Source organism: Hakea prostrata, chromosome 7 (assembly GCF_041222555.1).
Source record: "Hakea prostrata isolate BN-2017 chromosome 7, UWA_Hpros_2, whole genome shotgun sequence".
Lineage (NCBI taxonomy): Eukaryota > Viridiplantae > Streptophyta > Magnoliopsida > Proteales > Proteaceae > Hakea > Hakea prostrata.
The window spans coordinates 68,387,997-68,510,367 of NC_142606.1; the positions used below are offsets into that span (position 1 = coordinate 68,387,997).

A 122,371-nucleotide genomic window follows, 5' to 3' on the forward strand; every position below is an offset into this window, starting at 1 on the left:
ATGGTTTTTTTTTTTTTTTTTGCTCATTGCTTATATTTTCAAGATTCTTCTTTCTATGTTTAGATAATTAGATCTCAAATAAAATTTTGTTTGGTCAAATTCATACAACTCCCCCACCCCACCTCAAATTGAGATGAGACTAAACTTTCTTTTTTCGTGATCTACCTGCCCAGATGAATACTAGATGAACCAAATCAATAGATATTTGGGTATATCATAAATGCCTTCCTTCCTAGATGGACCTTATGAGATTGCCTTCCTAAGAGAATCAATAATGTTTTTTGGGTCATGACACTTTCACAACTACTTTGAAGGTTTTCTTTCTACTAGTTTAATGATGGTGATCAGACTTTGTAGAAGGAGAGTGAGATTGAGTTCAGTTCATGGCCCAAGAGAAGGATGCTATTCATATCATGATTCAAAGGACATGGGAGTGGGGAAGCTAGATTTACTGATTCAAATAATGTCCTATGTGCTATTATGAGCACTGTTGAGTGTGAAGTCCTCTTCCCACATCAATGCCCACTATCTAACCTCAAAGAAACAGTACTAATTACTATTATTGGTGACAAGCCCTATAGGGGGAGAGGGAGGGGGTGTATAATGCTACAAACCACCAAGCCACTTTAGTAGGATTGGTTAGGCAATTCATCCATTGCATTCTTCTTGATAACCCATTTGAAGCTATGGTCACTGCCTTATTCCTTTTGTCTAGTTTGATAGCTCAGTTCATATCATTGTTCTGACTTTGAGAACTATCTCAATTGATGTTGTAACAACAAAGGAAATTAAAGTTGAGATTCTCCTCTCACTTCAAACAGATGAAAGAAACCCTTGTTTGGCTTCTTTTAGTTCATATATTTTTCTTGTCAACAAAAAAAGTAAAAGAAGAAACATATTTTTTTGTTGAGTTGTCACTATTTGATTGTATGCCTTTAACTAAGGCACAGTTTGTGGTAGGAGCCATCCTTAACACTCAAAGAGAGAGTGCATGCATTATGGGAAAGGAGGGACCAGGGCTAGCCCTAATCACACACCTTGGTTTATGATGAATATACTAGACTAGGATTATTGCCAATAGTCAAAAAGTGTGGACTAGTTTTTTTAAGAGTTTGAGGGGCATAGCACCAAATGAAATATAGTTATAAAATGAAAACTATATATTGAATGTAAATATAGATGCCAATTTAATTTGTAATTACCCTATGAATATAGGCACATCACCGAATGACTTCGTAGACTATGTTCAATGGTTTGCATTATTATAGTTTACTTATCAATTCTACCAGTTTTGACAAGATGTGTGTGCACTATCTGATAGATCTAACAATGATATGATGATGAGATGAAAATGCATAATGTAGGATCAAGCGCTTGCCGGTTATTTAATAGCCCAGACTTATAACAAAATCTGAGCTGAGATCTTGGGCCATCACAGTACGTACCCTCCAGTAATGGTATGTTAAATTATATTTTTTACAGCAAAGCTTAAAGTTTACTAACTTTGGTTCACTGCTTCTCAGTGTCATGCATGCTGAGAGAGGGGGAAAGAGAAAAATAAAATACAGAAGTGCATGCAGAGTTCATCTTTAGCTGAGGAGAACAAGGGCTATCAATACTGTCCCTCACATGAGCACAGAACTGATTTAGAAAAATGTGGTGTTAATGGGTAAGTGGTGAGCCTAAAGACACAAAGCATGGCAACTAATCTACTAGAATAAAAAATCTGGTCTCCCATCAACTTGGAAGAAGGCATGCATGCCTGCCTGCTTACTCATAATCTACTTACACCATTATTATTCTGTGACTCTCATTCATCTCGAATCTGAAAGAGGAGAGCCCACCAGATAGATGACATGACCTCACTCTTTTTAGGGTTCTAAAATGTTATTGGCGGACAAATCCTATTATAGCTTACTAATACAACAATTGGTGACTTTTAATTAACAACAATAACTGCAACAGAGACAAAAGATCAAGAATGCCAATAAAGTGATATTAATGAAGACCTAACAAGACTTTATCACATTAAGGACAAACGCTACACAAGTAATTAATACGTAAAAAGTATTGAATAATAATGGATTAAGTGTTTGAAAAATGGATTCTCCCCTCCTCACCCCACCTGCCCAACACCTTAATGGCATAACCTAGTGCACATTCATGGCCATCTTTGACATTGTCGATCACTCATAAAGCTTAGTACTGAAACTACCATAAACTAAGACAAACCCTTCATCATGTCCTGGATTTGTTTATTAGTTAGTTGTTGTAGTGTTAAAGTTAGTTAATGCTCTTCAAATTTCATTAGCCCCTCTCTCTCTCTCTCTTATCTCCTCTCCCTTGAGTAAACCCAGTTTCATTAATGTGAAACACCGGCATATATGGTTTTGTGGGGGGGGGGGGGGGGGGTATGCAAGGACGTGCACACTGCACACAGGAGCCATTGATGAAGGTATTAGTGTTGGGGTTCTATTCGGATCTTGCTAGGCTGGTGCATCTGGGGTGACGGTGATTGTGGTGTCGGTGTTAAATGGACACTAAGTGGCCGCATTCCATTAAGTCTCAACTACTTAAAGTGCATATACGAACTGTTATTTTCTTCGATCTATATTGAATCATTCTTTTGTGCAGCTGAAATTTAATGGAATTCATGTGATGTTCATCCAACTCTGGACATCACAGGCACCACCACGTTAGATACACCAATCTAACAAGATCAATCTTTTTATAGTACTGCATGGCCGGCCATCATGGTGAGAGACCGTGTGGGGGGTTGGGGCTCATGCCTTACCAGCTGAGGTCCGTAGCTATTTCAGTTCCATACAAGGCTGTTACCCTGCTGTGAGGTTCATCAGCCATACTGTTACAGTCGGTTTTTGTGATTTCTGACCTGTGGACCACTGACCACACAATCTGATGAGCCAACCTCCTTAGCTCTCAGGCTTTGATGGAACGAAGAAAAGAAGAAGAAGCATGGACCACCCACCACAGTGCACGTGAGACTCAGTGATCTTATCTCTTCTTCTCTGAGGTCTCTGTCTGTCTTGAGATATGTCCACCCCCACTACACGTGTGGGTTCTTGCTTGCTCTGTCACCCACCCCCGTTGTCGCCCTCTGTGCTATCATCATCATCATCTTCTTCTTCCACTTCTTACTCTCAGTATCGTTTCAATTCTTCCACACCTGTACACATGGTTATATATATATCTGGGTTCAGGAATCTTAGCTTACTTGTTCTTTCTCCAAACTAGTTCTACCTTTTAATCTTTTATCTTGCATGAAAATGTATAAAATATGTTCACATGGAAACACTAACTGGGCAGGAACGCTAGCTAGTAGCTACATACACCTTCTCCTGTTATTTTAAGCTCAAAAGTCTCAGATCCTCAGAGATCACCCCGACATGAATATCCATAAATCTTCTTGTGTGTCGGCTTCCCAGTAGTTACTACTGCTACAAGCCTACAACAACAACAACTACCACTTCTCCTAACTGAAAAGGAATATATTTGAAAAGAATGTAAAAGATTAGCGTGGAGGAGTAGAAACAGCTGAACACAGACAACTCTGCTTTTAGTAAAGAGAAGAATAAAGAAGCAAAGACTAATAAAGAGCGAGAGGGGACCTTCTTCTACTGATCTAGCTCTGCGTCTACACTTACTCTTTTTTTGTTTTCTCAGCATAGAATATGGAAGTTGGAACTTGGGATCACTTCTTCTCGGGATCGCCAAACAAGTCTGTCTTTCATTCCTTTTCAAATATTTTTGTTTCTTTTCATTGAGTACTTCTGATCTCTTTTTTTTTTCTTTTCTCTCTTAAAATCTACGAGTGACTGCAACCACGTATCAGAAGCAGAGCGAGAGAAAGAAAAGTAGATTCTGAAGAGGACAACCAAGACAAGATTACACATTCTTTTTCTTTTCCTGCAGAGTCCTGATCAGACCTGATGAGCGTTCTTGGTTCTTGAGTCTCTCTCTCTCGAGTCTTTACACAGGACCCCATCGTCACCTTTCAAATTTCTAATCTTCTCTCCAACTCTTTTAGTGTTCCTGGTCGCTTTGTCGCGTGCTTACCTGTCTCGTGCAGCGCATGCATTTGCTTTGTTTTTTTTTTTAGTTAATTACTAGCTATCCTTCATTCTTCGATAGCTTTATAGCTTCATGCTTGCGGCTGTAAATGTGAAACTATGGATTATGCATGAGACCAGAGGGTCCCATCTTCACCACCCAATGAATCTAACTGCTATGCATTCTCTACCTCCAGGGATGAAAATTCTTTACCTTTGCACAACAGTGCATCACCACAACGCAACACGCGTAACTAGAAGGCTAAGATTAGAAGAAAAAAACAGTGAAAAACAAACAAATGGATATGATTACCAACCAAAACCATCATTTGCATTCCATATTTGAACCTTTTTGGCAATAGAGAGTGATAGTTAACAATGTAAGTGATTATCATTTCAATCTTGGGTGACGAGAACTTCCCTCTTTTTGGCTAAGTGAGTAAAGTCGGATCTGACTTTTGTTTTGGGCTTTCAGTGTAAATTAGGACTGGATGTTCCGAAAGCTTTTATCTATCTTGCAATGTCATGCTCATGTATCTCATTTGTTTTGGCAGTTCTCAAGAAAGGATCAGATCCCAGTTTCATTTTTAACTCCAAACCCAACGTGTTCTTTTCCAGTTCAAAATCAGTTAATCAGATCACATTGTTGAAGAGATTTTGCTTGACCATGAATGAAGAGAAATTGGCTCCCGAGTCCTGACCCTGTAACTCAGTATAGGGGTGCAAGTTTGGCCCTGGCGGCCCTGACCCGCCCTAAGCCCGCCCTGAGCCCGAATAGGGCTTGGGCTAAAGATTTTGGCCCTAAGGGCGGGTTAGGGCCAAAATATTTTGGCCCTAAATTAGGGCCAAGGGCGGGCCTGGGATTACTCTCTGGCCCGCCCAGCCCGTCCCTGATTTTTGGCCCTGACCCAGGCCCTGATCCTAGCTCTGATTTTGGCCCTGATATTGGCCCTGATTCGACGGCCCGATTACGCCCCCCGATCTAGGCCTTGATCCTGGCCTTGATCTTGGGCCTGATATTAGCCCTGATCCTGGCCTTGATTTGAGTCTAAAGACTCTGGACCCTCCACCCACATGGAGAGGAATTAATTGTAATACATATGGGTGGATACTTGACACGTGTCAAATTTTAGAAACATGATCATGTTTTGTAGAAAATTAATAAAAATAAATTATAACCTCATTACCAATGTAATAAGCATCTATTTGATTTTGGCCCTATCCTGACCTTAATTTTGGCTCTAATCTTAATATTAATTTGACGATGATCATGTACTATAGTACTAGAATTTTACCCTGATCTTCATACTAACATTGGTATGAGTTTTGATTTTGACATTTAGTCACTTTGATCATATTAGACTATAAATTCACTTTTTATATTATTTTTAAGATAATTTTTATTTTTCCAACAAAGTCATTTTTAGTTCAATAAAATATTGATTTTGTTTTTGACTAAGGCGAGATAATATATTATAAATAATAAAAACTATTACATAAAGAATTAATATCTAACAAATCTATACCCCAACTTCTCATCATGAATATCTAACAAATCTATTGTGATATTTCAAAAAAATTTATTAAAAACATACAGCTATGTTTGTAACTAAAACATCATTTTCTTTAACTATGAAAAAAATACATTTTATTTTGTTGAATATTAAACTATCGTCGATTTACTTGTTAACAAGGTTTTGAATATGAATTTTGTTGTATTGAATAAAGATATCAATTTATTGAACAGTTGTGAATGAAAACATACCTACATACGGCTTAAGTTCTTGACTTTGAAGATAAAATTTTCATTTATCATATTCCTTTTGAATTCTGAATCTCTGATGTTTCTGAGTTTACAAAAAGAGTTTGTGTGACATTCTCTATACTTGACTTGACTTTCAAATATGCCTAAATTTAATTACAATTCTTCTCTCTACTTATTCTATTTCATGAATAATTTTAACTCTTTGCTGCTGAAGAAAAACCAAAGGAAAAAACAGAATAAAAGAGAGTCTACTTATTCTATTTCATGAATAATTTTAACTCTTTGCTGCTGGAGAAAAACCAAAGGAAAAAACAGAATAAAAGAGAGAGAGAGAGAGAGAGAGAGAGAGAGAGAGAGAGTTGGGGAAAAGACAAATTGGAAATTTGGAATGAAGTTTGACCATTGTCTTAGAAGTTAGAAATTAATTGAGAATTGAGAAAAATCTTTTTCTTTTTCCCTTCGAGCTTACATATAATAACCATAATTTTCATCGAATAGCAAATTAAAAAACCCTAGAAATTTGGATTTCTCTATTTCTCTAAAATTTAAATGGGTATAAATAGTTAAATACATATTGAATATAAGTTTTGGATTATTTGTTGACATCTTTACTATTTTATTTTCCAGAACTGAGTTTGGAATTTAAGAATTTAATTACTTTAATATGTATTTTAATTACTACCTATCTTACATTTGATATTTACGACCAAAGATATGGCCAATTAAAGCTAGGGACAAGGCCAATTAGGGCCTGGGCCAATCAAGGCCAGAGACAGGGCCAGGGACAAGGCCAATCAGGGTCAAGGACAGGGCCAATCAGAGACAGGGATAGGGCCAGGTACAGGGCCAATTAGGGCCAAACCTGGCCCAATTAGGGCCAATTAGGGCGGGAATGGGCTTGGCTTGGCCCTGTAGGGCTTAGGGCCAGGGACAATAATCATTGGCCCTGAACTAGGGCCAGGGCGGGTATGGGCTCAAATTATACCATATAGGGCTGGGTTTGGGATTGCAAAAGCCCGGCCCAGCCCAGCCCAGCCCAGTTGCAGCCCTAACTCAGTAACTCACTCGTACCCAGAAGGTGGGTTGGGCTCTAGGGATTTTCAGATACTTAAAACCCAGAACAGCTTGATCACAATTTCATAAGCCCATTGAGATTTCTAATCTTAAAACCCAGAAGAACTTGACCTTACCCTCTTCGGGATCAATTTTCAAGCTGACTTCAAGAACTCTGAAGAAATAGAAAACAATTAATACAAATGGAAAGTGCAACTATAATAGTCAAGGCAACAGGATTAATCCGAGAAAGCTGCCTACATCTACAGTAGGATAAGATTTGTTTCACTTGATAGTTACAAGCACTTATCCTCATCTCTCTTAAGATTATAGAGGATACATGCTTGCTACAGATTTTATAGCAAAACCTACACAGCACACATTACTGAAACTGAAATAACAGAGCACAACACCTTGTACACCCAACGGTCCCACCAACTTTAGGTTAATTGACTGTTCTACCTTCTTTAGTTTTGGTTTAAAGCTAATGGATTTGTGTCTCTCACTTAAGTGGGGTGAAATTAAAGTGAGATTTTTCGTTCCAGTTCGCTACCTGGCAAAATCTCGCTGCTTTAATGGATTTGTGTCGCCCACATAAAGTGGGATGAAACCACGGTGTGGTTTTTCGTTCCAGTTTGCTGGTTTGCTACCTGGCGAACTGAATTTCGGCGAGATTTCGCCCAAAAATATCAGATTTCGATACCTATTTTGGAGGTATTTTTGGTCAATTTGGGCCAAATTTGGTGTCTACCTTGATGTCAATATTTAGTAAATTTGAATTATTTTCTATAAATTCTTCCATTTAAATTCTCCTTCTTAACCACATTTAATTGTTACCTTCTAAGGCCTAATTCATTTGGATATAATTGGAAAAATTACCCGTTGACCTTGAAGATTTCATTACAGAATCCTTTCATAATTTAAATTGTTTCCATAAATTTTTTCATGCATATACTCTTCCCTAGCCATGTTTGTTACGTTAACATTTAAGGCCTAAATCACTTGAATATAATTGGTAAGATTGTTCATTAATCTTGAAGATTTTGTTATCAAAAGTCTTCTTTATTTGAATTTTTCCAAGAATTATTCTATGTAAATTCTCCTCTCTAACCACATTTGGCACATTGTCTTTTGAGGCTTGAATCATTGGGACAAAATTGGTAAGATTGTCCACTTACCTCAAAGATTCTGCTATAGAATCGCAAGAGAAATTGCGCGAAATCTCCAAAATATCAAAAATTTGAAGATATGTCGTAAAATTCCGCAATATATTGGTTATTTCGCCGAAATTCACCTAACATATAGCCAATATTTTGGCGAATTTTGGACCATCTTGGTTTCACCCCAATATCGTTTCGCCCATCACCGAAATTCGCCGAAATTTCCGAAAATTTCGCTGAAATGTTGCACCATGGGTGAACTCCCGACTGCCCACTTAAGTGGGAAAAATTACTAGTTGCCCACTTTTTACGAAAGTTAAAACTACCCATTACCTACTGTTAGTTTTTTTTTTTGGTATTTGAAGTTCATCTGAGCCAGCTTGCATGCACCTTGATTACTTCCTCAAGGGGGAGCTTTGCCGTCCGCAGGGGTCGAACCCATGATCTCTCCACTGAGAAGTTTGAATATGCAACGGAAGATTTTTGGTTTGGGTGTTCACATTGACTGTATTGGCATTATTCATTTCTAAAGTTACCGTTCTCAAAAGGAAGAATGATCACTTTGATGGATTATATCGGAAATCTGAATCACATGCATCATCGCAGGATATAAAATCTAGCAATCTACTGAAGCAAATTGCCAGCCGGAACAGTGGGGTGGCCGGCGGATCAAGTTCTGAAAACGCCATTCCAAAACTCTCAAGCTTCTCTTTTTTTTTTTAATAAAAAAAGACAAACTCAACACAAGAAAGAAAGGAAGAAGATAAATCAAAGGAAGAAGGAAGAAAACGATCTCTTCATGAAATCAGAAGATAGACTTCATTACTGTTTTGAGCAAGTTCAATCAATGAATGTCTCCGGAAAGGGGAAGAAGGTGGGTTTGTTTTCGGCAAGGGGAGGGGGAAGGTGGGGGCGGTGGTTGCCGGCCTGGAGAGGGAGTGGTGTTGGGTAGTTTCATGTAAGGAAGGGAATCCCTTCACCCACTTGAGGTTGGATACGGGAGGGTACACACTGTGAGTGAGAGTGAAGGGCATTAAAGTCGTTTTACCACACATAAGGGCAAATCTGTCATTTCATATTCAAACTTGACAGAAAATAAGTTTAAAACTATGGGTAACAAGTAATTTTAGCTTTTGTAAAAAGAGCAATTAGACCAACAGGGGTTGGTCCAAGTAGTAAGCAGCTTGGTCCGCTTAAGCAAGGTTCCGATATCGAAACCTTGTGGATGCAAAAAATACCCGTTGGGAGACTCACCCACCACAGCCAAGTGTGCGACCCGAGTCGAACACTAGATTAGTCAGGGCAAGCCTTGGAAACCGGGGTTGGCAAACCAAAAAAAAAAAAAAAAGAGCAATTAGTAATTTCTCACTTAAATAGACAGTCAAGAGTTCCACCCCCACTTAAGTGGGCGACAAGTAGAGAACTCTTAAAGCTATTGTAGCTGGTAAGGGCTTAACCCTTCCCCAATATAATCTCTCTGTTCTCCTGAAATTGTTGCTGCATGTGCTAGGGGATTGTATTACATGATAAAACGCGAATCATGCCGACAGATCCTTCTAAAATGTATATCATAGTAGTGCTTAAACCGTTGATCAGGGGTTTAAATAGGCACTATTTGGATGGACGCTTGACTGGCTAAAGGAACATCTAGGCAAAATGAATTCTAACCATTCAAACTGGGTAGCTGGAGCATGCATAACTGTAATACCCATTTTATTTCAGAAAACTTTGAAGTGGCACATCAAAGCAAAAAGGTTTGAACCCTAACATATAGGATAAAAAAAAGGGGAAACCTAACCACCAAAGAAATGCATGATTTATGAGTATCTCTAAGTTCAGAGTTCACATAGTAGTCAAGAATGGTCAGAAACAGGGCTGGTTTAGAAGTATTGCTTTCTGGTGGCCAAGTCTGAAGTTAGGCAATGCTACCTGACAGCACTAGTCAGAGCTGTGCTTTGTTATGGAGCCCACTGTTTGCTCTTCAGCTTGTGTGCATCAATAAACTGGTATATATCTCCTCGTTTTTGCTTATAAAGTGGAAGGTTCTCTCTGCATCAATCCACAAATTTAAACAAAGTTGAGAAGTAGAAGGAAGCAGGAATGTGATGTTTAATTTCTGCTAGGGAGTTAGGAACATTACCTGCGTTGTTGAAGTATAGAATAATCAATATCTGCGATAACAGTTGTCTCATCATGTCCCGTGCTTGCAATAATTTCCCCAAACTGGAGATAACATGACAATTCCAGCTAGTTAGAAAAACAACATTGATTGATACAAGACACTAGTTCCAAATTTTTCTTACTGGTCCAACAGCAGTAGAATGTCCCCATATCATGTAAGAACCATTAGATTCTCGAGCTGGTGAACAAGTAACCACAAATACCTGCAACCAGATCAAACAAATCTTAACACACAAAATCACATCTGGATCACTCAAAATCACAAAGAAACATGGAAAGAAAAGGGTGAATACCTGGTTATCAGCTGCCCTGGTATGAGTGTAAGGTGTCAGTAAGTTCAATTGCAATAATACGAGGTTTCCAAATAAAGCTATGATATGTCTTTACTAGATATCTATAGATCAATAAGATATAAAGTACAAAGACAAAAAAGACCTGAGCTTGGGAAAGCATGAAGAGCTTAGATGACTAAAAACAAGCATGATTGAGTCCTTGACCATCCAGTTTAGTACATGCCATTGAGCTATGTTCAGTAACTGGCTATACAATTTTTTTAACTCAATCACAGACTTAGTCAAAGTAGAAATAAGAATGTCACCTCTAGAATTTCAAATGTACAATCATAACATCACTGCAACTGAGTAAAGTTCCAAGAAACTGTACAATCATTTCAAATGCTCACTTCTAGAATTAAAACCTACTCAAGTCATCAGACCACAGGTCCACAATACAAAAAGTCATTGGCTATGAGAAGCATCCATTCAAGTTTTTACAACTCCATATTTCTTTGTTGTGTCTGGACCCTCTGTCTTAAACTTATCCAAACAAATCATATTGAATCCATGATTAGTATTCCCAGTGCTCCATAAATATGCTGGATGTTATATATGGGATCTTAAGCACATGGTACATGGAGAAGAATCCATCATTGCAAGTTGTTTTATACCTGTAGCTACTACTATCGTCACAGATAAGAAGATGAAGACAATGTAGAAGGGGGAGGGGGGGAGAAAGCCAGAGCATCCTATGATGGATGCATCCCTCCCTACTGAGGACTAATCACTCTATCATATGAAACCTGCATTACTTCCTAATAGGAATCAACATAATTCAGTAATGTAATTAGTTTTATTTAGCAATACCAGTCTTCTCCCAACCTAAGAGCAGCAGCTCTCCCTCTGCAAGGCCTACCTTGCAATTTCCCTAACAATAATCAAAGCCTAACTCCTACTCTCTTCGATTCCCCAATATAGTTCCCTACTTTCCATATAGTTCTTTCCAATTCAGTTGGTCCAAATCTCTGTCCTATAGCTGGTTCCCTTTTAATTGCTGCTCATGCGATCCCCTGCTTCCCCTTTTATTTTTGCAAGCATAAGCTCATGATATTAGAGGCCTATCAACATCATTTGGCTAACTGTGGGAAATAAAAAACAGAAACTGTTTCCTAAGCTTTCGGTCCTAATACCATGATGAATATCAGAATGATTTGGTTTTGTCTTCAGAAGACAGAGATTCACTCTATTCATATATGAGAATGAGAAAACAAATAAGGCCTGCTAGGTAGAGATAACTCAATTGTACCTTAACAGTCATGCGGTACATTGAACAAAGACACATGAACACACACTTACAGTATCACATGAAGGTCTCTAAAAGACCAGCAAACCAAGGATAGAAGTGTAAGTACAAATTACCGACTTTATTTTAGATGGGATGGCTAGCTCCATATCGTGGACTAGACACTTTATTCTATAATACCAGCATTACTTCATAGTGCTAATCCTACTAAGAAGTTATGTCTAATTACAATAATGAAATGCAACTCTGAATACCATGCCATAGTACACTAATCCCCATTACATGTTTTAACAATATTTATTGAAGAAAAAGGAAAAAAAAGAGAGAATAATAATACATTCTTGCCTTGCTCTCTGAACCAGCTCCCACAGAAGTTCTCCAGTACTCATGTTGAATGCCCCAGGATAGCATATTAAATGAGCACCTGGTCTCCAAGTAAGAGGTAAATTATACCGACAATGATACTAATTACTAATACGTACATGATGAAGTTCAGCAGGAAGACAATAACCTCTTTGTGCATACAACATTGCAAGTTCTGGAAAACGCATATCATGACATATTCCTATCCCAATGCGACCTATATCTGCATTCCAAGATTCACTTAAGTCAATTCAGAAGAGATTAAGATGCAACCCTGGAAAGTTAAATTTTGAAAAACTTGACAATGTAAGTTAGAAAATCCCTTGAAACTGAGGTTTTTAATGTTTTCCCAGCAGAAAGTAGGGGATAAGAAGAACTGTCAGTGAAATAGGAAAAAATCAATCCACACAACACAAAAGCAGTTTTGAGGTTCCTTTTTGTGAGGCAAAACTTGATATCCTAGGTTTCTTCCATTAGTGGAGAATTTGTTACTGAACCATAAGAATGAGTTACTGTTATTCCCACGTGGACACTGAGAGGGGGAGGGGTGAATTAGTGTCCGAAAATTCTCTTTGATGTGACACTTCTTTAAGCTCAAAACAAGGTTGGTCAAGATAATTTTGTAGTTATCAATTATACAAAGGCACATCCACCACACACCACAATGTGGTTGGGTCTACTAGACAATGCACCACCACTCTGCAATCAAAACACTCCAATATATGCAATGAAAAATAAACTAGAAACACACGACACCAAATTTACGTGGTTTGGCCAGATTGCTTACATCCACGGAGTAATGCTCTAAATAGAGCTTCGTATTTACTTAATACTTTCCAACTAAAATCTTGATTAATACAATGATCAGAGAGCACCCACTTTAATGCATTCAAAACATTGAACACCCGCTCCAGTATGAACTCTTGCACCCACAAAAGTATAAGGCCATAACCTCAAAAAACTCAACCCTAACAAACAACTACTTGAAAGGTGAAACTTTTCAAATGAGGGTGATTACAATAGATTACTCACCTTATTCTTCAATGTTTTCACCAAAATACGCATCCGAGCTTGTTCTCCATATCAATCTTGCTTCCTGGTTTCTCCTCCTTGTTTTTCTTAGTCTCCACAAGCCAAAAACCTAAAAAACCCGCCTCTGTTTAACTCAAATTCAGGCTTTTAAAGAGGATGAATGTTGATGTACAAGAACTGTTGGATTTCATCTTCTGGATGAGTCCCAAAGAGAATCTAATCACACAATTGTTGGATATCCACTTTAAAAGGGTGGGTGAATCCGGGCCGTTGAATGTCTTAAGTTATATGAGACCTCACAAGATTATTTCAAATAGAATCTCTTTGATTCTATCCTAAACATGTAACACACTGGATCATTTTAATCAGTATACTTCGCAAAGTACCATATATGCCTACTCCCGGCCAACCAAACACCTCGCGATGAAATCTTTTCCGTCATGGACACTTGAAAACTAAGTGCATCAATCTTGTCCTTTAAAATCGGATCTTCATTCATGTCCTTCTAATAACCATTAAAGTCGCACCATTCAATCTTTTAAAATTACATGCTCCTCCATAAGATATAAAACTTCTTTCACAAAGACCCCCAAACTCTTTAAAAATTATTTTTTGAACCCCTTAATGTAGATTACATCACAAAGAGCAAATTTCAGCACAGAGGCCAAACTTCATCTTATTTCTATGCCGCCCAGATTTGCTTCTATAAGAAGGCTTCATGAACTATGTTGTTACAGTTGAAGTTGAACCCATAAAATAATTGGATTACTACCCAAAATTTCATCCAAGATGACCCTTGTGTAGTGGCCTGTGAAATCTACCATTCTAAGGAATCTTTACTACACCCAAAACACTTAAATCTTCTCACAAACACTCAAAACTATTGTAATAGTACTAATCACCCTCTAAAAACATAGCAAATGCACAAAGCCTTCTATGGGACCTTCACTTCAGCACAAACCATGTACTCTTAAAACACATTGTATTTTGGTTGCCAACAATGACAACACATCAATCTCAGCCAATGGAACAACACATTGAACTCCAAAGACAAGGAAGTCAAAAATCAAGTGATTAAGACTACTCATTCTACCTCTTGTAGGGCAAGAAACAATGTGCTAGATGAGATTTTGAGCATTCAGAGATCACCTCATATGAGAACTGGACTTGGGTACTCTCAAGGGGAATGTTCAAATGCAATGAAGACCAAAGGAAGTGGAACTACCACAAATCCAATGAGTCTTGATGAAAAGCAACAAAAGAATCCATTTGTTGGCAAGACCAGCAAAAAAATGGGTAAAGATGGCTATACTGGAGTTTATCATAAAAAATTTAAAGGTCAAGGCTTTAATGGATATTGTTATGGACGCAACAACTTTGGAAACAAAGTGGTAAACTGTAAAAAACATAATAGGGATGTGGCATTCCACAACGTTGATAGATTTGCACCATTGGCTGAGGTTGAAATAGAGTGCTTCAGGTGTTTCAAATTAGGACATATTTCAAGATATTGTTGGATTGCTCTTCCTTCACAGAAGAAAAGAAACCTTTCATAGAAGCAAGCTCAAAGTCATGCACAAACAATTCAAAGAAAGCCTAAAGAACCTATTACTGTATCAGATAAAGCAGTTTGGGTTAAGAAAGGACAAAAAGAAAAGACAGATTGCTTGGTAGTTCAAACAGCTTTCAAGGCTCATAGTAGTGATGCACCTTGGATTCTTGATAGTGGATGTTCCACACATATGATAGGTGACAAGAATAAGTTTTCAAGTCTAGATGCAATTAAAGGTGGCTCAATGAGATTTGGCAACAATGATGGGGCCAAGATTGAAGGTAGAGGCTTAGTTAAGTTGGATGAAGGAAAGTTGAAATCCAATAATGTTTTACATGTGAGTGGACTTAAACACAATTTTCTTAATGTAAGCCAAATATGTGATGGTGGGTATAAAGTTCTTTTCACTAAAGAAGGATGTGAAATCAAGAAGTCAAAGAATGGCAAAACAGTGGCTCAAAGAATTAGGACTACAACAAACTTATATGTCTTGTCAAATGCTAGTAAAGACAGGTGCATGGTGAGTCAAGAGGATGAAAACTTGTTATGGCACAAGAGGCTGGGGCATATAAATTTTAAGAATCTTGCCAAGCTAAGTATGAGGGAAGTTGTGAGAGATCTTCCAAAGATTAAGGGGCCTACAAATCAAGTATGTGGTCCATGTCAAAAGGGGAAGCAAACTAGAGCCACTTACAAGTCCAAGGAGTATCACATATGTAGCCTTCTTGATTTAATTCACACAGACTAATGTGTTCCTATGAAAACAGAAGCTATTGGAGGAGAAAGACACTTCATGCTTTTCATTGATGAATGCACAAGAATGCCTTGGGTATCCTTTCTAAAAGAGAAGACACAAACACTAAGTAGCTTTATAGCTTTCAACAAAAGAGTTGAAAATGAAACAGGGAAGATTATAAAATGCTTAAGGTCAGATCAAGGTAAGAAATATACATGGAGAAAATTTTCAGAATTTTGTAGTGACCATGGCATAAAGATCCAACATTCATTTGCCAGAACTCCACAACAAAAGGGAGTGGTGGAAAGAAAAAATCGAACTGTTCAAGAGATGGCAAGAACAATGCTCTCTGAAAGAAATGTATCAAAAAGATTTTGAAGAGAAGGAGTCTACAGTTCAGTCCACATCGTAAACAGATGCATGATGAGACCAATGAATCAAAAACTCCATATAAAATTATGTACAGAGTGAAGCCAACCGTGAAGTATTTTATAGTATTTGGATCCAAATGTTTCATCAAGAGAAAGGAAGAGAATTTAGGAAAGTTTGATGACATGGCTGATGAAGGTATCTTTTTGGGGTATTCCTCTAAGAGTAAGGTGTACAGGTGCTTCAATAAAAGACTTGGAAAGGTTGTAAAAAGCTCATATGTGAAGATAGATGAAAATCTACCTTAGCCCAAATTTGTTGTGACTGAGGACCCTAACTTTGACAATGTTGAAGATAATGAAGAGCTTGAAAATGAAACACCACATATAGGAGAGTCTGATGAACATGAGCCTAATGGAGAACCAAAAAGAGATGGAAGACCCAAGGCTATTAAGTGGACAAAAGTGCATCCTCCTGATAAAATCATTGGCACTCTAGATGAAGGGGTACAAACAAAGAAGATAAAGAAAAAGAAGACTACTTTCTCAATGATATCTCAAGAAGAGCCCAAGTCAATTCATGAAGCTTGTAAAAATGGAAGTTCGGTGAAAGCAATGAATGAAGAGCTTGACCAAATAGAAAAGAATAACACTTGGGAACTAGTTCCCAGACCAAGTAATAAGAATGTTATTGGCACCAAATGGGTATTTAGGAACAAGATGAATGAAGAAGGGCAAGTTGTTAGAAACAAGGCTAGATTAATTTGTAAGGGATATGTTCCGGTAGAAGGGATAGATTTTGATGAAACTTTTGCTCCAGTTGCAAGGTTGGAATCCATTAGGATGTTCCTAGCTTTGGCAGCCTTTAAGGGTTTTAAAGTTCATCAAATGGATGTTAAATCAGCATTTCTAAATGGTGATTTAGAAGAAGAAGTCTACATGGAGCAGCCGGAAGGATCTGAAATAGGTGATGATCCAAATATGGTATGCAAGCTCAAGAAAGCATTATATGGTTTGAAACAAGCTCCAAGAGCTTGATACTTGAGACTTGACACTTCCTTGCTACAATTGGGTTTAAGGAAAGGAACTGTGGACAACAACCTCTATGTTATGCTGAGGATTGTAGCAAATTGGTAGTTGTTGTGTAAGTGGATGATATCATCTTTGGAGGTCACTGTTGTGAAGTCTATCAAGGTTTTGCAAGGAAGATGAAGACAAAATTTTAAATGTCCATGCTTGGAGAGTTGTCTTACATTTTGGGTTTACAAGTGAATCAAATGGCGAGTGGCATATTCATATCTCAAATGAAGTATGTCAAGGAAATGTCAAAGAAATTCATGATGGAAGATTGCAAACTAGTGGGAACTCCTATGTGGTTGGATGCAAGTTGAACTCAAGTGATGAGTCCCCTTCAGTTGATCAAACTGAATATAGATCTATGATTGGGAGTCTCTTATATCTAACAGCATCAAGACCAGACATTTTGTAGGCAGTGTGTCTAATGTCAAGGTTTCAAGCAAATCCAAAGGAGACTCATCAACAAGCAGTGAAAAGAATTTTCAAGTATTTGAAAGGGTTTATGGAATATGGGTTATGGTATCCTAAATCTAAAGACTTCACACTTGTAGTCTTCTCAAATGCAGATTGGGCTAGAAGCATTAATGATAGAAAGAATACTAGTGGAGGTGCATTCTACTTGGGAAAAAGTTTGGTTGCTTGGCATAGCAAAAAACAAGATTCTATATCTTTATTTACAACAAAAGCTGAATATATAACAGCTGCAACTAGTTGTACTCAAGTGATTTGGATGAAGAGACAAATTTTTGATTTTGGCATCCAATGTGATGGACTTGTGGCTATCAAGTGTGATAACAAGAGTGCTATCAATATCTCCAAGAATCTTGTGAAACATTCTAGGACCAAGCATATTGACATAGGATATCATTTCTTGAAGAAAAAGTAATGAAAGGTGAAATGATCTTAGAATTTGTTCCTACAAAGGATTAAGTGGCTGATATCTTCACAAAAAACCATTATCCAAACACAACTTTGAGAGGTTAAGAGTAAAGCTTGGTGTGGTGGCTCTAAGGGGGAGCAAGTGAGATAGCACATATAATATCATCTCTCCATAGGATAGGAAGATGCAGTGGGCACTCCTATGGTAGAGTCTATGTAGGGGGAGCAAAGACACCTTTTGTACTTGTTGTCAAAGGAGGAGAGAAAAGAGAATAGAAAGTTGAGTTGCCAACAATTCCAAAGGGGGAGATTTTTGTTCCATTGGATGAGATTGCATGTGTTGTCATTGTTGGCAGCCAAAATACAGCGTGTTCTAAGAGTAGATGGCTTGGATTGAAGTGAAAGTCCCATAGAAGGCTTTGAGCATTTGCTATGTTTTTAGAGGGTGATTAATACTATTACAATAGTTTTGAGTGTTTGTGAGAAGATTTAAGTGTTTTGGGTGAAGCGAAGATTCCCTAAAATGGAGGATTTCACAGGTTACAGCACAAGGGTCACTTTGGATGAATTTTTTGGTAGTCATCCAATTATTTTATGGGTTCAACTTCAACTGCAAAAACATAGTTCACGAAGTCTTCTTTCCAACGCACTTTTCGGATTGCGATTCTGATATCAAACAGGGAAGTTATGAGGTTTCTCATGAGAGTGTGCGATATAGAAGCAAATCTGGGCGGCATACAAATAAGATGAAATTTGGCCACTGATGAAATTTGCTCTCTGTGATGTAATCTACATTCAGGGGTTCGAAAATAATTTTTAAAGAGTTTGGGGGTCGTCGTGAAAAAAGCTTTATATCTTATGAAGGAGCATGTAATTTTGAAAGATTGAATGGTGTAAATCTAATGGTTATTATTAGGACATTGGCGATTATTCAATTCTAAGGGACGAGATTGATGCGCTTGGTTTTCAAGTGTCCATTGTGAGGTGTTTGGTTGGTCAGGAGTATGCATATATGGTACATTGCGAAGTATAGTGATTAAAATGATCCAGTGTGTTGCATGTTTAAGATAGCATAAAAAATATTCTATTTGAACTAATCTTGTGAGGTCTCATATAACTTAAGACATCCAAAGGCCCAGATCTCACCCGCCATTTTAAAGTGGATATCCAACATTTGTGTGATTCGATTCTCTATGGGACTCATCCAAAAGATGAAATCCAACGGCCCCCGCCCACCCCCCCCCCCCCCAAAAAAAACCCCAAAAAAAGAAAAAAGGAGGGGGGGGGGGGGGGGGGGGGGGGGGGGGAAAAAAAAAAAAAAGAAGAGGGGGGGGGGGGGGAGGGGGGGAGGGAGAAGAGGGGGGGGGGGGGGGGGGGGAGAAAAAGGAAAAAAAAGAGGGGGAAAATTTTTTTTTTTTTTTTTTTTTTTTATTTTTTTTTTTTTTTTTTGTGGGGGGTGGGGGGGGGGGGGGGGGTGGGGGGGGGTGGTGTGGGGGGGGGGGGGGGGGGGGGGGGGGGGGGGGGGGGGGGGGGGGGGGGGTATTTTTTTTTTTGTGTTTTGGTTTTGTTTGTTGTTTTTTTTTTTTTGTTTTTTGTTTTGTATTAGGAGTCTAATAAGAGTTTGTATAGGAGTTAAGTTAGAGTTTGTATTCATATAGAATTCTATTCCTTGTAATATACTACTTTCCACTTAATTATAAATAAAGGGCTTGAGATCATGGATCAATAAGCCATTCTACTACAATCGTTTCTTTCAACATGGCATCAGAGCCTAAGTTCGATTAGTATGTTCTTCTATTTTTTTCTGTGTCTTCAAACCTATAAACCCACAGCAGATTTTTTTTCTCCAAAACCCTTCGCAGTTTTTTCTCGTTCTTCAACAACCTAATTCTGCAACCATCGTTTGGCAGAAAATTTTTCCCTTTTCAAACCCATCGCACCGCACCGCTGCACTATTTTTCAGTTCCACCTAGAAGACCAAAGAAGAAAAAAAGGGAAAGAAGAAGAGAAGAAGAACCACAACCTGCTGCTGCTTCTTGCGATTAGAAAAACAGAATCGCAAGCCACAACCTGCTGCTGCTTCTTGCGATTAGGTAAACTGAATCACAGTGGGCTAGACCAAGAAGAAAGGAAAGAAGAAGAGAAGCCACCATCGCCATCGCCTTCACCTTACTGCTGCTGCATCATCTTCCCAATCGTGCGCAACATAAATCTTTGATTTTTCAGGTGTGTGGAAGAAGATATCGATTGTTATTTGGTTGGTTTTTTGGGTTCAACTTCTGATTTGGTTCTTTAGTTCATTGTTTGGTTCAATTCTTGGTTCATTGTCCAAAATAGACTAGACCAGAACCATATATATATATATATATATATATTTGTCTCTGGTTCTATTAGACCAGACCAGAATTTTTCTTTGGTTCAAAAAAAAAAAAAAAAAAAAAAAAAAAAAAAAAAGGAAGAAGAGGGAAAAAGGAGATTTGATCATATCATTGTTTGGCTATTGCATTGTGCGACGTTTTAGTTTTTTTTCACAAGGTGATTGAAGAACTGCAGACAATTTTTTCAACATGGCAACTATCGATGGTACTACTGCTCCCACCGGCCCTGAACATTACCCAAATTTTCATCCTCTTTCGGTAAGATTTGATGGGACAAATTATTTGATTTGGTCACGATCTGCTTACTTAACTATTCTTTGGAAGAGGACTTGTTGGATACATTACGGGCACCACTATCAAACCTTCTACCACAGGCGTTTCCCAGGAAAAATGGATCTCGAATGACTCTCTTATTATGTCATTTCTCTTGAATTCCATGATTCCAAATATTGCCCGTGGATATCTATTACTTGATACTGCTGCCCAAATCTGGAAGGCTACTACTGAAACATATGGACAGTTGGGGAATGATGCACAGGTTTATGAGCTACGAAAGAAGCTTCATGAGACTACCCAAAAGGAACTGACTGTGGCCCACTATTATGCTGAGTTGCGATCTCTTTGGCAAGAGTTGGATCATTATGGGGATTATCACCCCACTAATCCAGATGATGTGGCGACTTATAAGAAGCACATTGATAAGATTCGAGTATATGACTTCTTGGCAGGTTTGAACGTGGAGTACGATCAGATCAGAGTACAAGTCTTAAGTCGTTCTCCCTTTCCTACACTAGAACAGTCTTATGCTCTTGTTCAGTGTGAGGAAAGTCGTCGATTAGCCATGCTTCATACTCCTATTTTGGAGAAATCAGCTTTACAGTCTGTTCGCACTAAATCTGATCCGGCTAAGGAGATTGTCAAGTGTGAGCACTGTCACAAACCCTATCATACTAAGGAAAATTGTTGGAAACTCCATGGGAAGCCTGCTGATTTTGAGAAAAAAAGAGCACAAAAAAAAGGAAAATCGAAAGCTCATATCTCTGAGACAGTTTCCACAGCACCCTCTGCAGATGTTGGTCTCTCACAGGAGGAGTTAACTTCTTTGCGACGTATTCTGCAATCTTCTACTGCCGGTACAGCCTCTACCACTGCTTCCTCTACTAATCAAACCAACTCCTACCTTGCTACTTCAGGTAAAACTTTTACAAGCTTCCAAGTTTCTTCAGTTTCTACTCCTTGGATTATTGATACCGGAGCCTCAGATCATATGACAGGTTTATCCTCTTTTTTCTTACAATATTCTCCAACTTCTAGAAAGGATAAAGTTCGAATTGCTTGATGGCTCCTATTCTTCCATTGCTGGAAAAGGGACCATTCAACATTCTCCATCCCTGTCTTTGTCTAAAGTTTTACATGTTCCCTCTTTCTCTACTAACTTGCTCTCTATCAGCAGTCTTACACATGACTTAAATTGTAAAGTGACATTTTTCCCATCTTATTGTGTCTTTCAGGATCTGGTAACGGGGAAGGAGATTGGAAGTGGTAAACTAGACAATGGACTTTATTTGCTCGAGCCGATTGAAGGATCTACTTCGCTCGACTACATCTTCTAATCAGGTCCATTCGGTAATATCAGACCTTCATCAGTGGCACCGTAGGCTAGGTCACCCCCCTCTAGGAACTCTTAAGAAAATATTTCCTGATTTAGTTTCTTCTTGTAATGAGGATGATTTTTTTTGTGAAGCCTGCATTTTTGCGAAGCAGACTCGTTCTACTTATTTACCTTCTCTTCATAATAGAAAAAATATTCCTTTTATGTTAATTCATACCGATGTGTGGGGTCCCCGCCGACGTGTGTCTATCATCCGGCCATAGGTACTTTGTTACTTTTATTGATTGTCACTCTCGTTCTACATGGATTTATCTTTTAAAACAAAAAAATGAAGTTTTCCGATGTTTTCGTGATTTTCATAATATGATTAAAACTCAGTTCAATGCCACTGTGAAGATCCTTCGCAGTGACAATGGCACAGAGTATATTGATGGTGAATTTCAAAGATATCTCTCTGACTCTGGCATAATACATCAGACTAGTTGCGTTAATACGGCTGCCCAAAATGGGGTGGCCGAAAGGAAGAATCGGCATCTCTTAGAGATAGCCCGTTCTATTATGATTGCTATGAATGTACCTGACCAGTACTGGAGTGATGCTATTCTCACTGCTTCTTACCTTATGAATAGGATGCCCAGTAGGATACTTGGTTTTAAATGTCCTAATGAGATTCTTCAAGGAGCCTCTTCTTTTGTTATTTCCCCAAAGGTTTTTGGATGCGTGTGTTATGCCAGAATCACAGCCCACCAGAGTAAGTTGGCTCCCCGCAGCCTACGCTGCATATTTTTGGGGTATTCTGCTACTCAGAAAGGGTACAAATGTTATCATCCTCCCTCCAAGAAAACCATTGTATCCATGGATGTACTTTTTCATGAGTTTTGCCCTTACTATACACCTCTCCAGGGGGAGAGTCCTAGAGGAGAGGTGTTCTTTCCGACTCTAGATCTTCCTTTCACACACCAACACAACTTAAGAGTCCCAGAAGAGTTTCCCACGACCGGGGGAGACTTCGGCCAGTATACCTGAGGACTCTAATCCTCCCCCTTCAATTTCTGAACCATGTGAAGAACCTAGCCAAGGGGAGACCACTCCTGTGAGACACACTGTTGGGGTCTTTCAAAACCAGATTGACCAAAATAAAGAGGTGCATACTTATCCGAGGAAGAAATACAACCGGCTAAAGCAGGTGGAGAAAGGGGATACGTTACCATTTCAGTCTCCTGCTCCAGAATCAGATTCTACTGAGGTATCTTCTTCGATCTTCCTATTCTTTGTTAGAAAAGGGGTCGGATCTTGTACTCAACATCCCATAGCTAAATATGTTTCTTATAACTCTTTGTCTGACTCCTACCGTGCTTTTATATCCTCTCTATCATCTGTATCTGTTCCTAAAAGTTGGCAGGAAGCCTATGTTGATAAGAGATGGAAGGAAGCTATGGTAGAGGAAATGCAGGCAATGAAGAAAAATGACACTTGGGAGCTGGTTACACTGCCTCCAGAAAAAAAACCAGTGGGCTGCAAATGGGTATTTGTGGTTAAACAAAATATGGATGGATCAATCAACAAGTTGAAAGCTAGACTAGTTGCAAAGGGGTTTACCCAGACCTATGGGATTGATTATCAGGAGACCTTTGCCCCAGTTGCGAAACTAAATACCTGTCGAGTTACGTTGTCTGTAGTAGCTGTGAACAAACACTTTGGAACTTGCACCAACTAGACGTAAAGAATGCCTTCTTACATGGGGAGTTAGCAGAAGAGGTCTATATGGAAATCCCACATGGTTTTTCCGATGACAATACTGCAGGGAAAGTCTGTCGGTTGAAGAGGTCAATATATGGGTTAAAACAGTCTCCTAGATGCTGGTTTGGACGCCTTCAGAAGGCAATGACTTCTATTGGGTACAAGCAAAGCAATGCTGATCATACACTATTTGTCAAGAAGTCAAGTACTAACATCACACTTCTCATTGTCTATGTAGACGATATTGTCATCACAGGGAATGATGGTGAAGAAATTCAAAAGTTGAAGGACTATCTTGGCAAAGAGTTTGAAATTAAAGATCTAGGGAAGTTACAGTATTTCTTAGGGATTGAGGTGGCTCGATCAAATAAAGGTATATTCCTATCCCAAAGAAAGTATGTCCTAGATCTATTATCAGAAGTGGGAATGTTGGGGTGTAAAGTAGTTGATACCCCTATTGAAGCTGGAGCTAAACTTACAGAAAAAGAGGGAGAACCAGTGGACAAAGGAAGATACCAAAGGCTGGTAGGGAAGCTTATCTACTTGTCTCACACCGGGCGGACATTGCTTATCTTGTAGGTATAGTGAGTCAATTCATGCATGATCCATATTTAGCTCATATGAAGGCTGTTATCAGAATACTACAGTATTTGAAGGGAAATCCTGGAAAAGGAATACTTTTGTCACCCACTGATAATCTAAAAGTAGAAGCATACATCGATGCGGATCGGGCTGGATCTCCAGACAGGAAGTCAATTTCAGGTTATTGTACCTTTATTGGAGGTAATCTAGTTACTTGGAGAAGTAAGAAACGAGAATGTGGTAGCTTTATCTAGTACTGAAGCTGAATATAGGGCTATGGTTCGTGGAGTTTGTGAGCTACTATGGTTGAAAGGCTTGCTGCAAGATATTGGAGTCCAAGTTCCAAACCCCATGATGTTATATTGTGACAACAAGGCTGCTATTAGTATTGCTAATAATCCAGTGCAACATGATCGAACTAAGCACATTGAAATTGACAGGTTTTTTGTCAAAGGAAAGTTGGAACAAGGGCATATCTGCATGCCTTTTGTAAGATCTGAAGACCAATTAGCAGATGTTTTCACTAAGGGATTGAAAGAAAGAGATTTCCTTCCTATTGTAGGCAAGTTAGGCATGAGTAATATCTATGCCTCAACTTGAGGGGGAGTGTTGGATTCTATTAGGAGTCTAATAAGAGTTTGTATAGGAGTTAAGTTAGAGTTTGTATTCATATAGAATTCTATTCCTTGTAATATACTACTTTCCACTTAATTATAAATAAAGGGCTTGAGATCATGGATCAATAAGCCATTCTACTACAATCGTTTCTTTCAACATTTATTTCTTTTTTTTTTTTTTTTTTTTTTTTTTTTTTTGAGGGGGGGGTGTTTTTAATTAATATTTATTTTTTTTGTTTTGGTTTTTTTTTTTTTTTTTTTTTTTTTTTTTTTTTTTTTTTTTTTTTTTTTTTTTTTTTTTAATTAATTTTTTTTTTTTTTTTTTTTTTTTTTTTTCATTTGATTCGTCTTCAAAAGAGTAGTTTTATTTTTTAGTCAAAAGAATTTTCTTCTTGAAGTGGCTTTTCTTTTTCTTTGGTAACAATTTTTTCTTTCCCTTCCTATCATTGCTTTCTTCCTCTTCATCTATTTTTCTTCTCTTAAGACATTTAGAGGCAAAGTATCCTATTCCACCATAGTTGAAGCACTTAAAAAGTGATTTTCCCTTGTGTTTACCTGTTCCTTTCTTGAACTTTCTAGCTAAGTAAGCTATTAATTCATCCTCAGAGTCTTCAGATTCTTTTTCTTCTTTAACCTTTAGCTTCTTCATTGCTTTGAATGCTGCTTCTTTCTTTGTGAACTTTCCCTTTTCAGTTCTCATCTCATAAGTCTTTAAGTTTTCCATGTACTTCATAAAGAGTGATTGTCTCCAAGTCTTTAGCTTCTTCAATGGCAGAGACTTTGGAGTCATATTTGGGTAGCACAGATCGAAGAATCTTTTGACATATCACAAAATTTTCAATTTTTTCTCCAACTACTCTGATGGAGTTCACAACTTCATTGACTCTAATCATATAGTCGTCCATGTCTTCTTCTTTAGTCATTTTGAGACTTTCAAATTGTGCTCTGAAGATTTGCAATTTTACTTTCTTAACTTTGGCATCCACTTCATAGAGGCTTATCAACTTATCCCAGACTTCTTTAGTTGTATCACAATCCATTACTTTAGCCATAACCTCATCATTCAGCCCAGACATAACAGCATTTAGTGCCCTGAGATTATGTGCATAAGCTTTTTTAGCCTCATTATCTGTAAGTAGATCTATTGCTTCCTCATAACCATTAATTACTAATTGCCATACATTATACCCCAGTGATCCAATGTATATCTGCATTCTTCTTTTTTTTAAAAACAAATCATGTACCATCAAACACAGGAACTTTCCCTAAGTCTTAGAGCTTCCTTCACTTGTAGCCATTTTTAAAACCTCTTTGATCAAATCCCAAAGTGGTTAAACTTTTCTCCACAGGAACCTTGCAAACAACTACTTGAAAGGTGAAACTTTTCAAATGAGGGAGATTACAATAGATTACTCACCTTCTTCTTCAACGTTTTCACCAAAATACGCATCCGAGCTTGTTCTCCACACCAATCTTGCTTCCTGGCTTCTCCTCCTTGTTTTTCTTGGTCTCCACAAGCCAAAAACCTCAAAATCCCACTTTTATTTCGCTCAAATTTGGGCTTTTAAAGAGGATGAACATTGATGTATAGGACCCGTTGGATTTCATCTTTTGGATAAGTCCTAAAGATAATCTAATCACACAACCGTCAGATATCCACTTTAAAATGGCGGGAGAGATCTGGGCCTTTGGATATCTTAAGTTATATAAGACCTTATAAGGTTATTTCAAATAGAATCTTTTTTATTCTATCTTAAACATGCAACTCCCTGGATCATTTTAATCATTATATTTCGCAATGTACCATATATGAATACTACCGGCCAACCAAACACCTCGCGATGGAAACTTTTCCGTATGATCATTTGAAAACCAAGCGCATCAATCTCATCCCTTAAAATCGGATCTTCATCTATATCCTTCTAATAACCATTAGATTTGCACCATTAAGACGCCCAAACTCTTTAAAATTATCATCACAGAGAACACATTTCATCATAGAGGCCAAATTTCATCTTATTTCTACGCTGCCCAGATTTGCTTCTATATCGCACACTTTCATGAGAAACATCATAGATATCGGAATCACAATCCGAAAAGTGTGTTGGAAAGAAGACTTCATGAACTATGTTTTTTGTAGTTGAAGTTGAACCCATAAAACAATTGGATGATTACCCAAATATTCATCCAAGATGACCTTTGTGCAGTAGTGACCTGTGAAATCCACCATTCTAAAGAATCTTCGCTTCACCCAAAACACTTAAATCTTCTCATGAACACTCAAAACTATTGTAATGGTACTAATCACCCTCTAAAAACATAACAAATGCCCAAAGCCTTCTATGGGACCTTCACTTCAGTACAAGCCATGTACTCTTAGAAGTTAGAACACACTGTATTTTGGTTGCCAACAATGACAACACCAGCAATCTCAGCCAATGGAACAACAGTCACAAACAAGGATATCGAAAGGTCTGTTGACAAAAGTACAACAACCCACAAAGGCCTTAATCTGATTTATGGCAACAGAGACATGAATTTAAATAGTTCATGATAGACAAAATACAAGATGTCATGTCTTCATCATGGTTAAATATCTTCATCATAGAAAAGCTTGGGCTTCAACAATGTTGAACATTGATAGGGCAATTTAATCCAAAAATTTTGCGATTGCACTTCTAACTGCAATACCTTGCACATATGCCTCTCTGAGACAAAATACAAGGCGTGACATCTCCATCACACGAAAATCTTTGGCTTCAACATTTTATTTAGCTTTGGGTAAATGCTCTGGCTTCAACGTTGTGGTGGTGATATGAAAAAGACTTGCAGATGCAGGTGAGGTAACAAGTTTCTATTTTAATTAAAAAAGATTTTCTGTCATAGATTGACTATCGCTAGTGGTGTTTTATAGCAAACGGAAAGAAACTTCACCAATTAACTGCTGTTCAAAGAGATGAATATGAGACATATTTTACCTGTATCCACAATGGTGGGTTTGTCTCCAGAAGTGAAGGTGTTAGATTCCTTATAGGAGATGTCGTCTCCTGGAATGTTAACATCAAATAGATGCATCTGCAAATCAATGTATTTGCTCTTCAGAAATCCTACAGGAGTCCAAACGATCTAGAAAAGTAACTCATCTGAGAATTGAAACCTTACAGGGGGATGTCACTTACTTTCCTATGCTTATCCTTTAGCTTTCCATCAGTGCCAAAAACACAAGAGGTGTTGTATAAGTGCTCCCCACACCGTTCTGGTACAGAGCCACCCACTATTATGACTCCTTGATCATGAGCAATTTCAGCTAGCATCGAAAAGGATGGTGATGCATTTTCATCATCAAAATCCTCCGCATATTTAGAGAAGGTTTCGTCTTCATAAGGACAATTCCACATTTCCTGAAACACAAAATAGATATACTGACATAACGAACAAACAAAGTATATCATGGCGAAAGCAGATGGAAAATTTTTAATATAAAGAGTGAGCTGGCAAGCTAAGAAGATAATAGATACCCTATGTAAAACAAAATGTATCCAGCATTGCTCATCAAGGGAAACTAGATTTTGTTTTTGTTGAAACAATCTATCCTTCAAAGGTGAGCCAATATTTTATTAAGTTAACAAATGCTAAGGTTTCATCAGAAAACAAAAACAAATGCTTAGGCAAAACATTTTTAGCTGGAGGATGTTTCTTTGATGGCATTGCTACTTGGTCAAACCTTACAACATTAAACAGTTTCAATTGAAATTCTTTCCAAAATTGTAGTCAACTAATGGAAAAGCGAAGTGTTTATGGAGAGTTTCTCTTTGCAATCATGGTAATAGGATTTAAACTGACAAAGCCTTGGATCACTTATCAACTTCTCCTAAAGTATTCATGTCATTTCTTTACCACAGTTTTAAAATTCGGCAAAATTTCAGATTTGATTTTAGGCAATAAAACCAAAATCTAGGAAATACTTGAGTTTCAGGATATGTTTTAGATTTTAGGATTCCAAGCAAAGTTTCAGTAACTCTTGATCCTTTTTCTATACATTTAACGTTATTTAATCTTTGAATGGTGCTATTAGTTAATAAACTGGAAGTCATCCAAGTTGCCAACAAAGGAATTTCCTTGCACGAGTAGGAAACCAATGTCTTAAGCAAAGTTGCCTCCATCTTGCTTTCTAGCTATCAACAAGGGAAAAGCCAAGAAGACATTCCAAAATTCTGAAACAGCTGACATATCATTGAAAAAAAATGACTCAAATATACAATGAAGCAAAATTTTCTATATTAAGTGTTGTCCCTCCCAGCTAGTTGTCTTACCAATGAAGACTACAGAGTTTGTAAATGCACCTAGTGGGCCTCATGGGGGACAAAATAAAGGAGAAAGAAGAATAGAGAAAATAAGGGGGAAAAAGGGGAAACCTGAGAAGAATCTGACAAAGCAGCGGAAGATGGAGAAGAACACTCATAAGAGGAGAAGAAGAAGAAGAAGAAGAAGAAGAAGAAAAAGAACAAGAGAAGAGGAGAGAGAGAACAAGGGGAGAGTGCAAGCCTACAAAGCTCAAGCTTTACTTTTTTTATTTTTTTATATTCCTTCCTCAATAAGCTGATTATAAGTGTTCAAATAATAAAAGGGACATACTATGATACAAAATAACTATAGTAGGACTCTTGGTAATTTAAAACTAAGAAAAAAGCTGATGCTACTAGGACTCTCAGCAATTTAAAACTATTAAAATTGATCCTAGATATCTTGAATTTAAAATCTGATTACATAATCATCCCACAAAACAACAACATCCTACATTTCTCTAAAATCTCATGAAAAAAATTCCAATTTTATCTCCTTGCGCTTGGGGCCTGCCAAGTATGAAGAATTATCTCCTAGGTAACTGTTCATGTTACTGTAGCATGAACAGTAACGTCTGGTTGTGCTGCAGCAGGGCCAGTCACCCAAAGTAGACATAGAAATTCTTCAACACTTACTAGTCTTGGAGAGCATACCAAAGGTGAATGTCATATAATGATATACGAATAGCGGTATTGTCCTGTCATATCATTGTGATATGATTGATGTGAATAAGACTTAGTAGAGCAATAAGATTCCAGTAGCAGGATCCAATGGTGGAGGGTAATTGTCACACACACCTCAAACCACACTGGAGGTGTGACTAAAATGCTTACCTGCACTCTAATCAATCTGTAGGGACATAAGATGCACTACATTGATGTCATAATTCCCAAGAAAATATTATCACAATAACCAGAGTAGCACAAACATGTAAGAAGAATATAATAAGACCATCCTCTGAACAGGCTTTACTGGCTGACACCCCATTTTAATTTCACTAGCAAACAACTTCAATTCCGTTAGAACTAAAGTTACCAAAGACAAAAAGACAATTAAACCTTACATAGAAGGGTAAAGATTATTGTGAAAAGACTTGCACACCCCTCATATATTCCTTCTTTCTTTTTCCCGTTCACTTTCAAATCTTTCAGTAATCCTGCAAAAATGTGCGAAAAAGGAAGAACTGGAAAACCCCTCACTGCCATGCGCTGTTCTTTATCTTGCTTCCTTATTCTTCTTCCTCATACTGGAATCTAGAATCCAAGATGATCTTCATACTGGCATCCAGAACCCCAGAAGATCTTCACCTGATGGAAAGGCCGATGAGTCTTAGGACTTCTGAGCCATATACCTCTGATTTGTTACTGTGTATTGCAGAAGGGCAAAAGCAGAAGAGAAATATCCCTCGGGATTACCTCCAGGTGCTAATCCCGCTTGGGTAGCTAGTTAAGTCCTTTTTGGACTTCAATCTCTGTTATTTACTTTTCCTTGTATGGGTCTGTCTGATGCAAGGTCTGAAAATAAGATTGCTTGGCTTTAAGTCCCTCACAATTAATGCGAGATCTCTCTGTCATACTCTCTTCTTCTTCTTCAATCTCTATTTTCTCTGTTTATTAACACGATTCAACGATACAAGAAGCCAAGATGCAAGAATAACTAATGTCACTGACGGCAGTCACAGATATTGCAACTATAGGTTTGGCAGACTTCAGGCCTATTTGTTGGAGCATCCTTGAGGAACAAGGAAAGTCATTAAGGGATTGACGGAGATTTGGATTCTGTATGTACGAGTTTGATTATGGAGTCTTGAAGAATGAAGTTATAGCTCTAGGACCAGAAGATCTTTTGAAAGGAAATTCTCAAAGTAAGAATTGTTAGGTGACCCAGAACTTCAATTCCTCTACAGAGCATGTTATTGGACAGATCAAATCACTGTGACAGAGTTAAACCCGGTGTCATTTTAAGGATTTCTCTTGTAAAGCTTTTTGAGCTCAAGTCCAAATCAACAGCTCAAATTAGGCTTTTTGCTGGAAACCAACGGGTTTGAAGTGCAACAATAATAAGCTCTATGATCCATAGTAAGTTTAACAATCAGAAAAATGTAGATTAATACAGGGGATCTACCATCAATGCTTTGATCGGCAATAGGTTAAAGAAATCACTCCAAAAATCCGGAATATGTTGGCAGATCCACCAAAAAGAGAACAAAGATTTTAATCAAAGCATTCCACACAAAGTTTCCACCATTTAACGGTCCAAGGCTATTTGTATTGCATTTGGCCATTTTTTTTTGAGTGAAGAAGAAGATGATGAAGGCCTCAAGGAGGAAGTCGACGAATGAACACAGAGACAGGTTTTCCTTTCTTTTGGATGTTTAAGCTCAGGAGTATTAGGCCAATCTTGGATCTAAGGGTAGTTTTGGAATATAGAGAAAAAAAGATGGTTTAACAGAAATCACTAATGGAGTGGACTAATGTATAGAAAGCAAGTCCAACTCAGGGGTGTTTGTGCTAACAAAACTTGAAATGGGCTATCAACAAGTAATGAATGCAATTCTGGGGTGTCTGTCATTTGCTTTATTATACTAATACTAACAGTTTTATCCTTGTCTCCACAATATCCAAAACATAAGTTACAATTACATTAGAAGATATAGCTCCTAAGAAAGTTAATATTAGGAAAAACACCATGCCTGGATGATCCCTATGTACCATATGCACAATTATCACGTGTACAACTAGAATTGTGCTCCTCAAGCTCTGGTGTCAACTGCTCACTATCATACTCCACTACGTATGCACAAGCATCATCACTTGTTGACAAAATACAGCCTGTATCAATACCTAAAAAGGTATGTCCTAGGGGGGTGAGCTCTTTCACTAGCATGTGCAGGGATAGGGGCATGCAAACATACACAACTAATCCCAGCCTCAGTACTTAGGGCCTAAAAAATGGAGCAAATTGCATTTGACGTCCATCAGTCATCCAACACCCTTCCCCCTGTCGGCAATGGCCATGGGACAGGGTCATCCCATGCTGACTAAAACTTAGCTACTGGATGAAGGGAATAAGTATAACGGAGTTCCATAATCCGGCCATAAAAGCAGGCATCTGTATGATGATTGCCGAAACAAAGCAGATGATAGCGCAGGTAACACATTTTCAATCCTAATGCAACAAGCATCTCTATTTCAGCATTATAAAATTGAAATACAGTTAGTATATGAACATGTGAAGTAGATTCTGGGCAGAATCGTACCAGCCTCACTTGGATCACTTGGAACAAGTCAAACCAGACCATCAGGTCCATAAAGAAGCTAAAACACTGTTCAGGTCAGGGTATATCAATAATCCATTGGTTCTAAAGCTTTTGTTTAAAAGATAATCAATTTCAGCATTCCTTGTAAGATACATGAAAGAAAATCAGGATCAATTTCTTGTTTGCAAGACATATCCTTGAGCACAAGTGTAGCATCTATGGAAAACTGAGATCAAGGAATGAATTGCGTAAATATAAATTACATAAAATTGGAAAAGAAGGGGATGTTAAATATGAAGAAGATGAAACCCGACTCTGGGTTAGTTTACATGTCTCCATTTTTCGTTTCTGTGCAAGAGAGCACATGCAAGACAACAATTCTCTGGGAATAAGAGGGAGTTACTCATTGAAACAGGATATGCCCTTAACACAGATGGCTTCGTTCATAAACTCACAGAGGAAAGAATGATAACAGAACAAGAATTCTTACAGCCGCTTCCTCTAACAAAGTGACAAATTCTTTCTGAAAATAAAATTGCAGAAGCGAGAAACCTTAACCTCTAAAGGAGTTTTAATACTAAAGATTCCTTTCGGGTACCATAATCATAATAATAGGTAATAACAAAATCAAAACGCAGAAAACTTGTTGCACCAAAAAAAAGGGGGGGAAAAAACGCAGAAACGTTTAGAGAAAAATAATTGAGCAGTTGAGATTACCGGCAAGACAACGAGCTGGGCACCCTTTTTGGCAGCATCTTTGATGGCTTTGCGTGCTCGAGCAATATTTTTCTCCTTGTCGTTACTTACTGGTAATTGGCAAAGTCCAACCTTGAACTGTAGTACCCCATGAAAAATTAGAACCAAAATTCAAAAAGTTAAGGAAGCTCCTGCTCTCATTTCTGCGAAACCTCACTCGTATAGATTGACTTCCCTATTCAAAGGAAAGTCAAAGCGCAGCTTATATAATAATCTAACCTTTGTAATCTTGGGGAGTGTCAATGGAACTGAGTGAGGGAGATTGGCGTACTCCGAAGCATGAGAAAATGCCATTTGCAACCACTTCGTCCTTCTACTCAGAGATGGTTCTTCAATCGGAGAACAGTTCGTGCGTATATTAATAGTGAGTTCGCTACTCCGAGTCACGGGTCACAAAACTCGTTACCCAGTACCTATTTGAAAACTAAAACGCCAAAAGAATATAAGTCTGAGAGAGAAAGAACCAATAGAGGAAGAGATCGAGGTGTGATGGTGAATCCATTAATCTATGTTACCTCTCTGCCCTAAGAACTGCAACTGATTCTGGGCAGGAAAGTTGTTCATGAGACGCTCAGACGATCATCGCATTCTATTACATGACCACCGCCACCAGAAATATCACCCCCAAACACCTGCTGTCTCCGTCAACGCATCACTCATACAACAGCGAAGCCGTCATTGAGTTCTGCCTCAAAGTAAGTTGCAATCTTGACCAACTCAAGCAAACTCATGCTCGCCTTCTGCGCACCCAAATCCATGATCACCCTCGCCTCCTCATTCATCTCACCAGCCGCCTTATCCAGCTCCCAGGCAATAATCTCCGTTATGCCCGCTACTTGTTCGATCGAATATCTAACTGTGAAAATCAGTTCATTTGGAGCTCCATCATCCGCTCTCACACCCTCTATGCTCAATTTGGACAATCCATTGCGCTCTACGGACAGATGCACCGTCTGGGTATCTCACCCAGTGGCTTCACTTTTTCCTCAGTGCTCAATGCCTGCGCTCGCATTCCAGCAATAATAACAGGCAGACAGATACACACCCAGATCGTCGAGTCTGGCTATTTCTCTAATACTGTTGTGCATACTGCACTTCTCGATATGTATGCAAAGTGCGGCGCTGCCAATGACGCAAGGCGTGTTTTTGATCAAATGACTGAAAGAGATGTAGTCTCTTGGACAGCCATGATTTCCGGATACACAAAAGTTGGAATGATGGAAGACGCGCATCAGCTATTCAACGTTATGGGGGAACGCAATGTGGTTTCCTGGACTGCCATGGTCGCAGGGTATGCAAATGTGGGCGATATCAAAGCTGCAAAAGAACTGTTTGATCAAATGCCGAAGAAAAACTCTATCACCTGGACCACGATGATTGCCGGTTATGGGAAATGTGGTGATGTGTTTGGAGCTAAGCGAGTGTTTGATGAGATTGCAATGCCCGATTCTTCATGTTGGGCAGTAATGATCGCATGCTACGCGCAGAATGGATATTCTAGTGAAGCAATTGAGATGTATAAGAAGATGAAGATGGCAAATGTGAAGGCCAACGAGGTCGCTATGGTTGGAGTCATCTCTGCTTGCACGCAACTAGGTGATGTGGACATGGCAAGCTCCATAGCTGATGACATGAACAAAGGGAGCTGTGGTAAGTTGTTCCTCTCAATCTTGCTTTATTATATACCACATACGTTTTCTCCTTAGCTTAGACGATATTGAATTCCTTGTGAAAACATCACCACAGAGAGGACGCTAGTCGTTTCCAATGCACTGATACACATGCATGCGAAATGCGGGAATATTGACAATGCGTGGAAAGAATTCAATTTTATGCTTGAGAGGGATGTGATCTCCTACAGTGCATTGATAACAGCTCTAGCTGAACACGGAAGGGCCCATGAAGCTCTGCAACTTTTCTCAAGGATGCAGAAGGAAGAAGTAAGACCAAATGAAGTAACTTTTGTTGGGGTACTCAATGCGTGCAGTCATGCAGGACTGGTAGAGGCAGGGCTAGAGCATTTCAAGCTAATGAAGGAGACTTATGGGATAGTTCCATTGACTGAACACTATGCTTGCACGGTTGATCTTCTTGGACGAGCAGGGCGACTGGAAGAGGCCTACAAGCTAATATTGGATAGTGTGGCTACACCTGATGCTGGAACTTGGGGTGCTTTGTTAGGGGCTTGTAGGGTTCATGGTAATGTTGAGCTGGGTGAGATTGCAGCTGGGCATCTATTTGAATTGGAGCCTGAGAATACAGGAAACTATATTCTTCTGGCTAACGTTTATGCATCATTGAATAGATGGGATGATGCACAGAGGGTGAGGAAGATGATGAATGAAAGACAGATCAGGAAATCTCCAGGATGTAGTTGGATTGGGTAAGATAGCAAGGTGCAGTGGTAAACTAGCAAAGGGTGTGACCCCACTATGCATGCCCTGCCCTTGATCTTCCCGTGCTCTCCCTCCATGCTTACTCATTCCATATGTGCTAGTGAAAAAAAAAATTACCTCAGGATTCAGAAGTGTCTTATGTTGTTCGGACACCTCAGGATTCAGAAGTGTCTTATGTCGTTCTCTTAACTAATTTTTGTACAGGATAGTTGACAGAGTAGGATGTCATTTTTCATCAAGAGATTCGTGTTCTGATATGAAAATTAGAAGTGTGTCATGAATTGAGATATGCTGATCTTGTTCATGTCCTTCACAATGTAAACTAAAGGTTGGAACAAGTAGCACGCTCAACTCGCTAGTGAAAGCACCAAGAGAGGAAGCACACATCCTTGTTGGCTGTTGCTGCTAAGTTTAAAGTATCAGCATCGAGTCTTGTATTGGTAAGGTGATTTTAAGAAACGTATCATCCCGTATCTAATATTGTATCGCTCTAGCTAATGTATTTTATCGTAATTCAATGGAGAAACGTATCGAGATATATCGTATCGGTTGGGACAAATATGGATACATATCAAGAAGTAAGGTTTAAAGTATCGGTATCGAGTATCGTATCGGTCAAGTGATTTTAAAAGACCTATCGTTATGTATCGAATATTGTATCGCTCTGACTAATGTATTTTAGTGTAATTCAATGGAGAGACGTATCGAGATGTATCTTATCGGTTGAGTCAAATATGGATATGGCTAGTATCGCAAGGTATCGTGAGATACTTTAAACCTTGTCAACAAGTAACGTATAGTATCGCGGGATACTTTAAACCGTGGTTGCGGCACCATATCGAGTTTCTCTGTTTTTGTTCCTACACCAGTGGTCGCTAACATTTCTGCGTAATGTTTATTCCAGTTTGCTTGCATACCAATACCAGTTAAAGGATCTCAACCATCCAAGCAAGAAGAGAAGAAGAGTTAACAATGGGAGCTTTACAACGTCAGAGCCCAGTTAGTCACACCCACAGTTAGCTGGAATTGACACGATGGAAGTATGAACAATTCAGACACTTTGAATAGCAATGACGGTAACCAAATTCTGAGAATTACAAAGCATAAATGGTTCTTTATTTCTAAACTGAATGGTAATATATACAATTAAAGATACCCAGAAGTAGTTTCATGTACATATCTCCCACCATGACTAGCAAATCTGTTTGAACTCAAAACGGGTGCAGTTTGTGCGTGCATCTCTGCAAGCTCTCTTACACGTAAAAGAATATTTGCAGGAATGGGCGCTGAGGCATGCTTACGAGAGTTCTTCATCTGCACATTTGATCAGAAGAAATAAAAGTTGTAAATAACCACAATCGACAACAGAACTACTCTGCAGAAGAGCAATGCTTTGAGAGACGGAAAGAAATTAAACATGACCAGGATCTAACCAAAAAAAATTTCAAAGACTTGCTCAATACTAAATAAAAAATTCCATGTGCATTTTTCTGGAGGAATGCTTAAAATTATCAGGTTTTCACAAAACTTCAAGTACTCTGAATTCCAACCATAACAGCACAAAGCACAGAGACTTCAAAAAAAGATCCCAAAATGGGTTTATACTCTATAGACCTCATCAATGATCTCACTCTTCCACCACCCCCTCATTCCCATGTAGATGGTTTTATGCCATGAAAACCCTGGACTGGGCAATAATATCCTCTTCAGTCCATATCATATCTACTACACTTTACCCTGCACCAGATACTCTTTAAAAAAAGAACCGCATTTATATAGAAAAAATAAATAAATAAAAGCAACCTCGTGTTAGAACCACCCTCAAACAAATAACTCAATTGTTTATCGTAACACAATCAATTTTTTGTGGAAGGATGCCATTCTTTTTCTTCCAACATTTCACAAAATAAATTAGTTTCCAGAAAAAGAAAAATGATGCCCTGTAGTGTTCCACCTCACACCTGCCCTCCCCAAATCCCCCCCCCCCCAAAAAAAAAAAAAAAAAAACATGCACCCTCCCGTTGGATTCCCCTGCCACCACCTTATAGCCTAGCAGTGGACCTTTGACAGGGGATAGGCAGGATGAATGGTACGCATCAAGCTAAACACCCTTACAGGATGATGAACTAAATTAGAAAACTGAACAGTCAATCAACCTTCCCAGATGATGGTCAAACAACCAGAATTGATTACAATTGGTTGGTAAAGATGTCTACAGAAGGGTTATGATCCAACATCATGTTAAGAGTAATTAGAAGAAAAGTAGACCTCAAAACAAACATTCAGGAACACTAGAAAACTACTCAAAATCTGTTCAGGTTAAAAAAAAAAGATCAAGTAATAAAGCTGGTCCAGTAGTCCTTTATACAGTTATAACAGTGGGAGAAAACTCGGCTAGTCAGCTCCATCCAATGATCAGATGTGCTGCTGTGGACAATTCCTAGTGACAACAGGGTAGGCCAAATCCACTGAGTCAGCTATATGATCAGACCACAAATTTATGAAACTCAACTGAAACTAAAAGGTTAGCACCCACTGCACTAGGCTCCTGCTACTCCAAAGTCTGGGAAGGGTTATAATTCATGCAGCTTCACGCCTGCTTTTTCAGAGAAAAGAAAACTGAATAGACAACTTTAGAAAACAAGATCAAGATAAGAGAAAACAACCTTAGTTGCAGTAGAAACAGATGAGAAAGAGAAGCACAATAATGGCCTCCAAGCAACTAGATCAGAATCCCACTGTCCAAGGCTCCTAATCCAACTAGGAAAGTTGAATCCTATTTCTAACAGCAAAAATGAGCGAAACAGGAGACATAATCCTAAGGGAAAATATCTAAACAACTTGAATTAAATAAAAGACCGGCTAGCTAGCTAGCAATCAAACTAATGAGGCAAAATTCTGTACTCGCACCTTCAATTCATAGTTTAGGTCCATTGAAGTGGCAAATTACCACACAAAAAAGAGAAAAAATACACCCGTGGATCAAAGACCCAATACATAACTCAACCCAAAGCTTATCTAATAAAATGAACCCTTCACATGAGGTATCTGCAATACCATTCCCCCATTAGTTTAAGCACTATTTGGAAGATCCATGTGGATATTATCCTATAACTTCCAATAAGAAAACGGACCAGTAATTTCTCCAATCAGAATCGACTGTTTTCATTTGACAAAAATGCAATGCCAGGGCTACATACATAATAATCCTCTTCATGCAACAGAATACAAACTGCAGTCTACAACAGGATCGGGGTAGCAACTTCAAATCCAGTGGTTAAGTGTACTTCCTACTCAAGGCAGAAAAGTAAACAGAGAGGTAGGCCACTCCTTACCCCTTTGTCCCCAGGTGACTCTGCAAAACTTGCTCTCAGAAGGTTCCTCCACTTGTCCTATAACAGAAGAACTGCTCTTAGTACTTGCTCTAGAAATCTCCTCAATGGTAACTGGGGACATAAACTTATAACAATGACTCTTCCCTTGGTGTATGTTTTCCATTTCAAAGGACTATGGCCTATTCTGCAATCCAAGTCAAACAAGTTCAGTATTCATACCTTCAGATCAACAGGAGTGCGGTAAGACTGCGATGCGAAGGCAAGTCGCTTGATCTCTGACCATCTTCCAGCTCCATACCTAGAGACCCCCTCAACCAGTTTCATAACCTCATTAAGAGTCCATGCACGATGATGCTTTCTTCTGGTTCCACCTTTAGTAGTTGGAACTGTAGCTATGTTATCGTCTGAATTACCACCACAGGAATCTAGGTTTTCCTGTTCCGCATCTCTCTGACGCTTATCCATGTTTGTTAACAGAGGCCAACCTTCATTATCTGTTTCACCAACGAACTGGCAGCAAGATCTGATAATTAGCAATTAAATGATCCACAGTGCAACACAATCTACCATGACAAGCAATACCAATGCTAAGGTTCAAATCATAACAAGAAGGGAATCCAATTAAGGGTATACACAGAACAGCACAGAAAGAAACATCCAATCAATACCTGAATTGGTAAAACCTGCCCATCATAGACCAAACATCTTGTTCCAACTTCCAACCATAAGGAGCTCAATGTTCTATGTTATATTTCTATGAGTGGTTCACGCTAGCAGCGGTTTAAAGTACACTTAAACCCCCCCCCCCCCACAAAAACAGGAAACAAGATAATATATGCTCCATGGAAATGAAACTACAGTACCATGTACTGCAGTAAAAAACTGTCTTGAGCGGGCTGGCAAGGCCCACCATTATCTCACTGGCAGGTAGGCAAGTAAGACAACACTTGCTGGTAAAACATACCACATAACCAATTGGATGATGACGCCATTGCCTTCCACAATCTCTCCATGGGAAGAGGAAAATAAAATGTTAGCTTCCAGCATATACACCATCAAATTGCCACTAAAAGTGATCTGCATTATCAATTCTCAGAACAAACATGAGATGCCCAGTAATTAGGGCAGAAAAAGCAGAATCCTCCTAAAGTCCTAAGTGGCCAACTGGTTTACATAGACTGAATACTAACCATTGACTGGCTAAACTAAAGAACTATAACTAGAGACCATAATTAAAATGATGAACCGAAATGATACCTAAAAGCATGTGCCACTTCCAGAAAAAGACATGGCACCCTAAAATTACAGTTTCTACAGTACCGTGGCTCTCAAGGCAGCTAGAAAATCCACAGTAGTGGTGGAGGACAGGAAGCCAAGGCACCCAGGGATGCCTTTGACAACCATGTATGGTACTTCAGCAGGCCAGCTTCTTTTTCCCCAAAACTTTTTCAGCCAGTAAGTCAACCCTTATAAATGACATGGAAACAAAAACAAGAATGCTGAATGGAATAACCATTAGTTATCTTACTGGCTGCTGAATTTGTTCAGGACTAGGACCACTTCTCCAGATTCTGTTTGTACGATTATCATTATCCGGCCAAGGCACATGAACACCAAGGGCCTTCCTCACAAGTTTGGCTGCCATCCCTGTGCCGCTAGGATGGAATTTCTGCCAATTGCAATAAAGAATACTCAATTTCAATTCTGATCAACAAGTAATGGGAAGAATTTTTTTCTGAAATTGTACATTTTCCCCACTCAAGTCCAACATACATAAAATGAAAACAATTAACCACATATTTTTAGAGAATAACAACTGGAAGATGGAAAACATGAGTGTGAGATGTATTTCACTGAAGAAAAAGAGTACTACATTCTATATTTAACATTAAATGTTCACATTCTGTTTTCTTTGTGAATATTTCAACAGGGAGATCACAACAATTTAATGCTTCTACAAATCTGAGCATACAAGCGTGTTTTGCACATGCATTCATGAGTGATTTTAATGAGCATGCAAGCATTTTTTTTGTTGCCACATCCATGACCACCAGGGAGGGGAAAGAAGGATTAGAAAGACCTGTTCCATAATACTTAGCTTTGATAGCAAGGATCACTCTGGTGGTCCTAGTTCCCTTTTTCCCCTGCAGGCACATCAGGGTGGCAAAAATCCTTCTAAAACAAAGAACGTGATGTAGCCCTATATTGAAGAGGTTCAGTCAGGGATCAGCATTCCAGGATCTCAACTCAGAAAGTAAAAGTCTGGGTGTTAAGATTTTGGGGTAGGTGATTGGGATGGCTACAAAAGAATATAGGTTATGTGGTTGGACAGCTGTGGAGAGTCTCAAACTAATGGGGTGTATGGATGGATGGGGTAGTTAATTGAAATATGGGACGAAAAGTCAAAAAAATATTGGAATGAGGTGAAACTTGGAGAGAAGTAATGATATACAGGGATGAACTACAGTTTGGGATGGTTCTAACAGTCAGATTCGTATAGATAAAAGTTTTAAATTTTCTTTTTCTTCTTCTTCTTTTTTATTTTTTATTTTTTATTATTTTTTTATTAGGGTTGGGGAGAGAATAGCAAATTAAATCGTTGAAAAAAGATTCAATCTTCTCATAAATTCAAGTAAAAGGAGGAGAAAATTTGCATATGAGAGAGAGAAGACGAAGAAGAAAGAGGGGAGGCTATGTCATTGAACCTCACCAGCATAAACAAAACCCAAAATTCAATTATCAATTCATGGGTCAACTGAGCAATTATATCGAACATTGGCTGTTATAGTTTCAATTAAACTAGGACTCAAAATTAGAAACTAGATCTAAAATAGACTCCTACGCTTGAAAGGAAAGGCCTAGCCCAATCCTTAACCTAGTAGTAACCTAACCTAACAGGAAATAGAAATAACAGAGGTAAAGAAAATAGACTTAATACAGGACTATGACTAAACCAATGAAAGAACCCCTTTTCCTACTTCTAATCCATATTTTAGGGCGCCATCAAATTGGTTAACTACATATTAAACCCATAGAATCGAAGGCCAAATACTTAGGTGATCCAATCCTAGGCAATTCCAAAGGAAAGAAGCCCAATTTGGTCATGATTCTGCATAAGAAAGTCAACCATTCTTAAAAAAAGACCACACCTGATGTGAATTCAATTCTAGGGTTGGGTTTCTTAGGAAGATTCCTAGAATTTAGGATTTGCCCAGAATCTCCCAGCAAATAATCCAAAAATTGTAGGGGAATCCTAAGGAAAGCTTTGAAATAGGTGGGAGTTGAATGGAAGTAATTTGGTAATACTTGATGGGTACTATTGAAATGATGGGAAAAAACTAAATAATCAATATGGGAAGAATCTGGAAGCCTCCCTTTGAATCTTTCCAGCTTCTTCTCTTTTCTGTTTTTCTCTCTATTTTTCTTTCTTCCTCTCCTTTCTTTTTCATCTTTTCTTTTTTTTTTTTTTTTTCCTTCCTGTTTTCTGATTTGGGAATAATCTTTCCTCCCTTGGGCAGAACAGGGGTCAAGTGCGATGGGTCTAGGGGAGGTGGGGAAGAGTAGGGGAGCTGCTGTCCCTAAAGAGGGGGGGGGGTGAGGGAGTTGTGATGGAGTGGGGGCACTTTCCAGGGGTTGCGCAGGAGGGAGAAGGGGCAGGGAGCGGGCAAGTAAAAGAGGAGGCAAGGGAGGGGTTGGGAAGATTCTGTACTCATGTGGATTGGTGTTGTAATCGACTGGACTGCTTGATGATTGAGTGTATATGGCTGGAATGAAGAAGAAGAAGCTAATCTTGATGGTGGATGTGCTATCTTGAACAAAACTCTTACTCAACAATGGCCCCTTCAACTAGGAAACCATGATCCTCAAACTTAATCAACTTTATTCAATAATCAGAACTGAGAATTACATAGAATGCTAAGCTATTTATAGCTTTCAAAAGACTCTAGGACCTGAGATTCCTTAATAGACAAGGATCCCACCATTTAACATGGACTCTTGATTTGGAATCTAATAACTAAAGACACATGCTGAAATAAGACTTTAAGTTAAATAAGCACATGCCTGAATTCTTTTCTAATTAAAACTCTAAAGCACAAGTGCCAATTCAAGATGACCAAGGACTCAACAAAACAAACTTCAATCCAAACACGACTACTAAGACCAATTCAAACACAACCTAAGAGATTAAATTCAAATAAAACTCTAGAATTAAATATGGAAATAATTCCAGCATTGAGAAGAGGGCCAAAATGTCCTAAATACCCCTACTAGGGGTTCGGCCAGGTCAAGGGGGCTTCTTGGAGCCATCCAGGGGGCCTCGCTTAGGGTTTCAGCCAGGGGGGTTAAACACTAGGAGCCCTCTTAATACCCCTCCCCCCAAAAGGGACTCTAAGAGCCCAAATTCCTGGCAAGCATTATGCATGAACTAAATTACAAGTATGCAATGACCAAAATCCATACTCTATCCTGTTGGTAAGAGGGATGCAATGATGGGGAAAAAAATAACTGGATTATAACCATACTCACTAGCTAAGGGAATACTCACGTACCATAAGAGCCATGAAGTTTTTCCTTGGACGCCCTCTTCGGACTCTAGAAACATAGGGGACCTGAACACCAGATCCTCCAAGAGAGTCCTCCCTGGTGACAAAAGTTCTGTCAGAACGAACACTGCAAGCGTGACTGGCATGAGACGTTGGATAGGTTTCACCGTGCCCAGATCTTCTACCAGAAGATACCAATTTCTCGTTACATTCCCTGGAGTCAACTTCTGAAAGCTCTTCAATGTATCTCTTAGTGGGCTTTCGGACTCTTTTGACAGCTCCCTGTTCTGTTTGGTTGTCCTCAATTTTACCGTCAAATTCAACTTCTGGTTCCCTCAATTTCTTGTCAGAGGCAAGATTCCTGTTTTCCATTTGACTAGTTAGATAGCTGGATGACTCCTTAGAGCTATATTTTACATCATTTTGTACCATGTTCAAACCATCTGCATCCCTTCCATTTTCTTCAATTTTTCTGATCAAAGTTTTATCTCTAATTATAAAAGTTGTGGTTGAAACATCACAAGAATTAGTTAATCCCATAGCAATCCGCCTCTTAAGCCACATCTTGTCCTTAACAGAAGTTTCTCTCCCAAATGTTGCTTTAAAAGTCTCATGAAGTTCTCTAGTTGTAAGATTATCCAAGCATATTTCTCCCTTCAATCTAGAAAAATCAGGCTTCAAACCAGTGGAGACAGCAGAAGCCAAAGATCTATTAATTATTGGACCATCTTCAGGATTGGAGCATGTATCGATGCCTCCTGATTCATTAGTGTCACAGTGATTTAATCTGGCTGGGGGTAAAGGCACAGATTCCAGCAGTGCGTCTTCAGATTGAATTTTTTCATCGCTAGTTGGTAACTTGTCATGCTGCTCAGAGCCCTTGCCCTCTATAGTCATGTAATCAGAAGAACAGTTAGCAGATTCACATGATAAACGAAGCCTCTCTTCCTGATTAACCCTTCGCAACATTCCACCAATATACTGCAAGGGAGAAGAAAAATGACTAGGATTCAGGAGAGTTCATAAACAAAGTTCAGAGCCATCTACCTTAAAAGATATGCACGAATGTTTGTTTTTATTTTTCTTTCTTTTTTTCTTTTTTCTTTTTTTTTTTCCAAAGAAAGTGAACAAATTGCCCAAAAAAAAAGGAGACAAGATAGGCAGGCAGAATGAGTTACAAAACACATCCATAATCAGACAAGTTAGAACTTAACTAGTAGCAGCCTTCATTGATAAACTACCATAAATAAGTACAGAACTGCAACTTCTCAGATTTGACAAGCACTACAAGCTGATGCAAAAGGTTGCCAGCCAAGGGCAGCCATTTGGTTGCTTTCCCAAACATTGTGGAAAAGAGTGTGTGAAGGGAAAATGAAGAGTTGCTTGAATGCATTTTTTGAGAAATAGGTAGGAAACGAAAAAGATTTGTGCAGTTGGACGTCAATAAAAGAAAACCTTGCACCTTCTGTACAGTATTTTTTACCCCACTCCAATTTTCTCTTTATTTGGTCATCTGGCGCCTTGAGAAGATTTTAAATTAACTATTTGAAACCACAATGGGAACTCAGCATTTTATTTCGCTGCCAACAAAAAATTTATGCCATGGAATTGAGATTTTGAGAACTAGCAAGACACAATGGCTTCACAAATTTTCAGCGAAAAATTGTAGCTGAGAGGGGAAAGAGTGAGGAGACAGAATACAGTAGCGGTTTGGTCATAGTGATCCTTTCTCTCAACTTTGTTGACCTTCCCGCTACCATCTCTACACAAGGTTGACCTTCATAGTTCTCATTTATGCAACCCTGTTTCAGTTGGCTCCAAAAGCATCCCCATCCATCCTCTTTGATGTTTTCATCTCCCAACACATTCCATCATATCCACAACCCTGAACATACCTGACACGATAAGATGATGGAACGAAAGCCCCCCCCCCCCTCTTTGAAGACATTCACAAAATAAGAAAGGAGTGAAAGGTGGGTCTTGGAGAACTACCATTCTGCAGAGGCTACTTGTCTTTGGAAATTGAAGAGTTAAGGGTTCTAAAAAAAGAGAACCGGAATGAAGGACCAGTTGAGAGCTCTTTTAATTTCCTATTTGGGTTGCATAGGATAATCAGAATTCTTCCAGAACCATTCATTTTTACTTTTAGCTCAACTGACTTCTGAACCACTCTCAGATTTCTTTCTGTGTCATTTTCTTTATTGTTTTTAACTTGCTTTTCTGTTGCAACCAAATGAATAGAAATTTTTTCGTTTTAATGATTTCTTTTCTTGGCATCCAGACACAACCTCAAGAGAAAGGATTTTTCTGGTATTGTATCACCAATTATATAGGAAACCCCAGAAAATTGAGAGCAAGCTGATGAGAACTGGCTTCTCCTTCCCCCTCTTCCAGGTTGAGGAGTGACTGACTAGAATAGCCAATCCAAAAGAGGGTCAATTTTTCCATTGATTGAGTTTGGTATCTCATTCATCTTAAAATCTTATCAAGAACTCGTGGGTGCTGCCGGAGATGAAACTGCACATCTCCCCCTTTTCTCAAATTTTTGGCATTTGATTCCTCTTTTTCACTCAGATTTGAGGTCTCCTTTTTCCTCCATCACCTTATCGATTGCTTCTTTGGAGATTTTCAAGCTTCAAATCAAGATATGTCCATAAGTGCCATTTTTTATTTTTTTATTTATTATATTATTTTTTTTGCATGGCTTCAATCATGTTAGTTTGCTTTGAAATTAATATATGTTCTGTTTAGGATGTTGATCCATGATAGTGTGTTCTTAGATTCCGCCCCCCCCCCTTTTTATGAGCGCTTGGATTTTTTTATTCAAGAAAAAATAGTTTCCAAATTATGTGTTTTGGAAAAAGAATTAAAAAAAATTAAATAAAAAAAAAAAAAAGTAATATGCATACATGATGTATCCATTGAGTGTCACAAATTAGTATGTTATTTTTGGTTATTTATGTTGTGGCTGTTGTATTTGTATATTTAGAGTGCTTATGTAGTTTGTTTCAAATTACAAGTCTTTGTATTCGTCGGAAACAAACAAACATGTCTTACAAGCAATTGTATTTGAATGAGTACTTTCCTTTGGTTTTTTATGTGAAGTACGTATTCCATTTTGTTATTTATGCTTTAAATAGGGTGTATGCAAAAACCCAGGTCAAAAACCCACCAAAATATGGTTGACACCACCCATCAAAACTTGCTGCCGAAATTCCCAAGTTTCAACCGAGTTGGTCGAAATTTTGACACAACTTGATCATTTCAAACCTTGGTACTATCGCATGCCAACTATACCACCTCACACTACCACCCCCATTTTGCCTCCTACCTATTGATGATTCGTTGTTAAAGAGGCTCAGCCATGTAAGCCCATCTCTTCTCAGCCAATGCACTTTCAGTTCACATGCCACATCATAAATATGTCCACCAGCCTCTCTGGTCTACTCCACTCTGCTCCACACGTCATCTACCAATGACCTGTGCAACACTGAAAACACTGTAAGAGTGTGATGACTGTCAAATCGTGGTGTAGATCTGGCACTGAATTGGCCTATTTTCCTTTGAAATCAGCCTTGGGCTGATAGATATGCAGGTTCATTTCATATATTCATGTGGTCATGGGCTTATTATGGGCCCTTATGTTCAGTGTCTGGCCAAGTACAAAAATCAATTGTTTATTTTGTTTAAATTAGATCAGGCTTATTGAGAGTGCTGCACATTAGTTAAAATAATCCTTACCGGAGCTGATACAAGTTCCCTAATTAGTAGTGTTAAGGACGGTTCTATTAAGAGTCATGCACATTAATTAAACAACCGTAACCAGGGTTGATACAGGTCACCTAATCACTCTCTGTTTAGGACAGTCCATGTAACTAGATTTCTTTCAGTTCAATCTAGTATTTCAAGTACAAGTAGAAACGCAATTGTAAGGCTATAAATAAGCCCCTAAGCATGTATGAGTTCTTCAGATTTCAGATCAATAATATTTACTATTACAGCCTATGTATGTCTGCTTAAGAGAAAGATTGCTCCAGCAGCGGCAAGGTACCTTCAGGTGCTCACTGATAGAATTCCCCAAAATTTCCAATTGAAGAAGTTCTTGGGCTGTGATTGCAGTCTGCGTAGTTCTGTTCCCTTCCATATTAATCCACTACAAAGGCTTGTTATCCAAGTGAACTCATAAGGCAGCAGGTGTTCCATTCCAACTTCCACAACACTTTTGAGCCCTTCTCTACACCCCTAAGAGCCTTCCATCAATATCTTTTACCTCCCCTCCTTGGCAGTCCCTGAAATTGCATATCCGCCATCTAGGAATCCAGTCCATCACTCAAAATCTATTAGAGTCTCTGTTTTCCATTTATAACACCACACTTTGCTGTCCTAAAACCTAACCAGCAGACCAGAGCACAAATGGACTAATCCAGCAGTCTCTCGTAAATAATTTACCATAATTAGTGTCTAATCTAGGCCCTATTTAAACCCAAACAGAACTTTAAACTGTTCTGGATGTAGCCTTCTAGTAGCCCTAATTGTCCTTGACTGCTATTCATCTGATGATCATGGAAGAACTGGTGTCATTCAATTAAGGCTACAACAAATCGTGTTAATAGCAATGACAAATACACAGTGAAAGCTCCACCTGTAACTAAGATTGGCAAAGAAATAGAACCTTAACCTTTTTTGTCATTCGAGCATAGTTGTAAGCCAGCACCTTGGCATTCAGACGCTTTGCTGGTGCCTGGCGTGATGTTGGCCACCTTATTAGCTTAATTTCCCAATCTCCACCCCCTCTTCCCTTTTCTCTTGAGCACACATTTTCAATCGCCTAGACACCATGAAAACTATGCCTTCTAGTGTAACACACTTTTTCAATAAGGGCATCATCTCACATGGACAATGACAGCTCTTGAAAATAAAATAATGCTGTGTTAATTATTTTTAAAAAAGAAATTTCTCCCGACCTAAATAAATTTTGGGAATAAGACAGTGTGCAAACAAAAGGTTGTTATAACTTCTCACTTCACCACCTTGGTGAAAATAAGGTGCACCCAAATAAAAGAATTAAAGAAAACCTGAATCATGGGGTACAATACAGGATATACAAAGAATGCTTCTAGCATGGGTATGGTGGTGAAAAAGAGGGGGGGGGGGGAAGAAGAAAGAGAATGAGAGAGCAGAATGAAAGAGGGAATGCCAATGAAGAACAAACCTCCAGCCGCGCACTCAACTTTTCAGCATCGTCTTCTTTCTTCTGAGATTGTAAACCTGCCATAGTCTTCTCAGATGTGAATGGTAACATAGATGCAGAAGTGAACTTGCAAAATAAAAGGCATATTGCAGCTTGAGGGAGCTAAATTGAATAAAAGTTCTGAAGTCCAAAACAAAACTATTGCTGTATCAGCCCTTCAAGATCCAATATATCTAAAGGTTGTAATATCCAATGCCAAATTAGTGCAATCCTAAGAAACTGCGTATGCCAGACTGCAGGGCATGGAAAACATAATGCCACTTCTGATTAATGAATACTTCATCTCTTCTTGGAGGTGAAGTCAACAACTCAAATTGAATTGATTTTGTGGACAACATAATCACCTCTGAGTTAGAAGGTCATTGATTTTCAATTTCCATATTCAGACAGCAACAATTTAGAATTGTTTGATTCTTCAAAACACATCATCTGAATATGCTGTTTGTATTGAATATTCAGTTACTTCATATTTCTCTGATTGATGCAGTATGTTGATCCTGAAGCAAATGTATGTATGTAAAAGCCCTCTCATCTACAACAACTTTCTTCTAAAGGATTGTGATGTAAACCGAGGAGGAGAGGGCCAAGTTTATTAGGATTCTTGATGAATAGCAGACCTGATTTGAGTTCCTAGAACCTGTTTTTGGGGTAAACAGGCTTCTAGGCCCTGCAGCAAGGGTTTCTAGTATTTGAGAAGGTCTAGGGCTGAAGGGAAATGCTGCCCAAGGTTCGGCCAGTAGGTTATAGGTGTTAACTGAATGTGGGTTGCCTCTGAGTTTGGTATTTTCAGTTTTAGATTAGGATTTCAAGGGTACAAGAGGTTCAGGTTCTAGGGTTTCAGGTGCAAGGGTCGGGCTGCCACTAGATGAATAAAAACTTTACTAAAACAAGAAAAAAGAATGTACAAAGGGACCAGCTTGGGGGAGGCCACAGAGCGGTGCCAAGACCGAAGGTTACAACGAGCCTATTCCTTAGGGTGTTGTCAACAAAGCGGAGCGATGACCCCAATTTCCTCAACCTTGTTGTTAAACAGCTGAAACAACATATTTGCTCCTTATATATGTTTAGATGTCCCAATGGAACCCAAAAAGAAAGTCCCCTCAGAAGAATTAACAAGGAAGCTGATCAAGTGCCTGTCTCTGCCTCCAATACTCTTCATGCTTTTTCTTCATTTCATGGACTCTCAGTCGCCAACTGCAACAATGGCACCATTAGTTCGTGATAAGTAGGGGGTACATAACCTGGCCCATACTGAGCAATGGATTCAACCATAACCTCAAAACTCACTGATTCGCCTGTATTAAATGGGATTCCAGATTGATAAAACAAATCTACAATCGCATCATCCATTTTCCTCCTCTGCCAGAGGTCGACTCCAATTCTCTATTATAGTTGAATAGGAACCCTTTCTACACCTATCAACAACTACCTATCTAGGGCTTCTTCTTACATGGGCAACCATGGGACCCCTAATGGTTGGACAACTCTTCTCTTCTTAGAAGCTATCGCAGAACTTGACACAAGTTTAGTTTAAGACTAGGACCCACTAGAATCATATCCAATCTCTTCAACTCCAACTCCATGTTGGTCTCCACCCGATGCCTCTTCTTCTTTATAATAATATTCATCTTTTTCCTCTTTATCCTCATTAAATATTGCAGAGACCTTCCTCTACTTGCCCACAATGGCTTCTAACATCTTCCTAGAAATCTCTGGACTCACCTTAGGACACACCCGCCAAATGTTGTTTAACTCTTTTTGTCCCACTAATGATATCTCTTTTGCAAAGGTTACCTGACCACATTTTTTTTTTTGTGAGGTCTAGCCAATAACCACATTTCCACCCAGGGTCCTTTGACTTTGCCCTCTTGTTTGAATCTTTCATGGGATCATGTGCAGCAGTAGATATATTATCCCAAGTCCCAATAGGTGTAGGTCCACTACTAATGTATTCCATTGATGAATCTGAATAGGGAATAATAGAATAGTGAATAAAAAAGTCAACTTCTGGAGAATTCTTGTGAGGTCTTCTTGCCTACAACCTCTCGTCAAACGCTTTTTAGTTTCTTGGTGGAAATGACATGAAGTTCCCTCTGTTGAGCTTAAGAAGCTTGCAATACGCATACTAGGTCTATGCTGCTCCTCTTCTGGTTATAAGTGCAGCTGGAGCACATTTGAATTTGTAAGTAATAAATGCATTCCTTAATCCTTATTACTAAGTAACATGCTACTTACTAATTACCATGTTAATGCTTAAAAATTCAGATTCACACCACTAGGAATAGATTGGAACACCAGCGCTTGAATTACCTCATCTATGTTCAATACAGTCAGCAACTTAACCAGAGGTTTAGGCTTCGGCATTAAGAGAATAGAAATTATGATCCGCTCGTACTAGATGAATTGGATTGGAGTAGAAAGTGGATGGTTGACCAAGGAGGCAATGATCTAGTGCACCCTAATGAAGATCTTAGCTGGAGCAACGTTGATAGGGCAATGGGGGCATCCATCATTCTTCAAGGCAATCGACCAACTAGGACTCAAGCATCAACTTCTAAATTCAACGTAACAGTGACATATTCACGTGTTTATAGAAGCACTAGGAGTAGATGTTGGTGCTGGAGATTCATTGAAGGGTGAAGGAGATATGGAGATGGATGTTAATGATGTGGATGTTCCAGAGGATTTGGAAGTCAATACAGTTACAGCATCTAGTTCTCCAAGACAATAGTAGGAGGAAGAAGGATTGCCACTGATATCATTCGCTGATTCATTTTGAATTTTGATGGTAGGATATGTACTTGAATATTTGGAACTTTTCATATGTGGGGGAGTAGGCACAGTACGGTTGTCTATTTGTTTTGATATTCTGGTTTTTAACTTTTAATTTGAAGAGTGATTTCTGACTTTGATGTGGTTATGTATGAAGTCAATGACTGTATTCAATGTTATATAATGATTACGTTAATAAAGGTTTTATTAATTTTGCGAAATTTTTCATACTTAAATGCTAGGAGTAAATTATGTAATTTTTAGTATGATATTTGGACATACTTACATTGCAAAAATTTAACACTAAAATGCCTTGACAACCTAGATATTAAAAATAGAACACTTTGACCACTTAGTTGTCGCCTTGTGGGCGCTTTGCCGCCTAGGCGGCTTGGAAGCCCTCCATCGCCTTGGTCACCTTGACAACCTTGCTTTGGTCCTCTACATTTCATCCATTCTATTTTAATTCTTTCTAAGAGGTAACCTCTAATGTTTTAGAGGCCAATTTCATCTGAACTCTTTTTGAAACTAATTAACACAATTTCTCCTAGCCTGAAAAAAGCTCAAGAACATCACATACTCCAGTATGGGACGCATGAAACATTGGATCTACAAGGCATAGGCTCCCAACGTATTCACTAATTATAACTCAGCCCTTTGGCCTAAGGTCAATAGTCATCAGTCCAAATGCTTGCAAATTAGCATGCTACTCCATCTCCTCATTTATTTTGAAAGGTCTGTGAGCAACTCAGAAACCTAGAAAAATCCATACTACTTGAGTCAAGCTAAAGACATCACAAAATAAAAACTACACCCCAATCAGAGTTCTTGAACTCAGTTTCCTAGCCCAACTACGTCAGCCAAAAACCAAGCGTGATTGAAATCTTGTCGGGACGGTGCATATTTTTTAGGCCTGAAGTCTAAAGAAAGGTTTCAGTAGAAGGCGTGCATAATAACAAGAAGCTGAGACATTCCTGAGATATCCAGGCATTAACTCATCTATCATCTCATCTCAGAAGCCCAAGTTAACGTCGAGTTCTAGATCAATGACATCAATCTTTAAAGTTCCTCCAACATTGAACCCAACTCAGAAACCCCAAAAAAAAAAGCCACAGTTGATTATCAATCATGGCTAGTGCAAAAATTGTCCCTTTAGACACTTTCATTCTTGAAGTCCTTGACTTTTGTGTGCATATGCATGGAGAGAAGAAGACATTTCTGTTTACAATTAGAAAAAGGCCCATAGGTTAGGGTAAGAAAGGGAAGTGAGGTTAGGGAGAAGAGAAATAAAACAAGCACCTTAGATTTTTCCCCCCACCCCACCCCTTCTTTTTCCATTTTTTTTAACAAGAAGGAGCAGTTTCGTCCCATAAAACTTGACAAAGTGATTAGCATTACTGGCCCACAACGTGAAGCAAAAATCTCAGGATCAGAAGAATGGGCGAGGACTTCCCGTCCCTTCCCTCATAGATGAGAAACATTGACATTCCCCACGCCAACCCCCCTCCCCGAAAGAAAATCCTAAAATCTCTAGATACAATATGGACTCACCAAAACTTCTTCATGGACAAAAACGGACAGAAGCAAGGATTTAGATATCCATATTAGACATTACATCAGAGGTAAATCTAAAAGACTTGCAATATTGTATCAAAATCAGAGAGATGCAAGACACACATGAGATGTCAAGAAATGCAGAAAGTATTTGATGAATAAAGAGACGTTTTTACCTATTTGGTTATCCATATCCTTAATTTTTTTTTTTTTTTTTTAAAGGGGCAGAGAAAGAGAGAGATCTGCACCTTGACAACTTTTTACCCAAATATATTTTGACCCATTATTTGAACACCAAGTTCCCAAACTCATACAAAATAGAAAAACAAGTTTCCAAGGCCTTCAGTTGCTCCCAGTTTGTAACTCACTCATGGTTTCCGTTTTGCAGATTCAGAGGGGATGTGTGATGAAGTTGGCTGCCTCAAAACAGCCTCAGGTGTAGGGATTCCTCCCTACACCAGCACCATTAGGTGTATTTTATGTGTAGGGTACCACCTTACACCAGCAAGCTAAAATCATGGATTTAGATTTAGGTCATTTTGATTTTAATTAGCTTAACGGTTTTATTTTAGTCTTATTTGAAACTACAATTCCAATAGGAAAGCTGAAGTTACCATTCATGTGAATGGTAACTCTAGTTTCTATTTTCAAAACTTATAACTCTCTCTTATTATATCATTCCATACACACCCTCCAAACCATGACCATAACAGCTCACCAAAAGCCTAATTGAGAGACCCTGGTATTAGCCTTAGTTGAACCTATTCAATCTATGGCTGCATCAATGTATCTTACCTGTCTTGGACTATATTGATCAATTCTAACTTCTTTGGAAAATCAGTGTCATATCAATACCCATCAATGCCGATCATACCAGCTAATACCCCATAGAATACCTGCTGATACTTAAAATCCTAAGTAGGAGATGCATAATCACTTGAGGCAATAAGTACCTTCTGAGCCCTCCAAGACAACCTCTGTAGGGACATTTCCTCCACTACAGATAGGCTCTTCAGCTTGCCTAGCATCTACAGCTAAGGGCAGATCAGCTTTCTCATCTTCGAGCAAGTCCTCGACCTCCATGAGTTCATCATCTGTAGCAGGCACTAATCTCCCATCACCTTCTACCTGAATAAGGAAGAGCCATTACGATAATTTAGAAAATACAAGTTAAGTAAAAGCATGGAAAAACTCAAAAGTGAGATGACATTAAAAAACAAATAAGTAAATAAATGTTAACGAAACATTTTTTTGTTCTCCCAGATAAAAACATGAATAATTGTTCTCACTAGTAGCTCAAGCCTGAACTGCAACACATGCAAACACACACAAATCAATTGGACAAGACCTATGTTAGAGCAGATGTACCACATAGCTATAACACTTGATATTTACATGTACTAACAATGCTATGCATGCTCGTTTAATCAAAGTAATTCATTCAAATATATGGTTCATAGCCAAGATCAAACTGACAATTCCATGGACAAATAAGCCAAAAGAATCCAAAAAATAAGAACAAATGCTATGCAAAGGAGGCTACATAGCTCTAGTGTACCATGGGATGCACATGTTTAATGACCCACATATCTTTCTAATTTTGTTTCTTTCTTTTCTGATTTGTAGCTTGAGTATCAAGAAATACCTAGGAGAGATACTCTTCCTTCTCCATCTCTTCTTCACTTCTTCTCTCGTTTGTGTCTAGTTTTTTGTTCTTCCTTTGGCTATTGTTTTCTAAAAGTGACATGGTATCAGAGATTTCAACATGTCCATTACAAGACTTGATCTCCCTTGGCTTCGGTTTTGAGAATCTCTCAGAAATCCTCAGTTCTACCTATCACAGTAGTTTGCTGCCCGTCTACTTACCTGAATGTGATTAGACAAGTGATTACGTGAAACATTAAGTCTTCCATCTCTGATCCATATCTGTTTGTTAACTGTGATGCTTAGTAGTACCTTTTCTAGGTTGAGAATCTTCCAATGCCAAGTTGAAGTTGGTTTTTTCATCAGATGAAGTTGAATTTTTTTAAGGAAAAAATCTCCAAATTAGATGCAGCCTTTCAATCCAAGTTAGGTGGCTTGTCAATTGCTTGATCTTCTTTTACTAAATTCCCTTATAAGTTGGTGAAAGTCTGTTTTCTGGCCCTTTTTGAGTGCTGCTGATCTCCATCCAGGAACCCTGGTCATATCTCCATTCTCCCCTTATTTGTTTTCCCTCTCTGATTGGGTACTTGTTACACTATAGTGGTACAATCTGACATCTGTACTACTACTATCTACTTTGTTTGCTGCAACTGCAACATTCTCATATTGCTGTGTCTGGACTGGTTTGCCACTGCTTGCTACTACTGCTACCGCAGTTTCCGGATTGCTTGCTATGCTACTGGTTTGCTGCCGCTGCGTCTGTTTCTATTGTTTTAAACACTTACCTTCATGGGTAAACAAGATAAAACATTAGGGGAGGTTTTCTGAAAAATCAAATTTAGATGGTTCCAATAATATTTCAATTTTCAATAGTTTCAGTGCATACATACCAAGATTTGACTAATTTCAACCAATTTCAACCAGGTTTAACCAGCCGATCAAATGTAGAGATTGATGTAACCCCAAGTCAGAGGTTGATATAAACTGTTTCCAGGAATTTCCCAGAGTCTAGGTTACTTCCCCAATCCCCAACCCCACTCCATTCCAAGAATCTCAAACCCTTTAGGACTCTTCAAACCAACCTAATTCAAATAGGATTGACCTAAACTTATTAGAGATAACCTGAAATCACCCACAACGCCCCTTCCCATGTCCAACCAAAGCCCTAATACATCATTTTTTAAGTCATAACCTATAAACCTAACCTGAAACTAAACAACAGCAGCAGCCGACCTCACTACCCTTCTTCCTAATCTTTAAAACCCCTAAAACATAACCCTAAACTAAATTCACGACTTGAGACTTCAATTACAGCAGGGATACAAACTCAAAACCCAATTCCCTTTAGTCCTAAGCCTGGCCAAACCCTTCTAGGGTATTGCCTTATGCCCTTATCATCTTAGACCCTAATTCCTCCAAGAAATCTCCTATTACAAGCCCATACAGCCCTAGAAGACTGCAGGTTGAGAAAGGATCCCAGAGTTAACCTAAATTTACAGCAACATCATTATGAAGTAAACCCTAGAAAATGGTTCATATCAGGGGCCAGTCTTCAGGATCCTCTTCTAGAGAACCAGCAGCAATTTAGGGTTTAACCCTGCTGATCTAGGCCAATTTATAGGTAATTTCAGTGGATAGAAGCTATTAAGCTAAGTATGCAGTATGCTCCAATACAGCCCACAGCCTAGGGTATTTAACTGTACTTAGGGTTTTAAAACCCGGCAACTAAGTCTTCTGATGTGGACAGCAGCTGTAGAGGCTCAAACAACCCTGCAGCTGAGGGAGTTTGACTTCCAAACCTTGGAGCTAGGGTTAGGGGCTAGGGCTAAGTGGGGGATGGTTAGGAGGGGTAGCTAGGGTTTGGCCAGGTTGGAAAAGGGTGGAAGAAGGTAGAAATTAAATGATTTAAATCTGTTGTAACAGATTCTGAAAATTCAGATTCCTATGCTAGGGTTTCTAATTTTTAGGTTTCCAACTTTTCCAGGAATTTTTTAGGGTGGTGATGTAACCTAGGGTCTAGGCCAATCTTCAGGATCCTCCTCAATGGAACTTAGCTAACAAATAATCAATCCCTGCAAAGTTTATTTCAAATTTTGCTAACCCATGGGGAATGGATTTGTGAACAGAATAGGGTATGGGATGGAATTGGGAAGGTTAGGGTTTTAGTTATATCTAATATGAAATGGTTTTGGCGAAGAAAATTGGAAAGCTTAGGTTGACAAATATCCATATATGGGTTGGGTTTAATAGAGAAATTTGTAGCTTGGATATGGAAAGAGTTGGGAAAATTAGGATTTAAAAAAAAAAATTCAATATGGGATGGTGAATTGGGAAAATCAGGGTTTAACAACACCTAGATGGGATGGGATAAGGGAAGGAAAGAGGGGAGGCTTGCGGCTGGGTAAAAAGATAAAGAAGCTTGCAGTTGGTCTGGAAATGTTTTGGAAGCTTTCTAGGATCAATCTTAATCTCTTTCTTGGCTTTCTTGATTTGCTTTCTTTCTTTTCTTTCCTTCCTTTTCTTTCCTTTATTTCTTTCTTTCTTTTATTTTCTTTCTTTTTCTTTCCTCCTAAGCTGCTGCAAGATCAAGAAAGGGGGAAAGAAGAGGGGCCTGGAGGGGAGGCTTGCAGGTGGAAGAGAAGAAGGGGGAGGGGGGAGGGCTGCTGCCGCAAGGGAAAGAGAGGGGTGGGGATGGGTTGCACAGGGATTAGGGAACGGAATGGGGTAGGGAAGGGCCGGGGTTACACTTACTTGATGGGAGTGAACTGGTACACTCTTAGGCTACTATAGAAGTTGTGAGAATGCTGCCCCAGGATCTTGGAGTTGAAGTAGAAGGAAGTAAGCTGCAGAAAATTCAATACTCAGCTGTAAGGATCCTCCTTGGAACCCACAACTCCAATTCTCCTTCAATGCTTGCAATTTTATTAATCCAGTCTAAATTTCATACAAGGTGTGGGGCGCCTTTATATAGCCTCTCACTATGGAGGAAAGACACATAGACTTGAACTCTAATTAACACCTTGGACTCTAGTCAGGGAATCCAACTTGAATTGAGAATCTCTCAACATCTTAATTGACTAACAACTGGAAAAGGAGTCTCTTAAGGACCACAAAAGTAACCAAATAAAGTAACAATTATCCAAAAGGGCCACCAGCCCTTCCTTTCTCCCTACAGTCATTGAGGCTTGGAATCGTCCAACCCACTGTAACTCTCTCCCCCTGATTGCCCCGGCCAAGAAACTCAGGAACACTAAGTTTGCTCTTCGATCCTGGAACTCCTTCATGTTTGGCCACATCTCCTCCCAAGTCTCCTCTTGCTGCTCTGATCTCTCTAGAATCCAACTCCTCCATGGGGCCCCCTCAAACCCTCTCTTGCTAAGGAAGAGTGTGCCCTCTCCCTTGCTCTTTCTTCCCTCTCCTCCCTAGAGGAAAATTTTCTTCAGCAAAAAGCAAGAATCAAATGGCTCAACCTTGGGATGCAAACACTCCATATTTCCACCGCTCCCTCAAAGGTCGATTGAACTACAACTCCATTCCTTGCCTTCTTTCTAGGAGCAGGTCATGGATCACTAATATTTCTAGTATCATGAATGAAGTTGTCTCTTTCTTTTCCAACCTTCTCTCCTCGTCTTCTCTCCCTCCCTCTCTTCTTAACAAGTTCATTTATTCCACTGATCTTGATTCCCTCTACTCTATTTCCTCCCCTGAGGAGATTCTCCTTGCCATCCGCTCTCACAAAGCTAATCGTGGCCCTAGCCCTAATGGATTTAGTATGGGCTTCTTCCTGTCTGCCTAGGACTTCATTGTGGATGATCGTGTCCATGCTATCCAGAGCTTCTTTCTCAATCCTTCCCATCTCTCCTCCATTAACCAAATTTTCCTTCACCTCATTCCCAGGAAGCCTAGAGCCTCCTCTCTTTCTATTTTTGCCCCATCTCCCTCTTGTAATGTCATCTACAAATTCATTTTCAAAATCCTTGCCAATCGAATCAAGAAGGTTATTCCCTCGCTTGTGAGCCCTAACCAATCTGCTTTCATTTCGGGTCGGAGTATCTCGAACAATATTCTCCTTTGCGTGGAAATTGTTCGAGACTTCGATAGATCTTCTCACTCCTCGGGTGCTCTTATGAAAGTGGACATTCACAAAGCCTTCGATTCTATCCGTCGGGATTTCATTAGCAAGGTCCTCTATTGAGATTTGTATCTCCACCCCCTTCTTCTCCATCATCACAAATGGATCCCCTGCTAGCTACTTCCCCTCCAAGGTGGGAATCCGCCAAGGTTGCCCTCTCTCCCCCTACCTGTTCACTCTAGCTCTCAAGGTTCTATACCGTGTCCTCCAATCAAACACAGATCAGCTCCTCATCTCTCCCATTCCCAAATGCCGATCCACAAACCTTACCCATCTTCTCGCCTTTGTGGACGATCTCATGATCTTCTCCAAAACCGACCATCAATCGATCTCCACCATTCTCTCCTCCCTCTCCTCTTTTGAATCTCTTTCTGGTTTCCATGTCAACCTCAACAAGTCCACCCTTCTTCTCTCTGGCGTCTCCGATTCTACCCGAGCCTCTCTTTTGCAGCTCTCAGGATTCAGTCTTGGCTCCTTCCCTGTGACCTACCTTGGTCTCCCTCTCATCCCCGGTAGGCTCACCCGCCACCACTGTTCCCCTATGTTTGATCACATTAGGAAGAAGCTTCAACTCTAGAAAGGAAAGCTTTTATCCTTTGCTAGGAGAGTGGTGCTCAATCAATCTGTCCTCCAATCTTCTTACCTTTATTGGAGTGGTATCTTTTCTATCCCCAAATCCATCATCCAGTCCATGGAATCCCTCTTCTGTGTTTTCCTCTGGAAAGGTCGAGAAGCTTCCAGAATTCCTTCATCCCATCTCTTAGGCCGAGGTCTACCGTCCCAAAGTTGAGGGTGCCCTAGGCATCCATCGCATCCTCGACGTTAACATGGTTTGCCTCCTTAAGCTCATTTGGAAGATTGCTTCAAGACATGACTCTATATGGGTCTCCTAGGTCTATTCTTACATTCTCAAACAGGATTCTTTTTGGACTGCTTCTTGCCCTTTAAATCCTTCCTGGATCTGGAGGAAGAATCTTCTCCTTCGTCCCCGCACTCTCTCCGCCATCTCTATCCAAGTCTCGCTTGGCTCCTCCACCCTTTTTTGGCTAGACCCCTGGCATCCATTGGGCATTCTCTACACCCTTCTTGGCCGCCACTGAGACTCGCGTCTCTAAGACTGCCACCCTTGACATCTTCATCTCTCAAGGGGCCTAGTCCCCCCTCCCCCACCCTGGTCTTACACATGTTTGGAATGCACTCCCCCCTTATCCTTAACTTGCCGCAAGATACCACCATTTGGTCCCCTTCGCCTTCCAAATCCTTTACCACTTCCTCCGCATGGAACCTTCTCCGCTCCCCTCATCCCCCTGTCCCTTGGTCCCATTTGGTTTGGTTCAAAGATCACATTCCCCGTCATTCCCTCACCCTTTGGAGAGCTCAAAACCATACTCTCCCTACCCAATCCTTCATCATTAGGCACCACATCCCCTCCAACCCTAGTTGCATCCTTTGCTGGAATGGTTCAAAGGACATTGATCACCTTTTCTTATCATGCCCCTTCTGTCGTCCCCTTTGGAATAAAGCCCTTGCTTCCATTTGGCCCCGCTCGAGACGCTCACACGGGCTTGTTCGTGATTGGACTTGGATCTCGAGGAATTTTACTGGCCGCTCCATTTGCGATCGCCTAGGCAAGCTAGTCTTTAGTGCCGCCATCCATTACATTTGGTGGGAGCGCAATCTTAGAAAATGGACCACTAAATCTCGATCCTTGGACCTGATTTGGAAAGCCATCTACTTTGATGTTTCTTCTAGATTACTTTCCCTCACCCCATCCCCTGTTGCCGACAACCCCATAAATAAGTTAATTGTTAGTTTATGGGGTCTCAGCTACCCTCTCATCTCTCCCTCTTGAGCTTCTTGCGCCTACCCCCCCCCCCTCTTCTTTCGGCTCCTTTGTAATCTTACTTTGTTATGTTGCTTGTTGTCTTTAATATATTATTTATTCATCCCAAAAAAAAAAAAATTAAGAACTCAAGAACTAGGAGTCCAAAGGAATCTTACTTTACTCCAACTAGGACTCCCACATAGACTCTTGAATAACTTGACCATGACATAATCAACTTAAGAACTAAAAATAGATTCTAACTCCTAACATTTGGACCCACAAAACCCCAAAGGAGGGGTGTAAAAATGAACAAAGTACCCCTTAGGGCATTCGGCCAGCCCTGGCTGCTGCATGGCCTAGGGGCTGTTTTGGGCCCAATTTTCAGGCTGTCTCTAGCCTGCTGACCCTTGACATCAGGTGGCTAAAGTTAGGGTTGGGAAAGAAGGTAGAGGGGGAATAAGAAGGTAATCCTAAAAGGGTTTAGAGTTTAGAGAATAAGAAAGTAATCCTAAAAGGGTTCAGAGGTTAGAGGGTGGTTTGGGAGATGAGTGTTTGGTTGATTCTACGGTTTCTAGGATTTGGAGGTAGAAGTTAAGTGCAGGTTTTTGGGAATTTAGTGAAGGGTAGGGGCTGTGATGAGTTCTAAATGACTGTGGGAGGGAGAGGAGCTATGCCATTCAAAACGGAAGATAATGGGATGGAAAGGTAGGGGTATCTAACAGTTTGATATTGGGGATGAGTGGCTGCTGTTGCCACACGGAAGCGAGAGAGGGAAGGGTGTTTGCGCAAGGGAGGGGAGAAGGGATGGACTTACCTGATGATAGAAGGGGCTGCCGTCGACAATTGCACAGACCTGAAGGTCTTCAGTGGCTGTCGCAAGCTGAAGAGGAAAGGAAATTTGCAAATTTGCAGAAAACTGAAAACACCAAGGCTGTGTGCTTCCTCCTAGGAACCCACAACTTCCAAAGTCTTCCTTCAAGGCTCTGTTTTATTCAACATTCATAATCTCTGATTTGGCTACACATGGGTAGCTCTATTTATAGCCCTAAAATTGAAGGAAATCACACTAGGACAAAACAAAATAAAATAAAAAAGACTACTTGGACTAGGACTCAACAAGGAACTCTATTTGAACTGGAATAACTTCTCACACTAAGACTCAACTCAAACAACTAGAAAAGAAATCCTATTTGAGAACTCTTAAACAAATAAAAGCTGTAAAATTAAAACTTCCAGCTTTAAGAAGGAATACAACGTGAACATATGATTCAACTAGGACTCCCAAAGTGACAAGGACTTTGCCATATCTAGACAACCAAGGACTCAAACCCAAAACAAAAAGTAGATCCAGACTTCTCATAAAATACTGGACTTAACTGGGCCTGTTGGGACTTAACAGGGGCTGGTAAAATAACTACATTTTGCCCCTCACAAGTGATGTGAACACAAAGACCCCCTGGCCAAAACCCTAAGCACGGCCCCCATGATAGCTCCAAGAAGCCATCCTAATCTAGCCAAACCCCCTAGTAGGGGTAGTTTGGGCATTTTGCCCCCCTTTTGTAATGCTGGAATTGTTTCCAAATTAATTTCAGAATTTTATTTGAGTTTAAAGTCTTACGTTGAGTTGTGTGTGAATTGGTCTTAGGAGTTATGTTTTGATCAATGTTTGTTTTGTTGAGTCTTTAGCTATCATAAATTGGCATATGAGTCCTTAGTTATGTTTTGAAATGGAATTCAGCATGTGCTTATTCAACTTAAAGTCTAATTTTAGCAAGTGTATTTAATTAGTAGATTCCAATCCAAGAGTTTAGGTCAAGTGGTGGGATTAAGGATTCCCACCTAGTGTCAAAGTCTTCTAAAGGCTATATATAGCCAAGTCTTCATTGTAAGTTTTCAGTTTTGAATTGAATAAAGTTTAGAGTTTGTGAAACACAAGGTCGTGGTTCTCTTTGGGAGGGTCATGGCGGATTTTGAAGAATTTTCCATTGCAAACAGCAGCTTTCTCAAGTTCACGGCAGCCATTAATCAATTCCAGAAGTTCCTAAACAAGTAAGTGTCCCCAACCCATTCCCCCTTCTTCCCTACCCCTGCCCCTTCATCTCCAGCCCCTCCCCTGCCTCTCCCCTGCCTTGCTGCTGCACTTGAACAGCAGCTCTCCCAGCCCCCCACAGCAACCCCACACCCTACCCCACCCTTCTATGACCTTGCTGACCCCTTCCCCCAACCAGTCCAGCCCCTGTTTCTAGCAAAAATCAGAGAACAAAAAAGTTTCAGAAATTTCTGCAACTTAGTGTAGAACTTCTAGAATCTGAAACCTAACTCTATTGCAATTCAGACCCTCCCCATGATCCAGAACCATTAGAATAAGGACTGAACATTCAAATGTAGCAAGTTCAGGCCTTTTCCTACCCTAGCCAAAATCGCCTCCAAACCTAGTTTTGAATTTTAGTTAATGTTCAAACCTGATTACTGCTACAGTAGGGTTATTCAGAGTTATAGAATACCCTAAACCCCCTGAATCAGCCTCCTCTTTGCTGGAATTCCTGGGAAGCCCTTAGATTTAGGGAAAATCCCAAACTACCCTTAGCCCTAACTCTGGGTTTTCATCAACTACGTTCAGCCATCCTGTAGGGCCACAGGAAGGAGGCTATTTTTGGGCCTTCAATTTTTTTTTTTTTTTTTGGGTGTGTGCGTGGGGGGGGGCTCCTGGTTACATCAAAGATTTACCCAAAAATATCAAGTTTCAATGTAGTTTTGACCAAATTTGGGCTTTCACCTGGTTGAAAATTTGGTCTAGACTAGATCATTTATCCTTACCCTGAGGCCAATTGTCTATCCTTACTCCAAGGCCAACTCGTGGCGATGAAATAAAATCGGAGATCAGTGGAGATCTTTTAGACTTCTGCAGGACCCACAGTAATTCGTATCAGAGAACGATGCTACCCATGCAAAGACCTTAAATTTGTTTCCTTTTAAGTTAGATTTAATCTGTACTTTCAATTTTTATGACTAATCTTTTTTTAGATTAGGATTGAGCTGCTTTATTATGAACCCGTGTAAGTGGCTGAGTAGAAGAACACAGATTGAAGACAAAGATTCCGGGTTGAAGCTGTGATGATGCAATATTGGCCTAGTGAGAAACCATTCTTTCTTAGATTAGGATTGAGCTGCTTTTATTATAAACCCATGTAAGTGGCTGAGTAGATGAAGACAGACATTCAAGATAAAGATTTCAGATTGAAGCTGTGACGATGCAATAATGGTCTAGTTTAAAACCATTCTATCGATAGTTTTTTGGTGAGAGCTAGGATTATCTTCCAATTTATTTTTCCAAATGTTTCGCCAAATAAATATGGTGGTATCTTGGCCAATGATACAATTGCTGCCCATGTATCTTGCCTTGTCACCAACAGCCAAAGACTCAGAAAGACAAGCAGAAAAAAAAAAGGAAAAAGAAGAAAAAAAACCGCCAATGTATAAACAGAAGTGAGATTTTCCAGGATTATTTCCTCATTTGAAAACAAAGCTCAAAGAGAAGAAAATAGGTTATGAAATGCATGGAATACGAGGGTTTCACCCATTTCTCATACATAAATTTGTACTTTTTTAGGGGGGAGTTGGGTATAAATAATTTTCTATATTATAAACAGAAAAATTATAGAATAAGAAGAAATAATTATGCATAGATAATGATTTCACCTATTTCTCATAGATAAATTAGTAACTTTGGGGGGGGGGGGGGGGAGTTGGGAAAAAATAAATAATGTCTATATTATAAACAGAAAGTTATAGAATAAGAAGAAACAATTATGTACAAATAATGGTTACCCTCACGAGTTTGTAAACAACAGGGTCAGCAATTTGGTTCTGTGAATATGAAGAGCTAGTATTTCCACCGGAACTCTCCTCAATCCCTTCTTCGTTTTCCTCTACAGCAAAGGTTCCTTCCATGTAGTATCCACCACAAACAACTGAAACCAATAAAACAAAACGTATTTCTAAATTTAGCAAGTAGTCATACCGTATTAAAATCAATACAAAGACTTTAAAAAGTTAATTATCTTAAAAATCCTAACATGCATTACATTTTTCACCATAAAGAATCCCTAATACTTCTGACATTATAAAACACTGAACTAAACATAATTTCTCAAAGCAAGAATCAATCGAGCAAGTTTCAATAAAGGGTAACAGTGAACATAATAAAATTTAAATAGAGAAGAGCATAAGGAATTGGATATTGAACTCACCATAGGACTGTAAAAGTTGCCGGCTTACCAACAATTCTTTCCCCCTAAAAACAATATCTACACAAACGTAACGATCGAAGGGCTGAACACAAATTCTGGCACTGAATTTAATTCAGAAAATGCAATAAAAACCAACTTTAAATATTGAATTCGACTCGAAGAAGAGAATGAAGCAAATGAGCGACCTGGAAACCAAGATTGAAGGTCTTGGACTTGAATTGGACTTCCAAGGACTAAATTCCTACTGATTCAAAGAGGAATTTAACAGTAATCGATTAAAGAACGATCTTCTTCTTTAGGGAAGATATGGGGAAATGATGAAAATCGATAGTTTCTGTTTTCACCAGTCTCATTCGTCCTTCTAACTTGCACCATGCTTCGCTTATCAAAATAAAGCCCGGACTTGAAATGTTGTATGAACCGGATTTGAAAACCAAATAAAGTGATATGAAACGCGGGTGGAGCCGTGGACGGTGGTTTTCTCCGCTATTCGGGCTTCACTTGGACTGACTTCAGTGGGGACGACTGGTAGTCAAAGTTCGACATGTCGACTCGTGTCGCCGTGTCGGACTCTGGCGACACGGCGACACGGGCGACATGTCGCCAAAAGTCGCTCGACTTTTGGTAAGGGTTCGATGAAAAATCGAACCCCTGTTTCGAAGGGTATTTGGGGTCATTTTGACATAAAATTTGACGTGTAACCTAATGTGAGGCCAATAAACACATTGGGGGTATTATTTTGACATAAAACATCACCTAACCTAAAGTTTATAAATGGCACATGTCCAACTATATGCGGGCAAAACTGGAAGTTTGGAAAATTCATATAAACTAATGTAAATATGCAAAGAGAACACAAATACACAAGTAGTAAAGAGATGTACTAAAGTTTACAATTCATTATACAACTATGTTGAGTATGGCTCATGCTTCACATATTGTTGCCGACGGATACGGGGGTCCCGCTCCCCGGTGAGCGGGCGGGGGTCCGGGGAGGCCGCCCCGGCGGGGGTGTGGGGGCAGCGCCCCCGGAGCTTTTAGAGGCCCTACATCACTTTGGCAAAAAGCGAACGAAAAATCGGCGAAAAACAAACGAAAGGCTGTTATATATGGCGAATGTAGCGATATATCGCCGATTTTTCGGCGATATATCGACTTTTCGGCGACATATCGCCGACACAGGGCGATATGTCGCCGACATTTGGGAAATATCGTGTCGCTGGGGGGAGTCGTGTCGCCCCCCAGCGACATGGCGACATATCGCCCTGTGTCGGCGATATGTCGCCGACACAATGAACTATGCTGGTAGTGCGCTAGCAAAAGAATCGCAATAAAAAATAAAAATAATAATAATAATTTAGCTAATTAATTAAATTGACATTTCGTAGGGATAAATCATGAAATTAGGGTTTGAAATTTTGGTCATCTAAGTCTTGGCAGGACTGTAAGAACCATTCTTAATTGTTTTCCGTGTCTAACCTAATTTGAAGTTAATAAACACAATGAGACAATGAGAGTATTTTTTATTTTTTTTTAAACTGAATCCAAAATGGTGTTCTTGATTGGCTCATTTCAGACTATATGCGTGCCAATGCAAAGTTATTCTAGTAGTGAAACCAACACTTCTTAGTGAAGAGGTCGTGGGTTCAACTCTTATTGAGGCATATTAATATCCCCATCCTCGGCTTAATAAAAGTCTTTCTGTACCCAAAAAAAGATTTATAAGCAAAACTGAACCAAAGGAACAAATGAAGTTTAAACCTTAAAACCTAGATTTGAGACTTTTGATATTGGTGTCATAGGAATCGGTGCTGGATATGGCATATCAATGAATTCAGATTTTATTCATCCAGAGATTACTCAGTTAGTAATAATCGAAATGTTTAGTAAAGAAGTCATAGATTCAAACTCACTGTGGTATATGTAATAGTTTTCATCTTCTAATATAAAGTTATCAATTCAAAAAAAGAAAAACTTATATTTTATTTAACAATTAGGAGTAAACAGTCTTTATATAATGTTGGCTTTATAAGGTTGGTATGATTTGATGAGTGGAAGTCTTTGTCTTGTGACCATTCAAATGCACTGATTGTGGGTGGTCTGAGTTTGATAAACCCCATTATCACTGGTTGAATTTATATGAATACTACAAGTCATGTGAAGGTTTTGACCCAAAGACTATGATAATTGATAACCATAATGGAACATTTATATCCTTGGATAGCGAAGGGGGCAAGAAATGTACCAAGTGATACTAGTAGTGCTGATGATCCATTATGCTGCTCCTAGTACCAGGAACAAAAATTATGATAAAAATCAGTCTCTGTCAATCCATGAAACCCTAGTAACAATACATTTGCTATCTTGAAAATCGCAAGCAATGAAAAAAATAGAGAGAGAGCAGAGATTGACTACCACAAAGAAAGAAAGAAAATTTTCCTTTTTTTAGAATTGGTAGCTTTTATATTAAGAGGATGCGACTATAACATATACCATCAGGGGAAGTCAAATCCATGACCAATTCACTTGCAAGAAACTTAACCAATAGACACTAGCAATCAAGAGCAAAGAGAGTGTATGTGTGTGTGAGACAATGGATCCTCTTTCCTCATGGCATGCAATTAAAGGTTTTTCTTAACTAAGTTTTAACCGTGAACATTGGATAATAAATCGTAGAGGATGAAAATCCTTAGCTACTGCTACAGAAACACACCAAAAAAGCATAAAAATAGAAGAAAAAAAAAATTTACTGAGGCAAATGAAATAGATGAGAGAGAGAGAGAGTCTAAAGTTTGAGGCAAAAAAGTACTTTAGCTTAGAACGAGTTGTAATCTTGTGCTTTCATCACATGTTTCCACTATATATTTAAGAGAGAGCCTACATTTGGTCTACATTGTCAGTAAGCCTCCCTCCTAATGTGTGATGGACGAACGTGAAAAATGCACAATGGAAGATCCAGATTTATTTACCACAATGTCATTTGAGCAACATAACTACAAAAACAATTCAATTTCTAGCAGAAAGCATCCCTTAATTTTTACATGGGCAAAGGACATCTCACATATGGCAAAGCATCCGAGGCTAAACATGATAATGGATTTCTGAACACCTTCTGCTCTGGCCAGAAGCATCACACTAGTCCGTTTAAACTATATCCTCACAACAACTCTCTCACTACTGATGCTAATCTTGTAGAATAACATGCTGACATCAACAGACAAAAGAGGGAAGATATGGGGACCAGTAGCCTCTCTGGTTTTTTTGATTCCGTAGCTGAGATGACACGAAAAAGTTTGCTGACAACAAATGAGCAAGACTTAAAGAGGTCACCTTGAAAAAGTCCACTCGAGCAACCTACAAAATTATTTCAAAAGAGGTAGCATAACAAAAATCCAACAATTGTTGACACATCTTGATGGGGTTTTAACGTCATCAACAACTCTCATCTCATCTGGGAAGTTGCCCTTCCAGAGCCATTATTGAATGTTATGGGTTCAAGATTTTGCCTGAACTGAATATATCTAATGTTGTCGCCTTCTGGAACATCATTTTGCCTTGCTGATAAACCTGATCATAGAATATCTTGTTGTGCCCCCCCCCCCCCCTCCCTTCTGTAGACATTCATGAAGGCTGGAATGAACAAGACAAAAATAAAATGGGCAAGATGAGATAATATGTAGTCGCCATTAAACGGCTTCTCAGCTAGGCAGCCTTGCAAGATGAGAGTTACATGTACAAAAGGTTGTGATAACCAATACTTGATAATCAAGTTGCAATTTGGATGACTCTTTGGTCTTGCAATTAAATCTGGATTCCAACAGCCAATTCATTGCAGCTTGCCAACGTAAATAGCGAAACTCATAAATAGAGAACGACATGAAAAGATTTAAAGGGTTTCAATCTCTCAGGTATCAGGAACGTTCAAGTGCTGGAAGAGCTCCGGAAGATGGGCATTCGTCAACTTAGTTCTCTTGCTGATCTCACGCTGCTTCTTCTTTGGCTTGGGCTTGGAAGGAGCCCCATGCATCTGTGCCATAGCCCTCCTCTTGGCAGTGTTTGTTGCAGGCTTCATTCCATTCTTCTGAAGATCTTTCTCAATGTCAACCATATCACGTGGCAGCTCTATTCCCCTGAAGAGCTGCTTCAAATCATCATCCACCTTAATAGGAACCCTGGGGTCATTTGGATATGCTATGTCCTCCTGTGAATCAAAATTGGACAGCAGCCAAACCTCGCCTGCAGCCTTCAGGGCCTGCAAATATCACAAGGAGTGTGGATATGGAATTAAAAGAACAGGACATGATTTTGCATGTAACCAAGTGCTTTTATTTCTATTTCAAGCACTTTGGATGCAATGTTCATCTCAAGTTCAAACTAGTAAGACCATTCTAAAATCAAAGGGCTAGTGACATGGTTGGGATCATCTAACCAGAATGATTTCCAAAAACTAGGACCATTTGGTACATTAATTCGAAACTACGTGCAAGGATGGTGCGAAAAAATCAAGTGATATGAGCCCAAGTGATACAGGGATATTAAGTGGATTCAAGCCATGAACACTTGGAAGTTTTGTGGAAATGGTCCTGGTTTCCTATGGTTAACAACCATTCTTTATAGCACAAAGTGAACTTGAACCAATTTAGGCCCAGACCATCATTACAGCTCTCTGATCCAATGGTTAATAGCCAACATCCACGCCAAATATTAAAACGAGGACAACTGTATTCAAACAGCCTCTATTTTATATGCATTTCAATGCAAATATGTATACAGTAAGATAAACTCATGACTCAACCTTAAAAATGCTTTTAACTGAAATGGCACCAAATTTAAATTTACCTGCAAGTCCTCCATCACATTTGGATATGCATCCTTCAGGTCAATAATAGCGATCCCCTCAATAGACCTCCGTATCAACACAAGCAAGTCGTTCTTGTCCTTTAACTCATGCTTTGACTGCAAATGTTCATAGACAGAATTACTTGCTTACTACTTGGAACGTTCTTACAGCAAGCACAACCATTCATCCATCAATCACATACAGTTGACACCAGAACTAACCTGGTCAAATCCTAAATTGGTCCAAAATTACTACTACATTACTAGTAACATGAAATGGTTACCTTGTAAGAGAAGTACTTCCCATCATAATGTACTTTTGGGTTATTCCTCAAACTGTCAAAGACAGCTTTGTTGGCCTTTACATCAACATAACATATTTCATTGATCTGCTCTGCTGTATAAGCTAGCCGTGTCTGCAAGCAAGATATCAAAGCAAAGAAGAATTAGTAATTTTCTAAAATGTCCTTGAAAAGACTCAACTTATTACCGTACATTCTTTGGAATACCATTTTGTTGCACACCATCTTTTAGCAGATGTAAAGATGGAACTAAATCTCTGTCAGAGCTGACCAAAAATTCTGTAATCTCTAGGTTTTGAGCCTGGGTGAAACCAAAACCACAGGAAAAACTCAAGTTTGACATGGATTTCAACCACTGTTCAAACTCTGCTCCTGGGAAAAAACGTGATACTTACCGTCCAAAATTTTTGTACCATATCTGGATCCATCTCGGATGAAGCCATCTCGACCGGATCAAACCATTTTGGTTCATTGTAGTCCACTTTACTCTTCAAAGTGTTCTGGTGGTTAATTGGATTTCTGTTGGAGTGAAATCAAGAGGCCTTCTACTCATCGACCTATCCTCGAAATCCTAGACCAAATAGAGAAGCAATGAAGGAAATATTTCTTTTGAGAGATGTCACTCCTCTGCCTCCCTTGCTAATTGGAAGGATGAAGACGACAACCTCCTTTTCTATATTATTTCTAAAATTGTTTTCCCATATTGGTCTCACCTATCCTCTTAATCAAGTGTTGTCCTTCTACATTATTTTTGTTCAACTGTCCCCGTGTCCAAAGCCTCTTTATATCCTCTTTCTTTTACCTACCAAGTAATCCCTTCAAAGTTCTGGCTTGTTACTGGTTTGATTCTTCCATAACATACTGATCTATTTAGGCCACAGGCTGGGCCTCTGGCAATCCTGATTGGGTTTTAGTGCTCGGAATCACTTTGTTTATACACCAAATTAAACTTATTTTATTGTTTTAACTTTTAATAGAACAGCTTCTCAGCAAAATAGTTGGGGGTCAGGCGTATGTCCGCAAAGGAAAATCCCCCCCGACACACGTCTCTCAACCAGTAGGGTGTGAATGAGTACTCTTCATTGATTTTTTTTAATGCAAAATACCTCTTTCATTGTGTCAATTATGCTTTAAATAGGGTGTATGCAAAAATACAGGTTAAAAAAAAACCCATAAAAAAGGGCCAGTCTGGCCACTCAAACTTCCTAGCAAAGGCACCAGGTTTCGGCCATCCAGCCTCGAAACCAAGATTTTAAACCTTGATTTCAACCTAGGGAGGCTCAGGGACTGAACCTCACATCAAAACCAGAAGCAAGATCTAGCATAAGGGTGTCAATCAGTTAGGTTCCAAGTAAAGACAAAGTAATCCAAATCCAATCCAAGAACCAAGTCAGTTCTAGAATTGGATCCAAACCCGAACCTGCTTGCTTTTGGTCTGACTATGGTTTTCAGTTTACAAGCCTGTCCTAAATATTGTTTTAATTCAGTTTATACAATTCGTTTCCTAAAATGATTTTTTTTCTTTCTTATTATATTATATCTTTAAAATAACAAAAATCGTACAAAATAGAAGATGCAAAGACAGTGAAATAAAACTTCTTAAATTAAACAACATATAGAAGTTGAATGAATATCTAGTTTGTAACTTTAGTCATGATCGGGCAGATGATGAAGTGGTGATACTTGACGATAAAGAGATTCCTCAGAGTGATTGTTTTAGGTACCTAGGTTCAATCATAAGTAAAAGAGGTGATTTAGAGGATGAGGTTTCCCAAAGAATTAAAATAGGGTGGATGAAGTGGAGAGGTGCGTCCGGGGTCTTATGTGATCAGCGTATTCCATTAAAGCTTAAAGGAAAATTTTATAGGACCGTTGTTCGACCAGCTATGATGTACGGTGCAGAGTGTTGGGCTGTTAAAAAGAATCATATAGATAAACTCAGTGTAGAAGAAATGAGGATGCTAAGATGGATGAGTGGCAAAACTAGGATGGATAAGATAAGAAACGATCATATTAGAGTTGGTCTGGGAGTTGCTCCCATAAGTGATAAGCTTAGAGAAAGTCGTTTGAGGTGGCACGGGCACATTCAACGGAGACCTATAAATGCTCCTGTTCGGAGAAGTGATATAATCCATATTGAAGGAACTAGAAGAGCTAGGGGTAGACCTAAGATAACCTTAGGAGAAGTGGTGAGAAAGGATATGTATAGCTTAGGCCTTGTATCTAGCATGGCCTCAAACAGAACTGATTGGAGGGCAAGAATCCATGTTGCCGACCCCATTTAGTTGGGACAAGGCTTGTTGTTGTTGTATAGAAGTTGAATGAATTTATTTAAAGTATTCAAGGGATAAGGATTAGACCCAATATGGTAATACGCTAATATCCCTTAAAACATAAAACACTAAATGCTTAAAACTAATTTTGGTTATTCAGTTCGGTTTCGCTAGAACCAACACTCTAGCTCTAAACCAGAACCAAACCGAATCCAATCCAATTAGTTCGTTCTGGCTCAATTAATTCACATCATTATTGGATTCGGTGTTTGCCTTCGGCTACAAATTGACACACTTAAGTAGGCATCGGTTTCAGTGCCCAAAACAGTCCTCAAAACCAACGAATAGAACCTTGGATGAGAATCATGAGCTAGCAACATGCTAAACTTCAAGCACTAATCCTTTTTTAGATTATACCATCTCCATAGATCAATAGTTTGGAGAGTGCAGATAAAGCAAACTTGGCTAAAATATAGAATACTTTCACAAGTGGATTACATATCCTAGTAGCTATTATCCAAATTAGAACACTATATCTCAATGTCCTAGATCAGTCCCCATTCAAATATTGACTTTCCCATCCCCATTCAAATATTGACTTTCCCATACATCTCATCAGACAATTTCCTGTTTATTAGCAAAGTTCCAAGTTCTCAGAAGTCAGAAAAGGAAGCAATTGTTGTCCTAGACTTTATAAATGCTTGTAACTTTTAGTGTCATCATAATTTTGGCAAGTAAACATGCTGCTTACATTTCTCACAGTTTCACCCATATGGCAGTACAAGCCATGGGGTCCCCCCCCCCCCCAACTCTACTGGAAAATACAAGCCCAAGGAAAGGAAATTAGGTATCATAACTCAACCAACATACCAAAATATTTTTTTAAGAAACTAAAAATATTTAGTAACAAGCAAGTGAAGATGGCTGATCTAGAACCATGCACATAAGAAAGATCAGCTCCATACCTCCAGAAGTATATCCAAGACACGCTTAATCTGAGCACCAACAGGCCCCTTCCTTATACTGTTGATATGCTGAAGCCTCTCTGTGTCATTTGAGAATTTGACTGGAGTTGCAGGAGGTCTGGCAGGAGCTAGTGATGCAGAGCTTGCTGGTGTAGCTTTATGGGATGCCTTTGAAGCTCCAGCTCGGGAGATGCTGGTGAGGGTCGATTGGCACTTCTCCTGCTGCTGCTTGAACCTAGCTAGACTTTCTTGCAATGACATCGTATCTGCTTATTTCATTTTTTACGGAGAGGAGAAGAGCGGCCACACCACGGGAGAAGGGGGTAGACAAAAAATGACATTAGATTCAAACAAACTGGAAGGTACTCTCCCTCTCTATCCCATACGGCAGTGTTTTGGATTATTATGGGGAGTATCAGACCTTTAACTACTGAGGAAATATAGGAAAAAAATTTCAAAAAATAACAACAAAAATCAACTACACACAAAAACAGATGACAATTTAAAATTTTAATGTAATAGATAAGACAAAATACTAATTGGAACTATCTAAGGCCATGTACGCTGAAGCATCAAGGCCACTATTATTTGGTAGCAAGCTTTTGAAAGGCAAGGCACATCAAGTCATCAAAAATCAACATAGAAGTAGAACCTGGAGACTGCAGAACTAGAGAACAAATTTGAAACAACCAAAAACATACATTTGGCTTATGCTGCTCTTAGAACTGCTCATGGTCCAAGTAAACCCATTCTTAAACTTGATCCATACTGTTCTTAGATAGCACAATCTTATCTACAAGTAAATAAAATAATTGCTCCCAATTTGGAGAAATGTTCTGATTATCAAGGCTTTGCCTAGGTGACCAAGTGCCAAATTGCTCTTAACATTATTTGCATGTTATAATATGTACCTTGTATCATCAAAAATCAATACTAAGTCAGATCAAGTCATCAAAAATCAACACAGAACTAAAAGACAGCAGAACCAAGGAACAAACTTGAACAACCAAGGCATACGTTCAGTTTATACCACTCTTCGAATGGGTCATGTCCTAGTAAACCTATTCTCACACTTGTTCAGTACTGTTCTTAGAAGACACAATCTTATCTGCAAGTAAATAAAATATAAATTGCCCTTGAATTAGAGAAATCTTTTATGCAAGTAAATAAAATAATATATTGCCCTTGAACTAGAGAAATGTTCTCATTATCTAAAAAGTTTGACTAGTCACTGGTTTTACTTTTACTTGAGACCTCTTATATTAGGTAGAGCACAAAACGAGCTTTCCCACAAATCCAAGTGATGTAGCTCTAGATTGAAGAGATTCAACTAGGGGTCAACCTTCCATGATTTCAATCCAAAAGGTTAGAAGAAGAACAATTTGGTATAAAAGATTCTTCTTTTGTTCTCTTTTTTTTTTTTTTGGGGGGGGGGGGGGGGAAGGTCACACAACCATGCTACGCTATTGCACCTCATGGGTAGCAATAAACAAAACTCAAAATTCAACTCATCAAAATCATGACTCAAATGAGCAATTACATCTATACTTATAGCCACATTGGCAGACATAATGCTTAATCTCAAACCAGGACTCAAAATCAGAAACTAACTTGAATATAGACTAGGACCACTGTCCATGTGAACAGTAACTTTAAGACTCTTAAACATTCTAAAATACTCATTAAAGTGGATAAATATATACCTATTAGGTATCCTAATCCAACTGAAGCATTCCACTTAGCTCTCACTTTTGGCCCTTATTTCAGCCTATTACAACTATAAATACTAAAAACTAAAGCCCATCTCAGAGTCTCAGACCTGGACCAAAATTTAAACCAAGAAGCTTTCAATCAGTCCTGTATCACCAAGATTGCTTAAATCTGTTTTAATTTTATGGACCTATCTTCAGGACAAACCCTTTTTTTTTTGGTGGGTTGTGAGGGGGGGGGGTTAATGATGTTAAAATTTTTCTAAATGAAAATAATAAAGGAAATGGAAGTTTCACGACTAAAAATAGCAATGTTTCACCATACTAGGATTTCTAGAATCCTTAGATTAAGAAGGGGAAAAAGGGCATTAGAAAGTTAGAATTTCATCTACTACCAAAAATCCACATCTACTGCCCAAAATCCAGTTTTCTACTTGAACTACTACTTGCATCAAACAAAGCTTACCTAAAATGTCTATCATCAATGATAACCAGAAATGGATAATGGTTTAAGGTGCTGTAACAAGGAATTCACTACCTAGAGCATGACTGCACTAACTTCAGGATGAACTTCTTTTACTTGGATCAGCTGGGCTGAGACTCTGGAGAATCCATCCCAAAATTTGGTTCTATTTAGTGAAAGCTCTTTGCAGAACCAAGCAACTAGTAGGATTTCTTTTGTAGTGGTTACCTGCAACTTATTTTCTTTACTTCTGATCTACTTTTCAATTGGACGTTAATCTTGTGTTACTGATAGCTGTGTGACTACTGGACAATCACATGCTAGCTAAACAACATGTCAACAATCAATTTCAACCCACACACCTGAAAAGGCAACCGGGTTTTGTTTCATACAGAAACTCATACACAAAGAAAAGCCAGCCCAAAGATTTAGCAGTACCGAAAGGTGACTCTACTACCACTGCTTATCAAAAAGAAGAGCTCTCCAAAACAACCAACTTTGGACAAAGATTCACCATTTTTATTGCAGAGAAAACTATACACATAACAAAGATACTGAAACAATAGAAAGAAAGGAGATAACGAAAAAAGAGGAATGCTAAGGAGTTAAAAAGTATAAGGAAATAGAAACTCTTAACAGCCTACTTGGGACCACTCTGGGTAGATGATTTGAAACTTTAACCCGCACAATACAAACTAAAACGAACAATGAGGTTCCACGGATAACAATAAGAGCTCTAAAAGCGTCTATTTGGTTAAGGACTAAAAAGGAATTTTCATTGAGAAACAGAGCTGATAGCCTTTTACAAGCAGAATTTTTTGCTTGTTCTCTTTTCTTTATGGTACCCAAAAACGAGATTTATGGTTTTCAGAGATGATGATTCAATTGATTAAAACAAATCCAGATACATGAGCAGATCTAATTATATAGAAGAATCGCCTCCCATCATAGATTTCGGGGAAAGACGAAACAGGAAAAATTATACGAACATAGAATAACCCTAAAGAGAAAAAGCCAATCTATTTCACCGACCTTAAACGGTTCTGCTTCTCGCGATCCCACCACCAGGAGATGCCGAGACGAATAAGATGGAGAGGAGAAGAAACTCTGCAACAAACTGATTTTTGTTGACTTAGCCACCGGAGATAAGGGTAGACGAAAAAGAGTAATCCGCAAGGACGGCGGCTGGGTTCAAGCTCAGGGAGAAAGAATCCTCGTCGATTAAGTTCTTTCTTTTGGTTTTCAGTTTTTTCCTTTCTCTCTTATTATCAAACAAAATTATGAACATGTAAGAATTTATCGTCTCAACTCTCAACTTCACATGTATAGCACATGCGTTTCAAACAATACCGACCGAAATTGATTTTCGCAGAAACTTAAAAAGGAGTTTTTTTTAGGTTTCCCCCAAAAATTCATACTTTTTCCCTTTAGTGGCCTAAATTACATATTTCCCACAACTTAAGAGTCAATTAGTGCCCAATTAACTTTTAATATACTTCTAATATACGAGCATAATTTTCGAGAGGTCAATACTTGTGCTGATTTTTTGGCTGGATTTCTTTTCGTGCTGGGAGGGGTGGTCTTTGATTGTAACCTTCTTTCGCTCAGGTTGGCTGATAGTGACACCTCTGGCAGAACTTATTACTGTCTGTAATCTTATGTAGAGTCTTTTCTTTTATTAATATTATCAGTTACTTCTTCCAAAAAATAAAAAGACTTTTAATATAAAAGATAATTAACATACCTTCTTTAATGTTAAATTACTCAACTAGCATTGTGTCTAATCTCATACCTAATCCTTAGGTGGGTGAAGAGATTCCTCCCAATCACTACACTGTTTCCTAAAAACCACCGCCCCCACCTTGCCCCTTCAAGACTCCAAATCCCACCACGTTCCCACCGGCTGAACCCTACACAAGAGTTGGGAAATGGAGAAGACCTAAGCCAAACAACAATTAGGACATATATTTGGAATCTGCGGAGAGAGAATATAGTGTCCTATGTGGGGGACAAAAGTTTAATCAACATGGTTTTGGAGGACAATGATAAAAGATCATAGTGTCTCCAAAGTTGAAGAAGAAAACCTCCTTCAAAATTCCACACAGATTTCATTAAATGAATAAGAGGAGGGGGAAGAAAAATTAGGTGGAAAGAATGTTGGGTCCAGCCCATTATGTTTGTGGGGCCTAGCATCATTAAAAGAAAGAAACAAGAAAGGGACAAATAAAAGAGAGGGTTTTCTAGGTTTTGAAAATGGAGAGTGTGCAGAACTCGGAAGAAGAAAGAACAAGAGGCAAAGAGCAAAAATAGTGAAGGAGAAAAATATAGGTTTTTTTAGGTCTTCTCTAGCGAAACCAATCGTGAGACGTTGCTGAAATAAGGTGAAATTTGAAGAAAATGATCATGACACCTAGTTTCTTACATTTGGTAGTCAATTTTTATGCTATCATAGTTTATAGGAAGCCATTTCGTAAGTTTTTTTTTTCTCTATTATCTCTTAATTTCCATTTTTGATGATGTGTTTGTGTTCCTCTAGCGTTATCTGGAGATGATATATTATTTGTGTGTACCCATTATTTTTGTGAGAGTAAAAATTTGGGTGGACTCTGATAACAGTCCTGTAGTTTTTTCTTTGCGGATTTTTTCACATTAAAAAATTATTGTGTCTGTTGTGATTTGATTGTTGAATGTTTGATCTATTGTTATTGTTTATGTTGCTTTGATTTTCACTGTTGTATTGTTTAGCCCCCAACAAAGTGGTATCAAAGTCTAGCTGGTAGTTATGGGTATCGTGTAAATTAATAGAAGGTACCTCCAATACAATGGTTATATTTAATGGCTCAAATTGGTTGATTTAGAAGCACATGATGGAAGATTTCTTGTCACACCCCACCCGCCGGTCTCGATTACCTGCCCGACAACCCGTGGGAGTGATCCGTCACAAGATCTACGGTTTTAGTCTATCAATAATAATAAATGCAAGTAAAGACAATCATGAGCAAGAATAAGTTCAATAATTAAATAAAATGATTACGGGAGTCCAAATACTTCAATAAAATAATCAAGGAAAGAATAAATAATAAAAAAGAATATTAGTTCAGCGGGAAGCAATCAAAAAGAGTTATATGATTTTCTTTCCAGATTCTTTCTCTATATATTTATGGTAGTGAATCTAATAAGATTCAAGAATAGAAACTAAGATTCACGCAATCTATGTAGTTATGAAAATAATTGTTCTTACCTTAAATAGCGTTGATGATTATCCAAAGATCAAAGAGAGAGGTTCCAAACCTAGCAAATAAATCCTAAACAATCATAGATACAATATTAGGAAAAAGGCCTAAAAGATTGGAGACCAAACGAATCAAATTGAACGAAAATCAGAGCTACGACTTGCTTGGTCGATTGGTTGGTTGATTGGTTTAGTCGACCACCTGAGTCAATACGAAGCAAAAAAGTGAATTTTGATCAAAACTCAATCTACAAGATCCGAAACTCTACGAAACTTGGAGGAAACCTTTAGAATAGTATTCTAACACTAAAGGAGTATAGATTAGCCACTAACAATGATCAAAAACACTACCTACCAATTTGAAATCATGATTCTCTAATTTGGTAAAAACCCTAGTTTTCAATGAAAAATATACTATGAATCCAAGGGAAAAACTAGAGATGATCAGATCTCATCCTAGTAGATAATCAGAAGTCATACACAATTCCATCATGAAAAACATATCTAATCATGCTAAGAAATTGGATCAAAAAGGGAGATCATGGTTTCATGAGGGTTTTACAAGGATGATGGCGAAGATCAATGTAAATGTCATAAAACCTTGAGAATGGAAGGAGATCAATGAAGTGATGGTTGCTAACAGAGAATGCAACATCATCTTCATAGTCTCAATCATAAAGAATAGATCATAGAAGAAGTAGATCTATATGACACGAGGGAGATCACTAACCTTTGATTGAAGAATCAAAGTTGAGAGGCTTGAGATCTTGCAAAAGTTCTTCGAATTCACCAAGGAAAACTTTGAGAGAGTCTTCCCACGTTCTTTGAGAGTTTTGGAGGCAGAGGATACTAAGAAATTTGAAGTTTACTTAAATAGAAAGCTTAAAACCCCTAAACAAAGGATTTTCTAGGATTTCTGGCTCTGTTGGTCGATTGGCCCAATCGACCACTTGGTCGATCCAAGTTGGTTAGCAAGGCCAAGATAGGGAATTGAAGGCCCAACTCAAGTCCAAACCTAATGAGCTTCTCCCAACACAACATATGACTTATCTAGTAAAGAAAAATGCCTTCGAATCATGTCCAACTATACTTCAAGTCCATCAACTAGACTCATCTTCAACAAGCTGCAGTTTCCTTTCCAGATCAACACATGCTTCTAAATATGGAACTCCATCATCAACTTCCATGGGTTCTGGGTCAAACACCATGTCTTCTACTGAGATGACCCATAGTTGGCTTCTTCCTTTACTCCGGGGTCTTTGGACCTACAAACAACCGGGTTTTCGGGTCAAGGTCAGGGTTAGGGATAGGGCTGGATTTCACAGAAAGACTATTCACGAAGTGTTCCACCCATTGTTAAGGGTGATATATTCCATTTGAACCAATGTCCAAAGTTGGAAATTGAAAATGATCAAATGGCAAACATTCCATATGCTACCGTAGTGGGAAGCTTGATGTATGCATAGGTCTGTACGAGACCTGACATTGCTTTCGCCGTTGGAATGTTAGGGAGATATCAGAGTAATCCCGACTTGGATCATTGGAGAGCTGCAAAGAAGGTCATAAGGTACTTTCAAGGAAAAAAAGAGTTGATGCTTACATATAGGTATTCCGATACTTTAGAAGTTATCGGATATTCAAATTCAGATTTTGCGGGTTGTGTTGATTCATGTAAATCAACATCTGGCTATGTATTTATGCTAGCAGGTGGGGATATATCTTGGAGAAGTGCTAAGAACCTTGGTTGCTACTTCTACCATGGAAGCTGAGTTCGTATCCTATTTTGAGCTACTGTGCAGGAAACATGGGTGAAAAACTTCATTTATGGGCTTAGAGTTGTTGAGTCAATCTCTAGGCCAATGAAGTTATACTTTGATAATACTGTTGCAATATTCTTTGCTAAGAATAATAAGAGTGGAAGTTGAAGTAAACATCTCGACATTAAGTACTTAGCTATAAGAGAGCACATTAAAGCTAAGGAAGTGCTCATAGAACACATAAAGACTGAGCATATGATTGCTGATCCATTAACAAAGGGCATGCCACCTAGAGCTTTTGAGGATCATGTTGTCCGTTTGGGACTTCGGGAATATTTACCTTCATGAAAGGTAATTATTACACATTTTGATGTAATGACTGTTATGTAGTTTGTTTTTCATTTCTGTTTTATACATTTCTGTTGAGATAACAAACATGTTGTTGGACTAAGAATAAATATTTGAGGTTTATTTATAAAGTTGGGTTTATGCAGGAAAAGAAAGATTGTGTTGTGATACATGGAAGGTATCGCCTAAGTCAAAGGTGTCTATAGCTATGATTTGTACAGTTCTATTTTTTTGTTTGAACATTAAGAATTAAGATGTAATGACATTTGGGCCAAGTGGGAGAATGTTGGATTTCAATTATTTAAATAACTAAATATTAAAGATTTTAACTTCTCATAATTATGATGTGGCCCAAACATTTTTTGATAATTGCAACTTAGTTCAAGGTAACCGCCAAACCGCTTTGGCGGTTACATGGAGGTGTTTGATGGGAACACTGATTTTGCAAAATAGAACCTGCATTTTGAGAAGAAAACTTATGAGAGTTTTATATGAACTCTGGTCCCCATTCTGTTAGCAAAAAAAAACCCGTCTCTCCATCATTCTGTTGCTAAGGAAAAACTGGAAGAATTGGATTTCTTCGATATTGTAGACGATGACTTTCTTGAAGAGGAATTTGCAAACAATTTTCAGGAACAAGTATCCATGAAAGGAGTTCTCACACATGTCACTCTAAGAAAATAAGCTTTTCCTCCCCCAAAACCCCCCCCCCCCCCCCCCCCCCCAAAAAAAAAAAAAACCAGCTTTTCATATTGTGATTTAGCATTTTGTGTATGCTTGAACATTATCTAGCAAATTTTGGAAAACAATTTTATTTGAGAATAGAAATAATTTCTTTAAATATGTTGGTCGCCCCAAAATTATCTCGTATCTTTATTTAAGTATTCAATTTCTTCTCTCCTTTTACCCTAGTTTTGTCAATTATTCTTATGGTCATCTCTAATGCCCTTATTTCGTGTATCTTTCTATCTTCCATTGTTCCGTTCATCTTCCTTATGTGACCCTCTCAAAGAAAATATTCGATAGAAATCTACTTATGTAAACAATCTTATATTGTAGTTGTTTTATTCGTGGTTTAAGGCTCTTTTTTGTATCAATTCTCATTCTCTATTATGCCTATTTAAAAGAAATAAGTACAAGAATTCGTTATTGGTCAAGAATGAAAATTGATTTGGTGAATTTTGTTGAAATAAATTATGGAATAAAAAATAAGTTTAGTGTCAAAATAAAAAATTGTTCAAAAATGATAGTGAAGAAGTGAGAAAAGAAGGAAAAAGTAAAGTTTTATTAGCAAAAATAAATTGTGTATTTACTATTTTACCCTTATCTTAACTATAAAATTTTAAGTAAACTTGTACATAAATGAAGAGAATGAAATTCTCACCATAATCCCTAATAGACAAAAAGTCTATTATGGATTTTGGAGGTTTTTCTATTATTTAAAATATAAACAAAACTGAAAATAGATGCCAAACAAGTTAAAATAATGAGAAATTCTCATAAGTGAGAATGATAATTGATACAAAAAAGAGCCTAAATCATAATCATAAGTAAAATGACATATATTTAACCCTACTTAGATCTTGTTATGTGTAGAAGCTTTGTGCATGGTACGGATTATTTTTAGTTATTTCAAAGACTTCCTCTCTCTTTAGTATATTAATTATTCAAAAAGGATAGAAAAGGCAAAATAAAGATTAAAATAATGAAGCTGACTCAATATGGGTCAAATGCTTAAAGGCCAAATACTTTCCGAGAACATCAATTTTTTACCCTCACCCTCACAAAAAATGGGTCAATTGTCTAGAATGGCATTAGAAAATTCTACCTGACCTGCCAAAATGATCATTAGACAAGTGGGTAATGGACGCTCTACCTTCTTTTGGTTTGACCATTGGGTTACTTCAACACTACACAATACAATTGGAGATTTCAACCCTCTTTTTCAACCCAAGAATGTTTGTCTGGCAGATGTGGTGTAGAACCGGTTATCTATCACAAATGATGCTAGCTTGTATTCTCATGACTTTCTTTTTGTCCTAAATAGAATCTCTCTTAATTAGGAATTTGATAGAGGGGTCTCTTTGACCTTTAAAAACGACATACAATAAATTATTGTTTTTTAAATGCAGACTCACATGTTCAACACAAAGCATGGTGGAAGTTATTTTGGAAACTACATATCCAACCAAATTTTAAATTGTTTTTTCGACGATGTTTGAATGCAGGTATTCCAGTTAAGGAGATCATTGCTCGTTGGACATCGATTCGGCCTAATTGTGCTAGCTCTATGCGAAAACACTAGCGAATCGATATGGCATGTGCTTATGGATTGTGAATGGAGCAGGTGAATTTGGGTAGCAGAGCCATTAAGCCTTCGAGTGAATCACTTACACCATAATAATCTTATAAACTTTTGCAGTTTTTTCTTTTATTATTCTGGCATGGATAAACCCACACTTGGATGTTTTTCAACAATATTATGGTAACATGTTATGCGATTTGTTGGTGCCTAATGAGGTTGTTTTTCCTAATAAAAAGCCGAACTCAAATATAGTGATGGATTATATTCATAAATGATCCAATGAGCTACAACTCCTACCACAGAGGGTTGTGGAACGGGAATCAAACTGCATGTATTACACCATGGATTGCTAAAACTGAAGATGAAGAACATAGAGGTCCATAAAATATAGAGCAATCATCAGGGGCGGGGACCCACTCAGGGGCCGGGGCCCTCTCTGGATTTTTCAATTTTTTTTATTAATTCCTTTAATTTTTGGATTTTTTATATTAATTTCCAATTATATGCCACATTTTCAAGTTCCCAACCTCAACTTGGATAACCTTATCTTTGGAACCAGGCAGAGACTTAGCCACGTGGGACGCGAGGAAGCTGAGTTGGCAAATGTTATCTAAATGTCACTTCCCTTCCTTCATCATCATCCATCTAACCTCTCGAATCGATCCATTCCTCTCAAAAAGCCCACAAATCTTCACTGAGAATCATCAGTGGAAGAAAAAAGATAGAGAGAGAAAGGGGAAGAAGAGTGTTGAAATGGCATCTACCTCTGCTGTTTCAATGGCACTTCCATTAACTTACGCGAGCCACAAGAGGCAAATCCCAACCTCTGACGCCTTCATCAAGCCTTTGTTAGTGAAAAGACCATCAAAGGGTTTAGCCATGATATCGTCATCAAGAACCAATGCAAAGCTTGCAATTCAAGCATCACTGAAGGAGAAGGCTGTCACAGGATTGACAGCAGCAGCTCTGACAGCTTCCATGGTGATTCCAGGTGTGGCTGAAGCTGCTGTGTCTCCTTCTCTCAACAACTTCTTACTCAGCATTGCTGCTGGAGGAGTGGTGCTTGTTGTCATCGTTGGGGCTGTCATTGGAGTTGCCAACTTCGACCCTGTCAAGAGAAGCTGAGGAGATGGGCGACAGAGGAACTATGACTTTCAGAAGATGTTCTTTTCTTTCTTTTATTCTCTCTTCCATCTCTGTCTCTCATGCTGTTCAGTAAATTCTCTGTAACATTGGAACTCTGTTTCGTTCATGTGGGTAATCTGTAATTTGTAAATCTGTTTTTAGGTGGTGTTCAACAGATGAAAATTTGACAAGCCCGAGGAGGACTTGCCTTGCAAATCGTTTCCTTTTGGATAAAAATCATAAAAGAAAGGAAATATTTTAGCTTGATTATTACTTACGAGCTCATATAAATTTGAACAAATCTATATCTCGGTTATTTTGTGGAGTTCCTTTTCATTCCATTCATATTACCGCATGGGATTTTCTTTAATTGAGTTTAGCTCGGAACCAGATCCATGTTTGACTGTCGAGGATTGGATAAAATTATAATCGTTATACAGATATGAATCACACATTTTGAAAACTGACTAATTCTATTTAAGTTTTTCCATCCAACGGTTTAAATTTTATCCGGCTATACATTGGCCATCTGATAGTGTGGCAGAGTATAGATAGACCAATATCGGACAATAAGAAACAAAATCATAAAGTAGTATAATCTAATGTCAGAAGCATTTACCTGTATAAAAAATTAGAAGTGAAAATTAGAACATGAACTCAAACAGGGTGAGTTGAGGCATACGAAAAATACTTTTCCTTAAGGTATTTGAACGTCCCCTTAAGTGCGACTAGGTTTGACCTTGGTGTTCTCACATCCAATACAACAACTCCTTTAGATCTGAAGGCTAGCATTCCAACATATTCTACTTGTAGAGGAGATACGAAGGAAGTATACAGTACACGAAGGGAAGAAAGCAAAATTGAGATTTTCTCCACTTTTCATAACACGAATTTTTTCTTGCTAAAGAATAAGAGTGCAAACACTCTTATTTTTAATTTATTCTCTTGACTCTTAAACTTGTATGGACACCTATAGATGAGAGTGACATTTATACGTAAGGTCACCTTTGAATAGGCCTGTAAACGGACCGGATTCGGCTCGGATACACCAGTATTCGAATCCGAATCCGAATCCAGCAAAAATTTAGAGAAGGCATCCGAATCCGAAACTTTATCGGATATCCGATAATAATCCGATCCGATAAAATATCCGATTATTGATTGATAATTGTCACTTTTTTACATTTTTTATTATAAATTTCTAATTTCTGATTACCGAATACCGCTATCCGAATCTGATTACCGGTATCCGAATCCGATTATCATCTATTTTTAAAGGAAAAATGTTAAATATTTTACTCTATCCGGATAAAAATTTATCCGGATATTATCCGATCCGATAAGCAATTATCCGAATCCGAATCCGGTTACTTAGCGGAAGGATACGAATATTTTCCGGTAAGAAAATTTCCGGATTCGGATACCCTTAAACGAATACGAATGCGAATTCGAAGGCGGATTTCGGCTATCCATTTACAGGTCTACCTTTGAAGGGAAGGAAATAGTTATGACTGATCATACAGTCACATCCCTACAGCAAAACCCAAAAATGGGCTTTTTGGATCATGATATTATTTAATTAATATTATAATGTTCCAAGTCCCATCATAGACATTTAATATTATTTAATTAATATTATCTGTCCCATGGCCTGGTCAGTCCCACGGATCACAGCCTCAGCCACGCTCGACTTGGCCAAGCTCGGTGCATGCGCATGATCCATATTTAGCTCTCTATTGGCATACACCCCCTTAGGAGCAATCAATGGATATATAATTGATATTATCATTAGCTCCATCCGATGTAGAACTATTAGCTCCATCTGATGTAGAACTAAACAAATATGGTAACTTAACTTACCTTACATATGTCGAATTGCCAAAATCTTTGGATTGAAATCTTACATCCAGAATTGTCCTATAGAAGTAAGAATTAAACAAGAATCCTAAAACAAAAATAGGGAGATAGAGTTTCAACGTTTTTGAAACTTATCTAGATAATATATTATATTATTTATTTTTTATTTTTTAGCCAAACAAAATCCAACAAATCCAACAGATCTGTTGGATTGATGGACAAGACGGAAGGCAATGCAAGACGCAGAGGATTCAAATTCGTTAAGCTCTGCTACCTTGTCGTTGAGTTGGCCAAATAATTTGTCAACATCTTTTGTTTCTCTAGAACAATGTGAAAGTTTCCATTCAATTGAGTTCAATAATGTTTGTAAGGCCTTCTACTATTGCAATGCAGACCACAAGATCCTTCTTCTTTATATCTGTTGGGGACGAATGCACAACCATGAATCAAACACAAGAATTTACGTGAAAAAACCCAACTCAGGAGAATAACCACGGTTGTTGTCAAAAGGCAATTAGAGAAGATCTTACTATATTAAAAATTATTACAATCACACAAACTAACTCCCTCACAACCCATATCCCAATACACCTAGTTCAACACACAATGACTAACACTTTACATCTCCTAAACAACAGTGGAAAGAAAACAAGTGATATTAGAGTGATGATCGGTGGATCATCGCTGGAGGTGTGCGAAGATCCAGGAAGGAGATGATCGGTGCAAGGAGAACGAGAAAAGCTTCGATAGATTAATTGATATACAATTCTCTAATTTAGAGATCGTGTAACTGTTTTTTCTTTTTATTTTAATTCTTCTTTTTCAATTGTTTGAATTGTTGAGGAGAGGCGATCCAAGGAGAAAAGAAAAGAAGAAAGGGTTATATCGCATATTTTTATATAGGCATTGTTTGGCATTGATGCAAGGTGTATGATGGAAACTGTATGTCGACGGCTCATGAACTTTTGAAAAGCCAAATTAGAAAGTTGCACAATAATCTTTCGGCAAGGTTATTTGACATATGCTGAAGGAAAATTCTTAAAATTGGTTTATTCTAAGTGGAGATGCTCTTTATGGCGGGATATAATAGTTTTCTATGAAAAAAATTATGACTGTTGGTGAAAATAATGACCATTGATGCTATGTTTATTTTTAATTAAGATGGATATTGTTAGATTTGATTAAAAATAAAGAATGATGAAACATTTTTTATTCTACATCAGAAAGGCAAGTATTTGACTCTAGTTAAATTCTTTTCTTTCTTCTATTGTTTCAGAGTTGTAAGGTTTGAGTTGTTGTGTTCTGAACTGGGTGTATTGGGAATGTGGGTTATGACTTGTGAGAGAGTTATCTGTGTGATTGTAACAATTTTTCATATCCTGAGATTTTCTCTAGTTGTCTTTTAACGACAACCGTGGTTTTTCTCTGTTTTGGGGGTTTTCATATAAATTCTTGTGTTTGATTATTGTTCTTCTTTGAGGTAATTGTGCATCTGTCCCCAATAGTATCAATACCACAGCCGTTACAGAATCACTTTCCACCCATTATTTCCCTTTTTTTGCAAATACAAGAAATAGCAGTAAGCAAGGGGGACTCCAAGCTTTTTATATTGTGAATCTAGGGGGGAGTCTTGATGCACTGTTGATTGGATGACACTTATACTTTGAGGTAAAGGTATCAAAACAACTTCTCAATAATAATTTATGAGGTGAGACTATAAATCCATTGGCCAAATTAATCATAGGATAGATAAAGACCTGTGTGACAAACTGTAGTTCCACCAATTAGTTAGCTTTCACTAGCTTAATCAACATTCCATAAATGTAGTAATAAGGTAAAATCTTTAACGTACTCCAAATAAGTCTACGGACATATGTCTCTTGAAGTTATAAGTTTTACAGGAGAATGCGTAAGTTATGTAAGCTAGTGCTTTAAATCATTATTTCAATATCTCTTAAGAATTTTCAGTTATTCCAAATCTAAACATTGACATAAAATGATTAAAAATAAGATCTGATATTTTTTATATGATTATGAAAAGGTACTTGAGAAGGGAAAAAACAAGTTAATCAAACTTAAACCAGTTGCCTATGTTGTTTTTTCTTATGTTGCTAGCTAGAGGGTCATCAACCTCGAAACCACTCTAATATGGATATAAGTGTCTATTTTGGCCCACGGTACATTGAACGAGGCCTAGGATGGATTAAGGTTGAAATTCTAAAGCCATGGTTAGATCAGTCTAAGGTAGGGTTGAGGCCTAGAGCTAAACCTAGTCAAGTCTCAGGTTTGGCCCTATGTTTTGTTATATTATACATCTTTGTTTAATCTGAAAACACCCTTCGGCTCTGAAAGTAGCAATGAATATTTACAACATTCTAATTAATTTAAGGATTTCTAGTACAATATTATGACAAATATTGAAAAGCCCAAGTTCCACATCCTGGAAGTGAGTGAAAATAATTATTTGTCCTGGTGCCTTAACATGGAAATGCATCTTTGAGGGCAAAGTCTCGCTAATACAATTATATAAATTGAAACCTCAAATGAAAGGGTGTAGCAAATGCATTAATTTTTAGTTGTCATCATTTGCATGTGAGCCTGTAACTCAATATTTATCTGTTCAAAACCCTTAGACGTTGTGAAAAATGTTGAAAGATAGGCATATCATACTAAGACTATTGTCCTCCTTCAAGCACAACATGACTAGCAGCATCTCAGGCTACAAGATTTTAAATTAGTGTCTAACTATAATTCCACTTTGTTTGATATTGTTTCTTGGCTTGAGTTATGTGCTATCAAGCTCACTGATGCAGAACCATTAGAGAAAACTTTCTCCACCTTTTATGCTTTGAATATAGTATTGCAACAACAATACCAGCTGTGTCAATTTGCCTTGTACTCTGAATTAATTTTTGTGCTCCTAACAGCTAAACAAACCAAGGAACTGCAACTAAAAAAATCATGATCTTAGACCTGCTTACTTGAAAACCCTGCCAACTCTATGAAAAATTCTAGCCATTTTGAAAGCTATGAGCGTAGGCAATGATATAATCCTCAAAGGGGAGATAGAAAATTTAATCATCCTAGCAAATCTAACATTGGCCCAAAGCATGATAAATGAATGAAGCCAATGAAAGTGGCTAATGAAAACATTTGCTATCGTTATGATACGACTAAACACAGGTCACGTATTTGTCATAAGCCAAAGCACTGTCAATCTATGCCAGGCATATTTTAAAAAATAAGCACAAACATGGTGACTCTCATGCCACTGAAATTAATCCTACTTCCTTAACCATTGCTGAGACTAACAATATCTCTATTGGTGCAATTCTTTTTGCTCCTGAAGTTGCAAATACATATTTGGATGTGGTTGATTTCTTTGAGGACCTCACACCGCTTTGATCATGTATCAGTTTGTTGATTATAATAATTTCGTTCCTAGTTTTTTCTCATTTTACATATTTTACCTTTTTAGGTTGTTTTTAATATGATTATTAATGAAATGCTGATGAAAATTATAATCTTTATTATTTGTAAATAATTTCATTAAATTCCTTTAACTAATGTGTAAATTTTATGAAACTTGATACATGAAGTTGTCAATATAAGTGCACATAATGAATACTGAGAAAAATAGAGATGTGTTTTTGCTTGATAGCCAATCAATACATTCCATAGTTTGTAATGAACACTTTTTCTCGAGTGTGATATTGCGTCAAGCACAGGTCCATGCAATATCAGATTCTATTGAGATTATTGATGGTTTTGAAAATGCCACAATTGTTTTCCCAAATGATATCATCTTGCATATTGAGAATGCATTTGTAAGCAGTATATCTATAAAGAATATACTTACTTCAAAGATCTATGTTGTATTGGGTACCATTTTGAGACTGTTTATGAATAAAATAAGGAATATCTTCGCATAACCTCTTATAAGATGGGCATGAAAATTTCCATGAGAACCCAGAAATTTCCTCTACAGGTTTGTATCATGTCATGATTAATACAGTTGAAACCTATACTATCATACCCTAGAAATTGATAAATCTTGATGAATTTGGAATCTGGTGTGATCGCTTCGATCACCCAAGCGCTACAATGATGTGCAAATATAATCCATAGTATAAAAGGACATTCTCTAAAAGATACAAAGATATTGTTATCCAAAGATTATAATTGTGAAGCTTGTTCACAAGGAGATTTTGTTATTAAACCTTTAATGACGAAGGTTAATATTGAATCCCCTTTACCCTTACAAAGAAATCTCAGTGATATTTGTGGGCGAATACAACCACTAAGTGGATCATTTTGATAGTTTATGGTTTTAGTAGACGCATCCTGTAGATGGTCCCATGTTTGCCTATTATCTGTGCATAATGTTGCTTTTACACGATTGCTTGTGTAGATTATAAAGTTATGGGGATATTTGCCTAATTATCCCATCAAGAGCATAATGACGGATAATGTTGGAGAAATTCTGTCAAAGAGCTTTGATGCGTATTGTATTTCCTTTGGCATCGAGGTTGAACATCCGGTCCCACATGTTCATACTCAAAATGGATTGGCAGAGTCAATGATCAAATGCATCTAAATTATTGCTCGTACTCTATTATTGAGAACATATCTCAATGCTTCAGTATGAGGTCATGCAGTAGCACTAATTAGATTGTGCCCTACGACCAACCTCTTATAATCTACCCTTCAGATGGTTCTTGGTTATAAACCTGATATTTCACATTTACACACATTTGGAGTGCTGTACAGGTGTCTGTAGCACCACAAAAAAGGATTTAAATGGGTCCCCAAAACTAGTTGGGCATTTATGTTGGTTTTGATTCCCCATCCATTATTAGGTTTTTGGAACCGCTTGCTAGTGATCTTTTTACTGCCAGATTCGCCAATTGTCATTTTGATTAGACAATGTTTCCCTCAATTGGGGCACTTGCAAATTCCATGGTTGCAAAGCAGAATCTAGTTGAAGATATCTCCTAGAATGCAATGAATTTATTTGGATTAGACCTAAAGACTCTTGAATGTGAAAACGAGGTACAACATATAACTCATTTACATGCATTGACCAATAAACTTCCTGATGCATTTAATGATGCTGCTAAGGTAATGAAATCTCATATTCTAGCTGTGACTTGCTTCAACTAGGATAGTTGTTCCTGAAGGACAAGCTGAAATGAATCAAAACCCCCCCACACTTGAAGCATGGTAGGCCAATAAGATCAAAAGACATTTTTCCTCAAAAATGAAGGGGAAAGAATAAGGAATCTGGTCCAAAAGAGCCTAGTATTGTGCCTACCCCCGAAGATCTTATTGCCCTTGAAGCAGTATCAACTGATGCAAAGATCGCTAACCCCGGGACTATTGAGAATTCCATTGTGTATTATAATGAGATTTGGAATCGGAATGAAATTATCGTTGATAATATCTTTACATTCTCAGTTGCTTATAAAGTTACGGAAGATGATTATGAGCCATAATTTATTATTGAATGTTGTCGAAGGCAAGATTAATGGCCAAAGTGGGAGGAAACAATTAAGGATGAATTAGCTTCCTTAACCAAACAAGAAGTTCTTGGGCCCATTACTCGAATCCCCGATAATGTAAAGCCCATTGGATATAAATGGGTATTTATTCGTAAACGAAATGAGAAAAATAAGGTTATGAGATATAAAGCTTGGCTTGTTGCCCACGGGTTCTCACAGAGACTTGAGATTGATTATGATGGGACACATTCACCTGTGATGGATATGATTACATTTTGTTTTTTAATTAACTTCGTAGTCTTTGAAAAATTGGAAATGGATCCCACGGACGTTGTGATGGCATATCTATATGACTCATTAGACTATGATATTTATATAAAATTTCTTGAGGGTTTCAAAATCACTTAGACATACACTCCATGCAACTTATTCTCAATAAAGTTGCAAAGATCTTTTGTACTGTTTAAAGCAATCCGATTGCATGTGGTATAAACGTCTAAGTGAGTACTTAGTTAAGGAAGGGTACAAGAATGATTCTATCTGCCCATGCGTATTTATTAAGAAATTAGAAATTGAATTTTCTATTATAGCAATTTATGTCAATGATATGAATTTAATTGATTGGAACTCCACAAGAGTTAGCGAAAACTATTGAGTATTTGAAAAAAGGATTTTGAAGTTAAAGATTTTGGGTAAAACCAAACTTTACATTAGTCTAAACCTTGAGCCTAAAACAAATGAAATTATTGTCCATCAATCAACGTATAATGAAAGATTACTTAAATGCTTTAATATGGATAAGGCTCATCTATTAAGCACTCCTATGGTTGTAACGTCTCTAGATCCCCAAAAGGAGTCATTTCATTTGAAAGAATTTGATGAAGAGATATTTGGTCTTGAATCTCAATGCAATTGGGGTGCTTTAATGTTCTTGGCACCATGTACGAAACCAATTATCGCTTTTGCGGTAAATCTATTAGCACATTTTAATTCTGAGCCAGCTCGGAAACATTGGAATGGAATCAAATATATTTTCCATTATCTCTAGGGAACCATAGACTTGGGATTATATCATTCAAAGGATTCCACTGCTCCTGGTTTAGTGGGATATGCTGATACTAGATATAAATCTGCTCAACATAAGGTATTGTTCTCAAACTGGTTATTTATTTTGTTATAATGGTACTGCAATGTCTTGGTGTTCAACCAAGCAATCGGTAGTAGCTAGTACTCCGTCTAACTACTTTGAGATTATTGCTTTATATAAAGCTAGAAGAGAATATGTTTAGTTAAGATCTATTATAACACATATCTACAATTCTTGTTATTTAACACCGATTATAGATTCTCCCATTATAATTTATGAAGATAATGCTACTTGTAATTGCACAAGTTAGGGGATGATTTATCAAAGATGATAGGACCAAGCATATCTCCCCAAAATTTTTCTATACTCACGAACTCCAAGAAAGTCGACAAAATTGATGTTAAATAGATTCAATTAAAAAATAATCTTGTAAATCTTTTTACCAAATCATTGTCCAGCATCAATTTTTGAGAAATTAGTATATGACATTGGTATGAGGCAAGTACATAAGATGCAAGATTACTTAGCTCCAATAGTGGTTATATGGTTCAATTGAGGATGAGATATCATGAACTATGATATGTACTCTTTTTATTTTGTATGGCTTTTTTTCTACTGGGTTTTTCCAATTTATGTTTTTTAAGGAGTTAGATGTTATCATTAGAGGGAGTAAAATACATGTTGTACTCTTTTTCCCTTCATCAATGTGTTATCCCATTAGGTTTTTCATAAAGGTTTTTAATGAGACAATCAGCAATTTGTATTCTTTAGAAATGTATACTATTTTTCCTTCATTAAGATTTTTTTCAAAGGGTTTTTCTCAGTAAGGTTTTAACGAAGTAAATTATCTATTGATGAACATCCAAGGGGGAGTGTTGTAAATAATATTGATTATGGATGTCCATCACTTTTAAAGAGATAATACCGAAAATGTGTAACTTCCAATTAAATATCTTAGGCGCAATCTTGGCGATCTATATTTCCATTCTAAGTACCTTCTATCATGGGCAGAAATTTATTATTCCATACCAAGGACATCCTATTATGTGCAATAATCAATTTAAATATCACATATTGTATTTCCTAGTAGATTATAATATTTTCATATTTGAGATATCTTTACTTCTACTATAAATATGTATCATATTGTCTCCTTTGTCTTTATTATATCTCCTCTAATTACAATTAAGTTTTATGGCATTAATGAATGTATCTAGCCTTCAAAGTAATTATTTCATTTGGTCCATGTAAACCCTGTTATCACACGACCGAATAAATCAAGGATTTAAGCGAAAAGCCAATTAAATCTAATGTGAGTGGCCTCTAATAAGTAAAAGGAGTTGAACACAGGTCAATTATCATTTTGCCTCCTTTGTATTTGGAAAATCCTTGCTCTTTAGAAACAAATTCTTTTCACCAATCCTTTAGTACAAGCTAAAATATGGGTTCCTCCATTTACCAAAAAAGAAAAAAATGGGCTCCTCCAATGAAGTGGATGAGTCACTCTGAGAATTGGCCTGTTATCTGAGATATTTGTAGGCTAATTCCTTATTTAAGCACTGTGAATGTTTTCTATACTTCAAAACCTGCAAATTCTGTGACAGATATTTTTTGCAAAGGTGGCTTTGTCAGTCTAAGTTTTCAATGATGTGACCAACCGTTGGCTCACCAAATTCGTAAGTTTGATGCTATTACTTGCACAGTCTCTTTAACTCAAATAAGATTTCAATTTATCCTTAAAAAAATAAAAATAAATTAAGTGTATGATACATATTTGATGAATCATACGAACCTACTCACTACCCAGACTTGGAACCTGAACATAACTAGACTCTGGTAGAAATAAGACAGCAGAAGTATAAAATTACTTTCTCTTTATTGATCGTAATTTGAAGACCCAGAAGACAGGCATATGAAACTAAGATTTGGTAAAGAACCACTAGTATTTCCGAAAGTTCCAAGTTTTTTTCTTCTACTATTAACTGGTTTCTTTGTATTTACTTGGATGGTATCTTGATTTTTCTCTCCCAATCATCCTCTCCTCTATACAGGTGATCCCCCACCCCCCCTCACCCCCATCCACCTCAAGCACGGCAAGCATTCTTCCCATGGCCATGAATGAATCTTGCATCTTCTTCTGTATAAATGTGTGTTTCGTTCAATAACCTGTGATACAAAATCCATCATCTTCATTAACCAGCACAAAGAAATATGAATTAAAACTCAATACAGCAATACCACCTTTAGGACAATGAGAGTGGTTTAACTTACGATTGGTGAACAGTTTTGTTCATTGTGGTAGAGGAAATGAAGGCGGCGCCATTTAGGTAGAGCAGCTCACCATCAATTCTTTCTTCGATCATGCAATCAATTTGTTTGGCATCAAGAACAAATGGTTCGTCTGAGGCCTAGAATAGTTAGGCAGAAATATAAGTATTATATACAGAAGATAAGATCAAGTGGTCACATCTTCAAAGTCTTAAAAACAGCCTCTTTGTAAAAGTAGGGATAAGGAGGCTGCCTATGTTATAACTAATTTCTTTGTATTCACATTGGATGTTTTATGAAAGCATTAAATATAAGGGAGGATTTTGATTTTGGCCTTGAGGATTTCAAACTCTTGTCTTATAAGGCATTAGTCTTTAGTAACTGAGCAACCTCTCAAGATTCAAAAGATAATAGTATTTATTTCTTACCATAACCCATCCCCATGTATCTGCAAAAGATGGGACATGAGCAGTGTATGCAAGCACATCTGCATAAGATTAGACATATCAGTATTTATTCCTACAAGAAATCACTTAAGCAGAGGATGTGTGAGATTAGAAATAGACTTTAAAACCTAATTGCAGAAGTAAAAAAACTCACACTTGAAGACATGTTTCAAGGTGTTGTATATGGATGAGAAGACTTCCTTGTGGGTAAGTACACCAGCAGGTCCGGCCTGTAGTTGTTATTCAAAAAAAAAAAAAATGTTCCATTGATGAAACACATTCAATCAAACTCTTAGAGCTATTCCAAATTTGATTGAAACCTATTAGACACACTTCATAGAGAAAGAGAACCAGAATGTAAATGGAAGTATGATACTCACTTGAGTAACAAAGATCCCATTGTCATTGAGCTTTGGCTTTAGCACGCTTTCGTAGAATGATTTAGTGTAAAGCTGATAGCAAGGTCCTCCTTCAACTGGATCTGCCAAGTCCCCCACTATCACATCAAATTTCTCCTTACGTGCCTCCAATTCGACCCTTGATCAAACATTAATCTCTCCCATTTAATATCAAATTGGAGTTCTTCCATCAATAACCCATAATCTTAAACTAGAAATTCAAAATAAAGACTTCCAAATAACGGCTGACAGATTTTCTTCAGAGAGAAAAAAAAATTGAAGCTTTCAGGGAACCCTGATCGAGGTAATCAAAATGGCAAAAGTGCGAAAGCAAAAGTGAGAAAACTCACTTGGCATCGTTGATGATCAGATGAAGCTTCTTGTTGTTAAAGGCTTTCTGGTTTACCGTCAGATATTTGCGGCAGAAATCCACAACCTCCTGCTATGAGAATGGCGCGAAAAATAAATAACCGAGTGTTCAAGCGCATTTAAAATTTATTTCCAATTAATTAATTTTCCTTTTTCAGATGCATCCAGCTGATGGATGCCTTCCCCGGTACTCGAGTTGGTTGGTTGATATCTCAAATAGGTCATCCAACAGGACACAGAGTATCTTGACCCTTGCTTTAAGGGTTTTCAAATCTTTATTTTTTCTTTAAAATGGTCATTTTATTAAGTGAAGAAGAAAGAAAATTAACAATTCATAGATCTTCCAGTCTTAACAGGGACATCGCTAAGATGGCTGAACGCCGTTAGCAACATCCGGGGTAAGGGTGAAAAGAGACTGATTAGTTGACGATGTTACTAGGCATGGGAGGTGTAGAGATAAAGACTTTCAAATCTAAAGAACTAAAAAAGACGGAAAAGAAAGAAAAAAAAATTAGCTTTCAATGTCAAGCTTCACTTTTTCAGAAGTCCAAATCCTCTTCACCCAAGGCTGGCTGTCCATCCATCTTCTCACTGTCACAGTGAGTCTAACACAAGCCTGCCCATGATACCATGCGCGAGATAGGGGAAGAGAGCACGGGCAGTTGGGTAGAAAGGATTTGCACTCCTTTTTTGGAGCCGAAGAAAACATAAAATCTGTAGAAAGGCCAGAACCTTTAAGGGGTAAATTTGTCATTTGACATGAACAGTCATTTTCTATCTTTCTCCTATATGGTGATTAAAGCCTTAATGGTGGGTAACAAGGTAGTGATTAGTGTTAATTAAATGATATAATAATTCCAATTCAAACTAATCCTCAAGAAACCCGACACTAACGGCACTATTGTGGGACCCAAGGACCAACATTCTTGTTGTGGCCAAGACCTACTACCCTTTCTTATCAGACGGCAGAGATTGCTAGATCACCGTACGTGCATGTGTACCTTATCAATGTCACACATTAGTACCGTCTCTACATTTTTATGTCTCAGTGCTTCTCTTGCTGCAGAACCTTCACCACCTCCCATTATGAAAACGGTTCTCGGACTGAAATAATTGAAACAACGAACATAAGAAATTGAATTTAAAAAAAAAACTAAAAATCTTAAATTAGTTTAGTTTACTTTGGATGGCATAAGAGAGGTGGATGGATCAAGCATTCATGGTAGATGAACTCATCAGTTTCAGCACTCTGCATCTTTCCATCGATCACCAAGATCTGCACCGTATCAATCAGAGAAGAAATCAAAAGAGAAGGAGATAACAGACGCTGAAAGCAATTCGAAAGAGGATTTAATTAATAATCCCAAACCTTTCCGAAGTGTTTCGTGTCCAGAAGAGCAATGTCTTGATATTCGCTGCTTCCTTTGTGCAGTTCACTGAGTCAAATTCCGGAAAAAACATTCTCGATCTTAGGTTTTTGAAAAAACAAGAAAAGGATTTGACCTAGTTAATTTCCATTTCGATCAGTCATACCTGTTTAAAGCGTAAGACCATTTGAGGTAATCGGCGATCTGTTCTTCGAACCAGCAGCATTTATGGTGATCGTGATTCTGGTGGTGAAGATCATCATGACCGTTTGCAGAAGAAAAGACGACCTCAACAGCTTCACTACCCATGACGAAGGAGGAAAAAAAATAAGGGAAGAACCAAAACCAGAAAAATGAGAGCTAGGAACGAAGAAGAAGAAGAAGAGAAAACAAGGAGAAGGAAGAGAAGTAAGAAATTTCCTTTTATAGAGAGAAGTAAAAGGGAAGCATTAAAAGGAGAATTAATGGAGAGAATACAAGAAAGAGCACTCCTGTAAGAGATGATGAATGAAGTGGACTCTTCCTTTGCATGAGCTCGGAAGAAAAATGTTTTATATATCTAAAAGAAAGCTAGGTGGGTTGTAAGCGTGAATGCGTGATACAATAAGTAGGACCCACGCATTCACACGCGAGGAGGAAGAGGAAGAGGAAGAGGAAGAGGAAGAGGAAGAGATTAAAAAAACACGTGGAATTGGGTCCCACACTCCCACATGGATCTACTCGATTGGACAGCTGTGTTTGGTTTGGGACACCGGTTGTCAAATTTAATAATGTAAAGAGGTGGCAGCGTGTGGCTAAATTTCTACAGCAGGAGGAGGAGGATCAGGACGGCCCATGCGGAAGTTTTGTTGTTTTGGGTTTGGGGGCAGCCGTGGTGGGGGATAAATAGTGGGGCCCACCACTGTAAGGAAGGAGGGAGGGAACAGGTTCTCGGCATGAGAGGATTCCACTACGGAGGATTTGTGGAGTGTCCACTTCCAACCCCACACTCTTCCTTCTTTCGCTTTCTCTCTCTCTACCTATGTATCATCATCATATATTTCTGCCCAAAAAAAACACAAAAAAATTATATATATATATATTATATATATAAGTTATATATATATATATATATATATATTTATTTATATATATATATATATATATATATATATATACCATCATCATATCCTCGTGTCTTTGCGTGCCTTATGACCACATTTCAAAGTCAAAATTCCATAGATAACCCTCAAGCTAAAAGGGCTTTCTCAACCCATCATCTCCCTGATAGTTATGGTTTACTAAGTTTTTTTTTCTTTTTTACATTTTTGAAAATTTTAGTTTTGTAATATTTGGAGGTAATTGGGTTCTAAACCTGACCTATGGATAATTGATTGCCACTTGTCATCTTCCTAGATAGGAAGACTCTGGGCAATGACTAGTGAGGTTTATATAGTGTTTAGGATATTAGCTTTGGTTGTTTGATGCTCCTCTGTCTGTCAGTTCCTAATTGTCAAATGCAAGGCGTCCCCACTTGAGGCAGTGGTAGAGCTCCAATTATATATGATAAGGGCGCTCGAGCTTGATCATACTCCTCACTAGCATTAAGGCTTTGGGTATCATCATGCCTAGAGTCTTCCTTCAAACTGCTTACATTTACGGACTCGATCATTGTAGACGTCCCCCAACCACCCTTGGTCGGGCATGTTGTTCTATAAGTTCCAATCAATCGGAGGAACATCAGTCATGTTTTTGGAGTAACATGGGGAAAGGATTATCCACATCGCCATTGTTGGAAATCTTCTATGCAACATCATGGAAAATCCATGAAATAATATCTTCCATATGAGTCTAGATCCTTTACCTATAGGAGTAAAGGATTTTACTCTCCTCACATCCCCCCACTACGTATTTATAAGGTGTGAAGTTTCGGCCAAGTTCTATGTGGCAAACTAGCAAATTTTGCCAAGATTTACGACAATAGTTTGGAGCTAAACGAGGCTTTTTAGAGCTCTTCTTCTCCTTCCCTTGTCTACGACTATGCTATAGAGGCAAATTAATCCTATGAGACCGAGAGACAAGGGGACAAAAGAGAATTAGAGATCAGAGTTTTAGGTCATGGGTCTATTCTTCTTAGTAATTTCAACATTTTTATTTGTTCAACTCTTTGTTTGTTTATTTCTCCTACTGCGTCCATGGCGGATCTGCAAATCCTTCTCTTGTCATTGCTCCAACATTGATTTCTTTATCCTTTTAAGTACACGACTAGTCAACAGAGATGGGGTGTTCGATTTCTTTAACCTAGATTTCGTAAACCTATCTTTCCCTCAGATCACAGTGACTCTGAGATGCTCCACCATCGTCATCTTCTAGCGAAATATTGATCAAAAAGTTTCTTTTTCTTTTTGTTTGGCTTTTATTGGTCTATTATGTCTATAATTGCAAATAACATATAATAATGGAGGTAAAAGAAGCATGGATCGATGGAAATATTGGCATTGCCTGCAATATTTGCCAGTATTTCGCCGAAAAATCTACTTTTGGCAAATATTGCATCACTTCCATTTTCTCCGCCCTCTGTCAAATTGGGCGAATGTCACCATATTTCGGACAAAATTCGCCGAAATGTTTTTTCATGCATATTCAGGGGGGAGACCCAACTCTGACTACTAATAGGTGGGCCAAAGGTGGGTCCTCCTCCCAAGTATATGGTGGAGGGGTACCAAGGAAGCACAATTGGAGCTTTGTAGGTAGAAGATCTCAACTCTTTCCATATGGAATCTTGAAAGAGGAGGTAATAAAAAATTTGGCATCATCCCAACATTTTATTTGGTATCGATGATGTAGACGGTTGCTGTCAACAAATAAAAACAACAACAACCTAAGTCTTATTCCAACTAAATGGATTTAGACAATTTAACCAACTCCAATTTGAAAGTTAAATTGAGAAAAGGGGGAGAAGTTATCTTGAAACTAACTCAAATGAGACAAATGATGAGTAGAGATTTTGTATTTAAAGATGTATTACAAGTGAAGTTGGTAGAATTTTTTGGGCAAAAAAAGAGGACATTAAGAAACGTGAGGATTTTTCACCCGAAGAATACTTCTGTAACGGGTCTCACTAAAGGTGTCCACAATGCGGCTTGCTGGCAGGCCCACGCCAACCCCGTGGTTGTGAGAAGAATACTTCTGTAACCTACTAAATGAAGGTTGAGTGATACGGCTCTAGAAGGCTACACTATTCATTGAGACACCACATGTTCTAAATATATACACAGAATTATGGTATCTAAAGTAAAAAGAAGCCTTAAAGATAACTTCCAGATGGAACTGCAATAGAAGTGTTCGTTTAGCCTAACTAACCAAGTTGTGTAACAAGATTTTATGTAACAAGAGATATCAGATTGAATAGAGGAAAATGATTCTATAAATTAGCTATTCAAACCTGCAATAATTATAAATACGTAAAGCTTATGAATTATATATGCATTACGAAGTTATGGAATAGGATTATCAATATCCATATGAAGAAAGAAATCATTATTTTCGAACAACCAATTTGACTTTATGCCTAGAAGATCTAGGATGGAAGATGTTTTCTTACTTAAAAGACTTGTGAAAAGGCGTGGAGACAACTAGATCTTTATACAGTTTTTATTAGTCTAGATAGAGCTTATAATAAAATAATAATAAAAATAAATTTGTCACACACCAAGGTACGTATTCTATAAATATGCCACTATAATTTTTTTTTTTTTTGGGGTAGAAATATGCCAACACACCCAAGAATATGTATAATGGTGATGACAAAAGAAAGTAATGCGGTGGACTAAGGTTATTACTTTGGTTCTACATAGAGGATAGGCCTTTAAATCTTGCATCCACTCATTTTGATGTTTTATTGTGTGCATGATCACATAATCACGAGTTGAGTAGATTTAGATGGGTTTTTGGTTTTCTTTTGGGATGGGTCTTTTATTGCTTTTAACAACTATTGATGTAATTTGCATCATTTTATCCATTTGATAACCCACCAAGTGTTTCTACTTCGAGGCACACAAAAAATAGTTCCGAGTGTTTTTGCTTTAAGAAACACTTTTTAGGCATTTGATAAAACTTGCTTTTGGAAATAGAAACTACATCTCTAGGTGTTTGAATCTCTCATACTGCTCCTACAACTCTAAGTTCAAACCAACTCCAACTCCAATTCTCATTCTCTTCCCGCCACAGATGGAAGAACTCGATTAGAGTACTGAGAGGATTTAGTAGATTGTTATGTTTAGAGTGCCAAATTCCATAAATACAACCCTTTCAAAAAAAAAAAAAATCACTTAAACCAACCTACACCTAATTTTTGCTTTGAGAAATGGAAGCAACAACAAATAGTTGATGTGTTAAAAAGTGTTCTTCAAAGCAGAAACAGAAACTTTCATAAATTTCAATTTATGTTCAAAAAAAGCATGTGAAACAAAACTATTCTATCAAACAGTTTTCTGCCGGTTTTTCCGTTTCTCGAAACAAGAGATACTAGAAAGTGTTTTTCAATGAGTTATTAGACATGTCCTAAAATTATTATTGTATAGACTGACCTAGATCAGGCACAACTTTTTGCATATCATATTGAAGTGATATACTATAGTTTGCAAGAGGTCCTTGATTTTCTATAGGCTCCATCAGTAGCATTTTACCTCCCTCACTTGTTCCTTATTTGTTTTTGCATACCTTGAACACTAGGAATGGGTGAAAGACTTTAAAAATGACATTATCAATACCCAAGAAAGGCCTTGGGATGTTTTAGTTAAATCAAAAATTTAATATGAATTTAACTAAAATAGTGTAATGTCTAATGAATCTGATTTAAAACCGTGATCAACATAGCTTATCCCATTTAATTGGGACAAAAAAAAAAAAAAAAAAACTATGTTGTTGTCGCCAAGACATCCAATAACTAATGTTGATTGGATGTCTATATATATATATATATATATATATATATATATATATATATATATATATATATATAATTTTTTGGTTACACTAATTAACGGGGTCAATGACCCAAGAAGAGCACTAAGAACAACATGAAATATGATCCATCATGAGAATTTCCTCCAAATTTGAGGAACATTCTGAATGAACATCTAAGAACACTTAGGACTAAGTGTCCAAAGTATCACTTTAGACATCCAATCGGCAGCCTTATTTGCATCACGTCCCACGTGACAACATCTAATGCAATCCACACCATCAAGCACCAAGCTACTCTCATTTATTAGTCGGTCGAATCTACCCCAATCCACGCATCTAGGGTCGAAAATACAACCTATCACGGTCCGATACGTTGACTGAAGTCGCCATATCGGTGGCTGGCGACACCATCGACATGGCAACAATCATCGAAATGTTGGGCGATTTTTTGAATTAATGTCGGCAACCATGGGGTGAAGCTGTGAAGGTGATTTGAGAGTGAATCGTTGACCATCGCCACCAGCATTGACACCAAAACCGGCTCCATCAGCAAGCAAATCCAGCACCGAAGCCACCACTACCACCTGCGCCACCAACACCACCTCCTGCACCAACTCCACCACCCAATCCACCTCCCCCACCACCACGGCACCACCAAACCCTCCAGCTCCTCTAGCTCCTGCTCCTCCACCAGCATCGATACCACCGCCCAGACCTCCTCCTTCACGGTTGCACCTCCACTAGCTCATCAGCAAGCAAATCCAGCACCAACACGGTAGCACCGAAGCCACCACCACCACCTGTGCCACCAACACCACTTCTTGCACCAACTCCACCTCCCCCACCACCATGGCACCACCAAACCCTCCACCTCCTCTAGCTCCTACTCCTCCACCACCACCGACACCGCCGCCCAGACCTCCTCTTGCACGGTTGCACCACCACTAGCTCCTCCTCCCAGTCCCGCTTGCACTTAAGAAGAAAAGGCTTGCACTTGGTGGGTGAAAGAATGTGATAATCTCCCAAATAATCGACCATTGGGGATATATCGCCTACTTAAGGAAAAAAGTCATATCCCTGGGGGGTTTCATGTCGCCCCCCAACGATACGTAGAAATATTGCCGTGTGTCGGCGATTGCAACCTTTAAGGAGTCCAACTCCAAATGAAGAGGCATAAAACTCATTTCCTTAGCCACACACAGGCCAACCCAAATAGCTCTCAACTCCAACTCAAGAACACTCCTAGAGGGTAACCGTCTAGCATACCCTTCTATGAATTGACCTTTTAAATTATGGAAAACACCTCCCACCATTTTGTTGTATGCCTTCTTACTCACAACAGCATTGACATTTAATTTATCCACCTAGCTGGTGGTGTTCGCCACCTCCCTTTCACAACAACACCTTTGATCTCTATAGTCCAAGAGCATGTGTCCCAAGCCTCCATCATAGATGCCCCATAATCTAAAGCCAGCCTTCACCAATTAACCAGCCTAATAAAGTCATGCTCATGCAAGTCATTACTCTTCCAAAACCAGAGCAAGGACACTGTGCAAGCAAAAAGACGATCCTAACCATCTTTAGCTCATGCCATCGCACCAACAAGATTGAGTGGAATCCATTCCTCAAAATTAACGCTGAAAAAAAAAACCCCTTTGTGCCTTAGATAACATATCCCACCACATAGCTTCAACAAAACCACAATCTCTTAAGACATGTAGAATATCTTCAACGCCAACCATGCAAAAACTATATCTGTCATGTGAAGAAAGATGCAAGTATTTTAACGAGCTTTAGTAAGGAGCCTACCATGAATCGCTAACTAGAGGAAATAGGAAATCCTCATAGGCACTTGAAGCGTCCAAACCACTTCCCATAGTCGATCATCTCCCACACTTCTCACCACTTGGCCATCTCCCGCTAGGATATCATAAGCTGACCGAAAAAATAAAAATGCCATCCTCTGTTGGCTTCCAAGCAACCACATCACAACCTCCAATCACCGAAGGAGGAACAGTAGCAGAAATCCTCTCCATCGTTTGAGCATCAAGATAATTATCAAGAACCTCCCTCCTCCATTCACCCTCCGAATTGACAAACTTCGCCACTACCTCCCATTTCAAATTATTAGGGATCTGTTGAACTGTAGCCTCCTCAAGATTGCATCCCATCCCCAGCCAATCATCAAGCCAAAAATAAATAGAGGTGCCATCACCCAAAATATAACTGCAGTTTGAAACAACCAACAGAGCCACCTTACAAACCGCTCTCCACAAAAGGGAATCTAGGGCCGAAACTATAAAAACTCCCTTCCTTCTAGGGGATCTATACTTAGCTTTAAGAATAGACGCCCAAAGCAAGTTTTGTATTAAAAAAACCCCAAGCCACCTTCATCATGAAAGCATCATTTACTAGAGACAGCTTTCTAAATCCTAGTCCACCCTTCAACTTGGGTTGGCTAACCACATCCCAACTAACCAAGTGAGCTTTTTTAACAGATCCATACTCTCTCCAAATAAAACCACGAGTAACTCTCTCCACTTCATTTAAATACCTCGAGGGGTCAAACAGGACTACATGGTGTAAAGAGGGGTAGTCATCAAGAGTGACTTGGCTAATGTCACATGCCCTACTAGAGAAGACAGCTAGTCTTCCAGCATGTCAATCTCGCTTTCACCTTTGATACAATTGAAGCATAATCCCTCCTCTTAATTCTTCCACTCCATATAGGAACACCTAGATATTTTCCAATCTCCGTAGTCTTTGTAAATTCACTAGCAAGGGTGACTTCCTTAGAAAGCACAGAGCCCATGCTTTTAGAGAAAAGAAATCCTCGCCTTTTCAACACTCACTTTGCTGCCTGAAGAAACAAAAAATCTCTCAAGACACCCTTTAATCACCTCCACTTGATTCTTACAAGCTTAAGCAAAGAGGAGAACATCATCAGCAAGCATAAGGTACGAAATCATAGGACCCCTTCTCCCAAATCTCATTGGTTTCCAACCACCTTCCACCACTGACTCCTGAATGCAATGAGTGAGCATCTCCATACACAACACAAATAAATAAGGTGAAAGTTGGTCACCTTGACGGATACCCCTTGAAGGTCTAAAATTTTCTAGTGCCTCCCCATTCCACAAAACACTCAATCTAGAAGAAGTAACACACATCATGATGACTTGCACAAGCTCATTAGGAACCCCTACACCTCTTAAAGAATCAACAATGAAACTTCACTTGAGCCGGTCATATGCCTTTTCAAGATCTATCTTAATCGCCATAAGCTTTTTTCTACCCTTTCGCTTCATACCATGGAAGCATTCTTGAGCAACAACTATGTTCTCCTGAATGACCCTCCCTGGGACAAAGCTGACCTGGTTTGGCACCACCCATCTAGGCATGAAATCCTTCAATCTATTAGTAACCACCTTGGTAATAATTTTGTAACTTACATTACAAAGAGAGATAGGTTTGAACTGACTAATTTTTTCAGGCTTATCCACTTTAGGGATAAGAGCAAGCAAAGTATCATTGGTGTTGGGCTCCATCTTGCCCCCAAATCTCTCCACACCATCTCCACCACTGAACCCTTGATAATTTTCCAAATTTTTTGATAGAAAGTAGCTTAGAATCCATTTGGTCTTGGAGCTTTCCAAGGCCCCATTTGTTTGATAGCTCTCAGGACCTCATCCTCCGTACCTTCTCCTGCAAGGGTAGACAGGAGATTCAAGACAACAAGAGGAAACCCATGACTAATCAGAAAGGGAGGGGCCTCCATCGCATCATCGCTAAATAGATTTGATAAAAACCTCCAATATGCTCCTTAAGAGCTCCTACCAGAAATCCAAGTACCATCTTCCGTTTTCAAGCAATCAATCATATTTTGCCGACGCCATGCAACAATGGAAATGTGAAAATATTTGGTGTTTCTATCTTCATTCACCATCCATTCTTTTCTAGATTTTTGGGCCCAATGGATTTCTTCCCTATGAAGAACCATTTCACGCGCTCAGAACGGAGCTCTTGCTCTAATCTCTCAAGGAAAAGATTGAATCTGCCATTTGAAAGAGATCTCTGAATTCCACCAAGACGAGCATATAAAATCTTCTTTATTGTAATAATATTGCCAAAAATTCTTTTATTCCAATCCAACAACTTCAGCTTCAAATTTTCCGAAGACATGTTAAGGTGGCTCTCTCCATTCCAATTATTCCTAACTTCATAAAAAAACCGTCATGGGTAAGCCACATCGCCTCCATATGAAAAGGTTGAATCCGAGAAGCCTTCACTGTAGATCTAAAATCAAGCAACAGAGGGTGGTGATCCGACTTAAGACGCGGCACCACTCTAATATTTGCCTCAGGGAAGAGAAGCCACTAGTCCGGAGAGCAAAGGCCCCTGTCCAACCTCCTGAAGATCTTGTGGTGCCCAATATATTTAGGACCTCTCCAAGTAAATTTAGGGCCCATAAACCCCAAATCCATCAAGTTACATTTGCTAATATTCTCTTGAAATTTTAAACACTTCCTCATAGAGAGTAAAGCCCCACCTTTAGACTTAGAGGGGTTCAAAATATCATTTAAATCACCCAAAACCAAATATGAACCATTGAAGGAGGAGAGGATGTAAGCAAGATCATCCCAACATTTTTTACGCAAATCATCACTTGGACTAGCATAGGTTGCAGTAAGGACCCATTTATCACCATTTCCATCACAAACTTCCAATAAAAGAAACTAATCATGCTCGAGAAGAAGAGAGAGTTTAAAAGAGTCATTCAAAGCTATGCACCAAATCCCTCCTGACATTCCCACCACATCGCTTTTAAAGCTAGTAACTCCTTTAATCTTCTTTATCATCCGATCCACCTTTGCCCCGCTAAATACGAGGCTCAAGAATAATGATACAATCAGGCTTAAGATCCAACATATAATATTTTAAGGTGGTGTGAAAATTTTTACTTCCAGTACCCCTGCAGTTCCAACAAAAAACTTTCATTAAGAAAAAGAAGAGAAAAAAAGTTAGGACTCCATATCTACCCCTCAATCCTGCAACATAGCATGTCTTGTTAAATGCTCATTCGCCGTAGAATTAGGCATACCCAACGTCAGGATGCCTCGATCATGAGGATCATCCTGGGCCGTAGGAGAGGTTTGCATGCCATCGTGATTAAATGCTGCTGACCTTCCACCTAAACCCGAATCCAAATTGCGTCTCACATCTATCCAACGTCCCTAATCTGTAACGGTGGGACCTTCTATGTGTGTCATGCTTACATCACATCACCCCTCATATCTTCCCTAATTCGCTGCAAATCTTTAGACAACTCATATGTAATTCCAATATTGACTTCCATATTTTGCACCCTTTCCATCTCATTATTGTCAATAAAGTTGTGCTCATGATCAATTAGCTCCTTATTAGAAACTAAAACCTTGGATCCAAATTGTAGTCTATCACATGGATATTATTTATGTAGTGGTCCAAATGTGTCCAACTAGAAAACCACTGCAGAAAATTAAGGAAAAAGAATAATATTTAGAAAATGAAAAATCGTGTGGTCCTAATACTTTTTTTTTTTTTGGGGGGGGGGGGGGGGTTAAACGGGGTCTTAATTAATGTAAAAGGAATTTGAGATGATTTTTCTTTGCTGAACAACTTTGAGATGAAATTGACATTACAAGGTTTGTTTCCACAACAAAGATGGGAATAGTTGCAATAGTTATGTGAATGTATGCTCATAAGTGCGATCAGACCATTAATATATGATATTGTCTTTCTCTTTAGAAGACACATGGACCATAATCCACTCAAACCGGGAAAGATTGAAACAGTCCCTCGTTGTCACTTCTTTGGATCCCTTCTTTTAACTTTTGATGGTGCAAGGGACAAATAAGATCACCACCCTGCCAACCCTCCACCCCCACCAAAAACCAAAAAAAAAAAAAAAAAAAAAACTCTAACTGATCTAAATAGGTTAGGATGGTGATTTTTTATATGTTTAATGAGGTCAGCTCTGGTGTATAGAAACTTAATTATTAAAAAATTGGAAACAAAAGCTTCATAAAATTCTTTTTTTTTTTTATTTTATTTATTTATATTTTTTTTAAACTTTATGGAAACTTAAGTTTCTAGGGTTCTGACTGATTCGGCAGTTAAGGATTCATATCCTCTGTAGCCATAGGCATCGGTCATTCATCCACCCTTTAGGAAAGTTCGTCACGTGTTAATGCAGGGTTGGTTGAGTGGTAAGATCCATACTTCTCAGTGAAGAGGTCATGGGTTCGACTCGGACGACAAAGCTCCCTTTGAGGATGTAATCAAGGTGCACGCAAGCTGGCCTGAATGAACCTTAGACCCAAAAAAAAGTCTGTCACGTGAATACCGAAGAATTTTACAAGGGAAAATGAAGGCAGTGATAAAGTGCAATAATTTAGGAGAATATCACTGTCTTGTTTTTAGAAAATATCTACCACCTTTCAGATCCTTCAATATTTATGTGGCCGACTCTCCTTAATGAGCTGATGCATGACAGATGCTCATGTGATTGTAGAGGATGTAAATCTAGGGCACACTTAATCCATATCACTTAGTCCACGACTGAGGGTCTGGAGTAAGGCCCCACTTCATACCATAACCATGGTCAAGGATCTCTCGGTCCCCTCGTAACGCATCTCATTTCAGCTCTCTATCATCTCATTCCCACATCATCCTCACCAATCATCATCATTACCACTGATAGAAAAGAAAATGCACGACCATTGGTATATGACAGACGCATGTCAAGAACTTTGCTGACCCAATGCATGGTCCTTGAGCTACTCAGAGTGCATACCATGATTAAGCGATGCCACCCTCAAGAGTTATGAATGTGCAACACTTGTATTGTTATAATCGAAAGAGAAGATATAAAATGAAAGGAAAATGCAATTTAGAGTGGATAGTGTTGACCCACTAAAATCTAAAATAGTTGGTTGTTTGAGTTAGATGAAGTGAGCTGGAGATAGAGTGTTGTAGGTTTTGTGAATGAAAGAAAGCCTTTTTGAGACCTCTTCAAACCCCAACTCTGATTCTTTGTGGTGGAGGCAGCATTGATTCTTGTCTCCATAGGCGTGTCTCATACATAGCCAATGGAGGTTCAATAGTGCCCTATATAAACAAGCAGAGACCCCAGTGGCCACTTCCTCAACATTTCATTGGTGCCTACTGTTATTAAAAGAAGATAGAATTAAAGATGATCCATCAATTCCTTCCAAATCGTCTTTTTTTTCTTAATTTCTGTGGGGGCTCGCTGTTCTGGTCACTCTCTATTGTAAGGGCGGCTTTAGCTTCACAATCATTTTCAGCAGGCAAAGGCTACCTGTGAGAGATATTCCCCCACTTAGTTTGCTTTGCTGATTTGTTTTATGGATCTCTCTGAGTCAAAAACTTTAATAATCTGTTTGGAGAACGAAAGAATCTCATTTTTCTTTGTGAGAGTCAAAACTTTTTCCTTTCATTTTCTACCCAAGTCAAGGACGACTCTCAGAGGCAAAGTCAAGGACGTCTCTTATCAACTCAGGGTTTTGAGCGGCTAACCATGATTCTTTTCATCCTTGTTTAGCTAGCGTGAGAAGGAAATCATGATTCCTATCCTCCATGCATGGTGACTCTTATTATCACTATCGTCTGTTATATTTTTAAATTATCTATATTTTAATGTGGGCTGCTGATGTGTTTGTTGAGATAGTAAATAGAAAGGACATATGTCAAAATTCGTAGTTCAAACCCTTTTCTTATTTATATCCGTATTAAAGAGAGAACCTTACCACACAGAAGGAACGTGATCAAGATTTAAACTTGATTTCTCAAGGAAGAAGATGATAGTTTTTGGGTTTTTTAATACAAAGCATAAATTGGTAAACTTTCCCTTCATTATGGGTAGTTTTGGGGGATTAAGGGAGATAAAAACTATTAATGTTATTAGAGATATTTTTGGAAAATCAATCAAAACCTTAACCGCCATTCCATCTTAAGCTTATGTGGTTAGAGTTTCTTCCAAGTGTTTCCACCGCTGTTAGAAGTCCCACAATTGATCAAACACCAGTTACTACATTCAAGGCTTTCAAAAGTTCCACCGTTGTTAGAAGTCCCATAGTTGATCAAACACCAGCTACTATATTCAAGAAGAACTCTACAATTGGTACTCACAAAGACTCTAGTAAACCCAAAGAAGAGTTTGATACTGATTGATACAAAACCCTAGTCAATACTTTATGCAATTTAAAACACCTATATTCATGTAAACCAAAACACTATAACTCAAGAGTCCTAAAACCACAACTATAAGACACCTAGAACTTCAACTATAAGAGTCCTAGAACACTGATGAAGAAGGACTTTATCTCTATATAAAGCCATGTACACAACTCTTTGTAATTAATGTAATTAATGAAGAAGGACTCTATCTCTCTCTCTCTCTCTCTCAAAAACACCTTAAATGCATGGTGTGATAGAATAAATATACAAGACATACCTTCTTTGAGATCCACTTAAGACTATCAACTATCAACAATCTCTATTGACACTAGGATCTTTTCCTTTTAAGTTCCCCTTTAGCAATGGCTCAACCATTCTCTTTGAACTCTCTTCTTATGTTTAGAGTATTGGATGATAGTGATTCAGCAGGGTTAGATGAGGAAGCTAACATCTCCTTACGGCAAATCATTAAATCCTCCATTAGTTAAGATCTAATAATACCTATTTGCCGACACTAATCAATGTTACTAGAATTATAATAGTTGTAGTTCTCTCATATCAGACCAATTATAAAACCTACAACTAAATATAATCTAGTTTATGTGAAATATTCTTAAATGTTCTAACAATACAAGCTAATAGATTAGATATAATTTCAAAACAAAGAGGGATGCAACATGAGATAAAAAAGGATGAAACTAATGTCAAAGCTTCTGCACAAATAGAGTATCGGGAATGGTATATGAAATCTATTCTATATATAATGAACAATGAAGATAGTTGCTCAAATGCATTGAAGTCATATCAAATTAAGATGAAGTCATTCATCGATTTGGCGTGCTCTTCAAACTCAATCTCCTAACTGTAAATAATTAACTTGCATGATTAAAGGATTGGTGGTCCTTAATTTTGTAGGTATAATCATTTAAAGTAAGGGATAAAATTAGGTGTTCCTTTATGTCATGCTGCATATTTTCTGGATGGAGATTCCAGAACAACAGTAATAAATAAGCTTAGAAAGAGAAATCAGATTAAATGGGGGGAGAGAGAGATGTTTGCGCATGTCATTCTCTCACCCTCTTTTTGGGGAGCTTCACACCCTCCTAAAAGGCCAAAGCACTCACTCTCTCTCTCTTCCTCCCATCTTTATCCTGCGCATGAGTGCGATATTCCTCTTGAACAAATGATATATTCCTTAAAACCAATCCTTTGATCAGATGAATTGAATTTGACTTAAAGCTTGAAGCTATATATTATTTGGATTACAAAAAGCTGTTTCCTCGACATTTCTGTCTTTAACTTGCACTGAAATGGAGCTTTCTTTTATGACAATTGGTGCTGCGGCACCTGTAAGATTTGAAAGGTCTTCTTTGATAAGATGGAAGTGATGAAATCAACTTCCTTTGCGAGCCTTCGATGAAGTTGTTGTCTTTGCCTTTTTCTCAGTTGTGAAGTGGGTTGTTGTTGTTGTGTATGTGTGAGTTTTCTTGTTCATGACCATCGCCGTCATACTTTGCTGGACATTTATACATAAATATCTATGTAGTGTCGGGAAGGTGGACTAGCACGCCGTCGGAGGATCACTGAGTGGTGGAAAGTGGTGGTGGTGGTGGAGGATTGACAGAACGCATGATGAGAGCGTGATTAACATGAAGTTAGTTGCCAATATCTTTGCTTTCCATTGCCGACATGCATGCTGTGTAAATAATTAATGAAGAAATTGTTTCTTTTTCTAATCCTTCTCAAAGCATTTCATTGTTAGGTCAATCTTTTAGTTCAATTATGTGCTACAGGTTACTTTGTCACCTAGATTCATAGGAAGTACTGGACATTAATATGATTGAATTTTTCTTTTTAATTTCATGCATTGTAGAAATTATTTGTTTCAATTATTTTGAGGCGCTTAATGAAAGCTGACTAATATTTGATCATTTCTTAAAAAATAAAGCATATATGTTTGTACTATGTAAGAACAGGCTTACCCACTGCATTTGTTTGTACTATGTATGGAGAGGTTTACCCGCTGGATTCAGGATTTGAACTTGAAAGGTAAATGGAGGCCTTTATGATTTGGTAGAAGAGGTCATGTTGTCTCTCATCTAATATTTGCGGATGATGTATTACTTTTCGTTGAAGCCTTGGTGGAGCAAATAGAAGTGGTTAAGGACTGTTTAGAGAGTATTTGTCGGTCTTCGGGAAGCAAGGTGAGCGTGGAGAATATTTGAATATTATTTTCTAAGAGTGTGAGCTTTGAGGATATCTTTAAGAAGCGGCTTGCAGAAACTAAGGAAATTGGGAGGTATATCTGGGTGTACCTATTTGGAGTGGGCAAGTAAAGAAAAGGGATTATGATTCTATGATATCTAAGGCGAAAGGAAGACTAGCTTTCCCTATCCTTTGCAAGGAGAGTGACTTTGGCCAAGTTGTTATTGATGACCATTCCTCTTTACAATATGTAATTGTGTTTGATTCCCAACAACATCCTATTAGAAGTGGAGAAGATTATTCGGGGTTTTGTTTGGGGAGATTTTGAATCTTCTAGAAAGGCTCATCTTATCAAATGGGAAGTGTTATGTCAACCTCAATTGAAGGGTGGATTGGGGTTTAAAAGTCTTCCTCTCATAAATAAACCCTTCATGATGAAGGTGGCTCGGGGCTATTTGAACAAAATTCTTTGTGGGCTTTAGTATTAAAAGCTAAATATGGTCGACTTGCCAAAAGGAAATGTTTTTGGCCTCTCCTTTGGACTTCTCGCTTTGGTGAGCATTGTGTGTGGTTGCACCGATGGTAAGAGCAAATTGTAGTAAAATTTTGGGAGATGGAAAAGCAACGTATTTTTGGAAGGAGGATTGGTTGGGTAGGGGTTTCACTTTGGGTGAGGTAGCTATCAACTAGATTCCGAATAGTAGAAGATGGGAAGAGGTTGACTGACATGTTTCTTATAAGGGAGGCTGGATTCACAACAAGTATGAGAATCATCTTAATACTCAATGTTGGCAATGTTTTCAACTACTATGCTGGAGAAGGATGGGGGGCGAGATACTCTTGCTTGGAATCCAACGGAGGATGGCATGTTTTCAGTAAGATCGGCATTTGCTATGCTCTCAAATGGAGATCATTCTTTGGATGATGGGGAAGAGGAGGTGCTATGGGAGACAATCAAGAGCATTAAGGTTCCTACTTGAATCCAATGCTTCCTTTGGGTGGTTCTACATGGTTGCATTCTGACTAATGTAAGACTAATGCGTATGCATTTATCTTATAATAATCAATGTAGTTTTTGCATGTTTGGGGTGGACGACTACCTCCATGTTCTATGAGGCTATGGTTTTGCTAAGGGGGATGGGTGGGGGTATGATATCGATTTCACTAAGGAGAGAGTTTTTCGACCTTCAGTTTGATGGGTGGATGCGCTTTAATCTCATTGGACTTATGGCAAAGAGTAGAAAGGGTTGGGCGGTGCAATTTGTTTGCACTTGTTATTTACTTTGGTCTTGGCGTAACCGAAATGTCCATGAGGAGGAGTTTAAGAGACACTCGGATGGGAGATGTCTTGTGTGAAATCCCTCATAAACCCTAACTCGAAAATCTATTTTGTAGGTCCGAAGACCCGAAGTCAAGGAAGAAGACGGCTATGAACCCTTTCATTGAAATCCATTGGGTCTGACATAGAACCAATGGAGGTTGATAATGAAGATCCTATTATGGAAACTCTTGCTTGGTCAATTGGCTTTGGTTGTGCCAAGTGACCAAAGCTGGTGCAGGGTAGAATTGTCACTTTTGGGAAAATTAGGTTTTTGGGAGCCCTATATATACAAACTTCGATCTAAGCGTACTACTTTTCCTCTTAGCTATTGGAGAACTTGATAAGAAGCCTACAGCTTCCTCTTCAAGGCCAAGATTGATCCCAAGCATCCGTGAGTGATTCCTCCATTGAATCTTCTTCTACAAGGTTAGTATTCACATCTATTGTCTCTAGATCTATTTTCATTATTGTTTCAACCCGTTGTTGTGATTGTGAGGAAGGTCTTATACTATTGTAATGACCTAATCTCTTATCCTCATAGTCTTAGAGTGAAACCCCATTCACTCTATTCTTTCTGTGGACAACACGGTGTGATTTCGTTATTAAACCTAGTATAATCTTTATGATCTTAATTTTACTTATGTTGTTTGACTTCTAACCTATGTTAAATATATTCTTAAGTGAATTTTCAACCATGATCTATTGTTTTCTTATCTCTAGAATGAATCCCCATTCATTCTAGTCTATCCGTGAAATCTACGGATTGATTTTGGATTAAGCCTATTATGTGATTCGATAGAATTCTACTCCAATGATCATGTTAGATGCTTAGATCATGTTAGATAGTCTTAATATATATTTTAGAATCTTTCTATTAATTTCGGAGTGTTCTGAACTCGAACGAAGAGTTTTCGACCAAAACTGGAGTTTGTTGTTCGTACACAGCAGACTTGGTCACCTACCTTGGTCGCCCCAAGCAACAAAAGAGGTTTGTGGCAGCAACTTTTCCTTGTTTTGACTCCGTTTCGTCTCCGATCATTAGGATTTGATCCTTATGTTCTATAGTTGTTTGTTTATGGTTATTTTAGTGATTTTGGACTTACCCTTTGACCTCTTTCTTCGGAGATTACGAATCAAATATAAGGTGAGTACATTCACTCACAATTAACACGATTACATGCTTTGATATGTTAGAACTCATATGCAAGTGTTAGCTACTGTAATAGTACTTTTTCTACAATGTTAGACTTCTGTAATTCTAGAATATGTTTCATTATGCAAATTGCATACTTGTATAATTGTGATCGATTCAGTTGTGAGTTGGACTTTATTGTGATATCTATGGAATCATGATGTGATGTGATTACCTAAGTGTGGTTGTGGATTGGGGAATGCCATTCGGGCATTTCTATCATTGGACATTAGTGGAGGTGGTATGGGACGCATCCCTATGGTGCCCCTTGGCGCTTTCCGCAACTACTGAATGTCATATCTAGGACTTGTCTAGATGACTTTGGCTAGGAAACCCCATCATATCTAACCCCATCAGCAAGGGTATTGAAGCCGAGTGACTTGTGGCAGCAATAGGGATTGTGGGCTCTCAAGACCGGTAACCAACCCGTGAAAAGACATGAGAGCTTCCTATTTATTATATATGGATGACCAATAGGGTTAAGAGTTCGTAGTCCAAGTTGGTTGGAGCCATAGGATACGATGACTCTAGGGAGGGACCAGAACGGACTATCTAGTGCGTTGATGTGATTCAGTAGAGGACTATGCATTGGGCTAGGCATAACCCTGACACAAGCTAATATTCATACCAATGGTGGAGTGAGAGAGTGGTGACCTAAACCCCAACCATGGAATGTCTGAGATGGATGTCTTGACCCAATTACTTTGGAGAACCCAAGATATTAAAATGGTTGACGGAAGAGTGACTGAGAGTATCCAGAGGAGTATGTTGTTCTATCTTAATGCGTGTCTGGCACTAGAGACCAGCATATATAGAGTTAGAAGCATACTTGCATCATTGTTTCATATCATTTGCATCATGCTTGTTTTGAATTGCTTGTAGTTGTTTATTGTGATTGAACTACTTGCTGAGTTCTGTTGAGCTTACCCTTCGGGTGATATATTTATAGATGATTTTAAAAATTAGGAAGAGACCCCGTGCACCGGTTTAGAGGACCCTTCCTTATGTTACAACTGCAAACTCAGTGGGAGAAACTAGTGACCAGTGGTACGACCCGTACATCAATCTGGACCACTTTGATGGCTCCTGTTGATAGCAATAGACACCGTCTTAGTCGTCATTGGGAACGTGAGTTAGATGTTGATCCAAAGATGCAAGTGCGTAAGTCCAAGGTGAAGAAGACGAAGGTTGAAGAAGAAGATGAAGAGCCTATGGAAGAATTAGAATAGACTTAGTCTTTTCTTTTTATTTCACTTGTAATTCTTTAGAGTTTTGATAAACCTTCCGCATTGATCTATAGAGTTATTTTCCACTATACTCTATAGTAATTTCCTTTGATTGGTATCATTTTATTCTGCACTCTAATTATACTTTGAGATTTATTCTGAGATCTTACTTTGATTTGTTTCTTAATATAGTTATACAGTGATTGTTCTTTGCTCTTGATTATATTATTGTGCAATGTGGGTATATGATCGCCCTAAACTTATCTATGGGACTTTGGATCACACATCTAGGAATTGTGGTTAGGGTACTGGCTGAGAGGATGTGACATCTTGCCCTTGATTATTATGCATCGGTAGAAGAAGCCTGGAAGGTGTGCACTCAATCAAGTAGCGCTGGTTTGGCCAAGAGATAAGTACAGTGGAGACCACCTCCACAGCGGTGGGTTAAGTTGAATGTTGACATTGCAGTTCGCCAAAAAAATTAGGTCCCAATGGTTGGGGGAGTCTTCAAAGAATTAGTGGGGGCATTTTCTAGGTGGCTTTGTGAAAAGAATCCCTTATGGGAAGGTTCTTGAGATTGAGTTAAAGGCCATATTCAAAGGGTTGCAAATGGAGTCTGATTTAAGCTTATTTCCTCTTTAGGTGGAGTCCGATTCTCGTAGAGCTATTGAGGTGTTGGACCCTAATTGTGTGGAGAGAGAAGAAGGGTTGGTAGATTGGTGGATGAGATTGATACTTACCGTGGTGAGGGTAGGTGTGTGCGGTGTGTGTTGTTGGCCATGATGCGGATAAAGTTGCCGATTGGATGTCGAATTTTGCTCTTAATCCCAAGTGCTTTGAGATATTCTTTAAGATATCCCCCTTGTTTGGGAGGAGATCCTCCAAGCGCATCGTGGTGTTATTTCTCATTAGTTTTGCTTTGGGTCCTTGACCTAGTTATGTACCCCCCCCCAAAAAAAAAAAAAAAAGAGCAAATTGTATATGCTCTCTGTGGGCAATAGGCTTAAACCTATGTTAGACAAACTCATAAACCCAAATTAAAATGCCCTTGTCCCATATAAGGCCATTACATATAATATATACAACTATACATTGCCCATGAGCTCCTCCACTACCTAAACCATCACAAGGCGGAAAAAAAGAAAAAGAAAAGAAGAAGAAGAAGAAGTTTTATGGCAATTAAATTAGACTTGTGTAAGGCCTAAAGTTGAGTGGGGTTTCCTCACTTAGATGCTTACTTGCTAGGTTTTTTGCCCGAATGGGTCCAATGGGTATCAAAGCATGTGTCCACTGTTAAATTTCAAATAAAGGTGAATGGCTCCTTAATAGGGAGTGTTTCCCCATAGAGAGGTTTCAAACAGGGGTGTTCCCTTAGTGCCTAGTTCTTTATTTTATGCCAAGAGACACTATGGCAAAAGCTAAATGATTTAATGTTGGCTTATGGTCTCATGGGGGTTCATATTAGCAGGGGGACCTAAAAATAAATCACCTCATATTTGCCAATGACAACATGATGTTTTTCACAACCCATCTAGATAAAGCAATGACTCTACACTCCATTCTCCTTGAATATTGTTTTGTATTAGGGCAAGAAGTCAATCGGGAGAATTTGGTATCCTATTTAGTGAGGGGGTAGATAAGTTTGCCAGATAATCCATCTCCTTTATCCTTGGTCTGAAACAAACCCAATCCTATAACACCTACCTTGAGTTTGCCCCCTTCATTTGGAAGATCCAAAAGATCCTTATTTTCTTTGATTGAAGAAAAGATGAGGAAGATGGTGGGGGTGGAAAGAACAACAACTTCCATATACGAGCAAAGAGGTCCTTTAAGGCGTCACCTCTAGCATCTCCACCTATGTGATGTCTGTTTTTCAACTCCCATCTTCAATCTGCAACCTTCTCAATAGACTTATAAGGAAATTTTGGTGAAAAAATGTGGATGAGAAAGGGATTAGTTGGGTAAGTGGAGTCATAGAAAACAATTAGGTGGGTTGGGCTTTCGGGACCTTAAGCATTTTAATGAGGCATTACTAGCAGAGGTGGTGCTTAATGAAAATCCCATAAAATGTACGGGCCCAATTATTATAGGCTAAATACCACCCAAAATGTGGTTTTCATAATGCACTTAGGCCCAAGACTACTAATTATGGTTGGAGGATTATACTCTATGGTAAGGAACTCCTCCTCAGAGGCTCGTGCAGAAGTATTGGAATGGTAGTGACACTCATACCCTACAGGACCAATGGCTCCCCACCTATTTAGATAGACTTTTACAACAGGCCCAAACCCAAGCTGCCCGGCTTCTGGTCTTTGGTTTAATCGATTGGCCTAATTGATCTTGGCACTTTTCCACCCTGGAATCATGTTCACCAGGTAGACATTAATGAAATTCTAAAAATTCCAATCCTAGTGTGTGTGTGTGTCTACTGTTAAATATCATATCAATGTGAATAAATCCTTAATATTTTACCCAAAAAAAAAAAAAAGAATAAGTTCTTAATATGGAGTGTTTTTCTCCCACAAAGGGGTTTGAGGCAGGGAGGGATGTCCTCTTAGTCCCTATCTCTTTATTTTATGCCAAAAAGCATTGTGGCAAAAGAAAAATGCCTCTATGTTGGTATATGACCTCCCATGGGTTCATATCAGTTGGGGGCCCCAAAATAAATCACATCATGTTTGTAGATGACCGCATGTTGTTTCCGTAGCCCATCCGAATAAGATAATGATTCTACACTTCATTCTCCTAAATATTGTCTTGTATTATGACAAGAAGTCATTTGGAAGAAATCCAATATCCTGTTTAGTAAGGGGGTTGATAAGGCCATTAGATAATCCATCTCTTTTATCCTTGGCCTGAAACAAACCCAATCCCATGGCACCTACCTTGGGCTTTCCTCTTCGTTTGGAAGATCCAAAAGATCATTATTTGCTTCAATTGAAGAGAGGATGAGGAAGAAGATGACAGGGTGTAAAGAACAACCACTTCCATATGCTAGCAAAGAGGTCATTTAAGTGCACCATTCTTGTAGGTTGGTGTATAGCATTAGCATCTCAAAGGACCCAGTATTTACGAACCAAACTTCTTCTTCTTTCGTGGAGCCTTATCGGGCCTAAATTTGGATCCTTCTTATCCAACCAAAATTGAAGTCATTCCTTTGGAGATGCGGACATGATGCCCTTGCCATGACAAGGAACTCTAGGAAGTAGACTCGAAGAGCCATGCCTTGATTCGTTGCCTGTTTGCTTCGTTATGCTAGAAAAATTCTCCTCTTCAAATTTCCATGCTAGACTTCAATGGGGATTTCATTCAAGAATGGGCGGCTTTATTTCATTGGTTTTCAAATTTTCGAGCGAGGAGGATGCTGCTCACTCCCTTTTACTGTATATGCTCTAGGAAATATAGAAGTTCAAAATGTGTGCCTCCATTGAAGGGGTGGAACCAAACATCACTGCCACTCTATCGGCCAGAAAGATTATGGCCCTCAAAACCAACTAGCACCACCAGGAACAGTGGCCGAGTCAAAATCCTAGAGGTTCCTCCCATTAGCTGAGACTTGAGCCTAGTCTTAAGCCCCTTCACCTTGATCACCAATAGTACATGAGACTCCTCATTGCAAGGAGTAAGGGCATCCTCCATAGCAATGACAACCTTTTCATTGTGGGATAGTGTACCTGTTCCTCTGTCTCAGTTGTGGCAATGGAGGCTAAAGCTGTTTAGGATGGGCTTCTTCTAGCCCAGGCACTCTTCATACAGTCTTTAGTCATCTTTTGTGATCATTTCTCCCCGGTTGTGTCATTAAATGGTGCCCCCCTTCTTCCCTCTATTGGGCCACTAAAGCCTCATCTTCTGAGATAGCAAGTTTTAATAGCTCTTTTCTCTAGCATTTATCTTCGTTCATTAGGCATCATATAATTTCAAAAGTAGACTTTCTTGCAAGGGGATGTGACAAGCTCTGTTTCTCCAAGACTTGGTCCTCCATCCCCCCCCCCCCCATCATCTTAAATCCTTCCTTTGCTCATCCAAGCGGTTTGTCTGGGAGGCCTTTAATTAAATATCTTCAGACAAAAAGAAACATATCTTCTTCTTATGCTTGCTAACAGTTATGTTTACACACCCTCTAGAATTTATTATATTACAAACGTCATCACTTCGTCTAACACAATTAATTTTAAATATACAAAGACACATTTATCCTCACTAAATTTTTTTTTAAATTTAAAAAAAAAATCAAAACATGCATAAGAATTAGCCTGTTGCTCCTTTCTCTGGATTTTTCTTTTTTCGGTGAACGCTTACCCTTGGTTTTAGCCCTTCATTTCCCATTTCCATTTGTTTGACTATTTATATTTTTCTTTTTCCTTTTGAACAAGAAATTTTATATATTGGAGATGGTGGTGTCCTCTTTTGTTTGATGCAACTTGAAAAGAGCCTAATCGAAATGTCTCATCCCCATGAAGTATCAATCACCAAACGAGTAAGCTTTCAAAAATGAGGTATGTCAATGCAGGGTTGGTAGAGTGGTAAGATTCATACTTCTCAACGGAGAGGTCATGGGTTCAACCCTTGCGGACGACAAAGCTCCCCCCGGAGGATATCATCGAAGTGTGCGTAAGCTGGCCGGATGAACCTCAAATACAAAAACAACTAAGACTCAGAACATGGTCCTCTAAACCCTATTTCTACGGGAGGTTTACAATACCATATTGCTTTCTTTCTTTTTTCTTTTTTAATCTTCCATCCATGAATACTTTGGTTGTAGATTTTCAGTAGTTTGAAGAAAATTTTCTTTTGTGTGGATCAGACAAGCATTGTCAATCCCACAATGTAGATTCTCCACTGGAGGTCGATGGTTATGAGACATACCCACAGGCCAAAAGCGATAATCGTACAACCCAAAAGAACCTTTTTTTTGGATAAGATAATAGGGTTATCGCCGGAAAAACATCTGATAGGCAATGGAAAGAACCTAAGAAGCACCAAACTTTTGCTTCAAAATCATCGTGAAGGGGGATTCTTTAGACCAAGAGATCAGAAAAGCTGATCATGAATGGATGAGTTGGAGGAGGAGATAGGTTGAATAAGGTGAAGAAGCAGGAACATATTGAAGTTGGGGAATCAACTGATTTATTTTAGAGAAACGGATTTTTGGATAACGAAGGGTTTTTATTACCCTGAATCTAGAAAATGGTACTCCACAGAATCATGGAAACCAAACAGTGCAAAGAATTCCAGTATTCTTGGATCTAAACCAGAAACCAAATTACACAACCATCTACTAGACACCACAAACGAAGCTAGGGAGGGGGAAGCAGGAGGAGATGAAAAGTAGCTGAACGATAAGGGGACCCATTGTCACCTTATCTTTTTGTTTTCTGTGCTAAGTTGCTTACATCACACCTAGAAAACGTAGTACAAAATAGAAGTCTCAAAGGCATACAACTATCAAGGGTCGGAGAAAGGCTATCACATCTAGCTTTTGCAGATGATCTAATCTTATTCGGTCAGGCTAATAAGAAAGAAACTAGAGCATTTGCCAACATTATTAGACAGTATTGTGAGATCTCGGGGCAAGAACTAAATGTTAACAAAACTCGAGCCCATTACAGCCCAAGTACCTCAGCATCTATGAAGTGTGATTTATCAACTCACTTTCAAATATCTCCAACGGCGGTAGAGTACATATATTTGGAAATTCCATTATTTGCAAAAAAGATGAAGAGGAAACATTGTGATACTCTCCTTTACCGGGTTAATGCTCTTCTACATGGATGGAAATCTAAATATTTAGTAGCACCAGGTAAGGTGGCAGTCCTTATCCAATCC

At 38.4% G+C, this 122,371-nt stretch overlaps 6 protein-coding genes across 12 annotated transcripts; 2 read left to right on the top strand and 4 right to left on the bottom strand.

Moving 5' to 3' along the window:
- Window positions 1-9,529: 9,529 nt before the first annotated feature.
- On the bottom strand, window positions 9,530-33,405 carry LOC149011834 (omega-amidase, chloroplastic-like). 2 transcript variants are annotated; one of them, XM_089160857.1, is made up of 10 exons: window positions 33,322-33,405; window positions 33,064-33,180; window positions 27,923-28,144; window positions 27,722-27,818; window positions 12,319-12,393; window positions 12,145-12,231; window positions 10,523-10,533; window positions 10,352-10,432; window positions 10,189-10,271; window positions 9,530-10,097 (listed from the first exon to the last, which is right to left on the bottom strand). In XM_089160857.1, the coding sequence occupies exons 1-10, from the start codon at window positions 33,394-33,396 to the stop codon at window positions 10,007-10,009; spliced, it is 939 nt and encodes a 312-aa protein (XP_089016983.1). In that variant the 5' UTR covers window positions 33,397-33,405; the 3' UTR covers window positions 9,530-10,006. The 2 variants fall into 2 exon arrangements, with proteins under 2 accessions (XP_089016983.1, XP_089016984.1); XM_089160858.1 differs by having other exon boundaries at window positions 9,531-10,097; window positions 10,523-10,538; window positions 12,153-12,231.
- Window positions 33,406-33,661: 256 nt separating this feature from the next.
- On the top strand, window positions 33,662-36,025 carry LOC149011835 (putative pentatricopeptide repeat-containing protein At5g37570). Its single transcript, XM_089160856.1, has 2 exons — window positions 33,662-34,752; window positions 34,849-36,025. The coding sequence occupies exons 1-2, from the start codon at window positions 33,699-33,701 to the stop codon at window positions 35,487-35,489; spliced, it is 1,695 nt and encodes a 564-aa protein (XP_089016982.1). The 5' UTR covers window positions 33,662-33,698; the 3' UTR covers window positions 35,490-36,025.
- Window positions 36,026-36,188: 163 nt separating this feature from the next.
- Window positions 36,189-65,219, bottom strand: TRFL6 (TRF-like 6). Of its 5 annotated transcripts, none has more exons than XM_089160853.1 (10): window positions 64,991-65,218; window positions 64,806-64,887; window positions 64,384-64,526; window positions 53,908-54,082; window positions 48,590-48,645; window positions 43,384-44,358; window positions 40,362-40,502; window positions 39,053-39,343; window positions 38,834-38,890; window positions 36,189-36,812 (listed from the first exon to the last, which is right to left on the bottom strand). In XM_089160853.1, exons 3-10 carry the CDS (start codon window positions 64,504-64,506, stop codon window positions 36,645-36,647), a joined length of 1,986 nt encoding a protein of 661 aa, XP_089016979.1. In that variant the 5' UTR covers window positions 64,507-64,526; window positions 64,806-64,887; window positions 64,991-65,218; the 3' UTR covers window positions 36,189-36,644. The 5 variants fall into 5 exon arrangements, with proteins under 5 accessions (XP_089016979.1, XP_089016976.1, XP_089016977.1 ...); XM_089160850.1 differs by having other exon boundaries at window positions 64,806-64,900; XM_089160851.1 differs by having other exon boundaries at window positions 64,806-64,906.
- A 3,222-nt stretch (window positions 65,220-68,441) lies between these two features.
- On the bottom strand, window positions 68,442-76,713 carry LOC149011837 (transcription initiation factor IIE subunit beta-like). The gene is made up of 5 exons (XM_089162218.1): window positions 76,389-76,713; window positions 73,185-73,450; window positions 69,929-70,060; window positions 69,645-69,761; window positions 68,442-69,057 (listed from the first exon to the last, which is right to left on the bottom strand). The coding sequence occupies exons 2-5, from the start codon at window positions 73,443-73,445 to the stop codon at window positions 68,710-68,712; spliced, it is 858 nt and encodes a 285-aa protein (XP_089018344.1). The 5' UTR covers window positions 73,446-73,450; window positions 76,389-76,713; the 3' UTR covers window positions 68,442-68,709.
- A 6,931-nt stretch (window positions 76,714-83,644) lies between these two features.
- On the top strand, window positions 83,645-84,424 carry LOC149011838 (uncharacterized). The gene has a single exon (XM_089162847.1). The coding sequence runs from the start codon at window positions 83,752-83,754 to the stop codon at window positions 84,121-84,123; it is 372 nt and encodes a 123-aa protein (XP_089018973.1). The 5' UTR covers window positions 83,645-83,751; the 3' UTR covers window positions 84,124-84,424.
- Window positions 84,425-94,366: 9,942 nt separating this feature from the next.
- Window positions 94,367-97,926, bottom strand: ACL5 (S-adenosyl-L-methionine-dependent methyltransferases superfamily protein). 2 transcript variants are annotated; one of them, XM_089161742.1, is made up of 10 exons: window positions 97,583-97,926; window positions 97,419-97,485; window positions 97,231-97,325; window positions 97,051-97,153; window positions 96,031-96,119; window positions 95,663-95,819; window positions 95,437-95,512; window positions 95,265-95,323; window positions 94,840-94,976; window positions 94,367-94,734 (listed from the first exon to the last, which is right to left on the bottom strand). In XM_089161742.1, exons 1-10 carry the CDS (start codon window positions 97,723-97,725, stop codon window positions 94,653-94,655), a joined length of 1,008 nt encoding a protein of 335 aa, XP_089017868.1. In that variant the 5' UTR covers window positions 97,726-97,926; the 3' UTR covers window positions 94,367-94,652. The 2 variants fall into 2 exon arrangements, with proteins under 2 accessions (XP_089017868.1, XP_089017867.1); XM_089161741.1 differs by having other exon boundaries at window positions 96,031-96,122.
- Between the last annotated feature and the right edge of the window lie 24,445 nt (window positions 97,927-122,371).

Excerpts from the sequence above, each read along its gene's own strand:
- LOC149011834 (XM_089160857.1), bottom strand. The coding sequence starts at position 33,396 with ATGGCATTTTCTCATGCTTCGGAGTACGCCAATCTCCCTCACTCAGTT. Across the intron at positions 12,394-27,721 it reads ACCCACCATTGTGGATACAG|ATATAGGTCGCATTGGGATA; the intron begins GTAAAATATGTC and ends CTTGGAATGCAG. Across the intron at positions 10,098-10,188 it reads TCTATACTTCAACAACGCAG|AGAGAACCTTCCACTTTATA; the intron begins GTAATGTTCCTA and ends GGATTGATGCAG.
- LOC149011835 (XM_089160856.1), top strand. The coding sequence starts at position 33,699 with ATGACCACCGCCACCAGAAATATCACCCCCAAACACCTGCTGTCTCCG. Across the intron at positions 34,753-34,848 it reads CATGAACAAAGGGAGCTGTG|AGAGGACGCTAGTCGTTTCC; the intron begins GTAAGTTGTTCC and ends ACATCACCACAG.
- TRFL6 (XM_089160853.1), bottom strand. The coding sequence starts at position 64,506 with ATGGAAGGAACCTTTGCTGTAGAGGAAAACGAAGAAGGGATTGAGGAG. Across the intron at positions 48,646-53,907 it reads TGTCTTGGAGGGCTCAGAAG|GTTTACAATCTCAGAAGAAA; the intron begins GTACTTATTGCC and ends AGACTATGGCAG. Across the intron at positions 36,813-38,833 it reads AGTCACCTGGGGACAAAGGG|ATGAAGAACTCTCGTAAGCA; the intron begins GTAAGGAGTGGC and ends TCAAATGTGCAG.
- LOC149011837 (XM_089162218.1), bottom strand. The coding sequence starts at position 73,445 with ATGTCATTGCAAGAAAGTCTAGCTAGGTTCAAGCAGCAGCAGGAGAAG. Across the intron at positions 70,061-73,184 it reads TCTTGGATATACTTCTGGAG|ACACGGCTAGCTTATACAGC; the intron begins GTATGGAGCTGA and ends TCTTGCTTGCAG. Across the intron at positions 69,762-69,928 it reads GGAAGTACTTCTCTTACAAG|TCAAAGCATGAGTTAAAGGA; the intron begins GTAACCATTTCA and ends GAACATTTGCAG.
- LOC149011838 (XM_089162847.1), top strand. The coding sequence starts at position 83,752 with ATGGCATCTACCTCTGCTGTTTCAATGGCACTTCCATTAACTTACGCG.
- ACL5 (XM_089161741.1), bottom strand. The coding sequence starts at position 97,725 with ATGGGTAGTGAAGCTGTTGAGGTCGTCTTTTCTTCTGCAAACGGTCAT. Across the intron at positions 97,486-97,582 it reads TGGTCTTACGCTTTAAACAG|TGAACTGCACAAAGGAAGCA; the intron begins GTATGACTGATC and ends AATTTGACTCAG. Across the intron at positions 95,820-96,030 it reads CTGATCATCAACGATGCCAA|GGTCGAATTGGAGGCACGTA; the intron begins GTGAGTTTTCTC and ends TGTTTGATCAAG.